Source organism: Heterocephalus glaber, unplaced genomic scaffold (genome assembly GCF_053883595.1).
Source record: "Heterocephalus glaber isolate CG9 unplaced genomic scaffold, H.glaber_assembly_v1.0 deba00000621, whole genome shotgun sequence".
NCBI classification, from domain to species: Eukaryota; Metazoa; Chordata; class Mammalia; order Rodentia; family Bathyergidae; genus Heterocephalus; species Heterocephalus glaber.
The window spans coordinates 4487678-4631856 of NW_028258153.1; the positions used below are offsets into that span (position 1 = coordinate 4487678).

General features: G+C 37.7%; 1 long non-coding RNA gene across 2 annotated transcripts; it reads right to left on the reverse strand.

Annotated features, from left to right (window-relative positions):
* Positions 1-2583: 2583 nt before the first annotated feature.
* LOC147829328 (uncharacterized) lies at positions 2584-70411 on the reverse strand. 2 transcript variants are annotated; one of them, XR_015449138.1, is made up of 5 exons: positions 70009-70411; positions 47524-47795; positions 44472-44738; positions 37960-38066; positions 2584-3016 (listed from the first exon to the last, which is right to left on the reverse strand). It is a non-coding gene; the product is annotated as an uncharacterized LOC147829328 (long non-coding RNA). The 2 variants fall into 2 exon arrangements; XR_015449137.1 differs by lacking the exon at positions 2584-3016 and adding an exon at positions 30699-31791.
* Positions 70412-144179: the final 73768 nt, after the last annotated feature.

A 144179-nucleotide genomic window follows, 5' to 3' on the forward strand; every position in this document is an offset into this window, starting at 1 on the left:
TCCCTGAACTGCATTATAAAGATCTTGGAGCTGAGAACTGTTATTAATCAGCCAGGTACGGCTGTATAAACTCATAATCCCAGCACTCTGGGAGTCTGAGTTAGGAGGATTGCAAGTTCCAGGCCTGCATGGACAAGTTAGCAAGATCCAGTTTCAAAAAACACAACAACAACAAATTAAACAAGGCTGGAAATATAGTTCATTGTCAAAGCCTGGGTTTCCATGACAGGTACCTTGAGAAAAGAAAGGGAGAAAGAGAGAAGAAAAAAGAAAAAGGAAAAGCCTTTCAGTCCAAGCTAAAAGAAAAAAATGTTGAGACTGCAGAAGCAAAGTTATTGTTTTGTCCCTATTTTAATTTCTTTCTTTCTTTCTTTCTTTTTTTTTTTTTTTTGATACCGGGGATCATCAAACTCTGGTCCTTACACTTGCGAGGCAGGCAGCAGAACCATTGAGCTAAAGCCCCAACCCCCTATTTTAATTTCTTTTATTCTTTATCCATGTACAATGGAGAAGTTGCAGAAAATGCACCAAGAAACCTTTATTTCTTCCTCTTATCCTCTATTTAAAATTCAAGAGGCTTAGTAGAATGGCAAGCATTTTCTAAGTTTCAGTGTATAGTTCCTTAAAGCCACTTTCAAATCTGTGTTAAATAAGAAAAATGAGATTTGGTTTTACCTTCAAAGAACAAGTGATACAAAACAAACATATTGCCCACATATAAAAACAAGGAAGGAAAGGGGAAAATTAAGCAAAGCAAAAAATGAACACTTCTTGAATGAGAAAAAACGTTAGAAGCAAATTGAATATAAACACCTATATAAATATTCTCCTATAAGATATCTCTAATTCTAGATGAATGTAACTGATAAATATAAATTGCATATCTTGTAGCATTTTTACTTTTATTCCTAAAATAATTGTTGAGCTATTTTATAAATGTATAGACCATCTTTATTTTTGGAGCAGTATCAAGTCATCTAGAAACCATTAAATGTTGAGTGAAAAATTATTAAATCACACTTGACATTGTTGATAACTTCATTTACTTTTACAGTTTAAGAACAGAAGAGTTTTCTTGTCTTTACAATTTGTATTCTGTTTATGTTTTAAACCACAAGAAAATGGTGTTTATATCTTACCTAAATCATTAAAAATTCCCCTCATGTGTTTGCAATGCCATTTGCTGTTTCTGAAAAGATATCACCTTTATATTCAAATTTAAAATACTCTACATCCTATTTCTTTTAGCAGTGCATCACTTCTATTGGAAAGAAAAGAGAAAATACTGTATTTGGTGTGCCACTTAGTGCATTTCAATTTCCTTCACCATATGTTAGAGTTTTGCTCCAAACACCATCTCTGCTGTCTCCTAGAGCTGCAAAGGAGGTAAAAGAAAGCCTACATTTGGGTGTTGTCCTCAAATCCAAAGGCTTGTTCTTGACCAGGTTTAAAATATAGGTTTATTTGTTGTGTTCTAAATTACCTTACAAGATCGTTATAATCATTTTTTCCTTCTCACTTTCTTCCTTTAAATGGTGGTGTCTTTGGAGAGAAAGAATCGTATAGACAAAAACAACTTTGTCATAGGAAGCTGTGACATTTATTCCTCATTTTCAGCTCAATTTTCAAGGGAGCTCAGTCCACATCTCACTTTGGCAGGAACCAAGAGTTTTTCCTGACATGTCAGCCTATGCAGTGAGATGTAGCTAAATTAGTATATTAAAACATCTTCACTTTTAGAAAATCAGTATTATCTTCTTGCAACATCTTCAGGTGAAAACACAAATAAATAGCATGAAATTGGCTATTTACCACTTCAGCTTTATAATATGCTTCTTGGTATAAAAGTGAAAGTATTTGATTACCATAAGTAGCTTTCTGATATGACTTTTCTCTACACTAAGAAAAAGAGAACCCAAACTTCCATCAATGATTCCTTGACTACTTACAACACAGAGATGAGCCTTAAAATGAGTTAGAACTTGGGACGGTATTTCTCAACCAGTTTTTTCCATTCACAAATACTTTTTCACAGATAAATTTATATTGATGCAATTTTTTGAGGGAGACATATTACTTTGAAAATTACATGTAATTCGAGCTGCCAGGTTTAGTAAATAAAAACATGCAGTAACAAGTTAAGTTTTAATTTCAGATCAACAATGAGTAATTTTTTAGTAATTGTCCCAAATGTTGCATGAATATGCTTAGATTAATTTTCACTAGAATTAAAATTGAGTTCAAGTTCTGAGAATAGTAGATCAGATGCAGGATATAGAAATAAAAGTTGATAGAAGCTTCTTGTTTAGAAGGAACTATATAGAGAACTTTGCTACCTATAATAATAAAAAGGAAATATCAACTGAGTCAACAAATACAGTTGGGAGAGGGTCACTCCCTTGTGTTGAGGTGATGTTGAATCTGTTCCTCTCTCTGGTGAAACATTTGAGTGGTTCCCTCTATTCAGTGTTTGATTTTAAGCAATTTAATTATTTTTAAAACCTAAGTTATAGAGACATACAAGGGACATTTCTTTAAGTCTCTGCCCTGAATCATGTCCTTCAAGAGCTACAAGGACCCACTTTTTCACCAATGAGAGTTCCAGTGTCACCGAGAGGACATCCACAAGGCACAGGCTATAGTTCCACAACTGCGGAATGTGCCTCCAGGGCCAGCTGGTTAAGATGTTATATTAGAAGACAGAGAAACAAACCAGGTAGCGTTTAACACGGGTGACTTAGAAATGGGGGGCTACGCCTGTAACATGCACCTTGAGAGACATAAAGGTGTGTGGATCACTTCCAAATACTCTGGTCACTAAAGCAGTACATGATGCTTGGTTTCTCTTAATGCACTCATTTGTTTCAAGATGGTAATTGATTAACAAAATCATAATGTACAAAAGATTGATTTTAATAGAGTCACTCTTTCCTAAAGAAGAGGAAGTTATTGTACCTGAGGTGGGACTTCTTCAACCAAGTTCCTTGAATTCTTCTTGGTTACAGCTTGATTGAAGCTAGAAATAAGAACATGAAAGCTAAGTGAAGGTGCTCCAAAAAAAAATCCCACATAAAGGAAATAAGGAAAGTAAGGCTTGTGTAAGAACACAGTATTTTGTACAAGTACTTTTACAAATATTTTTCTTTTAATTCCCCAAGTCTTCCTCATGCTAAAATATATTCTTTCTTTGTCACCCTGTCATATGTTTATTCATCCATCTATCCATCCATTCATTAATTTGACAATATATAAAAGATCATTTAATTTTCACATAGCATTTCAATGCACACATATACACACATTCGCAAAAGTGTGTCTCTTGACTTTTATCCTTCTACATCCCGATAATTCACGTTTGTTGAAGTAATGTGAAAAGGCATCACAGTGACTAAAAGATGTCAGGAGTACTAGAATAGCTGTACTATGAATAGTTACTCTTTCTTAGTGGTACAAGTTAGACAAGAGTTGAAGAATATTAGTCAATAATTTCTATTTCTCCCAGTTTCACACTGCAGAATATGATTGCTTCTCTGCATGTGAGTGTGGGCATGGTTTTCTGTTGTAGGTGTTAACTTTGCTTAGTCTTAAGGGCATTTCAAGTAGATGGGACATAGTTTTATCAGTTATTAATCTATTTTCCCACATGGGACCATCCATTATATTGATTATAATGAGAATAATGAATTTGGCTAGAAGTAATATATACTGGCAACAGATGACATCATAGGGATAAATAGAGTCAATTACATACTTTTTTCCCCTTCCTTCTTTCCTTCCTTCATTCCTCCCTTCCTTCCTTCCTTCCCTCTTACCTTCCATTTGCTTTTCTTTTCTTTTTATTTAATTTTCCTTACTTCCCCTAGTACAGCAATGCGAGATCAGGAAATAGCTTTTATCTTAGCTCCTATATTAGTTTGGTTGGCTGCTATGACAAAATACCACCCACTAGATGGTTAAATAACAATAATTTATTGTTTGAGGGATGTAGAGTGTCAAACTCCAAGATCAAGATGGCAGCCAGTACTGTTGGTTTCTTCCAAAGGCTGTGAGGAAGAATCTGCTGCAAATTTCTTTTCTGGTGCCTAGTGATTTAATGGCCATTGCTTCTATTCCTTGATTCACAGATCTCTGCCTTTATCTTCACAATAGTACAATGGCCCCTTGACTTATGTACTCGATTGGTTCCTGAGGGAGGATTAGCTTTACATCAATACAGGCAAGTTCTGGATGTTTACCTGGGTACACACTATAGGTAACAAGAGGCAGATGAATCTTCCATCAACTTATTTAATCCAAGTTGTTCGTATGTCAGGCTGGTCATAACTTGAGGGTCCAGTGTATTCTCCTGGATTCATAGCTGTTTCCAAATCTCCCCACTTGGTAAGGAAACCATTTTGGAGTAAGAGTAACCCTAACAGCCTCATCTTCGGTGAGTGTCTTCAGTTGGGCTCTCTCGGCTACCTTGATGTCCAAAATCAATACAAAATATTTACTTTCATGGTTAGTTTTGACTCTGGCGAAGAGCCAGAAATCACATTATAAAGGATCCAGTGAGTGAGGTAGATGAAGACACCATAAAGTTTTACAAGCTTGCCTTTCTGTTCAGTGGCACTCAGTTGCAGCATTTACCAAATTTTGCTCATGTCTTTTTATCATTAATTAACTTTATTAGTATAATTTAGATATACATAAAGATAACATTCATTGTATAGAATTTGTACCTGTATGTGATATATCTTGATTCATATTTTTCCCATTCCCCTCTCCTCCCTTCTACTCCTCTTCCCATTATTATTTGCAAGAGCTTTGTTTGCATTTTATCTTTCTTTTCTTATTTTATTTCTTTCCCTTCCTTCCTTTCCCTCTCCCCACTCCCATGTGCCCCTTTCCATTTGAACATTTTCTTCCTATTTCACAATATCTATTATAGATTTTGGTCCTTATTTACACTTTCGGTCTTTTATACCAGAGAAACCATGTGATATTTGAATACGCATGTCTGATTTATTTCACTTAAGAGTATGGTCTCAAGTTGCCTCCATTTACCTAGAAATGTGTCAAGCTTATCCTTCTTTGTGTTTGAGTAGTGCTCCATTGCATTAAAAACCTACATCTTCCTTAACCATTCATCAGTTGATGAGCATTTGGGTTGTTTTCAAGAACATGGGTGAGCATTTATCACTGTGGTATCATGTTTTAATTCTTTTGGGAAGATACAGAGAAGAGGGATAGCTGGGTCAAATGGAACTTCTAGTCCTAGTTTTTTGAAGAATCTCCACACTGATTTCTACAGTGGTTGTATCAGTCTACACTCTCAACAGCAGGGAGAAGGGTTCCTTTTTCCCCACAGCCCCACCAGGATTTGTCATTGATTGATTTCTTGATGACAGTAACCATTTTTTCTGGAGTGAGAAAGTATCTCAACATTGTTTTAATTTGGATATTTTGAGTGACCAGTGAAGTTGAACTTTTTTTCATATATTTGTTTGCCATTTCTCCTTCCTCATCTGAGAAGTGTGCATTCATCTCAGACGTCCATTTTGGGTTGGGTCTTTAAATTTGGAGGGATTGGCTTTTTTCAGTTCTTTGTATATTCTAAATATCAGTCTTTTGTCTGAGGAACAGTTGACAAAAATATTTTCCCATTCTCTTCATTGTCTCTTTACTCCGCGTGTGATCTCTTTTGCTGTACAAAAGCTCTTAATAAGATGAGATCCCAATTGTTGATTCTTTGTAATGCTTGTCATGTGATCCTGGATTTGTTCACAAAGTCTTTGCCTACATCTATGTCTTCAAGATTACCACCTATTCTCTCTTTCAGCATATGTAGTGTCAATCAAATCTTGTAAAGACATTTATAAAACAGAACTCCTAAAACTGCTTCAAAAGGTGGCAAGAACAATGGGATAAATGTGTTTGACGTGGGCGGGGAAGAATCTTGAGGGTGATTGGCAACATGTCTTTTACTGTAATAAATTATTAAATTTAAACATACACTCTATAGTTTCATCACACCTCATGATTTCATTACCACCCTAAAGGACATATCTCCAAAGAAAATTACATTTTTAGGTATTGGGGGTTAAGATCTAAACACACTAATTTAGAGGAGATATAATTTTATGTATAGCTTCTGTCACATCTGGCTGATTTGTAGGAGGGATGTCCTGTACCAAGAATAGTAGGCTTCCCTGGCATTCCTGGCATCAGCAGGAGAACTATAGTGCTTTCTTGGTGACCCATAAGACAGATAAATTGTTTTGATGTATGTGACACTGTGCACTATTCCAGCCCTAGTGAAAGGAAGGGAGCAGTGAAAGAATTAACATAGTAAGGTAATCAAATTAGCACAATTTACTTTCATCTCTATCTAGAAGTAAGCATTATTCTTCCTGTATAATAAAATCAAACTTGTATCACTGGCATCATATAACAGATAACACCATATAACAGATATGAAATGATGGTTATAAAGAAGAAAGGAAGACTGTCTCAGTGTTGGGATACAAGATGGGTTTTGGAAATAGTCATGGCTATCCATTCTGCCGCTGCCATTAACTAATTCTATGACCCTGGGAATATTATTTTACCTCTCCGAGGACAGAAGACTCATCCATGAGAAGAGCTACACAAGGCCACTAATTCAGTGCCACAACCTATTTCAAACTATTCACATGCATTCTGTCTGCTCATGTGATAACCAATGATCAAAAATGATTAAACTGCCAATTTGACACCTTAGTTCTAGCACTGCATGATTGGCTAATTCTCTAATTGTGTATATCAGACTGCATCCCATTCACCTGTTTTCTTGTCCATCTCTATGTCCTCTTTACTAGAAAACACATACAGGCAAGTCAGAACAGGAACCCATAAACTAGAGGTGCTACATTAATTAGACTGGAGGATATTTATAATGCAATGTTGCCCTTTCCCTTAAAATAAGTGATATAGAGCACAGAGCTCTTAACAGAAACATTGCTTACAGAGTGAGTTGAAGTTTGACCCTTTGTTGCACTGGCCATAGAATACAAGGGGCAGAAACCGAAGGAAAAGTCAGCAGGATAAATGGTGCACAGAGGAGGAAACAAGCCCTGAATACATGAGATTCTGCTTGATAGACAGGAAATCTAACAAAGGACGATGTCTCTGCCTGAAGGAAAGGTCTGAGAGGGTGCTAAAGAGACTCCAAGCAGCCAGGGCTCACACAGGGAAGCAAGTAGTGTCTGCCATGGAATATACTGGTGAAGATTTCCATGCATGTTTTCTTGAGATTGAGTGGACACAAGCCAGGTCACTTCTTAGAAAGTTTTTTTAAAAAAGAACTTTAAAATATGTTCAATCTGTCAACATTTTTCCTTGTCTGAAATCAGAAGGACAAGGGCTTTGACCACAAAGGTGAGGGAGCTGGAAGATCATGCACAAGGAGAATTGCAGATTGGCTGTGTCCCAGCTCTTCAATCATTCAAGATCTGGTCAACTTTTCCTTCACTGAAACCGTTGGGTAACGCCAGTAATTTATGACAGACAGGACGCTTGCGTGTCTGATGGTTGATTCAGCCAGTTCATCTCCTCACTCTTCACTGAGTTCCCCCATGTTTTTGTGTAGGTTGGGAAAGATGCTCTGTATGTTTAGGGCAGAGTCTTCTGTTGAAGGTCAGGATTTTAATTTCACAGTGTTCAGCCTGGCTGCTCTGCTGTGAAAACTTTGACTAAATGCAGTGTATGTTGTTACTGTTGAAAATATATTGCTCATGGATATATAATGCAGAAAATTCCCGTGTAAATTTCTCTATAGCTTGATGTGTTGAAACCTTAGCCCAGTTTATCAAAAACACAGCTGCTTTCCTTGTGGTTTCAGAAGGCTCATAACAATTTTTTTCTTTATGAACTTGTGAGAACACCCTGAGGAAAACAGCTGCGTGATTGCAAAGAGGAAGAAATCTCACATGAGCGTGAAGTATTGTAATTTAAATAAGAGCGCTATTTTCAGGCCTTTTCATTTTAAGATCATTTCATTATTTTATTTTTCCCTAAATAAGTTATCTAGGAAAAGAAGAGAGAATTACTTTTGGGACTGCAGGAACTATAGCAGGCAAATTAAAGGTTTTAATTGAGAATATCAAATGTTGTACTACATGATTAATGGAGATGTGATAGCAGTATTTACATATGTGGAATATTTACCATATTGGCTTTGTTCTGTTTAAATGTGAAGCCAAAAGTAAATGAGAAATAGCAGATTTTGTTAATTCTCTTTATTTCCCCCAAATGTGGGGTCCATTCCAGTGATTCATGCCACTCATAGTGTTAGTTTTTGCCTTATAATCCTGCTTGTAAACCTTTCATGTTGACTTTTGTATTTTATATAAATAAATATAAACATACTACTGTTCAACACACAAACAGTATGATAAAAACCTTTCATATTTGGAAGATTTTAATATTTTATCTCATATTGAGTTTTCTACTGAATAGGACTTAATCAGACCAGCTACAAATATTTAGTTGATCTTGTCCATTTCTGATGAGATTCCTCAGGAAAAAATATACTTTTTTATGTGACATGTTATTTTAGTGGTAAATTTAAGTGCAAGCACTGTATTTCTACCTGACACCCTGGTAAGTCAATTCACTGAAGTTTTGCATCAATAAATAATTGGAGTAAAAAGAACAGAAACCCAATTTAAACCAGTTCAATTGTTTAAATGTACATTTTTCATGTACATATATCAATTTAAAAAGTTTTGAATTCAGCATTAAAAATTGTTATTAAATACTTCTCTAATTTCTCTCCCTTCCCTCTTTCCCTCTCTGTGCCCCTGCTGTAGCCCCTTTTGTCTTTATTTCTCCTTCCATTTTTGTCTTGTTCTCATCTCTTTTCAGAACAATTATCCCAAGTGATTATGATAAAAGCCACAAGTAACTTCTGCATGTATTTCTTATAGTGAAGGAAGAGGTCCTATGTCTTTCAGAGCCACTGTATACCAAATCTCAAATACCCATCAAGTTGCTAATTGGCTTTTCTTGGGCTAATGCCAATTCTTCAATGATTACCAAGCCTAGGGACCTGAACTACTCTGCTTGGCCAGGTCACTTGGCATTTGGTGGGAAGAAGGAGTGGGAAAGAAGAGCCAAGCCCTTTTAAGTCATATAAAATGGTGGAAAGAAGGATCAAAAAAAAAAAAAAAAAAAAGGAAAAGAAAAGAAGGGTGGAGAGAAAAAGGTTGTTTGCCATTTTTGATAATCATGATGATAACATTATAAGGAATTAGAGAAAGAAATCAAAGGCAAAGAAAAAGAGGAAGTGGAAGGTGAAAGAGCAAAAAGGAGGAAATACTAAGGAGGGAGAGAAAATGTTGTTGATATACTACCCATGTGTCTAGTCAGCGTTCATAAGCACATCTCAAATACCAACCCTGCATCAATCGAAAAGATACATGTTAAAAGTCTCAGCACACTTTGGGTTATTCGATAGCCCATGGCCTTGCCTGCCTCACGGGACCCTGCTCACACTCCATGAGACCAAGCAGTCTGGGAATAAGTGCTTTGGAATCATAGGGACTGGGTGTTTTTACAGTGAGTTGGTCACATTCACACAAATAGAACTCTAGTAAAACAAATTTAAAGCGCTAGCGTTTCACTGCAAACACCGTTTAAAATGCATTTTATCACTATTTTCCTTTTCTCCTCTTCTAGGCAAACATGCGCATGCACAAGCACACACACACACATAAACACCCACACTAAACACACACATATATAATATATACATATAAAAATGGAACAAATTCTATGCTATATCTGTAATGTGACTCTTTATTTGAACATTGTAGAGTTTTATTGATATTGGTGTATATAGCATTTATTAGACCAACTAAAAACTGCAGTAGCTTAATAAGACAAGTTAGCCCCTCTTTCAAGTAACAGTTCTGAGGATGGCATTCAGACTTTGAGGCTGGCTCAACTCTGCCTGGTTATGCAGACCAGGTCCCTCTACCTGGCAGCCATGTGGACCCTGGAAATATGACCACTTCTGCCTGGTCTAAACTGGGTTCTGGGCTTATTAATTCAGCCCAGGACAGGGAAGGTAAGGAATTCTAGACCAAGACATTTGGAGATTTTATTTAAAAAGTGATATTAAAGTAATATATTATTCACATTTCTTTGGCAGAAACATATAGAAGTGGATCTATCTAGCCAGGTGTAGTTGCAAATGCCAATAATCCCAGCACTCGAGAAGCTGAGGCAGGAGGATTTCCTTAAGTTTGAGGCCAATCTATTTTCCATAGTGAGTTCAAGAGCAGCCTGAACTCTTTAGCAGACCTTGTTTCAAAAAATAAAACAAAACAACAGCAAACCACAATTAAAAAAAAAAAACAAGAAAGAAACAAACTTTCTTTTATTGGCAGCTAAGAAATAAATTCTCTACCTAGACAGTATGTGCCCTGGAAGAAGGAAAGAATGGGTTTGGGGAACCAGTTTGTTAACTTTAACTTCTGTATTACAATACATGAATATAACCATTACTTATCTATTACTAATACATCTGAATTTATGTTATCATGTTGCTACCTGCCCTCTCTTTAACCCACTTTCCCCCATTCTTCATTGCTTTCCCTCAGAAAAAATTGAGGAATTGTTTTTGGTTTTATTGTTCTCATTTTCTAATTCTATTGCCCTCTGCCCACGTTCCGTTTTTTGGAATTTTATGTTCTGTACCTAAACTCTGGGATTATCAAAGCTATTTTAACACAGTAGGACTTAACTAAAGTCTGAAGATGACCATTTTATTTACTATCTTCCTGAAATTAGAAAACATTTCATTGCTTTTACTTACTATTGTATTACAGTGATTTATTTCTAAAATATTTTTATCCAAGTAAACAACATGTTATCATGTTTAGTGCTTTTAACAGCCAAAATTGTTTAATGGTGCACAGCTACTTACCAGTATCTCTGCCCACCATCCTGTCTTACATTTTTGGACTTTCTATTTAGATCATTTTTTCCTACTTGAGGATTTTTCTCCATAATATACCTTGGAAATGGGGTTTGGGCTGGAAACTCTGTCAGACCATATTTACTCGACCTGTCCCTCTTTCACCTCGCTTTGGGAAAGATGGTTTCGTTGGATACAGAATTCTAGGCTGCTGAGAAGTATGTAACTCCGAGGTCTCTTCCGGCTACCACCGATGTCCTACAGAGCTTGGCTTTTCACCTAACTGCTTTAACTTTGTGCTTTCATTTTTCTCTCCACCTGTTTTTAAGAACTCAGTGCCTATAGATTATTTAGTTTCAGATGTTTGGATGAGGACTTTCAGTTTTACTTTTTGGTATATACTATGGGCTTCCTGTATTTTAAATTGGTGCCTTGACATATCTGGAAAACTGATAACCCATTATATATTAAACTATTTCCTCTGTTCCAATCTATTGAAACAATCTATTGGAACCAATCTATTGGTTGATATGAAACTTTGTCACTCTATCCTATTTCTAATCATCTTCATACGTTTTCATTTTTTTGTCTGTCTGGAGTGCTTTGTGAAAAAGCTGATTTGGTTCTATTTTTCAGCTCATTAATTCTATGTGTAAGTTGTTTAATCCATCCAGCAGGTTTTTTAATTTCTAAAAGTTCTACTTGATTCTTATCTAAACTTAATTATTTATTTTAGGGTACAATATTTCCTACTTATGCTTTCAAAGTCTGTTTTATTTAGGCATTTAGATGTATATTTAGGCAGAGAGAGAGAGAGAGAGAGAGAGAAAGAGAAAACCTGTTATTCTAATATGTGAGCACTTTACGAGACTACAAAATTGAGACACTTCCAATATTGAAGTCTTCTTGCAGTCTCTGTTACTTTTGTTTATTTTCCCTGATGGAGATCGTGTGTATGTGCCTATATGTGCATATATGTGTGTGTGCATGTGTGTGTGTGTGTGTGCGCGTGTGTGTGTATTTGCTTTCCTGGCTGAATGTAAGAAGTGCTTCTTCATGTAAATTTGTCAGCAGGACTATCTTAAGGTGCAGAGTGAAACTGAGTTCCTCCAGAGGGAATGTGGGTTTGCTTCTGTCACTTGCTTTATTGGAAAAACAAAAGAAAAATAAGTGGAGAGACTTTTAAGATTATTTTACATTGAATTAACTCATTTTTTATATCAGACAAGGTGACATAAATTTTTATCAAAAAATTGCACGCTGTTTGGCATAACTGTTTGGTGATATTGTTTTCCTCAAGTTAGAGCCTCAGTTGAGGAGGATGAGTATCTACACTGTCTGAATAAGGACAGGGTTTATTCTTCATTCGAAGTCAAGCCTGATTAGAGATAGCCTATTAAATTCCTTCCACTTAGTGGACTTACATTTTACTTTTTTGTATTCTTGTACTACATGCAACAGTAAAAGTTGAAACACCAAAGTCCCCAGGGATCTGGAGAGATCTTCAAGGGGAAATCCAGCTTTGGTGTTTGTTTATATCGCAAGACTCCTTTTGTTTGTTTGTTTGTTTGTTTTGTTTTGGTACCACGGATCAAACTCGGGACCTTGAGCTTGTGAGGCAGGCAGCAGAACCACTGAGCTAAATCCCTGGCCTTCCACTTTCTTTTTGTATATAAAATTAGTTCTTCCATGATTTTTCATAGATTTTTTTTCTTTTTCATATTTAAAACAGAATTTTATTACTTGAGTGTATCTCAAGTTCTTTTCGGTCTGTACCTTGACATAGTACTATAGAGAGAGATGAGTTAACCTCATTAATTGCTTTCCATGAGTCTCCTGAAGTTACAATTTTACTTGAGAAAATTGGCCCCTGCAAATCAAGAGGGATCACAGCACATTCCTGGGGAAACACGATAATAAAACAAAGCTACCCTATGCTTCCTTGCTATTCAGTTCTTGCCCTTCTTATTTTGCTATATTTTCACATAGCTGAAGGTAAATCTGTAAAACACAAACTTCATTTCCTGATTGAAAGAATAAAAAAGAAAAGTAGCCTTAGATTTCAAAAATAATTCAGAATAGCTGTTTTATACCTGTGGCAAGTAAAAGCAGATAAACTAAATATTCCAAACTTGGGAGATATTCAGAAGGTATACAGTACTAATCCAGATATTTTGCCAATCATTTCCTAATCTCTTACATTTTCCAAATCATAATGTCTTTGGATTATATTATATGAAAAATGTCATTGCATTTACCTAATTTTAATGTTTCCTAAATTAAATATTAGAGCATATTTTTAATGTATAACTGAGTATTCATAATCCATAATAACCCAATGTGTCAGATACATGGTCATTATGTTATACATGTTTTTAATTAACTTTATTGGTATATTTTAGGTCTATATTATTATCACATTCATCATTTGGAATTTGTACCTGTACATGATATATCTTGATTCTTGTTTTTTCCCATTACCCTTCTTTCCCTTCCAACTCTCCATCCCTTCCTATTTACAAAAGCTTTGCTCCCACTTTTTCCTTCTTTTCTCATTTTTTTCTTTCCCTTCTTTCCTTTCCCCCACCCTCCCTCCCTAGTTCCCCTTCCCCTTTGAACATTTTCAGCCTATTTGACAATATCTATTATATGTTTTGGTCCTCATTTACACTTTCAGTTTCCAACACCAGAGAAACATTTTAGTATTTATGCATGTGTGTCCTATTTATTTCACTTCAGAGAATGATCTTGAGGTCCATCCATTTAGCTATTAGAAGATACAGAAACAACTCCAGATATATTCAGCCACCTCATCTTTGACAAAGGAGCCAAATACCTTCACTGGAGAAAAGATAGCCTCTTTAATAAATGGTGCTGGAAAAACTAAGTTTCAACTTGCTAAAGATTAAAACTAGACCCATATATTTCACCACATACTAAACTAAAATCTAAATGGATCAAACATCTAAATATTAAAACAGAAACACTAAACCTGCCGGAAGATAGGTTAGGTAGAACTCTTGAAGACATTGGCATAGGAAAAGACTTTGTGAACAAAACCTCACACAAGAACTAGTACAAGGAATCAACAACTGGTATCTCATCTTATTAAAAGTTTCTGCACAGCAAGAGAAACCACCAACAGAGTGAAGAGACACACACAATGTGGGAAAAATCTTTTATCAGCTATTCCTTAGACAGAGGACTACTATCTAGAATGTATAAAGAACTTTAAAAAAATCAGATCTCCTAAATTTAAAGACAAAATCCAAATATGAGCACCTGAAATGAATAGACATTTCTCAGATGAAGAAGTAAAAGCATTATATTATACATTTATGTATAATACACATGATGCCCTTGCATCTGGAGATTTTCTACAATTTTCATATCTATGCCTAGAGAAGCCTCAATGCCTTTCCCACGTGTCAGTGCTTAGAAAAAGAAAACTCAGTCCATCTTCTTTCTTTGATCTCACTCCTTTCACACATGACCTTGGTGAAGAAGGGCCATACATTTGACAACCAAGTCATTGAAGATTCCCCTCTGCTCAGACCTACTAATGATTTGGAAAAGTAAAGTACATGTTTCAACAGATAAGCTAAACAGAGCCTGGACAAGGACAGTGATTTCAAGGCTGATTTGGAGCTTAAACCTCCATGTGTTGTTCCTAATTATTATCCATTTATTACCTCATGAAGTCTAAACAGTTCAATACTTCAATTTGTAATTATGGTAATGAAGGAGGACAAGAGAGAGGAGAAAAGCAGGAGTTTGGGTCAAACTTCCAATGAAATTGAGAATTAATGCCTGCAAATATTCTGTCACATGGAATTTGTGAGCAAGTTCTGGTACACCTTAGATATCAACATGTAGAGAATTACTGCTTCCTTTTCTACCATGATCAATCCCTGGTAAGAGGAGGCATTTGTGCAGAAAATGTAACCTTTATCTCCTAAATTTCTAGCACTTTATTTTAATCTTTGTCTGATAAGTATAACTTTTTCTTAGTATTATCTTATGTCATCTCTTAAACAAAATAGACATACAGTAGAATAATGAGGTCTAAAATATGGGCAGTGTCTGAAAAACCTATTAGTGAGGCATACATTTGTGGATACTGAGGAGTGGCTAGTTATTCTAAGATGGAATAAGATTTTGAGGGCTTGTTCACCGTGAAAACTCTTTCTAGACCCAATGGTATATGGAAGTCAAAGTACACAGGTCCTGTGAACACAAAATCTACTTTAGATACCACTGATCTTTTCTTTTATCTCTTTCACTTTTGAATTTGTAGTCACAAATATGGTTGCGCAGTGTAAGAATTACCTATCCCATCTTCCTTTGCAGAAAGTGTGTCATGTGATCATGTTCTGACCAATGATATTTAAATAGAGAATAGGTATGAGACTTTTACAATATGTCTGAAAAGCAAGGTATGCATCATCACCTTGGCCTTTCCTCCATATAATAGCTGGGATCCACACAACTACTGACCAATAATATAATACTGTGGAGTATTAAACAGGAGCCTAGATTTCTGTACTATAACAGAACTTCCATATTAGTCTAAGTTTTAAGGATAGTTATACATTCATTTTTATGCAACCTAAGTTCTTGTTCTTAAAGTATCCAATTTTGTATTCTACCTAATACAAACTATCAGAGACTAAGCCACAGATAATTTCCTGTGATTATATGCAATGGATGGAGGACTATGTCTGTGGCCTCCCTTTACTTCTGTGTCTTTAATGTGATGTTCCCAATCTGGAGCTTTGCCGAAAGTAGTCCTTTCATCCCCCAAACAATTCCAGAAGGAGTGAATTTTCTTATCATGAATCTTTGATATTAGATTATAAAAAGCCACTTAAAAATAAACAGTGACCTTTGTGTTGTAATTCCTTTGGTTTGAAGCTATTAAAAATTCATTTATGATTAGTGCATATCCATGAACTGTGGGAGAGCCACTAATGAATAGAAAGTTGAATTCACGAACTGTGAAGATTATATTTGGGTGGACAGCCACGGCTGTGATATTGGAGTTTTACTTTGTAATTACATCTAACTTCTTTAAAATTAATTTCAACCTCTGCATCCTTCCTTCCTTTCTCTTTTCCAAATCTTTTCTCCCAATTTGCATTTCTTGTTTAGTAGCTGGCATAGTGACGTTTTCAATCCCATAGTCCTTGGGTCACATCTGGGAGAGAGGTTGAGAAAAGAAGAGAAAGAGGAAGCACCAAATGCTTCTTCATCAATGTGGTGACTTTCTCTTCTCCTCCTGCCAAGGCCAAGTGAGAGGAAGCAGTACAGCCCTGTCAGGAAGTGGAGCAACCCCTGGACCTAATCCAGGAAACCCCACAACCCATGGAAAGCCCATGACTAGGATGCCACCTGACCACACTCAATTGAGGTGTGGTGGGCCATGTCTTTGGTAAGTTTAGTGGTGTGAAATTTACTAAGATTTGTTGGATAAACAGTTCTCCTAGAGCTCTGTAAACCAGCTTTTTCCTTTAGCATACTCAAACTCATATCCCAGCTAAAACAGGCCATCAGAGGCTAATGTACAGATAACTTTTCCTGGAACAAAAACTTGTGATAACATGCACTGGAAGTAAGGCTACTCCTGGGGCTAAGAACTGAAGTATAGAATTCCCATTACTCTGGGCGGGCCATCAGCCTCCTTCTTGACCCAAATATGACCTCAAATTTAACAAGTCCTTGACAAGTGATCCTAAACTAGGAGTGTAGTGATAAGGAACACTCAGAATTGTGGAGCAACTCCCATATACCAGGCAGTTTACACACATGATTTCCACTAATCGTCAAAATGGAAATTATTCCTTTTCCTTGTTAGCAGTGGAGGGTCTATGGCTGAGAAAAAGAAGTAACTTTTAAATAAATTTCCCAACATCAAACATCTAACGAGTGACAGTCTATATTTGACAGTCTAGCATGAGTGAGGATAGTTTTAAGCAGTACAATGCCTAGTATAGAACATTATTTATTTTTATTTTTCTGGGGGTTATAGAGGATCTATATGTGCTGAATACTCTTCTAAGCACTTTTACTTGATAACTTAATTTACTTATGCTAGTAAGCCTAACTATGATTTTGCCCATTTACGGATGAGGAAACTGAGGCAGAGAGAAGTTGAGCTATTTTTCAAATGCTGAAAATAAAGAGTATCTGGGTTTTTAGGACAAGTTAAGACATAGAAACAAAGGATCTCAGGGACAAGGCTTGCAACACCATAGATATGGAACCCAGTGCAATGATGAGCAGCTATTAGCCATCTTCCCCCAGAAGAGAAGAGGTCCATACACCAGGATGAAAGCCATTCCCCAAACAAAGTGGACAAGATAGTTTCAGGCAAGTCACTTTTAACAGTCTGTGGTTGTTGTTAAGGAAATACAATGATATTTCTTGGGCACTTACTGCTTGCTAGGCACCCTGGTTGGTGTTTTTTAACTTTCGCAATAGAAATTAGCATCATCCTCATGTTAAAGAGGTTTAGAGTGGCCAGAGAACGTCAGCCAAAGAGATTCGACTCTTTAGTAGTGCTAGGTTAGAGGCCACCAAGTCCTGCTCCTCATACCAGGGTAGTTCACGATCTTCTAAAGATCAGAGATGACTTTCTAGGCAAGGGTTGGTGACCCGAGCAATGCTGCCATCACTTATGATGACCTTATTTGCTTTAGATGTTTTTGTTAGATGACTAATGTCCTTCTAGGGAATCCAGGCAATTTTCATAAGCCCTAGCCACCCCAATACTCTGCTTGCTTATCCAGCTTAGACTTTTGAGCAAACGGTTTACTTCATGGCCAGGAATCAAAAAAGAGAAACTGAGGTCCTGCAATCCCCTTTGATGACATGCCCCCAGTGACTTGAAACTTCCCAGGAGGTCCCCTCACTAAACAGGAACCAAACCCTTAACACTAAGGCCTTTGAGGGACACATCAGATGCCAACTGTAAAAGATCCCATAGATTCTATCTTTGCTAAGTTGTGTGATGTGAGGGGGAGGGAGACATTCCTGTCAGGTCCCTGTAAACACAGCTTCATCTACCACATGATGTGATAAAGATTAAAGTCTAGAGCTTTCTTTACAAAGACTTCAAACAGAAGTAGTTTGGCAGAATGGATAGAACATAGATCGAAACTTAACAGGCTGTTCTAAAAATTAAGAAGGAAAAAGAAAGGGCCGAGACTAGCCAAGCCAATTTTGAAGAACAATAAAGTGAGCAAATAAGTACACTATTATCTGTCAGAAATTACAAGATTTTAAACAATGAGATAAACTAAAACACCATGGCAGAGAACTGAGATTGTGCCCAGGTACACACATTTGTTGCATGAGAAGAGAGTTTTATGAGCAACAGAATTGCATTCTATAAAAAGAGGACAGCGGATGTTCCAAACTCAAATAGTCAGATTGGTTATCTGCCTGAAAAAAAAGTATATACTTATATATGATATTATGCATAAAATAAAACTCAAATTGACCAAAGTCTTTAATGTAACAATCAAAGCTTTCAAACGTTCAGAAGAAAATTTGAGATTATCTTGAGAACATGATACTGAGAAATGAAAAAAGTCTTAGGCACTAAAATTGCAAACTCTGAAAAGGGAAATTATAAATATATGATGAAATTAAAAACATCTAAGAGTCAAACAAAAAGATAAAGAAATGACAAAGTGGAAAGTCATTTGCAGCCCACATGAAAAACAAAGGATTAATCAGAACATATAAATAATTTGCACAAATCAGTGAAAAACAACTCGATGGCACAGTTGAAATTTAGGCAATGAATAGGATAGGCAGGTAATAAAAGAAATATGGAAGAATCGTAAATATAAGAAAATATATTCAACTTCACTAAAAAAAATTAAAAAATTCATACTCATTAGAATGGCAAAAACTAGACCTGGGAAATTCTGAGTGCTTCAAAAATGCATGAAAGTAAAAAATTTCAAGCATCAAAGTAAAAAAATTCAGTACCCTGAATACAAAGTACTCTGCAATTTCCTTCTGTAATACATCAACTTTTCCTTCTTAGATATATAGGTATCATAGAGAAATGCTTATAATGTAGTCAAGGAAATATATATTATATATATATATATGTGTGTGTGCTTAAGGAAATATATATATGTATATATGTTCAGTTATGCTTTGCAGTGTTTTGTCTAATAGACAAAAGCTAAGAACAACATAAATGTCTATCTATAGAAGAATGGATAAATTATATTCACAAATAGGATAACTCAAAACAGTAGAAATAAATGAACCAAAGTTTTCTACATCTATTACCAGGAATTAATCCTGAAAAATATTGAATGAAAATCTAAACTGGGGCACACAGAATTCCTTTACTTTAAATTAAAGACATTCAAAATAATGCAATATTCTACCTTTTGTATACATGCATGAAAATACTGATACCTGGGCATTACCTTCAGGACAGTAATCAACCTTGTAGAGGAAGAAGGGAAGAGAATCAAATCTAAGAAGGATCATTAATCCTTATTTTATAAAAAACAAATATGTAAAATTGTAACATTTCTTAGATCTCATATATCAGAGCCAATTAGATGTATATATAATGTAGTTATATAATATGTACCACATATATGATGTATTCTCTAGACAGGCTTTGGGGTCAGCAGTCTTGGTTGTGCCATTGGCTCTATGTCTTCCTAGCCATATCTCCCAGCCAAATTATATCACCATGATGACCCATGTTTCCTCTTTTCCAATAAAATATATTTCAAAGGGTTGTTCTAAGCATTAAATTAAAATATATATGGCATAAAATATATATAGCATAAAATATAAATGGCATATTAGAACAATATTTGGCACAGAATAGACATCAATAAAAATCATTTTTATTTCTTCGATAACTATCTACTTGTGTATTGCCAAGCTTGTAAAAATAAATTATCTGGAGTCAAATTATAATGTTTCATCAATAACTTTAATATCATATGCCATAGAATTGAATGGCACTCTTTTGACAGTTTATAGGTATGATTTCTAAGTAGCCTGAAGCAGTTCTCTTCTGGAAATTCCCTTTACAAAGTATTCTAAAGCAGTGATAGCCAAAAGAACTTTTATGATGATGGAAATGTTTTTTGCTAAATAGAAGAGCTACTAGATTCATGCAGGCTATTGAGCACTTGAAATGTGGCAAATGAGACTGAGAAAGTAAAATATCATCTTACTTCTTTTTATCTTGTTTAAATTTAAATATCTTCATGTGGCTGGTAGTTACCATATTGGACAATGCAGGTTTAAAATAATACAATGTATTTTCTGACGAATCCTACTAGGCCCCTACTAAGGCAGAACCTTGTGTTGAATGCTATGGGAGAAACACAAGGTACTTTGTGCTCTCAAAGGTATAACCCTTCAAAGAAAACTAGATGTACTTGAAACCTTGAAATGACAAGAGCAGCAGTGGCTGTGCTAATGTGAGCACAACCCAAGGGTATATGGCAAATTTTTGTTAGATGACCCTGGACAACTATAATGAAGGAGGGCTCCCAGCATGTGGCAGGCTGTAATCAGGACTTAAGAGATGAACACGCTTTGTATGAATAGGCAGCAGAGGGAGGACACCTGTGACACCCAGCTCAGCTTGAGCAGTGTGAAGGCTGAAGTTGACTAGAATGCAGTACATGTGCCTGGTAAGAAAGATGTGCACAAGTTGAGCTTAAAATAGCTTTCTTTGCTCTATGCACATCTCCAGCCTTGCTTGTCAATGTTGCTGACCTCTAACTTTTCTTCTAGCAGCTATAAGTTACATTTACTTCACCTGTATATCGCACCTGTATGCCATTCTTTCTATCAGATTGTCTCTTCTGGTACCTTCCGCTTACCTTAAGGCTCAGATTAAGACCTCTTCTGACCTCTCACTTCCTTCTGGGGCATATAAATGTCTCTGCTGCATTTCCAAAAGACTCTATGTGCATATTCAAAATTCTTCACAATACACACTTTTATAATTATGTCTATTCTCCCCAGTCAAGAACTCCTTGAAAGCAAGAACTATATTATACCCATATTTTCATCCCCACTTCTTATTGTACATACATTAAATGAATGATTTTGTCATGTAAGTAATGAAGAAACCCCAAAGAATTTTGCACATAGATGTGACTTGATCTTTGCAGCATTTTAAAAAGTATAATCTGTTACAAATATTCAGAGTGGATATGTCTGCTTCAAACTAACCATTGTCTCTTAGTTTGAGAAATGAAAAATACCAAGAATATTTTGAAAACTTTTGACATGGTTTTCTATTTATAAATTTTTGTATGACCTTCTTTAGCATGACCTTGGCTATGGCTCACATACCTGCTTCCATAAGGTCTTGTTCAAATGCCACTTGTAAAGCAAAGCCCATAATCTCATCTCTATTGCTTATTACTATTCTTCCTTGTTATATTTTCCTCTATACCACATAGCACTACCTCTCATGTTTATCTATTATTCATTTGTTTTATCTCCTATTACCCTCCCTGTAGAAGGACAGCTCTTTGGAAGCAGGAATTTAGTGTTTCACATCCCTGGCACCTCGAATATTATCTGATTGGTATCTGGTGTATAGCTTGTGTGTGTTGGTGTAGGGGGAGGTGTTTAAATTGTTACAACCAAAACAGAAAGAAATAGCTGCTTTTCTGTTTCTAGCGTTGAAAATAAGATTTCATAATAAAACAGTAAGGTCTGAAGCCAGGCTTTGTTGAGAAATATTTATCTAAAGATTAAAGCAATTTTTCATATCAACAAGTAAATCTGGAGGATTCAGATCTTAAAGTTTGTTCATAATATATCTAATATGTATCTTCCATTCACAACAAGCAGGCCAGAAGCTTGTTTGCTAGAATAGGAGAATTCTGTATGAAGCAAAGCCGACTCTATGCAGCATTTGAAGGTTTGGAGAAGCAAAGCAATGGCTGAGCCATAAGAATCCTAATCTCCTCTGTCCAGACATTGACTCAAAGATCAAAAAGTATTTTAGATAAATTGATGAAACATTTGAGAACAGAGAACTCTAAAGCAGATTCTAATACAGATCACCATTGAAAATCTGGTAAGAGAAGGTGGTGACATCAAAGATAATTAATAAGCCCAACTTTCTGAAGTATTCATGGTTCTAGAGTAGTATGGGCAATACCTAGCATCTCCTGCCAGCCCAATAGGCATGACTGCAAAGCAGTTGAATTGAGATATACTAGGTTTCTCTGATAATGAGAGGAAAGGAGGGCATATGTCAAGACAATGCCCAGGGTATAAAGAGAATGTACCTGAGACTCAACAAGGAAGGCAAAGATTCTAGATGGGGCCAAGTTGCAAAGAATGTATATTGAACCCAACAGAGCAAGAGCAAACACATCACAGGTTATACTGGCTATGGTTGCATGCAGGGACCAAACAGAGGAGAACTTTGCTCGAAGAGCAGAGGCTCTGGAAGACTCTTCCTGGACCTTAGAATCCAACATGTGGGTGCATCAAAATCATATAAGCCATTTTTGAGTTTTGTTGGAGAACAAATCATGAAAATTGGAAGACAGCATTTTTACAGATAGACTGAGAAACCTAAAGGGACAGTTTCAATTGTTGTACAAACTCAGCTTATCAAATTGAATGTACCCTCAACTTACCAAGAAGTTGATCACAAGAAAAATCCAGATATTTATAAATGAGATGGAGAAATTGGATCTTCTTTGCACATGTCAGTAGACCATAAATACTGATTCAACAAAACAACCTGTGCATGCATCCAGAGCCCCAAGAAGATGAAACAAAAGCTAGTGGGCAAAATTCAGAAAAATTTCTCAGCATCAAGCTCTTTTTGGCTTCACCGACCCCCCTGGATAGACCAGTTGTGAAACAACTGTTCTGCTTCATGCTAATAAGGTATGAAAAGATCTTGAGGCAATTTCCTTGGGGATTTTAGATGAGCATACTGTAATTCACATTTATATTCCATTATCTAGTTCACTGGCAGCTTCTCCATATATGATTTTATTTCGTCTTTACAGAACAGTCTGTGGTTGTAACCAAGTACATTTGACAGGTAAAGCTGAGCTCCCAAGCTCTCACATTTCAGGCTTGTGTGTCTGGATTCCAGACTGCACATTCCCCAGATTTTGTTGCATGGTATAAGTAGTTGACAGTGCTTGTTTTAGAAATTAGAGACTATTGCCCAATTCCCCACAAAGAGTTTTTCTCCAGTCACTGATCTGGAACCCCCTGGTTCCTGCTGAGTGCAGTCAGATGGGCAGGTATCAGCATGTTTCTTCCCTCGCAGGTGTAGTCAAATGAATGGCTGTGTTCACTGCCTCTTAATGAGCAGCCCCATGCTGCCACAGTTACACATTCTGGTTTGAATTTTTAATTCCATCTCATAAAATAGTGCCATAAATCATCCTGTGTTCCATTTAGAGCTGAATTTTCCAAAACCATCACTGAAGTAATTAAGGGGAAACTACACAGGTCTCTCAATCAGTTCCCCATAATATGTAGAAGCCATGAAATTTCTGTAGCTCACTTGCCTTTTCCTCTATCTCTTCCATCCATTCATTCTGGCTGTGACAAACTATCATCTCCAAGCCTTCATTCACAAAATATTTATGAGCCATTTGTGAACCTTTAGCCACTGAGAAATATAATGCTGCCTGACAAAAATGAGTTATATGAAAGTGTACAAAGTCTTACTTTAATATAATCCATCTGGCACCAGGTCCACAGATTAATAACCCAAATCTGACTTCAATATGAGATCCAGACCAAATGCAATATTCCAAAATCTTGTGGCTGTACCCAGAGAGTTTGCAACCTAACCTAATTCGCCCATTGCCTACGTTTTTAAAATCAAATAAATACATAAATATCAAGTAAATCCAAAAGAGATTTCCTCAGCTCCAGGGAGCACTTTTACAGCATATACAAAGCAAACCAATTTGAATGTTTCCCAAACATGCAGGTGCTAAATACTCATGCTTGGCAGGAGTAATTATTTGCTGTATTCCCTGGATCTTCTATTTTGCTGAATTTAATTTGTTTTCAATACTTAGAGGGAGTAAAAATATAAAAGTACACCAAAACAGTAGAAAAACTGTGACAGTAAATGAGAGATTTACCACAGAGCATGTTATGAATATTGTTTAGGCAGCATAAAATTGAAAAATAAGAAGATGATATCTGCCTCGATTATTTCCTTCCCTCTCTGCAGCTGATAGAAAAATGAGAACCTGAAACAAGGCAGGATGGAATGCTACTGCCTGGAACTGCACATGAGCCCAAATCCTGACACCTTGCACACAGGAAGCAGTTGGTGACTTCTTCAAAGTCCTGGGACTATGAAGAAATAGGTCAGGCAGTCCTGGGACCTCAGAAGTCGCGAGAGCCAGGTGAGGCAAGGCATCAGCATGGAAATGCATGTGTTTTATTGAGGCAATAGTTTGCAAACCTGGCTACACACTGGAAATACCTGCAGAATTTGAAAGCTGTTGATGTCAGAAAACAAACCAAGACCAACTGAACCAGAATCTTTAGGTGGGCCCCTGGATCTGCCTATTGTGAAAATGACTGGATGAACCCGGTGTTTGGTCTGGATTGAGAACCAGGGAGTTGCAGATTTTCAATCATGATTAAAGATTAACTACTGATAGGCTCTAGATTTAGATGAGAAGTTGCAAAGTTGAAACCTTAAGGCTTTATTTAAAATAGAACCATGTTTAGTTTGGCATGCTTTGTGCTTACAATGTGACTGCTATTTTAAAAACAAAACCAAAACTGGGTTATTTCATATTAAAATATAGCTTTTAGATTACCTTTTAAAAAGCAGTTCTGGGCATTCTGTGAGGGGACTTTGGCTGGACTTAATGATGTCTGCCCTTTCGACAAAGCAGATCTCTCCGGGGTGTCACAGTCCTCCTTACTGCCTTTTGTATGTGCTATCCAACTCTACCTAATATCATCACATGGCTTTAATAGTTGGCTTTACTAAAAACTAGCACAGACTATGGAATTGCTAGCAATCGCAGTTCTAAGACCTACTTTTACTAATAAATAAGTGAAATACAAGAAGAAAAGAAAATGCAAACTGCTTCTTGGCCCTATTATTTCTTAGGCTCTGTCATACTTTCTCAAATCCCCATTTACCTAAGCCAAACCTCCAAGTGAAATTTGTTTTTGCAGATTGGCCTATTAATATTTAATGATGTTTCTCTTTGAATTTTAAAGTAGTAATTAAATTGAACTATTCAGAAAGAGTATATTAATTCCAATTTTTAAAATATGGAAAAGAATAAATCTTGCTCAAAACAAAAGCAACGTAAAAAATGAACATTAATTCCTAGGGTAAGCCAAGGTATCTTTTATTAAATATTTATTTCACGAATTAGAAATAAATTGAGACAACAGCTACCAGGAAAACATAAAATATATACTATTAAGTAATGTTTCTGTTCTGTAACTTTCTTAGCACCTTGACTGGCACTTCTCAATTTCTGGTTTATTCTACATGTGTTTTTGCTCCTCAAAGATATGACTTCATGTAAGACAGAGTCCCTGCTTTGTTTCTTCCCAAGTCTACAATAGCATCTTATGGAGCACTTTGCACTTTGCATCTAGTTAGTACCCAGTGAATATTGGCAAATACAAAATGAAATCTCCAAAGTGGTGCGCAGAGCTAAATAAACAAATATTTAAGGTTAATAAAAACCAATCAAATAAAACTGATTCATATAAGCATACCAGAAGGTACTGACCATGGTCTCTGCATTAGATTCACTGGGACCCTAACCAAAACAAGTTCAAAAAAATAAAAATACAAAGTCAAAACACCAAGAATCTCAGTACTGCGGTCAGCACAATCCTGCCAAGGCATGCAGATAGACAGACACAGAGATTCTTTTTGTCCACTACCATCTACCCAAGGCCTCCATGGTGAAAGGAAAATTAAATCCATTGTCTCCTCTACTCTGAGCACTACAACCAGGAAGAAGGGTTTGTTCAGTTATTAAAACCACTTTGCAGAAGAGATGTTGGTCTAGAAGTTTTTCCCAAAATTTATACAACTGGGTAGTGGGATAGCTCAGTGCTCACATCCCTTGGGTTCCATGCTGAAATACATGGTTTATTTAGAAGATCTGTGGTCCTAAAAGGCTACATTCCTTATGGGCCCCTGTTTCTTAGCTACTTTCTGGTATCTGACACACAGTACTCCATACCTATTGTGCAAGGAATGTTTATTTTGGTTCGAAGTTTATAGAGGTTTCAGCTGGCTCCAGGGAAGGGCAGCTTGGCAGAGGAGAACTACTCATGACATGGCAGACAGGAAGCAATGAGAGATCAAAGGAGGAGAAAGGGAAATAGGCTTTTCTGGGCCTCACTGCCAGTGACTCACCTCAACCAACCAGCTTTACCTCCAAATGTCACATTTACCTATAAACTCGTCAGTGGACTAATCTACTTATGAGTATCATGTGACCACAATCCAATCACCTCCCCCAAACCCCACCTAGGTATGTATGAGGCTTCAGAGGGATACCTCGATATAAACCAAAATATCCTGTGACACTGAAGCTGCTAGCCCTGTTCCACTTTCAGAATAGAAAGATAAAGCTAGAACTAAAATATGAGGATCCTGACAGCCTGTCAGGCCAGAAACTGTGTACTGATCATTCAAGCCACCACTTAATGAAAATTCTTTCTCCTATTTTTCCTTAGAGTGAACAAAACACTATCACAGAAGACACTGTCTTTATCTTCCTTTTTCTTCACTTTCTTAACATGACTTGCTTATGTTTCTTGTTGCAAGAGATTTGGAGTTCCAGCTCCCTGTGAATTATTATTCATTTGCACAGTAGTAATAAAAATCTGGACTAACTCCCCTGCTGCAGGTATTGTGCCAGGCCCTAGGATGTGGTCAGAAAGATACAAAGCTGCTCTCTTAGCCAACACAGAGTTATTATTCAGAGGTGATGAATCATGGAGGGAAGAAAAGGGTTTGCTCTAAAAAATACTTTTAACTGTGACCTGAGCCAGGTTGGAGCCCATTTCCCAGAAGAGACATCTTAGCTGAGGCCCAGGAATGAGAAATAGTCAAGTGCAAAGGCAGATAAAACCCAGTATGATGGATAATTTACATAGCAGCCTGACTGGGTCATGGGGGACCTGGATATTTGGTCACATAGTCTGTGAGGTTGATTTTGAATGATATTAATATTTGTATCAATAGACTGAGAGAAGTAGATTGCCCTTCTTGATGCATGTGTTAGTCAATCAAAGGCCTGAGTAGAACAAAAAGGTTGATCCAGCCACAAATAATAGTGAAAGTACACTCCTGTCCTACTGTTTAAACTGGAACATTGGTCTTTTCCTGCCTTTGGACTCAAAGTAAAACTACAGAGTTGTCTGTCCAGCTTTTATACAGCAGATCTTGGGACTGCTCAACCTTCATAATAATTGCATGAGCTAATACCATGTAATCTCTCTCTCTCTCTCTCTCTCTCTCTCTCTCTCTCTCTCTCTCTGTCTCTCTCTCTCTCTCTAATTGCATGAGCTAATACCATGTTCTCTCTCTCTCTCATGTGTGTGTCACTGAGTGTGTGTGTGTGTGTGTGTGTGTGTGTGTGTGTGGTGTGTTACTCATCAGCTCCTGATGCTCCTTTTGGTTCTCTTTTTCTGGAAAACCCTGACTAATATATGATATAAAGGGGCAAGTGTCAGGAAGAACACAGAGCATTGGATGAATTTTAGGTATATTCCAGATAGTCCAGGCCTGATAGTCTAGAATGTAAATGCAGAAAGGCAAGTCATGAACCTGGAAATCTAAGCAGGACAGATCAAGCAGAATGAGATGCAACTCACCTCTTTCATGTATTTTTGCTTCCTAAGGAAAGAAGAGAATTTTGTTGTATTTTTGTTTTTATTCTTGAGACAAGAAAATAATAGGCTAAATTTCAGAGGCAGACCACAATGAGGAAATGTCTGGATTTTTAATAATTACATTAATTATTCATCTGAGTCAGGAAAAGAAGCATTCATATTACCTTCATTCATTAATTCAACAAACACTTATCAAGAGTTATGAGGGACATCAGTGCACAAAGTCTACCTTCAAACCTCCTGGTGGGGAGAAAAACGCAGACAATGGCCAAGTAAGCAGAACCATGTGCTCTATGTGCCAGATAGCAGTAATTTCTATGGAGAAAAATATAGCAGCCTAAGAAGTACTGAATAGGGGATGCTTAATATTTCATAGGGGTGTAAAGAAGTCATTGGAGAGGAGATAAAGGAGGTGAAAGAGAGCCTTTCAGGGAGGCGAACCAGTAAGCTCAACTGCCTTGAAGTGGGAGCATAGTGGATGTGTTCCAGGAGTTGTAAGGAGGGCACCCTGGCCAGGAGAGTGAGAGGAGAGGAAAACAGGAGACTAGAGCTGGAGATGACTGAGACCTCATCATGAGAGTTATGGGTTTTCACTCTGGATTTTGGTTTTGATTCTGAAAGAGACAGGAAACTCCTACAGGATATCAAGCAAAGGAATGACACAATCTGAAACATCTTGATGTTAATAGGGTAGTTCTGCCTAATCCAGATAGAAAATCAACTGTACAGGAGCAAGGTTTTAAACAGAGAAGTCCCTGGAGGAATGTATTGAGATAATCCACATGAAATGGGATGGTGACTGGACACAGACGGTATTGGTGGAAGCAATGAGAAGAAAATTCTAGAACAATGGATGGATAGATAGATAGATTGATTGATAGAATATACCTACTACAATATTGATCATTTTAACCACCCAGAAGTACACAATTAAGTAACATTAAATATATTCACAATCCCGTGTAGCCATCACCACTACCCATACCCAAAACTTTTTCATCACTGCCAACAATAACTCCCTATTTCTGCTTTAGTCTCTGGCAAGCACAATCTACTTTCTGTGCATGCATTTGACAATCCAAGGTACCTCATATAAGTGGAATCACTTTCTCTTTTGTGTCTGGTTTAATTCACTAAGCAAAATGTTTTCAAGATCCATCCATGTTGCAGTATGCATCAAGAGTTAATTCTTTTAGCGCTGGGGATGGAGCTCAGTGGCACCGCACCTGCCTGGCAAGTACAAAGTCCTGAGTTCAATCCTGGGTACCGGGAAAAAAAAATTAATTCCTTTATATGGCCGAATGGTATTCTATTGTGTCTGTGTGCTACATTTAATTATCCATTTATATGTTGTTAAGCACTTAAAGTTTTTCCATATTTTGGCTATTGTGAATAACAATGCTGTGAACATTGGTGTACAAATATCTGTTTAGTCTTTGATTTCAATTCAATTGACACATACCTAGGAGTGGCATTGCTCAGTTACACAGTAGATCTACATTTAACCTTTGAGAACTTTCCACTTTCCACAGTGTATGTATCATTTTACACTCCCATCAGCTATGCATGAACATGTCAATTTCTCCATACTCTCCATATATGTATGTGTGTGTGTGTTTATGTGTGTGTTTGTGTGTGTGTGTGTGTGTGGCTAATGGATGTGGATTATCAGAGACAGAACCTTGGAGTAACAAAAACTTATGTTATGCCAAGGTTTTTTGCCTCCTGGGTTATTAGAAGAAAGGAGTAGCATTTACTGAAATGGAAGACTATAAAAGAAGCAAGTTTGCGGATAGCATAAAAACTTAATTTTGTATGTGTAAAGAGTTATAGTGCCAATTAATCAACTAAGGGGAAATAACTGGTAGACAACCAAAAGAGTTTAGAATTCAGTGAAGAAGTCTAGAATAGAGACAACATTTAGAGACAGTCATCTGTCTGCTAGAGATGACCAGGGGAATGAATATACATAACAAAGAAAAGTATTCTATATCACTCAGTGCTCCAAAGGACAGAGTTGGCATGTTGGAATTTAGAGTAAATGGAAGAAAGCTAACTGATTAAGGATTTCTAGGATGTAGGAAGATATAAGACAAGGGATGCTAGGCTAAGGGAATCTGTTCCCCATCTCGCCCTAGCTACTGTGATTTGCACACATTGCTGGTGTTTTTTAGTTTCCACATGCATCATTCTCACCTTCCCTTCAGGTTCATGCAGTGCTCCTTGTGAGTGTCTGTACAAACAGCTCCTCTTTATGAAGACACAAGTCATATTGGAGAGGAACCTACTCTACTCAAGCATGACTTCATTTTAACTAGTTACATCTACAACAAGCTAATAAAGTTACATTTTGAGGTATTAGCAGTTAGAATTTTGGAAGGGTACAAGTCAACCCATGATAGAGTCCATGCAGGTCATTCTGCCAGGACTGATCATGAGATGGTCTCACAGAAGGGGCAAGTGGGTGAGAACATGAAGGTATGTATGGAGCCTGTCTCTTAGCACAAAGCTAAGGGGTATTCTGATATTCCTGGGATATGAAGGGAAATTCCAAGGAGACAGAAAAGAAGGAATCTGTGAAGTAGAAGGAGAATCACAACAGAGAGGTGCAGTGGGTAAGATAGGACTCCCAGAAGGAAGGCTGCCCAATGCTGCTGATGAGTGAAGTAAGATTACTTTAACATAATCACTTCTTTGAGGTGCTCCTATGCCATAGACTTCTTGGAGACACCTGCAAAATGTCAGGTGCCAAGACCTTCACTCTGAGACCCGCTCATCTGATAGAAACACTATTGCCTTGAAGTAATACTACCCCAGTATCTGAAGACATTCACTTTGCAGTACTCTGGGTCTCTTCAGCTAGCCAACTGGCACCTCTCCGTGAGTTAAGATAATCCACTGTGCACAGTGAGCGCATACAAAAGCGTGAGTTGATTAACCAGTAATCTTTCCACTGCATTGTGGCTCACATCCACAATACCTACCACATGAACAATAAAAGGTTTGATATTAAGAATTGTTGACTAATATATAATCCCAAAGGGTTAATTCAGCATTAACCTACTCAAGTTTTTAAATGAATAAAACCAAGTCATTTGGAACAAAGAGGCATGTTCATGGAGAACTCTTGCTGACCCCAAAGGAAAGAATGCACAACCATTCTGCTTTCTTAGAGTCAGGGAAAAGGGAGGAGGACTCTGCGGGGAGAACAGCTCTCCCCAGTGTTGCTGATTAAAGCTGAGAGGCTAACACTGTTTGAGGTTAGAAGGAAAGAAGTGCATGCTTGAGTAGCGCTCAACACGAGGCAGGTGGAGAAGTTTCTACTAGACATTGTTTTCTGTCTTTATGAGACCACAGAGAGAGCAGGGCCAGCCTGGGTGGGTAAATGGACTGCATTTTGCCAGTGTGTTATGGGGCATTGATGCACAAGGCCCAGGCAGATTAGGGTCACTGTTCTGGGCAACAAGCCAAAACTGGAGGGCGTTCAACTGATGCAAAGGGCTACAAACAAAGTCAATAGGCAGCCTGGGGGCAAATACAGACGTCATGGTGTCAGGTCAGAGAGAGTGTAGAGACAAGAAGGCCACAGGGCACACACGCTATGTGGTCTAGCCCATGGGAGGTCAACACCGGGGTGGATGGGCAGACAGCAACAGCAGGAAGCCAACTCCACAGACCCAGGTGTGGAGGTCAGGCGCAAGCCCTCAGGGAATTTCAGACTGCAAAAGGGATAGGGACGTGAGAGGAACAAGTCTGTAGTAAATGGAAACACATGCTTTGTCAAGGAGGCGACCACTGCAGCGGTTCCCTGACCTTGCTGTGTAGTCTTTCTATGCTGGGAGAAGCATCCAGTTGCAGATGGCCACATCTGAGGCCTGCAGGTGGGAACAGGCAAGTGGCAGCCAGCTGAGGGGGGAGGCAGTTTCTCCCAGCTGCACTGTTTGCATCTGAGGAAAGCAGAGAGAAGCAATGATTCAATGCCCTGAATCCAGCCCTTCTTTCTGTTTGTACTATTATTATAACAATTTATCAAGTGCTTACTGCACAGGACAATATGCTTATGCATTACATCCACTGTCTTCTTTAATACTCTGCAACAAAGTACAGTTACTCTTATTTTACAAATAAAGATACTTGAATCCCAGTGTATGAGAAAGATGTCCAAAGTTATACAATGAATAAAAGACAGAGCCAGGATTTGAGCCCAGTTTTGTTACTCCAGGCCAGAGGTGGGTTCATGGGCTTCTGAGTTGGGCAGTGACATGGGGCATGCCTGATTTAATGCTCTGCTGTCACCACATTGAAAATTTTTGATAATATTTTGACAAAGACCCCATTGCATTTTGCTCTGGGCCTAACAATTGATGGAGTGGGGGTTGCTCAAAAAATGTTCTCTTTAACTATAACCTCTCACTACCCTCCCATTTCCACATAGTCTCATCCACTTATGCAGCTGTGGAGTGCAGGGCGCTGATTTTCCATAGCAATAGTAGAATCATTTAATCTAGTGTTGATTTTTTTTTTCCCTTGGGGGAAAATGGGAGAAGATACTAGGGGGAGAATTTGGCTGGCACCAGATTTGTACACTTACTTTGAAAAGTTGAAGGCACTGCATACATGTGAAGAATATGAGTGAATTTGTAACCAAAGCTTCTCACACCTCAGGATATGTTAATCTGACCTTACTACAAAGGTGGGGAAATTAAATGCATCCAGCCAATCACCTAGCTGTGTTATCTGCAGGACTACGAACGAGTCTTAAACTTTAAACAAGAAAGTGAGTGAATTCTATCAAAATTACTATGGTTTTCTCTCTAGTTTTTTGTTTGTGTGTTTGTTTCCATGTCTTCCTTCATTTTTTGCCATGACATAAACAAAACTCCTGCCTCACTGGCAGGGTTCCTAAAGTTTCTACAAAAGATAAATTTTTGCCGAGAAGTGACAGCAAGCAATACACTGTCCACATAACACATTACATAGGCTGAGAGAATCTTTCCCAACAAACACGTTCTATTCTAGCAAATGTTTTTCCTTAATTGACACAACATTGACAACACTGGCACAACATGACACTCTGTTTCCTTTGACATAGTAATTCCCTAAACATATTTAAAAGCCTCGATTTTAACACTTCCTTTCTCAATTCTGCTGTTGTTTTAATTTTGAACTTTACCTTTCTCTCTAACTCTGAACTTCACCTCTTCAGTCTAGCTGAGAGGCTTGTATGCATATTCACATTTCTTTTGCCTTTTTTCTTACTTTTTTCTCCTTTTCTCTTACTTTCTTCTCTCTTTTTCTCTTTCTTTCTCTTTTTCTCTTTTCTCTTACTTTATTTTTTCTTTCTTTACTTTCTTTTCTTTCTTTTTCTTTAATTTCTTTTCTCTTAGTTGACACAGTAATCCCCTTAAAATATTTAAAATCTTTAATTTCCTTTTCTCTGAACTGACATAGTAATTCCCTTAAAATATTTATAATCCTTAATTGACAGGTTCCCCAAGCTGAGCCCCTGCCTAAGCAGACCCTCTACCTGCATCCACAGGAGGACAGCGATAACAGGAAGCCAGCAGCCACACTGCTGTGCCCACCCCCAACCCCCACCCCCGTTTATCAGCCAGCCCCAGGCCCATGGCCCATAGGATTCTAAAATTTTCCACCTTCTCGACAAGTGCCCCCTCTCTCTAGTTTTTACCCCATGTTGGACCACCTCTACAGGCCTCCAGTGTAAACCCTCAAGGTCAGAACCATTCTTCACCTGGCCGGCTCTGGCCCCAAGGAGGGACATTAATTTACTGACCTAGGACCCCCTGTCATGCAGACATCCTTTGCTTTTTTCCCTCACAACTGTTTATCAAAAGGCCTTAGACAATCCTCTCTCTGAGCCTGTCTGAAGAATCACACATATGAAATTAAGCATGAGTCTAGGAGCAGGGTCATTTGACAGTTGCAAGGTAACTTTTTGTCTTCTTTATCAAGTCCATTTAAGAGCACTAACATCGGCAGTTCTTGCTTGAAACAAAACATTTCTTGCCTTGGAAATCAGTCACTGGCTGTAGGCACAGGAGCAGTGGAGAATACAGCTCATCAGAAATGCCAGGGCTTCTTAGCACTGGCATCTCTGCTCTTACTTTGTTGTCATGCATTAATCAAACACCTTTCTCTGCCTAAACTCACCAAGAGAGCATGCTTCTCCTTATTCTCTCACCCCCTGTTTCCCAAGATATCAAAGGAGGCATTATAATCATTTGATTGCTTTTGACCAACAGTATTTAATTGCTTCTCAGTTACCCGTTAAAGCACACTGGGATAATCCTTTCACATGACCAGGACATCAGGCTAGCGAAGACTAGAGGAGAGGTGTGAATTTAAGGCATGAAGGTACTGATTTAAAATTTTTAAAAAACTGACTTGTAGGTGGAATGTATGATTCTTATGGTAGGAAAGATTCCATATGAAGTATTTGCATTCCACACCTGTCTACATATACATAATGAAGCAGAAAATAGAGGCAATTTTTGAATGAATTTGTGACCTAAATTTGTTTTCCTGAACTATCCAGCTATGGCAGGAAAATGTGCATCTCTGCTAATAAGAAAATATTTGCTCCTCTCTTATTCAGCAAATCTTGATTTTATTTTTCTTATTTTTATTTAATCATTTAATAGAATTTAGTTTTTAGAGAAGTTCTAGACTCATAGAAAGCTTGAGAAGCTATTTCATTATATATTCTCCCCCAACCCCACATATGCTGCCTCTATTAATATCTCACATTAGTCTAGTACATTAGTTACAATCAGTGAACTAATATGGATGTTATTATTTACTAAAGATTATGATTTATTCAGCTTTTCCTGAGCTTTTGCCAAATGTTCTTTATTCCAAGATCTTATCCAAGGAAATCATTATACTGAGTCATCATCTTAGGTCATGATTTTAGATATCTCCCTGCTGTGATAGCTCCTTGGAATTCTCCTTGTTTTCAGCGGCATTCACAGTTTGGCAGTATATTGGACAGGCATATTGCAGGATGCCCCTCTATTGAAATTCCTCTGAGTTTTTCTCATGATTACACTAGCTGTAAGTTTGGGGAAGGAGATGGCAGAATCAAAGTGCCATTTTCATCACATCATACCGAAAGTACGTGCCACCAATGTGACTTAGCACTGTTAATGCTGACCACACTCACCTGATGAGGTGGTATTTGTCAGGTTTCTCCACTGTGAACTTATTTTTTTGTCCTCCCTTTATGTACTCTACTGTAGAAGTAAGTCTCTATACACTGTCCCCAGTTAAAGAATGGGGATTTGTAAAATTCTGTTCCTTGGTTTGAAGTCTCAGCATAAAATCTTGTGCTCTTGAGATTTTTCTTCTCTCCTCTCACTTATTAATTTAACCAATAACTTATTAATGTCACTATAGACTCATGGATACTTATTTTATTTTGGGTTATAAAGCAACCACTTAATTCATTTTTGGTCAAATTATTTCATCTTCAGGGCATTGGGAGCTCTTTTATTTGTTTCTTGTGCCCCTTTGACATAATCACATTGTGTGTTGTGTGTGTGCATGTGTGTGTGTGTGCATGTTAACATTTACTTATTTTCAAATAGAACACACGTGTAAATACTCAATAGTTTCCCTGGTGTGAAAAACTAAGTGTAAATAAGGGTTAAAATATATAATTGATATTGTGAAATAGGAAGAAAAGGTGTAAAGTAGTAGGGGAAATGGGAGGGGTAGGGGAAAGGAAAGAAGGGAAAAGAAAAAATATGAGAAAAGGAAAAAAATGGAAACAAAGTCTTTGTAAATAGGGAGGGGTGGAGGGGGTGAAGGGAGGTCAGGAGAAAGGGGAAAAAATAAGAACCAAGATACATCATGTAAAGGTACAAGATCCCAATGATGAATGTAACTGTACTGTATACCTAAAATGTACCAATAAAGTTAATGGGAAATAAAACGATTTACTTATTTTCTGGCATGAAAAGATGCTCCAGGCTAACCTTGTGTGTTTCCTCCTCTATGCTATAATCAACAAATGTTCAAAAGTCCCCTGGTTTTTTTGGTAGAAGACAATTCTAGAAATCAACATCTGGGTACTAAGTGTGTTCACTGATACTAGGCTGTTTTTTCTTTAGACCCTCTAGACTGACAGGGCAAAAACTATGTGCTTGTTTATTAGTCTATGTGTATACACATCTATAAATGCTTCTACATATTTCCATTTGTAACTACTTAGTCATTTTTAACTTCTATATCATGTACATGAAGACAGTTATTTGCATAGGTCTTTCCACGCTGACAGTAACCTAATAATACCCTTAAAATCATGTTTGAGTCCACTCCTTGTGCCATACCCTGGCATAACAATACCTGGCCTGGAGAAGCCTTCCATCCAGTGGGGAATATAGACATACATGCACATAATTTCAGGAAGATGCAGCAATTTGATAATCTTGAAGAAAATTTACAAATTGCTGGAAAAGTGCATAGACGGGTCACGTAGAACAACCTGAGAGTTTATGTCTAAAGGTATCAAATATTTTCAGAAGATGAAAAAGGATTTATTAGAAGATTGGAAATTGTCTTTGTGACACAAGGGACAGTGTCTGAAAAGGAAAGAAAGAGGGACAGAAGAAACTGCAGCCAATTTTACCTTTTTATAGAATGAATTTTGAGGTAGGGAGTGTGATGAGGCTGGAGAGATGGATAGAAGTCAGGCCAAGGGGAAGAGTATTTATATGTACATGAAGTTAAGGGCAAACACTTGATTCAAAATCAATCTGCATAAACCCAACCCAATGAGACCATTCTCAGTACTGAAGAATCGGGATCCAAAGAAGATCTATAGGGTTAACAATCATGAATCATCTCCAGTCCACTAATTGCCAGTAACTTCTTAGTATTGATGCCCATGCCACGGAGACGACAAGGACAATGCTGATGGATGATAATTACTTATTTAGCATTGCCTACATGGCAAGTGTTATCTCATTTAACCCTCAGAGACAGGCATTGTGATTAATGCCATGTAGCAGAAGCAGAATTGAGATTCAGAGGTTAAATAACGCACCTGAAGTCACACAGCTGGGAGGTGGCTGGTACCACTTTAGACCATGTCAGCCTGACTCTTCATCACTGCCCACTTAACCATCCCTTTGAATCAGGAAGCTTTGACCTTCCCAGCACCCATGTTACTGATGATAAATCATCTTCTATAGAAAGCAGGGCTTAGCAAGTTACACATTTTAGTTTTCATTTCTAAGAAAAAAAAATCTGTGGATAGAGGCCTAAGGAAAAAAAATGTAGCTATTTCTAGATTAAAGAACAATGTCTTTTGCAACTCAATAATGAACACAGGAGTCTCTTTTCCCTGAAATAGGTTCACCCTGACCAAATGTCTCTGTAAAATGTTTGAGCTGAACCATTTCCTTTCTTCATAATGAGGAGAAATGGGCAGATAAATCAGTTGGGAGTCTGTAACCCAGTCCTCGGAGGTGATGTGTCAACCTGGCCTCTCACTCTTTATTCACTGAGATTTATGATGGGCCAGCAGAGCTGATTATTCATCATGCATCCCTTCCGTGAGTTCTGGGTAAGAACAAGTAACGCTTCCAGTCTTACTACTTTTTCTGAACAGTATTAGAACAAGCCAAGAAAACATCCAGCAAAGCAATGAAACACATCCAATAAACCTCATCAATGCTTCACAGTATGAAGGAATTGTTAAGGTTCGGATCTAAAACATCTCCCAAAAGTTTCATGTGTTTGGAAGATGATTAGGTCATGGGGCACTATACTCATCAGTGGATTATCCCACTGGGGAGATTGCAGCTGACTTGCTGTTAGGAGGTAGGGCCTGGTGAGAAGCAGGTCACTGGGGATGCAGTCCTGTACCTGGCTCCTCCCTTCTCTTTCTGCTTTCAGGCTGCCATGGGATGAACAACTTTCTTTTGCCATCCCTTCCACCCTTCCATTTCTGCCTTGCAGCCAGCCAACTTAGGACTGAACACACTGGAAACTATGAACCAAATGTAAGTTGTGGATGTCAGGTATTGTATCCCAGTGATGGGAAAGAGAATAAGACAGAGATCAAATTTTTAAAAAGGTTTTATTCTTACCTGAAAGCTTGTGGCAAGGTCTGGAAACTGGAACACTAACACCACTCTTCTCTTCAGCAAATTGGGTTATTTGGCAAATTCACAAGGATTGGGTTTGAATTCAATCTCTTTGAACAACCATAAGTAGAAAGAAGAATATAAAACACTTTCAGAATGCAGACTATAAACCTAGGTGCAAGGAATGTATATTCACTAATAAAGCCAGTTTTGGCTGGTTGAACATGGGCCTCCTTTGTGATTAATAAAAGCAGAAATGCAATCCCGTTGCCTGCACAGCATAGAGCTGCCTATTTAGAAAGAAAGCTTATGGGTTTCAAACTCACCTCACATTTATATATATATATTTTAAACCCTGCCATGTTCCCCTTTAGAAAAGAATTTAAAATGGATATGACTCCTATAATTCCTGTCTAGGCCACCAGGACAAAGCATTCCTGCTCCCCTTGTCAAGTTCATTCCTACCTCCCAGGGTGGTTATGAGTAATGTATGTGAAGGGCTTTGTAAGCTAATCATATACAAATGTAAAGGAATTTAAGTGACTACTTATCTTACACTCCTGTGTTCTTAGCCATAATGAGTTACTTACTATATGGGAGACTTTAAGGGATGTGGGAAAGGGATGCTTCTCTAGTAGTCAGTGGGATACCTGGAGAAAGCAGACAAACTAAATGCTTTACTGTTTGAACATAAACCAAACTAGGGAAACCAGTCAAGTTCTCCAAGACTTCTTTGGCTCAAATAGACAAGAGGTTATTGGGTTTTTGTTTTCAATTTTCATATAGCCATAATTAATGGGATGGACCATAAAGCAAGTTCAGGGTCAGGAATCTGGGTAAATAAGTTGACTGTCAGAAATGTAGACATAAGTTATAGCACAAATTCTAACCTGACTGGCCCTGATTTAATAAGGCCCCATAGTCACATCCTCCCATGCACTTGGCTTGCAATTGCCTGCTCTAGAGACAAGGCAATTAGTGATAAAGAGAGGGTGGGAGAATTACTGCATTCCAAACACATCTGGGGAAGGGGAAAGGTCTTCCACCCCAGGATGTAGCTAGACAGAGGGTTGCCCACCAGAGTGAAAAATGGAAAATGGTCTTGATTTACAGACCTGGTGGAAAGTAATTTAGAAAGTTAAGGCAAGTCATCCTGTAAAGCTTTGCATTGCCTCATCTCTGAAAGTAAGAGGAAATTTCAGGAGAAAGGCTTCTGGTAGTTTCCACAGAACTAAATTATAAGGGGTTTCATAATTCTGTATCTGTTGATTGTGCAACTGAGTGGCTTTTCAGTTTTCTAAAATAAATAATGCACCTGACTCTGTGCTCTGATGTGTTCATCTGCTTTAAAGCCAGCATCAAGAACCAAGTATTCAGAAGGGCCCAGGAATACTTTCATTACTAGTATTTGGACTTCTCAGAGAAAAACTCAGGCCAAACATCTGTTCTTAAGTATATGACTTAAATATTTTGGTTTAGGGTGTTATTGTCTGAATTTTTCCTTCATGTCAACATATTCTGAAATATTAACGCTCTATGGGAGAATTCAGTTACATCACAAAAGTGCCACAGAGCCTTCCTTGGTTCTCCTGCAGCTCCATATTTGCTTACAATGTTCTCGGGGCCACGTGGGTCTAATGAGAGTTGGTGATGTATATCCACTTCCCTGATGCTATTGACTAAATATGTGTGTGCCTCAAAATTTACATTTTGAAAACCAAATTCAAAGTGATGGTCATAGAAGGTGGCCTTTTGGAAGCTAATTAGATCATGAGAATGGTGACTTCAGGAGTGGGCTTCTGACCATAAGAAAGAGACACCCAGGTTGCTCCCTCATCCCCTTCTGGCAAATGAAGCCACTGCAGGAAGATAGCCATCTGTGAGCTAGGAAGTGGAATCTCACAGAAACTGAATGCCAGTTCTTTGCTCTTGGATTTCCCAGGGTCAAGTACACAAGAAACAAATTTCTTTTGTTTATGAACCACCCAGTCTTTTTTATAGCAGCCTGAATGCACAAGGGAAGACAAGAAGAATGACTCACTGCTCTTTCCTATTACACTGTATCTCAAGTCATAAACTACATTTAGTTTTTCAGTCTTGCTCTTTTATGTACTCTTGTAAGGAAGATGCTGCATTGGAATTGGTTCAGGACCTCCAAGTGTCCTCCCCACATGTGGATGAGGCCATAGGCACTTGAGAATAAGCCCTCCTTCCTGCACAGGGGCTCCTTCCAAATGTCTACCCTCTGAGTCACTGAATCTGGTTGCCATCCTGGCCCTTTCCCTTAGGTCAGGTAATATTTCTTCATTGCCTCTTTGCAGCCCATCTTAAGCACTACCACTAGTTTGCGTTTACTCCATATGCTCTGGTGATAGGCCAGTCTTTACCAGAGAACACACCTAGCTCTAGCTTCCTGACTTCAGAATGAGTCAGAGTCATTATAGTAATTTGGTCACAAGTGACAAACATGCACTTCTGACAAGATAGAACAGAAAGGGAAATACACTGCACGGACAAATAGAACTCCATGGAGAAGCACAAATGTATATCTGGACCAGGATCAACTGTGGCCTTAGTGTTCAGAGGCCACCTCTTTTCATGGTTTTTTACTGCTGTGGAAATCAATACCATTTTCTCTTGGCTCTTTCTTGATTATATAGAGAATATGGTAGCATACAGCACCTGAATTTCGATTCTGATGGTTTCTGCTCCTAAATAGGGTGCATTTCAACTCTGTAGACCCCAAGTTCAGAAATTCTTGTGAAATTATTTTGATGTAACCAGACTTCACATCAACTCAGAAGTCTGGTTTTATGAGAGGAAAGAATAGCTACTCTAAAAAGAACCATTAAAAAATAATCATAGTGTGGTTGTTTTTAGGTTTACATTTTTTATTTTGGTTTTTCCCCCCACAGTGAAATCAATATACTAAGGTTTGTGACTTATTCTTAGAAAAAATTTCAGAGACCCTGATACAATCAGCCAAGCTTAGGGCAGAATTTCATTTGAAAATCCCCTCTGTCATTTGGAATAAAGGACTCTACCTTCTCATACTTGGTTTATAGAATAATCACTTTCAAACTTTCCCTTTTTCTCTCTTGAGTCAGAATCTATGAACCCCAGGCTGTTCCTCAAATTATAGACTCAAAGCAAACCTCTCACCAAACCTCTAGTGTAGCTGAGACTACAGGTGTGTACCACCATGACTGGCATAAATTCAGTCTGTAGATAATGGTTTTGATGCCTGTCATAAGTTGGAAATGATTACTATAAATGAATTTTAATCTAAATTTTTAAAATGATATATAGAAAAAAAATTTAATTAAGGACAATTATATATGAAAAAAGCTGTAATGAATTACATTTGTTCTAAATCTTTGGGTAGAAAAGAACAACAACACAATCCAAAAAAGCTTAAGTGCATCAAAGGGAGGATTATTTGTAAATATGATGGAGTGCTTCACAGAACCCAAAGCTATAATAATGTGTAGGGGGGGAACTAATATTGTTGTAAACATGTGGATAAGGAAATAGAGAAATGCCTACAGACATTCTAATGGGTGTCTGATATGCCCAATATATGAGTTCAATTTAGCCAGTACTTATTGAGCACCCTTTTTATGTACAGGGCATTACACCACTCAACTTTCCATGTTTGTCAGTTTGCATTGTCTATCATAACATTTAAATGAATTAACTCCCTTAAAATAGACAGTGTATCACTGAAAAATGCTGATACACATAAAGTTTGATTTGCAGTACATTCTACTATGATAAAACAAACTGTTGAATTATAAAATTGTTGAAAGGAGCACATTTTTTCCTACACTTTTTAGTAACCATCAATTACAATCAGTAAGAGAAGAGGTCTATAGTTCACAAAATAACTATTATTAAATGATAGAGTTGTCTCCACATAATATTAAGAAAATGGATCTGTCACCTTGAGTCAGCTTAAGCTACACTGAAGAGAAAAATCCCATCTTGGGTAAATTTACTTGTGAGTCTTTCAGACAGTAAAAGAGTCAGATAAGTTCATGGATCACACATCTAATGAGGCCAGTCTGGACTCTATTTCATGAGTATAGCCCTAATTTCACCTAACTCTAGATCTTTCCTTAAAGTACTGGCTCAACCTAAAGTGTCTTTGTTTAAAATCTCATGCTTACACTTTCTATCCTTCCTTCAAATTCAACTGAAATTCTATCATCTCTTAGAAATCTGTTCCCCCTCAAATTTTCAGGCATTAAAACTTTGTTTTCTTACACTTGCTTAACAAGATGCTTGTACATATTTATGTTTTACTTTTTCATATCAGCCTTGCTTCATAGCTTGTGTATGTGTGTGTGTGTATGTGCACTTACACACATGTGTGTCTGTGTGATCCCCACTAGATGATGAGCTCATGGAAGATAAATGCTATAAAATTTTCCCATTTATTCCTTCAATAATTAAATAAGTATTTTTGAGTGTCCATATTCACTGTGCTTAGCATTATGGAGATATGAAAGTAAATCAGCTATATTTTATACACTAAGAATTTATAGTGTTGGAAATAAGAGCTAGGCAGGAAAATAAACATAGTAGGTAAATATAAGTGACATAGAGAGATAAAGATAAAATGTTATGAAAGTTCTCAGATCAGAGACATTATTCCATCAACAATGAAGGGACCTGGAATTGAGTAGAGGAAAGATAGATAGAAAGGGGATGTCACCCCACAAGATAGACTTGGAAATTATCCCTGAAGATGGTAAGATTTTGATGTGTGAGTATTGGGTTGTTCTGATAAGGGAAACAGCATGAGTTAAGACATAAATAGGAAGAGCAAGAAGGTCTCTTTGGGTGGATCATATGATGCATAAAGGAACAGAAGTCATTAGAATGGCAGCTTGGAAACCAGTGTTATTCTAAGGAATCTGGTGGGTATTTGTCAATAATTGGGACAATGGAGGGAGAGTCGGATATGGTGGGTATAGGGTGGTCTGTCAGGATGCATCAAGAATGAAAGCAAAGGGTAATGTAGCCCCAGCCTGAGATAGTGGCAGTAGAAACAGAAGGCTTGTGTAGAGAATAGATAAGACTTGGTTCTTGGTTGCATAAAGAAGGCAAGGGATCGGAAAGAAAAGGTCCTCTAGAACTACAGGGATAACAGACCCCTTGGTTAAGGCAAGGAACACATGAGGATCATACAGATTGGATAGGGCAAAAATATAACTCCCAAAATGAACATTAAGTATATGTTTTACTCTTTACATCTAGCAGAGTTACATATAAAATAAGTTAATAAATATTTTATAAATTGTTATGAATCTACAATAAGCATTTAAAGGTATGTAGTGACAAAGGGATAGATCTCTTGCAAATGGAAAAGGTTCTAGGAAACCAAAAGCCAGAAGAAAGGGGCTGGGGAGTTAGCTCAGTGGTTCTGACCCCTGCCTCACAAGCGCAAGGTCCCGAGTTCAATCACCAGTACCAAAAAAAAAAAAAAAAAAAAAAGCAAGAAGAAAAAGGGAGAGAAAGGGAAGTAAGAAGATTTAAGATATACCATGTATAGGTACCAAATATTCACAATGAATGTAAACATTTGCCTGAGTTACTTTCTTTCTGCTAGAATGAAATACTGGACACCCAAAAGTTAAAGAGGAAAGGTTTATTGTAACTCATAGTTTGCAAAGGTTTCAGTCCATAGTCAACTTGTCCCAAGGCAGGGCAGATGGCAGAGGGGCATGGCAGAAGAGAAACAGCCCATGAAGTGGCAGCCAGGAAGCAGCAAGACTTCCTTTTTCTTTCCCTTTTTCTTCCATCCAGGCTACAAGCCTATTGGTTGGTGCCACCCACACCCAGGATGGGTCTTTCTTCTTCAGTAAATCCATCATTCACTCCCAGAACTATGCTAAGCCAATCAGTGGATTAATCCAGTATCACACCCATAATCCAATTGCTCCCAAAAGCCCCATCCATGACTGCATGGGGCTTTGGGAGTACATCTAATATAAACCATGACAATACTATATGTCAGGAACATGAACTAAGAACAATAATAACCAGAAAGTGAAAATGAGGAGAGAAGATTTAGAGAAAGAAGAAGGGAAGTGGATGGGGAGAAGACAATTAAAGAAGAAACAAACTGTGTTATGTACATATACCCACTCCTCATGATGAATCTAAACTCAATGTACTTCAAACATGTGCTAATAAAATAAAAATTAAAAAGGTATACGGTGGCAGCAGTAAAAATAGGATATTCTGGAAGTATCATTAAAACTAGAGGTAATTTTCCAGGGAGACAACTGTGTCATTGCCCCATGTTCCTTTTCTTGCCCATTGGAAAATGATGATTATTCACTTGGGTAAAGCATTTATGTATTTTTTAAATATATTTCATTATATTGTCCCAATTCTATTTTACCAAAGCAGTATCCTGGGTTTTTGTTATCTAAGGGCTTTCAAATAGCAGATAACAGTAAATCCTGCCCCAGAAATGTTCCATATCCCTTGCAAATATTACTTACTTCTTGTAACTCCAGAGACATGTAGCAGCTCCATTTGTGGGATGAGGGAGCTCTGTCATGGAAAGTTAAGTAATTAACTTAAGGTCACAAAGCCAGCAATGGACAGAGGCTGAGGTAAGACTCAGACTGAAAAAGGACCACTGCTGGCGTTGCTGAGGAAGCCATGATATGGAGATTTCAGGACACTGAGGATGGGACATAAGAGCCAGTTCGTATGTGCATTTTTCCTCTACTTTAACCAAGAGAGAATTTTGCTGCAATTTCCTCCTGAGGAAAAAAAGAAAAATGACAATTGAATGATTGGTACAAGGTCAAATGGAAATGAATAGTGATGTCTCTAAATTCATGATTCCTAACACTTAGCTTAGAATTTTAACCAGTAGTTCGTGTTGCCCTGTTACCGAAGAGTTAAGAGTGAACAGACTATAATCATTACGTGTTCTTTATATTAGAAATGTCTTTCAAAAATTTACATGTATATTTTAATTACTTATAAGAAATGAAAGCATTACATGTAAAAATCTTTGGGGCAGAGATGAATACTTGATAAATATAATTAGTGATTTTCCTTGGTTCTTAAAAAATAAACTTCTATGATAAATTTCTCAAAAAGGTAATTTCACTTATTCACATTCAGATTTCTAGGTATAGTATATTATCATGAATCCCCCAATCATCCTTTAGAAATACTACAATATAGGGTTTTATTGTGTCTGTCTTTTGAGGTTCCAAATTGTTAACATCTGTCTCTTAGTATTTTTTTCACAATACCCTAAATACTCTAATCTCTGGTTATCCTGCTAATAACTGTAATTTTCTAGTCAGCTGCTATCTCTCAAGGTAGTTTAAAGGTCATTTTTTGCAATACATAAAGAAGCTTGGGAAGAAAGTGGACGCGATTTATGTTTTAGCAAGTTGCACTCATGCTTAGATTTGCTTTTATATTCAAGAGAAAAGAGCCTGCCTGGGTCTTTTGCTTCAGTCTCTTATTTGGTCCCTTGCATGATTTATTTTGTTCTTTTATTAAATTTTACTTCTGTTACCTAATGTTAGTCTTAATAGGAAAAGTGGGCAGCATTTTCAGAATCTTAAAGATTAATTAATTATAAGACACATTTAAACTGTACTTTTTAAAGAAATAATTTTCTATAAACTACACGTTATTCCTATAACATAAAAGCATGCTGCGCTTCCCTTTAGTCAGAAATGATCTTGAAAATTATCTTAACCAATATTTGAAGAATTGCATTGTTTCCATTTTCCACAAACCCAACCATAGTTGCTGTATAACTTATGACACAAGCACATTTGCATATATGCATGTATTTTCACTTATTGAAGGTGCCAATCAAAATAAAAAAGAAGCATAAGTATAAACTATAGTGAACATATGGTAAGTCATTTGTTTATTTTGTGTTTTTAGTATCCATTGCTTTCTTGTAAAAAAAAAAAAAAAAAAAAAAAAGAAAAGAGAAGGGCCAGGGATTTACCTCAGTGGTTCCGCCGCCTGCCTCGCAAGTGCAAAGGTCCCGAGTTCGATCCCCAGTACCAAAAAAAAAAAAAAAACAAGAAGAGAGAGAGAGAGAGAAAGCTTGGTTGGATTTTCTTAAAGTAAAATTTATTCTTTATTTGGTTTTGTATTTTTGGTACTGGGGATCGAACTGGGGACCTTGCACTTGCGAGGCAGGTGGTAGAACCACTGAGCTAAATCCCCGGCCCATAAAACTTATTCTTACTGCACACTTTGTCTGAAGTTCCATAATATGACTGATCAGACAGCTATAGTAATTGGTTCAGGTGCAAACACGATCCCTGACTGGACAATAAGATACAGAATGAGAAATACCTTAGAACCTTCTGGGAATGGAATACCTATATTATTTCCAAAGGTAATACTCAGCAGTCAGGATATCAAAATGGATCTGGCCAAGCAAAAAATGACTACCTGGAGAAAATTTCTGTTGGAAAAGGTAAAGTGGAGAAAAACCAGATCCAAGGAACAAAAAGGGAAAGTACCTTGCTGCCATTATTTAAGGCCCTGGATCCAACCATAGCTGTGTTTACATGAAATGGGATTGTTTTAATTGGAAATTATTGGTGCGCAATTAATGAGTAAGCACAAGAAAAGTTTACAGGTATTGGCAAGGAACTACTTTATTATAGAAGATGATTAATATAGCAGGGTAGAAGATAAGAGTATTGACTAAACTTTTGCTTCAAGAGTTCATAAAATGAAGTTGTAAGAGCAAAACTGAAGTTATTATTGTATAATGAAGAGAAGGGAGTATAACTAAGAAATAATACAAAAGATAAATTCAAGAATTGGCAAGATAATAGATTCATGGGCGTGCAAGCTTGGTTGAAAAGGGTTTTGGTTTGGGGGTATTTTTTCATCCTTTCTGATAACTTCAAAACCATGTGTGTGGAGAATTGGAAAATGCAGAGGATGTTGTCAGAGAGAGTTGGGAAAGAACTGTAGCACAGAGAGGAAATTATAAAAGAACTTACTTTGGCATCACATTTTTCCCACATCATAATATGGTAGACATCACAACCAAATGACAAAATTTAATACCACTAATAGGGGAACAACTGATATTAAATGTCCTCTGATATGATATGCTGAGAAAAAGAAAATATCGTATACTTCCAAAAATTCTTAACATGAATCCAATTGTGATAAAACAATCAAATACAAATTGAAGGACCTTCTAAAAACACAACTTGCCTTGGCCTTTCGAAACTATTAATTTCATAAAAGAGCTGGCAGGATTATTTTAATACAGAGTACAGCAATCTAAAGGGATATAAGAACTAAATGAAATTACAATTCCTGATTAGATCTTGAATCAGGGAAAAAATAACAGTTCTAAAAAGACATTACTAGGACAATTTGAATATGGACTTTGCATAAATAATTACTAGACCAACATTAAATTTTTTTAATGTGACTATAGTGTCATGGTTATGTGGATTATTTAGGAGATAAATGCAGGATTATTTTAGCAGCGAAATGACAAAGAAACCAGAAATTTTCCTTGAAATGACTCACCCAAAAATGCAACTGTGTACATGCATCATGTTTGCGACACTGCTGATGCTCTCCCCATGTTCTCAGATCCCTTTTGCCATTTTCTGTGTGCCTATCCATCAGCTTCTCTGTGCTCCTTCTAACATCTTGCCCATGCAGGTAAGAAATCCACACAGAATTAGGGTGAGGCTGATCTCAGGCGGAAATCACAATGTCTCTTGGCTTCTTCAAAGTCCTCTTAATTTTGTTTCCTTTTTCCCAGGTGGATCTGTTTTAGATGAGTCTGGCCTGATCTATACACACATGCATACAGACATTGAAGGAAGGAGTAGATGATGTTAAATGTTACCCACAATGAATCTAGGTGAGATTATTTTACTAGTGTTCCAGTTTTTCTGTAGGTTTGATATTGAGGAGGAAGGATTTAACATACCTGGTTTCTCACCCATTTCTTTCTCAATTCCTGAGGGCTACCCCCGAAAGGCCTATGATCTGCACTTATCTCCTTCAAAACATGCTGATGATTGGACCTCCTGGTAAATATACTGCAGAAGTCTTCCAGGGAGAGTTTGTGTCTATGAATTTTTTTTTTTTTTTTTTTGAGGCAGGATCTCACTATGTAACCCAGGCTAGCTTTGAGTCCTCCTGACTCAGCCTCCCAAGTGCTGAGATTACAGGCTTGTGCTTCCTTGCCAGGCACTCTATGAAATTATTTTAATCTTGGCAAAATGTTCCTAGTTTAGAGTTGTTAAAAGTAAAGACATCCAGGGTGTTAGCTCAGTGGTGCTGCGGCCTGCCTTGCAAGTGCAAGGTCCTGAGTTCGATCCTCCATACCAAAAAAAAAAGTAAATACAAAAATCAAGAACTTATGTATTTATGAGACATGACTTTCTAGAAAATGTCACCCAAGTTAGATGACCATATAGGGCATAACATAAGAGATATTTCACAACCAAAATGTTCTCTGCTGTATCAGGCAACCTATGCCCCTCAGTTACCAACCTCATCCAATGACATCAGTGTGTGTGTGCATGCATGCATGTGTGTTTGTGTGTGCATGTGTGCCTTTTGAATGCTTCTATCTTTGACATTGTTAATAATGATTGATATTGCCAAAAGACCTCTGATCTGTACAAGTCTGATGTGACAAACTGATCATTTGTGTTAGCTCAGCTATTGTTCAAACTAGAAAGTTCTTTAGACAGCACAAGGTGTTGTTTCTTAAATTCTCACACACAAGACCAGAGCTGCAGGTTCCTCTTCTAAGTTTATATTACAAAATATACAAATGCCAGTCAGGACCTATAATGCACACATTATGTTGACCCTTCAGCAGACTGTACTGCTACTGTGAGTGTCAGAGAGATGGAAGTGACAAGGGACACATTCTCACATTGCATTTCCAGCTTCTGGGGTCAGAAGCCAGTGGTGGCAGCAGGAGAATCAGCAAAGCCTTCATATTAGGCCACCAAGCTTCCTCCTCGGTTTCCCAGTTCAGGGCCCTGAAAGCCAGTCCTCAGCCCTCCCAGGCATTTCCTATGCCCCTAATTTCCTGTATTAAATCCTTATAAAAATACCTAAAGCAGTTTGTCACCTGAACCAAACCCTGAATGACGTAGTTAATTACTGTGACAATTATTTTAATCTGGTTTGAAGAAATTTTCTCAGCTTCTCGATTTATGTGCAACAATGTTCTTTCTAACTTTAAGATTTTAAAGTTTCAAGTAAAAAGTAATAATAGGCAAATAACTAGGCAAAGCAATTTAGAGGAAGGGGGCAATCTGCCATATTTTTAGGCTGCAGGTTTCATTTAACATATATCTTATTAGATAACTGTTTGTGTCATTATTAGGGGCTTTTCTTCATGAAAGTTTAAATATCTGATTTCTTTATAAAAAGCATAACAAATGCATTGGAATTTTTCCTGGACAGAAAAAAAAGTAGTTAGAAGATTATTTGAATCTATTTTTTATCAGCAGATATTACTGCAAGCTAATCCAAAATCTAAAATTGTTAACGCCATATGTTCCATTGATTTCCATCTTGCCAATTAAATAAAGGTTACCTCCTGGGTGCCTCAAAGATTCCCTCTCTCTCTAGGCACCATCAGAGGGTTTCAGCTCAGCCAGGGCACTCCTGCTGGTCGTCCCTAAATTCCCTCTGCAGGGAATGAATGACAGAATGCCTTCTGGAAAGATTTCACTTGGGGAATGGCAGAACTTCTGCTAACTGGAACTCTAGCTTGTTCATTAGAAAGGCTTGCCCTGTTTTCACAAGGGAGCAAGGGTTAATTCAACAAATGCTTATTAACCACCTACGATGTGCCAGGCAGTGGGGTAGGCGCTGGGGATATTAAGAAGAATAAGATGATAACTGGGGATATTAAGAAGAATAAGATGTAAAGTTATGTCCCTGTCCTCTAAGAGGCCTGAGCTTGAGTAGAGAGACACACACCTAGTTTGGATACAGCATGATTTGTTCTCTGAATTGAGGGCTACTGGGTAGCAGGGGCAGGGACAGCCTAGTTCAACTATGGGAAGGAAACCAATTGAGTTGCCAAGCAGAGAATAAAGTTGGTGTTTGAATTCATTTTGAAAAGTAAATAGGGCTTTGTCCAGGTCAGGACAAAAAAAAAAAAAAAGGAAAGAAAAAGAACAAGCCAATGCAGAAATACTACAGGGATCAAATTTTGTCCAAGAAACAGAGTCTGTTGACTGGGCACAGAGTTGGCAGGAGAGTGGGATGGTTCATCGTATGTATCAAGGTGACTGGACCACAGGTGCTGCCCAGGTATTTGGTCAAGCATTATTCTGCTGGTTTCTGCAAGTGTGTTTTGGATGATACTAACCCTTAATTTGGTACAGTGAGTTGATTGCCCTGGGATTTCCCTGCCTCCACAGCTGTGTGATCTAATACCTTACAATAAATATCTTTTCATTATATACCCATATCTGTATCCATATATATGTATATATACATATATATATCCTATTGTTTATATATATATATATATATATGTTTTATTTACATATCTATTGGTTCTGTTATCCTGGAGAACTCTGACTGATAAAAATTGGAAGAGATGAAGCTCTAACAGTAAGGATGATCAGAAGACAATGAATCTGAATGTCATTCCCCAAAAAGTAAACACACTACTATTCCTTTTCAAGATTTTAATTATTGATTTTGACAAACCATACTTTTCCATTCATTTCTTGGGTGCCCAAGACCCTCATCTGAGTGCTTCACAGGTATCAATTCATTTTTTTCCACTGTAGAGGAAGAAACCATCATCATCATCTTCAATTTGCAGAGACAGAAACAAGGCATAGAGAAGTGACCTGCCTGAAGTTCATAGTTAGTAAGTGACAGAGCCCAAGTGGATCCGGCTGGCACATTCCAGGGTCTGCTTCTCTAGTGGCATCCTAATATTGGATTTAATTCTGTAAGTTTTTGAGATCAAGAATTTCCATCAACTTTGTCACTTTAGAAAGATGATTCAGTTAGTAGAGCAAAGATAAAATTAGAGAAAGGGACTACAGAACCCTGCAAGAATCTAATAAAAGACGTGCTGAAAAAGATTCAGCCTATGTTAGCAGGGCTAACAGTGGAAAGTGGCGGATGCTGCAATAATTGTTTTTGAGAAGGTGGCACTATGATTTAGGGACTAATCTGAAGTTGGGAGCAAGGAGAAAGGTGAAACCCAGCATGGTTAGAAATGGGTGAATGAGCTAGGACACATGTCGAGGACAGGAGAACAAAACAGCTGGGAGGTATCTAGGAACTGAAGCAGAAGCAGCCTCGAGACAAGTTTAAATCTCAATTCAGAAGTGAGGTCAGGATGAGGAGAATAAATGCATTTGGGAGTTGGGTTTGTTTCTACAGCTGCCATAACAAATTACCACCAACTGGATGGTTTAACATGATAGAAAGGTATTCTCCTACGTTCTGGAGACTGGGAGCTGAAATCAAGATGTGGAGAGAGTTGCACAGTCTGTTCTGTACCTCTTCCAGCTTTGGTGCTTTGCCGCTCCTTGGCACCAGTTGGCCGGCAGCCTCCACACTGAAATCTTAGCCTCCCTCTTTATGTCACCTCCTCCAGTGAATGCAGAATCCCCTCTAAGTCTTCTTTTAAAGACGCTTGTGATGGCACTCACAGCCAACATGGACAATCTCCCCATCTCATATCATTACTTTAATCACATCTGCTACCTATTTCACATTACCTATTATACATTTAGTCCTTACTTACACTTTCAGTTTCTCACACCAGAGAAACTATTCAGTATTTACACATGTGTGTCCTATTTATTTCACTTAAGAGTATTACCTCAATGTGCATCCACTTAGCTATAAATGTCTCTAATTTCTCAATTTTTATGGCTGAGTAGTACTCCATTTTATAAAAAAAAACACATTTTCTTTATCCAGTCTCCAGCTGATGGGCATTTGGGCTGTTTCCAAGTTTTAGCTATTACAAACTGTGCTGCTATGAACATGGGAACACATATATTACTGTGGTATGATTCTTTTAATTCTTTGGGGAAGATCCCCAGCAGTGGAATAGCAGGCTCAAATGGAACTTCCATTCGTAGTTCTTTGAGGTATCTCCATACTGATTTCCGTAGTGGTTGCACCAGTCTACACTCCCACCAGCAGTGGAGCAGTGTTCCTCTTTCCCCACAGCCCCGCCAGCATTTGTTATTGATTAATTTCATGTTAGCAGCCATTCTTTCTGGAGACTATGTAAAGGTGCAAATTTCCAATGATGAATGTCATTATATTGTATACCTAAAATGTACCAATGATTAGAATGAATAATCAATAATGTAAAATAGGAAGAAAAGGTCCAAAGGGGTAGGGGTAGTGGGAGGGGCAGGGGAAAGGAAAGAAGGGAAAGGAAAAATGCTGAGAAATGGAAAAAATGGAAATAAAGTCTTTGTAAATAGGGAAGGGTGGAGGGCATGAAAGGAGGGCTAGGAATGGGGAAAACATAAGAACCAAGATGCATTATGTAAAGGTACAATTCCCAATGAGAAATGTAATTGTGTTGTATACCTACAATGTACCAATAAAAGAATTTAATACAAAAAAAAATCACATCTGCTAAGATCTGTTTCTCCAAATATGATAACAGCCACAAAATTCCAGGGCTTAGGACTGGATAAATTTGATTGATTGCCCATTGTTCAGCCTCATGCCAGTCATCAGAATAATAGATGAATACTTGTGAATAAGGAAAAAGAATTGATATGAGAGACAACAGGAAGTCACATTGGTGTATGAAAAGGAATTCATGAGTTCAAATCCACTTAGCCACTTCATGTGTGAGCCTGAGTAGTCTGCACTTTGAATCTCATCGTTTTTGCTGTTGAATGATGGAGTGTGATTATATGATTTTTTCCTCTTAGTAGAAAAATGTTGAGTGTGCATTTCTTCTAAGTAGGTGTAGAGTCATGAGGATGCTATAGCAATTTTAAAATAATATTGTATTATCTAAATAGAAATATTTAAAAAGAAGATAAATCCAAGACAATAATGTCCATAATCCCATCATTTAACCAAGTCTATGTTTTTGTGTGGCAATTTCTAGTCCTTGAAAATTTCACATTTGACTTTTATATATTGGTCACAATTTTATAGATAGAATTTTATGATCTTCTTGCTTATTCATTTATTTTGAAGTACAGTCCTGAGGATTGAACCCAGTACCATAGTGCTGAGTTACATTCCTAGCCCTTGTTTATTTTGAAACAAGGTCTTGCTAAGTTGCCCAGACTGGACTTATACTTCATCTTCCTGCCACAGCCTCTCAGAAAGGCAATCCAAAGAAAAATTCTTCCATTTTGCTGCAGCTTTTATTTCTAATCTTCTTGCCCTCCCATATTACGCTGTATCGGAGGGTTATAGGGGATGCATTTCACAAGAGTGGAGTCCCTAAAACACTGAACACTGACTGACAGCCTTCATGAAGACAAAAGGATCAGCTTCATGGACCACCCCGCAACAGCAGCAACAATCAACAGCTTCTGGCCAGGTGATTTTTGGTTCTAAACTGTGATCCTAATTCCTACCAAGGTGTAAAGATTAGTAAACAGATAGTTCAGATATCTTCTCATCAAGCTTTTACTTTTAAGTAAAGCTGAAAATTCTTCAGAGAGTTAAAATATGCTCCATGTTCTACTCTTGTAACTTTCCACCGAGGTGATGGTTCAACTACTGCTGCACTGAGGATGAAATCCCATGCAAACCCATCCACTTTAAGCTACATTGACATCATTTTCTGTGGCATAAAATAACCACTGTGATTAAGCTTTCGTGTCAGCCCATCTCTACTCTACATAGAAGTGCTGAACATAATGCACGGCTGCTCCACTTTCCTGCAATAAATAGCAATCTGAATATAGCTGGGAAACTTCTGAGACATTCTTGGAAACTTATTTATTGTATATGGTCCTTGTATTTTTTTCAAGTGTGCTCTCCCCTTAAATAACCTCATAGTCCATGGCACACGCTTCACCCACCCCTTCTTCTACCCTTTCTTCCCACCTCTGTCCCTCCATACACATGCACACATGCTTACACATGCACACACACACACACACAAACTGATTGAATTATCAAAGTGTACTATGATCAATTATTGTTCAGTAAATATTAAAATTTGAAATAGTACCAAAGAGCATGAAATTACTACTACTAAGAGAATCCTATATGATGTTATTTATTTATATTTTATTTCTTTATCTTTTTAACAGTGCAACCATAGGCCCAGTCCTCAAAACTAAACCAAACAATTATCCTTTATCATCCTCCCTTCTCAATATGCAATAATCTTGCTTATACTTGTTTCTTTCCTGTGGAAGAGACATCTTAGATGCCAGATGCTGACTGAAATCTAGAACACGGAATGCCAGTGTGGCAGAGGAAGGCTCCTTTGTGGAGTGAGAGGGGATGACGTTAACGTGTTCTGGCCCACTCAGGTGTACAGAGTGGGGCAAGGGCACTGTATATGCCACAACATGCCATGCCACTTGACCCAGACTTGTACTTTGGCTTATGTCTGCCATCAGAGGAAGCTCCCTGAATGTGTGCAGCTGTGAGGAAATTATTTAACCTCTCTCTATTCCATCATTTGTTGATGAAAATGAGGCTAATAGTGTCTTTTAAAAAGAGATATTGAGAGGATAAAATCAAGCACTGCATGTAAAATACAGCAGTTTCTGATGCATACTAAGTGCTCAATGAACTTCCACTACATTGTCTAATTCCTTATTTTATAGAAAGGTTCAGTCATCTGTCCCAGTCCTACAGTTTTACCAGGGACTCCCTGGGGACCATTTGCCCTGAGTTCCCTTTGGCCAGGAAAAGCATACACTGGACATTTTTCCCTGGTCTGGCTCACAGCTACACTATCTCACTGTGTTGTAGCAGTGTGAACATTTCATGATCACACCGTGGACCTATGTTATAACACAAAAGCCCTTGGGAGACCAGAAGCACAATTACACCCCCAAGCTGGGGAAGCCAACATGCCAATTCATGAAACTCTGATTGGCAGTGAGGACGCAGTTGAGGAAACTGAGGTACCAGTCTCCCAAAGAGCACAGTAAAACCAACCATATTTGAGGCTACAGATTTGGCTGATTGAAAATTGATTGCCAGCATGCTGTTCACAACTTCCCAGAGGACACTCCGACCTTTCTGTTTGCATTTTCTATTTATCTGTGATCAAATGTCTTTGGAACTTGTGATGCCAGCATAACAGATCTTGGTGGCAGATTCTCTTTCCACTGCAGCAGGGATCAAATGATAGGAAATAAAGCTGTGAAAAATATCTTAGTTAAAATGACTTCGATGGTAACTTTTTAAAAACATAGTCTTTGTCTTCATTGTTCTCAGTGCTGGAAAAGCCTCTACATCTTCAGGTGCAAAGATTTATTTTTTTCAAATCAGGAAACTGAGAATTTAAAACGTGTTTCTCCCAGGGGAGACTGAGTTGACCTATTCTGATTAATTCTTTGAGGACTTGATTATATGACTTTCTGTCTACATTAATTCAATTAGCTACATTATTGATGAAGTTAATGATGCAATCTGTACAAAGGGCCAATCTTTACCAAACTATAATCAGGGTTTAAATTATATAAGGCTCTACTCTAGTTTTGATATGTCATCTAAATTATTCTCTACAGCAATGCTCTTATAAAGGTATTATAATACAACTATATTGTGTACTATGGGATGAGAAATCATATGCAGATGTATATTAAGGTGAAAAATTCATATGTAAAGCATAGGTTATTTACCAGTGGCTGCAAAGCTGGCAAGTGGCAGAGTTGAGGCTTGAATCCACTATTTCTGATTTCCTATCCATTGCTCTTTCTTAAGGAAGTCTCCCTAGAGAAAAGAATTGGGAGTTCCCCAAGGGAACACCCATAGGGAGTTATTTTACTTTCTGTAAAACTAGACCAAGTGGAAATGGAATGTTGGCATGTTGTGGTAAAGCCAGAAACCCCAGAGATAAAGAAGGATGATTTGAAAAGATTTAGTAGTTAAATATAAGTTCTAACTACTTTCCAATATTGTTGAGACTTAGGGTTGCTTATACAAAACTTTTGTAAAATAAAATTTTGAATTTAATTTCATTTTCTGGGTTCAACCATCCCAAACTAGTTCATGCATACAAAGAAATGCTTAAATTCTAACTCAACTATAAAAGTACATCCCACCAAAATTTTAGTAATTCTAAGAATTGTATTTTAAACTATAGTGAAATATTATCATTTTTCCAGAAGCCAAAAATACAAATCATAAGAAGAAAAATTTCCTGAGAATAGCATAAGCTCATAGTCATTTTCTCATTTGAAACTTATCTTTTAACAATAATGGCATAAAAGTAGATGAAAAGCAGGTGCTTGTTGAATACTAAGTTCCAGTCCAGAATTAAATTTACTGTACCAAAAAGCTTAACAGCACCCCTTTGATATGAACTTATCTTTATAGATCCAACTTTATAAAATTGTATTGTGATTAATTGCTGCAATCTATAGAATGTTCTTGCCTATATCATGGCATATATTTTATACTTAGATATTTGCTCTTTTATATTTTAATTAATTTGATGAGTAGAATTAGATATAAGCAAAAAAAAATGGTAAGGGCTGAGAATATTGAATGGACCCAAACTCTATTCTGTGACTGCCAACTATGAACAACCTCATTTAACCAGGATGTAAATAGCCACATGGGAATAGGCAGGACACTGAGTATGGCTGAGAGCCTCCCAAAAACAATCCCTTTGTTATTACGACTTCAAAGTCATAACCACAGGACAACTCCTGATGATCTGCTCTTCTCTCCAGACTGTGTGTTTATTAGCCCCAAGTACTTTGGGTTTTTTTGTGGTACCAGGGATCGAAGAACTGAGGACCTTGTGCTTGCAAGGCAGGCATGGTGCCACTGAGCTAAATCCCCGGCCCAGCCCAAAATATTTTTGAAGTATCACCTTGGTTCCCAGGAGGCAAGAACATGGATGAAAAAAGAACTCCTAATGATGAAAAAAATAGGAGCAATCTCCTTTTATCACTCAGTTTTCTTAGTTGTGAGAGCAGAACATAGAGCATGGTTCATCATGCAGCTCTGCATGTGTGTGTGTGTGTGTGTGTGTGTGTGTGTGTGTGTGTGTATGCATGGGGGGGTCTATGTTTTTGTCAAAACATTTGCTGCTTATTTTGGTTTTAAAGATGAACCTCAACACAAAAACAACCTCTTTCTTCACAAGTCCATTGATCTGTACTATGTAGTATGGTGTATGTATATGTGTGTTAAGGAGGTGGTGTTACTCTCAAATCACACTGCACCCCCCTTGAGTAGATGTGTACCGTACCCTTAACCTTGGGATGGAAATTCAAAATCCTTAACTTCTTCCTTAACTGTTCCAGGAACTCATTCCTTTTTATTACATGAGGCTCTTTTCTTAGGGTGATATTTTTGGCCACTACCCACCACAATACCGGGTTTCCTAACTCATATATTTCTAATCTGGAGACGTGTATCTCAAATAGAAAGAAAGAAATTTTCCCTCTTTAAAATTAAAAAAGGATAATCTCCCAAAAACTGTAAAAATAAATAACAATTGCCCAAGTTTCTATCATGTGCTAGATAGCATGTAAGGATGTTTATATAGGCTATTGCCTTGTAAGGCAGGTGGGGGCTACCTTATTCAATGAAAAAAAATGATATCTTAGATAGCTGGCTTGTCCAGAGTCACAAGAAAAGGGAAAAGAATTGAACTGGCATCTCTCCAGCTCAAAGCTTATGCTGTTGATATAAATCATAGATGAGCTGCCTACAAATGCTCAGAGGCAGTGGTCACAACCTCTTTTGCACCAGGGACTGGTTTCATGGAAGACAATTTTTCCATGGAGCACAGGAGGTGGGGGTAGTGGTTTCAGGATGATTCAGATTCATTACAATTATTGTGTACTTGATTTCTATTATTACATTGTAATGTGTAAAGAAATAATTATACAACTCATCATAATGCAGGAACCAGCAGGAACCCCTAAGCTTGTTTTCCAGGAACTAAATGGTCCTTGTGGAGGTGATGAGAAACAGTGAAGCACACCATATATTGCTTATATCCAGTCTACTCCATAGTCTAGTTTTGATTACTGTTACTGCAGAAACCATGCTTCACAAATACAGGATGGTGGAAATGGAAGTAGACTTTTCTCAGGATAGTCTAAAAACATACAGATATTTGAAGTTGTTTCAAACATACTTTGAAGGGTACCATTATATGTGATTACAAGCAGTTGATCTTCTAGCATGGAAAAAGTCAATTCTCCTAAATTTTTCACAAATGAATCACAGGTCCATTCCTTCCTAATTCAGGGCACTTTTGCAGTTGAAAAGTAATACTCGAACACTTTCAAAAGCTAAGATAGATGATCATGTGCAAAGTGGGAAAACAAAAGGCCCTGGGTAAGTCTCTTTCAAAATTTCTGCTGATGTTTGAAACATCCCCAAAATCCCAGTGTTCATTCATCATCCCCATATTCGACTTGGGCTTTGAATGCAGCCTTTTTATATAGCTTCACACAGTTGTCATTCTCCAGTGAAGTGACAGTTAAGGGCAGTAGGTTGAATATATTACACAAGTAAGGAAGTTCTGCAACCCATTCTGTGTCACTGAAATGGGCTGCCAGTGGTGTCTTTCTAAAAGAACTCTCTAGAATGCCTCTCATAAATTAAAAGCTCTGGCCAGTGATCTACCTTTAGAAATCCATCTCACTTTTGTGTACAAGACAATCATGTGTGTGCTACATTTATCTCCTCACAGAGCTGTGCAAACAGGTATGAAGTACACACATATTTTAATGTAGTTGATATTTTTAATAGCATTTGGAAAAAGGTTAAGTTCAGGTGACATGTTCTAACTAGCCAGCATTTCTCTGTGGATGACACAGTGAATAGAATCACATTCAGAAATGCCCTCTTTGACCTAAGTAGTGAAACCAGGAAGCCACCCAGTCATGGCAACTATGCTGTCCATGATACACCAACACCAAATGATCAGTTCAGTTTCCCTGATATGTAATCAGTCAAAAACTTGACTGTTCTACAGTTGTAAAGTTGGTTGGCAACAAAAGTGTGCACATAACATATCCTCATATTCTCCAGAAAAATACCCATAAAAACAAATATTGTTCCCTTATATTCGAGATCTGTAGACTTGTCGACCTGGATTGTGCACCATGATGACACATTAACCATCTCTAACGATCGTGTATCAATATCCTCTGCTTTTTCATCAATTCATCTAGTTATAGTACCAGCCAAAAGAGAAGCAAATGGCATCTTTTGAACTTTTCTCCTAAAAGTTCACAAGTGTCCTTAGCAGCAGACTCTTGTCAACTGTTCACCAATAGTAAAGGGCTCCTTAGCTTTAGCAATGCAGAAGCCGCTAGAAAGGACGCTTTTAGCGCAGACACTTTTGATGAAGTGGTGGCCTTCAATACTTGCTTGTAGTCTTTGTTTTTATGTTTTAGAAAAAACAGAAAGCAACTCCAAGGCTTGTCCTTTAATGCAGGGTGCTTGGTCTCCATGTAGTGAAGCCATTTTGAAGGTTTCAGGCTTTCATTGACAGCTGATCGCCACTTATGCAAAGCAGGCTTGGAGAACGTGAACTATCTGCTGCAATGAACCCATAATTTAAATAGGATTCATGATATTTATATATCAGTACAAGGAAATTTTTTTATTGCTCTAGTTCTTGAGGATCAGAGAAACAATAACAAGAAATGCATGTTGCTTAATTTATATTTCTTTCATTATTAGGCTGATCATTTTTCATATACATGTAGGTACTTCTATACACATTTTAATATCATGAAAATTGTCCAAGACAAATTGTAAGTAGGTGAATTCTCATAAATCAGCTCAAAACTATATTTTCATCACTTTGATGGAAAGAGAATCTCTTATTAAATTACTCAGCCTATATGCATTGAGTGCTTACCAGGACTGATATTCATGCCAGCACATAGACCCTTTATAAATTTCTGATTGGTTGTTCCCTACAGTGGACTGGTAGTTAAATATTTTAAATACCACCTTGGCATATATTATGTCCTAAGTTCCATTCTGACACTGGAGATATAACAGTGTGCACAACCTCTAGTCCTAGCATTATGATACTTTATTCTGACCTACAGATACACGTATAATAATATACATGCATAATATATGTAGTATAGTACATGAAGTATCTATGGTGAGCATACCAAAGCTAAAATAAGGCTTAAGCTACTGATATCTCAATTAGAGACACAAAACTTAGATATGTGCATCAATTATTAGACACTATTACACTCACTTTTAGGGTATATTAACTTTGCTATGAGTATGTAGAGAAGTTGATCGATCTAGGCAGAATCCTGTGCCAGATCTGCCACACTTTCCATTTCTCCCATTCTCTACCTGCAAGCTGACATGCTGCATTTTTATTTTTTGGAAGCAAGTCTTTCCCAGTGAGTTTTTGGGCAGCATATTATGCCACCCCCAGACCTGCTGGCAGCAGAGGAAGGCATAGCATCTCCAATCTGCTCTTTTCTTTCAGGCATTCTAATTGGAAGTCCTGCCTAGAACACATGGCCAGATCCAGGAGCCAAGAGAAGAACAAAGGACAACTACTCACATGTGTTCTCTCCTAACCTTGTCTGGGCTCCCTGGCTCAGCAGGAAGAGTCGACAGTGCAAAATACTAAATAGAGTAGGGTCAACAGACAGCGAGTGTCATGTCTCCAGCAAGTTCTGGACACAAGAGAGAAAAAGTTGGCTGGAGAGATTTTAGAAAGAAACTAAACTAAGATAAAATGGGATGAGGAAAGTTAGCAGAAAATCCAATCCCTGGACCTCCTTGTCTGATGCCCTCCTGGGGTTTAAAAATACTGAGAGATACAAAGGCTTTTTCTCCTTGAAAACAAGAACACCAAAAAATAAATCTATTAGGAAGACACAAGCCAGACATCATGAAAAAAACATTCAGGTTGAAGGGGTTAGATTTAATTTTAAACCAAAGTATAACATAAATTTATGTAGAAACAGTTTTGCCTGTAGGGGCCTCCATTTCCTATGTGTAAAATGGACTTCATCCAGTGGGCTGTACTAAGGGCTTTTACTTTGTCTGATGTGTAAAGACCCATTTTACAAACAGTGTAAAACTTAAAAGAAAAAAAAATGACATGTGAAAGATTGTGAGAATGTACTATTTTTCTAAAATTGTGGGTTTTCATCAGATTTGCAAAGGAAGGAGATTTGCTGAGGAAAGTCACTGGATTTGATGAGCACTAGATTCCTTCCAGTACAAAAGATGATTCTATACTGTTGTGTAGGGGTCTATTGAGAAATAAGAATTATAGCCATGGAAATTGTGTATTGCTAAGGACAGTATCAAACCAATAAACATTTTTTTCACTATTCAACCCACACCACTTCCATCAAGGGGTAAAAGCTAAGTTTGCATAGCTGAAAATCTGAGGTACTGTCATTTGCCCTCTCTGAAACTCAGGTTAGACTTCTCATTAACTCTAATCCTTGCAATTTTTGGTGGTCACTAAAAAAGTATAATGCTGGAAACTTTAGAATGTCATATACTAAATTATCTATGGCTAGAACAACAGAAGATGGAAAGACATAATGTAAAATTTGATTTAGGGATCAACTTTTCTCCAAATTATTTAAGGATAGTAGCAGTCAAACATGGACAATTTGACATCCTCCTTTCTTACTTGCATGACTTTCATGTTTTGTTCCTGCCTGATAGTCTCTTTAATGTGCTGTTGAATTCAATTTACTAGTATTTTGTTAGAGATTTTTACGTCTGTGCTGATTATGGATACTGACTATAGTTTTCTCTTTTTGTTGTATACCTACCTATTTTTGGTATCAGGATAATGCTGGTCTGAAAGAATGATTTTGGCTAGATTACGTTTTCTTCAATTTTTTGGATAGTTTTGAAAGAAGTGATCTTAGTTCTTCTGTAAATGTTTGGTAAAATTCAACAGTAAAATCATCAGGTTCCAAGATTATTTTTAATTCTATTGGTACATTTTATTGGTACATTTTAGGTATACAATTCGTTTACATTTATCATTGGGTGTTTGTACCTGTACGTGATATATCTTGGTTATTTTTTCCTTTACCTGTGTGCCCTTCACTCCCTCCACCCTTCCCTATGTACATAAATTTCATTTCCATTTTTTTTTCTTTTCTCATAGTTTTTCCTTTCCCTCTTTTCCTTTCCCCTTCCCCTCCTTTCACTCCTTTGTCTTTGGACCTTTTCTCCTATTTCAAATTATCAATTATTCATTTTAATGATTTTAACTCTTGTTTACACTATCAGTTTCTCACACTAGAGAAACTATTCAGTATTTACACATGTGTGTCCTATTCATTTCACGTAAGAGTAAGGCCTCGATATGCATCCATTTAGCTATAAATGACTCTAGCTTTTCATTCTTTATGGCTGAGTAGTACTCCATTTTATTAAAAAAACCCACATTTTCTTTATCCAGTTTCCAGTTGATGGGCACTTGGGCTGTTTCCAAGCTTTAGCTATTACAAATTGTGCCAATATAAATAAACATGGGTGCACATATATCACTGTGGTATGATTCTTTTAATTCTTTTGGGAAGATACCCAGAAGGGGAATAGCTGGGTCAAATGGGACCTCTAGTCCTAGTTCTTTGAGGTATCTCCATACTTACTTCCACAGTGGTTGTACCAGTCTGCACTCCCACCAACAATGGAAAAGGATTCCTTTCTCCCCACAACCCTGCCAGCATTTGTTATTGGTTGATTTCTTGATAGCAGCCATTCTTTCTGGGTGAGGTGGAATCTCAGCGTTGTTTTCATCTGCGTCTCTCGAATGATGAGTGATGTTGAACATTTTTTCATATATTTGTTTGATGCTTTTACTTCCTTGTCTGAGAAATGTCTGTTCATTTCAGATGCCCATTTTTGAATTGGGTCTTTGAATTTGGGGGGTCTGATTTTTTTCAGTTCTTTATATATTCTAGATAGTAGTCCTTTGTCTGAGGTACAGCTGCTAAAATTTTTTTCTCATATTGTAGGTTGTCTGTTAGCTCTGTTGGTGGTTTCTTTTGCAGTGCAGAAGCTTTTTAATAAGATGAGATCCCAGTTGTTGATTCTTTCTACTAGTTCGCGTGCTGCTGAGGTTTTGTTCATGAAGCTACTGTGATAAAATCAGCATGGTACTGGCAAAGGAACAGACCTGAGGATCAGTGGAATAGATTAGAAGATCCAGAAACAACTCCAGACATGCTCAGCCACCTCATCTTTGACAAAGGAGATAACCACCATCATTGGAGGAAAGATAGCCTATTTAATAAATGGTGTTGGAAAAACTGGATTTCAACCTGCCAAAGATCAAAACTAGACCCATACCTATCACCATGCACTAAACTAAGATCAAAGTGGATTAAAGATATAACTACTAAGACAGAAACACTAAACTTGCTGGAAGATAAGTTAGGTAGAACACTTAAAGACATTAGCATGGGAAAAGACTTCATGAACCAAGATTATTTTTGATGGGAAATTTTTATTACCAATTCAACCTCATTATTCATTTTTGATCTGCTCAAATTTTCCATTTCTTTATTACTTAATTTTGGTAATTTGTATGTGTCCAGAAATGTATCCATTTCTTGAGTTTTCCAATAAGTTGGTATATAGTTGTTCCTAATAGCCTATTATGGCCTTCTGTATTTCTATGATACCAATGGTAATGTCCCCATTTTTATATCAGAGAGGCTGATCAACAGGCAGAATGTTACAGTTAGGTAGGAATAATAAGTTCTGGGATTCTATGACATAACAAGGTGAATATTGTAGGGAGCAATTGTACATAATTTGGGGGAAAATCATTTCACAATTAAATTATGATTAGGCCTAGTCTTTCTCCCTACAGGCCAGCCATGATGTGTCAAAACATAACTCCATTTTGCCTCAAGGCACAACTGAGACCTCAATGGTTCCATGATGATGTGATGCTCAAGGGCAAGATTACATCAGTTGAAGGTATCCTGGGTCTTTTTTGAGCAGAAAGGTCTCACTTGGGGATAGACAAATTCCTTATCAGTTTAACTCATCTCACCTACTGTTGTAAGAACATCTTTGTTCCTCTTACCATCCCAATCAACATAAGATCCTCATTAGCATAAGATCCTCATAGTTTTAGGATTACAGCCACCCTCCTTGACATCTGATACTTCCTGAATTATAAGATCCTCATTGTCCTAGAATTACTACTCCCCTTCAGTCATCTGTTACTCCTTATGAACCCAATAAATAGTGGCAAGCTCAGGGTGCCTTCATCTTTGCTGCTCAGAGCAGCACTGATCAGGGCAGAACCCAGCTTCCTCTCTAAGTCTCATTTCCTGTCTGTCTTAACTCTTTAATTTTCCTTGTGCTGTCATGGCTCACAGGAGACCAGGACCCACTTCAGGGGTTCTGGTAGCATCCCCTTTCCCTGTTCCCTACAGAATTTAGTTAACAATAATGCACTGTACAACTCAAAATAGTTAAACAGAGGATTTTCAGGTGATATAAAAGAAATGATAAAAGTTCATGGTGATAGATATACTAACAATCCTGAGTTGATCATTACCAAATTTGCATAAACCAAAATACCTTATAAATATGTGTAAATATTATGTCAATCAAAAATAAAATCAATTTAAAAAGAATAAAAATCAACCACATATCTCTCCAGATAATCCACGTATAAAAGTTTGATATATAAGAGTAGAAATAGAAGTATACTTATAAATGTTTTATAAAGAAGCAAGCCTTTTCCAACATGATCAGTTCTCAGATATTTTTTCCACATTGTCTTCACCAGGACTCAGAAATTCATGGTTCTCACCTTTCTACCACACAAAGCATGGAACATACACACAAGTCACACATAAGTTTTTAAAAATAAAACAGGAAAAGAAACCATAGCACATACTTGAGCTTTCTGGAACCGTATTTTTAAATGCATAATCTTGAAAACTTCATGATAGTGTAATGAAGTTTTTTTATGTTACATAAGACCTTCATAATCAAACACATTCATGTATTTTCTGTGAAATTTGTGGATGTCCCCTCTGTAAATGTCCACTGTTGGTCAAGTTTAACCAAACAAGTCTTATTTATTACTTACATCACAAATTTTTCAAATGATTAGAGCTTCTTAGACTTCAGAACTGTAGCTAATGTACTATATGTGGATCCCCAGTCACCTTACTTTGTTCAATTTTATTAGGGATTAGGTTTATAACCAAGTTATGACATAATTATCATCACCTACAAAGAGTTATCGATTACCACTTACAGAAGATGAGGTATGTGCTTACAATGACAAAGCTTTTCTTGTTAGTTCTTTATGATCTATGGACAGCACAGAAATTAGAAATGCTAGGCAATATAATGTCCTATCCATGAATGATAGAAAATTGGAGTATTTTTCTTTTAATTTGAAATTTTAATTAGGGAGGTTTGTCACCTGTCCAGTTCCACTCTTCTATCCTTTCTTTCCCTGTTTAACATTCTTTCTTTCTCTTCCTCCTCCATTTCCCTGCCCTGTCATCATTTTCTCAGGATAGGTTTCCTTTCCTGTACTAACTAGGTCAACTTGCTATATATTAAAAGTTTTCATGGTACCATGTACATGTTCTCCACTGAAGAAATACAAATATTTGTGTGATTTCCTGAAAATAATACTTTACTTTCCCCCACTAGAGTACAAATTGCCTGAAGTAGAGATTATGTACCCCTCCCACCATTATTTCTCCAGGAACTAGCAAAGCTCAAAGTACAGAATAGGTACTTTGTAATACATATTGGATGGATGGAAGGAGAATGGATAGATGGATGGATGGATGGGTGGATGGATTAATCAGTCAATGAGAGTACATTAGTATAGGAAGGTCATTAGAGTCAGAGTTGAGTTAAAGTGAAAAAGAAGGCTTTTTCTCATTTCACATAAAGTGAAAGTAGGACAGTAAATATACATACGGTGAGAGACCCCAAAACATTCATTTCTGCTACATACTTCACCAAGAGGTCAAACCTCCAGTTGTGCTTACATAGAATAAAGAAAAATTTGAAAATCTCATCCTTCAGTTTGAACAAGATCACTTTAGGAACTCTGAAAAAGAATAAAGTTCAAAATTTTTTACAAAATCTCTAAAATAAAAATAGTATTAATGCAAGAAAATCACTTTTTAATCTTGGACACATTTTAAAAGTGAACACTGGAGAAAAATTGAAGGATTGTTTTTCAAGTCATGAAGGGTATTTCAAATGCATTCATTCAACAGCTCTAAAACATGGTCATGATTTTCAAAAATAAAGGAGGAAGGATGGAAGCAAGGGAGAAAAGGAGAGAGTGAGAGGGAGAGAGGAAGAGAACAGAAAATTATCTCTGCAAAGAGATTTTCTATTCTTTCTCCCCTAGCCAACATTTTAAAAATAATTAAATGCATGCAAATAAGAAAGAGAAACAAAAGAACTTCTAATAGGAGTCATCCTGAGGGTATGAACAAAAAAGAACAGAGAAGAGGAGGGGATGGAATGCATTAAACTCTCCAAGTATTTAAACTCTGTCAGCAATAGCAAAAATGAAAATGAAAACCTTGCCTTTTTGAAGTTCATCCATTACTAATTGAAAGGTAAGAAGGCTGATTCTATATGCCTTAGGAAATAAAGACTTAACAGATGTCTTTATTGAAGACTCTGCTGTTCTTAGGGAAAGAAGATGGATAACTCTCCCTAAGCCTCTTTGTCATGTCATATCCAAATTCTGTCACCTAAACCTGATATACAATTAGACAATTGGCTAGGGTGTTGTCTTGACAGATTATTTGCCATGCTGGAAATGAAGAGATATTTGCTACACCACTCACCTCTCTTGTTGGAAATATTCCTAATGAGCAACATTACCAGCAGGAACTATTCTTATTTTGGGGAACATCTCTCTAAATGAGAAGGAAGAGAGAAGTATAAAGCTAAACTATACAGATCAAAGGAATAAAAACAGTATGACAAAATGGAAGAATGGAAATTAGGAAAAGTAGGAAATTAGATGGTTTTAGCTTTCATCTGAAAATCATTTCAAATTAAGCAGATCACTACAAAGTCCATTATAAAATGACATTTCTATGAATAATATTTGAATGTTTTTATTCATGTACATACTTTCAGGCATTTTACTTTGTACCCATGGTTTAAACCTTTTATTCAAAACAACCATCTTTAAAAGATGGTGCTTATTTGATATGATGAAGGACTTCATCAACAGATGTTAATGAGATTATAGCCTGGGAGAAATGAGTGCTTCCCCTACCTCCAACTTCAGCAGAGATGAGAGTGTCATATGATAATTTCTACTTTATTCTGTGTCAAAACATGTGCATGGTATGGAAGCAGCTGTTAGTCTCAAATGAGCATTTGAGCATTTTTATCACTATAGTAAAGAGCTGCCAACAAACTAATTTATACATAGGCATGCACCAGTGCATCAATATCTGTACATATTCATATATACAGTATGTATAAGGAAGGGCATTTAGATTGGTAGTATGCAAATATGAATGTATTGCTCTGTGTCTTTTTCTGTCTGTGGGTATAATCTTACTTCATTCTTTAGAACAACAAATGCAATTTAAAAACTTGACTACCTGTATAATTCACCTGGAATACTTGTAAAACATTGATTTCTAAGGTGCAGGATTCTGCATTGTCACACTCTCCCAAGCAATTCTAAAGCCTGGTGACACACTGGCCTGGTGACCAAACCAATTTTAAGCTAAATTACAATCAGAAATGTTTTCCTCTGGGGAAAAAAAATGAACAAACTCTAGTTCAGGATCTGTTTTTGTTCAACCTGAGAGCTAAGAGTAGATTTTACATTTTTAAATGATTGTAAAGGACCAGAAGAACACTATTTCATAACATACAAAAATTAAATGAAACTCAAATGTCCGTAAATAAATTTTTATTGAAACACAGCTACATTTGCTTACTTACCTGTTTCCTCTGGCTGTTTTTACCCTACACCACCAGAGTTGAGCAGTTGTATCAGAGACCTTATGACCCATAAAGCCTAGAATCTTTATTCTCTGGCTCCTTACAGAACATCTGCCAGCCACTGTCCTGGAACTCAACAGCATTGTCTCAGGGGCCTTTTTCTGCATTCAGGACATACGATTTTACTTCCTTCATCCTCCCTTGTTCTCATTGAAGGAACTGACAGTGTACATCTCTTCATTTTTAAATTTTGTATTGTACATCTTGGAACTTATCATGAAATTCAAGTTATTTTCCCTATTTAACACTTTAAAGTTCAACAGAGATGGAAGAAAACAGAGATCCTCCACTAATATCCTTGAAATAATAACAGGAAGGAATGGATCACTGTGTGATCTAAAGACCTACCCAACTCTTCCTCCCCAGAGTTAGAGACTGCAGACTCTCAAGAAGCCTTTAAAGAAAATTAAAAAAGATTCTTTGAAATACTGACTTGAAAATTATTTAAAACCCAAATCAGTGATTTGTTGATTTTCTGTATATCACTTACTCTGACAAAGTTTAAGAATAAAGCTGCAGAGATATATATTCTCTTATGGCTTCAACTAAGGAGCTATGCTTAAAATCGTCTTCCAAGTCCTATCCAGAATCAACACCATATACAGAACGAAGTAAATTTGAATACTCTGGATCCTGCATTCACAGCAATGACCACAGTGGTAATTATAGTGATTATTTCCTTAATGGCTACTTTCTTCCAACCATTCTCAATTTGAATTCTTCATCTGAACTGCAGAACTCAGAAATGTGTTAAGAATTATTTTCTAATTATCCCAAGAGATCTGACTTTATGCAGCTGTAGAAGCTGGTTGTCTGTCTATGTGAGGCTTGTTGCAGTGGTGGTGAATCTATGGCAATCCTGCCACAGCCAACTATTTGTTGTCACGGAAAGCTCTAAAAGGTGTACCATCATTGATACAGGGTGAGTGGTCAGCTAAGAAAAGGAGGCAGGAAATGGAACAAGGTAGAGCAAGCTTAAATGTAAACAGGGCTGACCTGGAACTGATATTTCCAAACTTTCACCATTTCCAACCTTCCATCCTTGAGGATCGGGATATACTGAGGGCAGAGCTGGCTTCAAGTGCATGTGACCTCCTCAGCAGGTCCTTTGCCTACATGAATCCTATGCTTCATTTAAAGTTCTGCTATTTTCATCATGAAATCCTTAATAATTTTTGGACTACAGATCCTACATTTACATTTAACAGTGACTTCACAATCATGTAGCCAGTTGTTCCTACTGGAGAAGCAGGTGCTCCTCACCATACACCTGACTCAGAAACTAGAAAAGTAGAAGCAAAAGGTCCGGCAAGAACTGCAGACACCAAAGCCCCAGCTGTTGACCCCCATCAAGGGAAGGAGGAAGCTGGTAAACAACAGCATGTATGAGCTGCAGTGGGGCCTCATGCCTGGCACTGACCTGCCCAGAGAAAAAATACATGGCTACTCCTTTACTTCTACCTTCCAACCTCTGAAAACTGTCTTCAAAGACCCACACTAATTCAGAGCTAGGCAGAGTAAGGAATTCTGGAAATTGTACTTTATACTTAACTGACACACTAAGAAATTATCATACAAGCAAGCTATTACACAGACAGACCCTTTACTTGAACCCAGTGAGAGGCAGTAAAGCAGAGTTACAAAGGCCAAGAAACTTCAGTCCAAATCCCAGCTCAGTCATTTTTGACAGAAACCTCACACAAGTCATTCAACCACACTAAGGTTTGGTTTCTTTACCTGTATATATTACAATACCTACTTAAAGAATCATTACGAGAATTAGACGCAATACATTTAGCATACCTGTACTATTAGAAAGGTTTTGAAAATATATCTCACCAAGCTGTGGTGCACTCCTGTAATCCCAGTTTTTTCTTTCTTTTTTGGGGCGGGGGGGTACCAGGAATCAAACTCTGGACCTTGTGCTTGTGCGGCAGCAGGCGCCGGAACTACTGAGCTAAATCCCCGGCCCAGTCCTGGCATTTTCAAGGCTGAGGCAAGAGTATCATTGCAGGTTTGTATTCAAGGCTCACTTGAGTAAAAATCCAACAAATAAACAACTGAAGAGAATGAGTGATGATACTTGAATAAGAGCACTGGAGTCTTTTTTCAAAATCTTATTGTTCTAACCACTAGCACAGTCTCTCCAAGTCTCTCCTGAAATACCTTGTGACAGAGGACTGAAATAACTGGTGACAGAGGAAAATAAATGTGTTCCTGCAAGGGCTTCTTGCCACAAGAGGAAAACTCTGGTAAGTCTTATTTTATCTTGAAAAATCTGTGTGACTTTCATGTTCTGTTGTAGGATTGTATATCTTCTAACGTAAAATGATACTTTCAGCTATTTACCAAAGATATCACATAAGTTTTCCCCTTAAATATTCAAGCACAATTGTTAGTTCAGACAAGATTCACCCTACCACTTGGCATCTGGAGAATGATGATGATGAGGAGGAGGAGGAGGAGGATGGAGAATTTAATAATGTATAATAATGGCCAACTATCCTGAACACTTAATGTATATCAGATACTATGCATAGAATTTTTTTTTTTGTACAGGAATCAAATTTGGGACCTTGTGCATGCAAGGCAGGCAGCAGCACCACTGAGCTTAATCTCCAGCCCTATGCATAGAATTTTAAATAATTATCTCACGTCATGATCACAAGGTCTTCATTTTGTTAAATGGCATAAGGAAGCAGGCTCAGAGCCATTAGGTAGCTCTTCCAAGATCACAAAGCTAAAGCCTAAAGGGTCTACATTTGTAGTCACTACTCAATATCATCACCCTGAAAGGATTCCATGCTCAGCTTAAGAAACCCAGTAGAGATACAGTTAAAATTGAATCTATAACATTTACATAACTGAAATAATTATTTGTACAACATGCAGAGAACATGAGACTTCCAAGCTAAGCAAATTGATAGGTAATTCTCCAAAGCATGATGAAAATTCAGGTAGGCAAGTCAGAAGCAAAGTGAGAGGCACAGTGGTGGAGATGAAGGAGAGGAGAAAGGAAGAGATGAAAGAAGGTCATTTTGGACTTAGAATGGGTGTTAATGTTTGTGTAGCTTTCCTTAGAATAAACCTGGCTGACAAGTAATTGTAGCACCATGCAAATATTTTGAACATGTACTGATGAAACCAAAAACATGGAGGCTTTGTAGTAGAGTTCTGTAGCCACAACTGCGATGCCTAGCAGAGTCAAGGACAAAGTTAAGATGAGAATACAAAGGTACTACTCTGAGCCTGAGCACAATACCTATAGCATTCTGGCAAAGCAAACAGGCCTTCTCCAGGAAGCCTTCTCTAATATCTAGGGCCAGAATCAATGAAAACTGACTTCAGATTCTCACAGCACTTGTCACATGGCTTCCTTTGACATAATTTATGTAACTTGCCACCCTCCCCGTACTCAGATCCTGTCACCCTGGAAGGTTACGATAAGATTTGAAAAGTAAACAAAATTGCTGAAATCTCCTAACAGCCAGCACAGTGCTTTGATCATAGAAAGTGTGTTCAGTAAATGCACTAATCACCAGATGATTACACTTCTCACCAGGAACAATGGAGGGAGGCAAAAATTACCCCAAACCAAAACTATGCTTAAAAGTATTGCAAATCTCAGTGAAAGCATGATGAATAGCCATTGCCTTATGAGAAAATATGTTTCTAGTATAAGACATAGCTTGTCAAACATTTCAGTTTCATATTTTAAAAAGGGATTAGGCATTTAAAACATGATTTTTGTTTTCCTTCACCATTCTGATCATCCCCAGGGAGAAGAATCTGTCTGATGTCATCTCTCCAACTCTATTCAGGGTGCTTTATCAGTATGACTCAGAGAATGCCCTGTACGATATGGATTTAGTTGGTCTAAAAAGAGAACATCCACAAGATTATGACTAGTCTGGCTGATATAGAAAGATTTTTTTCTCTTCTTTTTTAAATTAACAATGGGTAGGCCTATGTGAAATATTTTAGTGTACTGTTTCCTTGCTGAATACAGGTCACAATGACATTGGGGAGCACCACCTGATCATGTTGTTTGTACTGACATTATCCCTTCCATATTTTTTTCATAAGATTACCAACCATTTGTATTGATTTTGTATTATTCGGTGACAATACTGTAGGTACAAACTGAGTACTACACTGGAAATTTACAATGAAAAAATAATATAGACACTAACACATTCCTTTGTACTATTTTTTTGTTCTTAAATTCTTGCCACATGGTCAATTGCAGCCTTGAAAGTGGTTTTATATGTTTTTTTCAATTTGTATTTTGAAGAGCCTCACAACCTTTTCTTCATTATAGACTGTTCATTCTATCTGGAATGTGCTTAATCTATCTCTAAATATTCACATTTTGCTGTTCTTCATTTCTCAGCTTAGAAACCAATACCTGCAGAAGTCTGCCAAATGGCCCCTAACCATTACTGACCCATATGGAGCAGTTAGCATCATCATCATCATCATCATCATCATCATCATCATCATCAGTAGTAGTAGTAGTAGTATTTGGGGGGTACCAGGGATCAAGCTCATACCTTGCACTTGCAAGGCAGGCACAGTTCCACTGAGCTAAATCCCCAGCCCTAGTTAGCATTATTATGACTAGTACTATTACCAGTGTGTCCTGATTCAGGCTTCCTTGTCCTGAAGCAGAATTCTAAAGCACAAGCCCATATTCTCAGGGACTTGTCACTCCTTCAATGTATGGTTCCCTTGCGCTGTCCCCTGCCTCCTACATTTTGAGCCCACTCCAGCTCTGGCAGTGGGAACTGGGAAATCAAAGGATGAGATGCTCCCATGTCCCTGTCCAGGCTTATAACAATGTCCCATTGCCACCCCCAATGATCACATGAATTCACTGCCCTCGTTAGAGATTTTAGTGATGAGCAATGTGCCTTTCATTTCATTCTCTCCTTTTCAGAATCTTTGATAAATCACCAGTTAGAGGCTAAGTTGAAGTCTAATTTTTGCAAACTAATCATATGTACTTTGAGAAAAAGTGTATAACTGAGCCTTAGGTGTTAGATTACTGAACCTGCATAGAATCATTTTTAAGTTCCATCAAGATGATGCAAGTTACCTAACTAAAACCCATTCATAATTAAACTAGTTATCAAATATATTTTTCTTAACTAAGATTCCATTGTCATTAAGTTACTATCTGACTTAATGTTCATATTAAAACTACTAAATGAAAATGTAAGGAGATATTTCTCTTTATTTCATTTAAAAATGGTTATACCATTAAATATTCATAATGAAAAGAACAATTATAAAAAGTGATTTTATGAAAATGTTTAAGAAGCCATATTGCTTTCTAAAACAAACTTTGTTGGAATAAATTTCTGTAAAAAGAAGAAAGCATGGACTATTCATGTTTTAAAGAGAAGAGGAGAACAAGTTTTCACATGATATACCATTCAAATTTTGAGGGGCTGGGGAAGAAAAGAAAATAGGAGCAATGAGAAAAAAATGTAAGCACAAAAGAAGACTAGGTGTAAAGTTCCAGCGTATGGAATGCCAGTCTTTTTTTATTATTATTCTACAATTGAACCTATGGCCTTGAACATGTCAAACACACACTGAGCTGAGCCCACACAGCCCATGGTGCCTTTTTATCTTCCCTTTTTCTCCATCTTCTGCATAGCCCTCAACACGATGTGGCAATAAAACTCACTTTTATAACCGCTCAAAAATATTTCTAATAAAAAATCTTTCTAATCAATGTAATTGTAGGTAGCTTTTAAAAGTTTGCTTTTCCACTTAAAAACCTTTGAAATATATTAGTATAATTTCTTAAACTGGTTTATAAATACAGTATATGGAATGTATGTGAACTCTGATTTCAGTGACCTCACTTCTTCTATTAGATTTTAACCTTCTTGACAGGATAATACATGTATCTTTCCATGTTAAAGAAATTTTATCACAGGCAATTGATATCTAACTCATTTAATTATTCTTTGGTTTGTTTTGAGAAGTCTTATGCCATAACCTCAAACTGGTATCAAGCAATGCAAATGTCTCTAAGTACTTAATCATGGATAAACTGAATGGTATCACTAATATCCCTGATATACAGGTAATTTGCAAAAATATAATCTGAAAATTATTGTCCAGTACTCTTAAGACCAGACTTTTTCTTACTATTATTTTCCCCTTTCTGTTAACGTTGGCAATAAAAATCTTTTTAGAGATTCTAAATACAAGAAGATGAGTTTTCAGACTGAACACTGCCATTCATACTCAACACTTCCTGTACTAATTCAGCACATAGATGGACTCAGTAAATATTATTAATTAAAAATAAAAATTTATTGCATACTATATTATGTATTTGTTGACCAAGAGAAAAGTAACTATGCAGGACCATATATTATTTCTGGAACATTTTGCTGCTTTCATTTTCATCTTTAGCAAAGAAGAATAGGCAAATTAGCAAACTGGTACTCTTACTTACAGTATAATTCAGAATTGTGATGGTCAATGACAGATACATAAAGCATGGTAGAGACTGTGTATATTGGAAATCAATTCCCTTTGAGAAAACTATTCCATAATGTATAAATCCAGATATGCTGCCAACTGATTCAAAGTTTCCTCAAACCTAACACTCAAATGAGAAAAGCCCTGATTGAATAGTCAAGAGGAGACTGTGAACCTGTCCCCCTGACACCAAGTTGTAAAGACATTCCACTTTCCACGTTTTCAAATAGTCACCTTCAATGACACAAGGAAAGAAAGGATGATAATATAATGTCTGGTTGTGACAATAGAAATTCCTTCCTGCAAATGTTAGAGGTAGAAAATTCTTCCTGTAAAACAGGCATAGTTACATAACATTCCTGAAACAGACAAACCATGAATTCCAATGAAAGCTTCATTCCTTCAGAATGCCATAAGTACTAGAAGTTAATTTATGGACTCGCCTAAAGTGCAGATGCTCAATCCAAGTCCTCTGACAGCCATGCTATTTTAAAAGCAAGTTGGAGCCCAGTGCTCTTGAAAATGGAGAGGCAGCTGAGAACCACCATCCTTAATAGACTGATGAAGATTCCATTTGAGCTGAGACACTAGCCGACTGGTTATTGTTTCTAATAAGTAAGTCTGTGAGCTTCCCACTTTCCATGAGTTGTGGGCATTTTTTTACACAAATGTAGAGACTGGATGAGAGATTTTCTAACTTAGCCCCATCTTTTACATATTTTTAGACACAGCAGGGAAAAACAACTTTTAGAAACTGCCGGATGGACTCTAATTTCTCTGTTCTGTTTTCTGGCTTTAGCAAGGATGTAAGTCGAATAGGGCAGGGGTCTCTTTGTGAAGTTTGTCTGCCCATTAACATTTGTATAACAAAGATAACCCAATCTGCATTTTATCTCTTTAGGTTATTGACATATATATTTCTAGGAGCTGTCTAGCTGTCTGAGACTGGCTTTTATTTTTTTTCCTGGCATTTGGAGTCTAAAACGGACAATAACAGCAGAGCCAGCCTCACTGAAGCCCATCAAACTGCCTCATTCAAAGTGATGACGGAGTTGGATTGGATCCAAAGACTCAGCTACCAGTATTAACCCATCAAATGTTGCAGCCTCTTGGATGCTTTAATCATTAGGGTGGGATTAATAGGCATGCTCTGCTGTAGACTCACTGCCCAGAAAAATCACCCCAGAAGAATGCAGGCGTTCAAATGGACTGAGCTTTAATCACACCAGGCAAAAAAAAAAAAAATGACAGTTTGCATATTAACCCAGGAGGCTAAACTTGGAAGGGAGATTAAAATAGCCTGGGTGTTTATCAACAGATTGTATAATATTAGCCAAGCAGATTTCCTAAACTTCTAGTGAGGATTCCTGTGGTTGATGTCTACCATGTTCTTTCTTTAAAAATAAAGAGGAAGGCAGGTAAGTAGTTGGGTAACAGGTAACTGTCATACAAATTTCAGGGAGAACAAACACACAGATAAAGACAGTATCATCAGGTTTTCCAGCAGAATTTAAAATACTTACTGCTCCAAGTCTGCACATGTCCGAATAAATCATGATGCACTTGAGCTACGCCGGGTTCCTTTTTTTTTCACTGTGTCCTAGCTGTAATAAGCATGCTTGATTGTCAGGCCCTGCTGTTCTTAGGGCCAAATCAAAAATATGATATTAACTTCTCTCAAAAATGCAGTCACCAAAGCAATAGAAGAATGCAAATAAATCAATTCTGCATGCTTAAGCCCATCTCCCTCTCATGCAAGCCTGGTGATAGAGAGAGATTCTTTTCCCCAACTCGGCCTTATCATTTGGAGGTATGAAAAATAGATTGTGTCACAGTAATGAAGCACAGGAAAAGGGAGCTTGTTATAAGCTGATTACAGTTTAGATTGAAGGACTGGTTCTCATTAGCTGTTTTAGATTGGACATCATCCTTGAGCTGTAGTAATTACTGAAAGTAATTTTTGAAAGGGAGGGTGGGCAGCTGGGGCAAAGAGAGACTCAAACAGTTGCACGGGGATCATGGGGAGGCGGGGTACAAAGGCAGACCTACAGACTGCTAGGTTATTACCCCAAATGCTATGGCATAGGGAGGCAGCTGTGTCTGGCCACTTCATTGTTAGACAGACTAGCAACAAGGAGAGAGTGCTTTGCATGGAGAAATAAATACAGCGTAAGAGGCCTATTTAAAGTTCAAGTGGCAGGGTGACTCCCCGGAGTTATGCCATGGACACGCAGTTTTCATCCCATAATAAATGCAGTGAAGCCAGATTCCATTGCTAGTTACAGAATGGACTTAAAAAGCAGGCACTAAATGACAGTGAAGGCAAAAGGACCTATTTTCTTACTTCATTGAGCCGATTTGAGAGCTTGACCAATTCCCTGATCACAATAGGATAAAATATGCAACCTTCCCATTCCGAGAGGTATTCTGAGCAAATGTGTCAAGAGCAGGTTTTGACCCTACTTTTTTTTTTTCTGCCCAGGATAGAAGTCTAGGGAAGAATGTGTGTTGATTGTTTGGCTTTGGACTAGGGGAAAACAGGGAATTTTAGAGGTTTTGTTTCTAGCTTTAGACCTACCACTAACCAGACACCTGAAGACCCTAAAAAAGCCATTTAACCTCTCCATGTGTACAGGAAACAAAAGAAACAAATTAGATGTTTTCTGATGCCCCTTAAAAGTATGGACTTCTCTAGTTCCAATTATTGTCTTTTCCATCTAATTTGTTATAAAACACAAAAAGGAAAAATTTGTCTTCTAAATTAATAAATTTTGCATAAGACTAAAATAAAGATCTCATAGTCTTAAGCAGAAGAAACCTGGCTGGCAGCACAATGAACATATATGGAATATTTACTGAGACCCTAACATGTGCCAGAGTTCCTAATGTGTGTTATTTGATTTGATCCCTCAATAACTATGAAGGACAGATGAGGAGTCTGAGGCCCAAAACTGCTAATGTCACATGCCCATGGTGGCACAGCTTCCAAAGGGAGGGAAACAGCTCAGCCTGTGAAGCTGCCACCCACCTGAGTAACACAGGAGATGGAAACTGAGACATGAAGATGACAGGATGAGGGATTACTGCCATTTGTAGCACAATTTGAGCAGGACCCCAGAGGTTTCCTTTGCTCTAAGTATCTCTTAAATTGTCTGATGGTTGCCTAGGTTCCTTCCATTATAGTTTTTCCTTTGAGTTAACAAGAGCTCCATCTCCATAAAGCTCAGATTAAAAGATAAATATGTTACCTGGGAGGAATAAATTCATTAAGTTACTAGAAAAAATTAACAGTCTCAATCAAATTAGCAGGCTGAATTTATCAGATTAGCCAGCTGTCATTGAGTGGAAAATAGGGGAGAACACCAAATGCAAGTTTCCCATTTAGAGAGAAGATCCAGAAAGGTCTGGAATTGCTTTCCACTGTTTTGAGGGGCAAGATGAAGTGTGTGTCCAGGGTGGGTGCCTGGGGCTTGGACAGTCCCAGGGCCACCAGGAACCTCAGACCGATGTGCAGTGTGGCTTGGACAAGTGGCTAATGGAAGGAGAAAGGAAAATGGACAAGGAGAAGGAATTTCTGGAGGGAAAAGTGTGCAGAGAGGGAATCAAGACATTTAATCACTGAACTGTTTTGCTGATGACTGTAAGAAGCTCTAAAGATCCAGGACTTTTGCATACATCATTATAATTGTAGAGTTGTAAAACTAATTTAGACTAGTGATTTTCAAAGTGATGTAACTGGAAACCACCTCCATATACAAACGTTTGAAATAGAGGAGAAGTACTTTTATCTGTGTCCGATACAGGGCTTCTATGTGATCTGTTGTTTGGAGAAAGGACTCAAATGCTAAGAAAGGAAGAAAAAAATAGGCAAGTGTGAGGAAGAGACAGAAGAAAAAAATGGAAGAGAGGAGGAGCAAAGAGAAATTTGGAAACTAATGATATAATCCAGAGATTGGCAGACCTTTTGAGTAAAAATCAGATGGTAAATGTTTTAGGATTTACAACCACTGGTCTCTATAGCAACCACCAACTTTATGTAAACAAAACAGATGTGGCGGTGTTGTAATAAAACTTTATTTATAAAACCAGGCAGTGATTGAGCTCTATCTGCAGCCATCTTGAGTAGTAACCATTATCATGACCCCTGAGTAACCCTAGTTAGATTTCTCCACAATTTCCCAGCATACTATAAATAAACAAAACCAAGGAGTGGTACATGGAGCTTTACAGTCTGGACCCTGGTACTATCAGCACCAGGAATGTGCCTCATGTCTTTGTGATTATTTAAGATAAACCAGTTACATTCTGGCTTGGATAAAATCAGATTTTTCCTGAACATTTTATAAGCCTTTCCTTCTGAACCAAATTGCAAGAATCCACTAATCTTGCTCTCTCTCAGGACAATGTTTCTGTCACTAAGCCCCCAATAAATTGTACTCTGTGTAATGTAGGATATCTCTGCCATTTTCTTCAGTCTTGTGGCACCTTGGGGATGGTTCTCATTTTCTGAGACCAGGCTGCTTCAGATCATACACAAAACATACACTGCACTCTTCTCCCAGGTCTCTTACGTCCATGCTTTTTCTCCTGGTATGTATGTGCATGTTTGCTTTATAAACTAATTCTCCCCTAGACACATGCAGGAGCCTGTTGCCTGGTCTCCTAAGCCCTTGTTATTTCTTCACTCTGCAAGCAGAATGATCATTTTGAGATGCTTCAGAGGCTTCCTTCTCCCTTCAAGCATAAATTCGGCCCAGTCTCCCACCCCACAGCTTCTGTTCCTTCCTGTTTCCGGCCTCTCTTTTCAAGATTGCCCTTTGTTGCTGCCCTCTGGTGTGTTCCTGTTGTCTGTGAGGAACACAAATGCAGGTGTTATTCCTTGCAGCTGAAGCTCTCCATGCTTGTAGACCTATCACCTTCACTGACCTTTGTCAATTCTACTCCCTGTGCTGACCTTCAAAGCTGCATGCTCTGGGTTCTCAAGCTAAGCAATTCCTGCCTGCAGTATATCTCATAGCAACCATAACACTGCCAAGATTAGAAATTACAGAAAGATTAGCATGAGTATTTGTTTTTGAGCCTCCTAGGAAACTGAAATTTCCAGAAAAGCAAAGACCATGTTTGCCCTCCCTAATCCTGCGTTTGACAGAGGGTCTGATTGATATATAGGACAAAAACCAAAATCATTTGTTGAATAAATAAAACCTTCTATCAACTATACCTCTTAAATCCTCAATGCCACTGCTGAAATTCTCTTCCTCAGAATCCTGAGCTAATTACAAAATACATTTTAACTAAATCAGATATATAAGCTTAAAGATCACATAGTTTTCCTTATATGAGAAACCCAAAGTATAAATGAAAACTCAAAATAAAAGATAATAGGAAATAGGGAGAGAAATCTTTTGCAAACAGAAAGGGACCAAGAGATGGGGGAAGGGAAGGAAAGAGGATGGAAGAAGAATTAAGATGTGTTATATACCTGAACCAACTCCAGACAATAAATGGAACCATCACTTATTGCAAATATGTACTAACATAAACAAAACTTTACAAAAGAAGAAAACAACAAAAAAAAAGTGTCCTGCTTTCTTAATGACAGAGTGGTTAACATGTTGAAATAAACATATAGACTATAAACTTCAGGTAAAATTATGTCGCAGTGTCGCAGTATTCTATTATTTTTCATTCTAAAACATTACTGAAAAGAAATAAAATTTAGCTCCTTGACATATTCCCAAGCTACTGAAAAAAAAATACATATTGCACAAGAGAGTCAACCTTCATTTCTTTCCCTTCCGTAGTCACTGGATGTTTCCTGGGAGAATTCAAACTGCTATGCACAAAAGTGCTTTTTCATGGTGTACAGTCTCTCAGAAATCCACAAACCAAATGTCAAGATTGAGCAGAGAAACCCAAAGGAGAACTGCATTCCACCAAAAGCACAAGGGCCCCAGGCCCCAGCAGCCCCCCTGCACCCCTGGTTCCTGGAGTAAGGTGGGCCTGGATTGCTTTCTTAAATACTTGCACTCACTGGAACTTTCTGCAGACATCCCTAAGTGGAATGAATGCTCAACACAGACCAATATTGCAGCTTGGACTTCCAAGTTTACATATCATGTCTCGATATGCTTAATTTTAGTAACTGCCTTTTCTAAACACCTACACCTGAAATTAAAATACTCACGAGAAGGCATGCTCAAGTCATTCCCCGATGAGCAGATGGGCCCAATCAGATCCAGCCATGTCCTGTGTGAAGCAACAGATTGTGCATCTTTTCACAAATTCTCAAATTAGAAATTTCATAGCATCATGAATTGTAAGATGAAGTCTGTTTTCCTGAGAAGAGCTTTTGTGCTAACCCGTTGCCAGCCTCTAAGCCTCTGTCTCTCCAACAGGGCCATTTTGCAAATAAAAAGTGCTTTTAAATCTATTTAATTAGCTTATTGCTCACAATCATTCTGGCAATTCAGATGATGGTTATTTATATTTTATGATTAAGTTAATTTGTTCAAAACATGCACTGAATCTTAGTGTCTGATTTCAGACTAGTTCAATTCTGCTAAAGACAATGAAAGGGAAAGGGACTCTCATCAGCAATTTGCCCTACTTCCTCTTAGGACTACACCCACCTTCTGCAGTATTCTCAGGAGGCCAAGCACCTGGATGCCCCTTGGCATTTGCAAGAGATGGATACTTCAGACCTCTGCCTTGACCTCCTGCTAATCCTGTACATTAGCGAGCAGGAGATGGAAGTTGGGGATGCCTGTCCAGATGTCTCTGCCCTGGCAAGGATGGGCACCCTAACCAGCCAATAACAGGGAACTTGGTAAAAGGGTGGAAACCCTGGATTCAGGGAGTAGCCTCTCTCCCTCATGACTCAACTCCCCTCTGTAAACTTCTTGAGTGACAACTAAAGAATGTGGAGTACTCGCCAATACATCAAATGTGGCATATTTATTTGCTGAGATGTTACTCAGAAGTTAAAAGCAGTAAATTGTACTTATATAAATCAACATGAATAAATTTCAGCAATAAATTTTTGGGTAAAAACACAACTTATAAACAGCATGTATAGTATGATACCATTTGTGTAGAAAAAGACCACACACATCAGAAAATCAAATGCATGAGTAAACCAGGAAAAATCATTTTTGTGCCTATTACTTGTCAATCTTTCAAGAATATTTAGGACTATTCTCAGGGGAAAATAGCCATATCCACTTTTAATGTTTTAGGAAATTATTCTTTTCCCAAGAGCGCTGGGAAAATTTAACTGATTAAATTTCAGCTTTTGTTTTTGACCTATATATCTAAATATATGCAAAAATATAAATATTTTTATATATGTCAGGTTTATTATATGTACTATATGTTATATTTGTTACATACTATATAATTATTTATAATCTAAAAAGAACATACAATAAATTCATTAGAGTGACTGGATCTGGGGGAAGGATTGGGGCTGATTGTCAAAGAGAATATACATGTGAAACAATTAACAAATTTTCAAAAATTAAGAGAGAATAAATGGAACAGAATAATAATAGTAGCTAACAGTATTCCAAGTGTTTGGCATGTTATTAATTCATTGACTCATCACACAGCCCCCTGAGTTAGGCACTCTCATTTCCAGACATTTTATGCAAGAGGTGATCAATGCCCAGCAGTGAAATATCTGCCCAAGAGTAGTTAGATATGGTAATAAGTGAAGGACCTGGGATTGAGATCCAGGCAGACTGGGCCAGCCTGTATCTAACCATGACTACCTGAATGGCGCATGCAGCTCTGATCTGATTCACAAAGGTCCTGCCTTGCCTTCTTTCCACCTGTTATTATAGGACCAGGAAGTTCAAGTTCTAAGTTCAAGTTTTCTCTTGGATCTTGTCACTACCTTTTTTGATTGCCACCAGCTGCTCTCATTTTACTCAGAGTGAAAGCTGGAGACACTGACAGGACAAAGATCCTGTACAATTACACCCACACACCTGAATCCTCTCTGGGCACACTGTCTACTGCCAACTCCTGCTCCCTCCACTTCAGGCTGTAGCTTCCTGGATATTCTTGTTCCTGGAATGTATCCTTACACATTTCCACCTAAAAGGCTTTATGTTTTGGGGTTTCTTGCAACTTTGACTTTCAGTTGTCCTTATTACTTCTTCCAGTTTTTTGTTTTTTCATTCAAACATCATATTCTTATTTTATATTCTTCTCCACTCTATTAAAAACTGTGCCCCTCATGTCAATGTTACTGATCCCTCTTACCTGCTTTTTTTTAACCAAAACACTACCATATGTTATATATTTTACATATTCTTTTTGTTCATTGTGCTTCTCCCCCAGTGAAAATGTCGGCTCTATGGCTACAGTAACTTTTGACTATTTTATTCATTGCCAGAAGCCTGTACCTAGAGCAGAGCCTCACAAATACTTGTTGAATGAATGAAATAAGAATCCAAGCATTGACTTGAAATATGAAGGTAAATTCTAGAAAAGAACACAGCTAGAAGAGTTAAAGGTGGGCACTACTGAGGAGCAAGATGAGGGTGGAGCGGAGTAGCCATATCTATTTTAAGTGATTTAAAACCAGCTAACTCTTCAACAACAGTTTTTAGTTTGATCTTTAATTAATTTTGTGATCAAAGGCGATTAAATCCCTCACAGCCCCCAACTTCTGGACTCTGTGTCAGTGATCCCAGGATGTCATCTGTTATGGCTTATGTCTAGATGTCCCCCCAAAGCCTCATGCAGTCATAGGTGGGGCTTTTTCCAGAGGTGGTTGGATCTAGAATATGTGATGCTGGGATTGATTCATAGTGCAATGCTAGGATCAGTGGCACTAGGATTAAGGATGTGAGTGCTACCTCCCCTAAGTAGCCTGGATAAGATATAAGGGATAGAAAGACCTGGGGCCATCCCTTGCTTGTTTTGTTACTATCTGCCCTCCATGAACTGTTTCTCCTCTACAATGCATCTCCTGTGTCACTCTGACTTGGAGCCAGCTGACTGTGAAGTAAAACCACTATAAACTGTGAGCTAAATAAACGTTTCTTCCTTTAAATTTGGATGTTGGGTATTTTCTCTCAGCAACAAAAAAAGTAACTAACAGAATTTGGTGCCAGGAGTGGGGCTATTGCTGTGACTATACCTGACCATGCGGTTCAGGAGGCTTTGGGACTGGCTTATGGGAAGAGTTTGGAAAGGTTCAGAGATGCTGGCTGAAAAAGCAGAACTGGAAAGCCTTAGGCTATACTTGATGGGAGATTCTGGTCAGAGCTTAGAAGACCAGAATCCTGACAGAAATGCTGCTGATAAAGATCAAGCTCAGAAGGTTTCAATTGAGAAGGAGAACTGCATTGGCTATCAGACCTCAAACAATGTTTATGGCTTGGGAGAAAGTTTGTTTGCATTTCGCATGTTCGGAGAGACTTTGCCTAAGACTGAAACTAAGGGCAGTAGACTAATTAATCTGGCAGAAGAAATTTTAATGTTGGGGAAGTGGCACAGCTACTGTTGAAGGCTTTTAGGTAATTTATGTTGAGCATCAAGAGCAAAGAGCTCAGCAGAATGATTTAAAATGTTGTGAGCTTGACCAGAAACGAAGCTCTAGTAAATTTGCAGCCTGGTAAGATGGAACAGAGGAGAAATTGGTCACAGAAAAAACTAGCAAGGAAAAGCCAAGTATTTCAGAAGAAGACAACAGAAAAAAAATGACCTGAGGACATCACAAGAACCAGCAAGACTCCAGGCTTTGCAGCCTCAGAGATGCAAAGGTGAAAGACTTTGCTTTAAGAAGAGAGCCCAAGGGCACCATATCCAGAATGGCAGTGGCCTAGGGAAGTTATTCCTCTGGCTTTAGTTCATGGACACTCAACTCCTACAGTCAAGAGAGAAGGGAGTCTGGCTACTGCTCCAGCTGGCAGCAGACATTGGCATCATCCACATGGCACTGGTTTTAGGTTCCTGCAGAGGGCAAGAGTTGTGGAGTCAGGAAGACTTCACCCAGATTTCAGAAGAAGGCCTGGGAGGCAAGACAGTGTGCCCCTGTGAGGGCAGTGTGTGAAGCTGTGAGTGTAAAGCCACAGGTGCAGTAGAGACCCCAGAAGTTTGGAGAATCCAGGAATGGGGACTATCTGAGGAAAACTGCAAGAAGGGAGCAGAGCTGGCCCAAGAGAGAAGCTATGGGAGTTACAACTGCCAGCAGTGCCCTAGGAGTGGAGCCACCCAAGCCCTTTGGAGTTCACAACTTGCCACAGATTGCCAGGAATGCTTGAAGTGGAAAGTGGGGTTTAATCTCTGCTTTGTTGCATTTTGGTCTTTCATTGTTTCTGTTCCTTGATGGTCCCGTTTGAAACTTTCAGAATGGAAATGTCTATCTTGCGCCATTGAATGTTGCAAGTTTTTAACTTTTTTTTCATTTGTACAGGAGCTTGTGGCTAAGAGTTTGCCTTAAATCTCAGAGGAGACTTCGGACTTGAAATTTCCAGCAATGTTAAAACGGTTAGGATTTTGGAAACTCTTAGTGATGGACTAAATGCCTTTTGCATAAATGAATATGCATGAATCTTTGGGGGACCATCGGTGGAATGAGATGGCCTATGTCTAGATGTTCCCCCAAAGCCTCATGCAGTAATAATGACAATTTTTAAAGGTGGCTGGATCTAGAGTATGTGATACTGGGATTGATGCATGATGCAAAGCTAGGATCAAGGGCACTAGGATTAAGGCTGTGAGTACTACTCACCCTAAGTAGACTCAATATGATATAAGGGATGGAAAGAGCTGTGGTCATCCTTTGCTTACTTGGCTACCTTCTGCCCACCATGAACTGTTTCTCCTCTGCAATGCCTGTCTGCCACTGCACCCTGCTTTGGATCCAGCCGATTATGGATTGAAACCTCTACAAACTGTGAGTCAAATAAACCTTTACTTCCTGAACTTGTGGGAGTTGGGTATTTTGTCTTAGCAATGTGAAAAATAAGTAAGACATTATCTTTCTCCCCTGAATCCACCAAGACATATATTCCTCCATCCTCAGGCCTGTGGAGGTGACATAATGTGCCTTTTCTCACTTGCCCACCCAGCTATGAGATATCTGAACAAAAGTACTAGGGCAGCTGAAAAGCGACCTAGGAAAAGGCTGTGATATTAGCACTGAGAAGAGATGAGGAACTAAAGGAAAAAAGCATCAAGATAGCATGGGACTACTTTTTTTCAGAATGTGCTCAGCCTATCAGAAGCCCTTACCAAGCTGAGAAAGAATTCATTGTGTTATTCAGGAATAGCTCATCCAGGGAACATCTTTGGTTGAGAATTTCTGATCTAGAGAATAAAGAAATGAGCAGAGATGTAATGATTTCTGATGGTATGAGAAAATTAATTTGAATGTTGAGATGAGCTCTTCCCTTTGCATTGTTGGTGATAAGGCAAGCTGGTCAGAAGCAAAGATGCAAGTCTCTAGTCAATGGAACAGAATGGTCTCAGTGCCAGCTTACTCTGTGGCTTTTTTTTTTTTTTTTGCTTTTGTAATGTTATAAACACTGATTTAACTAATAACAGGTCTCCAAAATAGATTTCACAAGAGAACAACCATTTAATTTTTTCCCCACCCTTTTGTTAACTTTGAATCTTCCCCTCAGGTTATTTGGTTAGCTGTAAAATTACAGAAAGCCAGTGGTGAGACGTCTCTTTGCAGAAAACTGACAGACCTAGGGTTAGGGAATAATGAAAATCAAACTTGGCAAAAAAAAATGGCTTTTCAGTATATTGAAAAGAGGATTGAATCCACCATGGACGAAGAAATCCCCTCATCAAATCCAATCTTGATTTTTACCTATGAACTGATTAGTCCCACCTGTCACTCAGCCTTTTTATCTCCCTGGTTCAGTGTAGGAGCAATTTTGCTGTGGTTTGTCAATTTGCTGTCAGTCCACCGAGACCAGAATACTGTTGAATGCATTAAGAATAAAAAAGAGAGGCACTTAAACACATTTTATATTGCTATTAGCAGATATTTAAAATACCTTTTAAAAGTCTCAGTTTCTTGAAGAAATTATAGAGTGTAACAACAATGCAAGATAACTATGAGGTCCCAGGGCTGACACTTAATGCAAATATTTTATTTCTATAGATCTCAAACAAGATAAACCTTGATTTAAAAATATAGGTAACTTTAAGGGTTCCAAGCCAAAATATGAATGTGTCTTTGCAGTCTTCAAGTATCCCTCAAGTGAAACAAATTTGGAAAGATTCTGCATGAGCAAATAAATCACTATAGAAAAAAAATAATGGTTTTACGTTTTTCATTAGCATTGTACCTTTGAACATATTCTTTCACGTCTCACATTTTATCATAATATTTTCCTCTTGTTTGTTCTGCTGATAATGATTATCTTGATTTATGAACACAGCTAGAGAAGTTGGACAACCCAAATACCTTTCCATATTAAAGACACTAAGTATGGGGCCGGGGATTTAGCTCAGTGGTTCTGCCGCCTGCCTCACAAGTGCAAGGACCCGAGTTTGATCCCCGGTACCAAAAAAAAAAACGACACTGAGTATGTAAAACTGAAGAAAATAGATTTTCCAACCAAAGCAGTGATTATAGTCTTGATTTCAGAAAACAGTAAGGGATATAATGACCTCCTATTTATCCTCTGTTGAGTTAGAATCAACATTTTCTTTCCTTTTTTTTTCCTCCAACAGAGCATTAATAAATGATCACCTTATTTAAAATAAGTTATCATAAAATGAGAAATATTTATAGAAAAATCCATTAGGAGAGAAAGTTATACCAATAACATTAAAGTTTGTTTGTCATTACATTGCTTAAGGCTATCTCAAGTTTGATCTCTTCCTTAAGTTTTCAAAATTCAGTTTGCATTTCACACATGAATCTCTACATAACACACTCATTAATTTTATTTGTCAACGCAATGGAGATATTATTGCTTGGCATTAACTAATTTAACTAAACATCCAGGCTTGAATTTGGAAAAGCATATCCTACTTTCATGAGTTCCCCCACCTTGGTAACGTCATTCAGAGGAAGAGATACACCTTATGTTTTAACTTCAAGATTAATAAAATGATTCAATATTAATCAATGCCACTTAAGTGGTTACTATATCACAAGCACACTGTATATACTGTACGTGCTAAACCTTGCGTGGCACCATTTTATAGATAAGAAACAGTATAAAAATTAGAAATGCTTTGGCAACCTAATATGGCTGATGCAAATATTTTTCATTTTTGTCACATAAAAAGCAATGGAAAATATAATGCAGACTGTAGCTTGTGCAGAGGCTCAATGATATCATCGGAGAATCTACCGTTCTTCTGCCTCAGCAGTCTCAGCATGCTGTAATAGTTCTTCCTGGTTGACTATGAGATGGTGGTTGCAATATCTAGCATCACATTTTCTGTTTTCATCAGTCTGGAATGGCTAGGAAAATGGAAATTTCCCTAGGAGCTTTAAATAGAAGAAAATCTTAGTATAAGGAACTGAGTACTTTGAGGATTGCTGGGAGGGAAGTCTGGACAAGGTCCATGTGGGTCACTGCTGGTTCTGAGTTTGCTGTCAGTTTGGGGGCTTAGGAATCTGTAGGAAGCAGAGAAAATAACTGAGCATGATTTTATTACCCAGCATCAAAAACAGGTGATTGTAAATGAAAGAACCAGCTACCACTGAAAGAACCTCTCCTATGGATTGGTCTGCTGTTGCCAATAATTTGGCTGTGCTTCTCATCTGCCTTCCAAATCTCACATGGATGCTAACTCTAAACTGAAATGGTGATGGCAGAAATTCTGTGAAAGACAGTTCCCAGGTTTCCAACCCTTGCAACAAAGGAAAAGGCAAAAATTACACTATGTTGATGATAGATAAAAATATAATATTCCATGGATTGAAAAGTACAAAGAAGATCCACCCATAACCTTGACTCTTTTTCAGAAAGTTTCTATTTACTTCTAGTACTGAGTCATCTTGTAAACTTCAGCCGGAAGGCAAGCTGGAAAATGTGCATTTAGCTGTTCCACTGTGATGGAGGCAAGAAAGGACCTCAGGAATACTTTTTAAAGACAGATGAGAGATTGAGATAATATATATGATGTTTTACATTAACAAAGTACTTTCACAAATATAGATAAACAAAAAGCAAAAATCAGGAGATGCCATAGAAAAATGAGCAAATACATAAATATCAAATTATAGGAGATAAAAGTTCAAAAAAGGCACAAAAGCATGAAATCTTCAATTCCACAAGTAATCCAAAAATAAGAATTTAAATTTAGATATATAATGTTAGAGTGGGAGTGTAGATTTGTAAAGGAAATTTGGAACAATCTGACAATACTTAGGTATGAGTTTGCCTTTTGATCCAAAATTCTGTTGCCAACTATAGATTCCAATGAAATTATCAAGTAAATCTACAAATGAACAGGTGTGAAGGTGGTTATTACTGCTCAGTCATAGTAATGGAAATTGGAGGCAATGTAGAATCAAATGTGGATGAATACCATAATGGACTAAAAAGCAGTTAGAAGTAAGTTGCATGTAGCCATCAAATGAAATAAAAAGTGAAAAATAAATGAGAAACAAAATGATATTTATAATCCAAAGCCATTTGCACAAAATGTAACTTCGTGCAACCAAACACACAATACACATTTGATGATAGCATATTAGAATGAGTACCTATGATGAAGAAAATAAGAAAGAGGATGGAGACAAAGAATTTTTTTAAAAACAGGAGAAAGATCCTGCTTGGACAATGATGATAATATGCCACGAATGGAAAGTGATATGATTGATTTAACCCATGGAAAATTACGTTAATAAAAAAAGGCCAAAACTTCTACTCATTTAGTAAAATAAATGCTTTTGTCTTAGTAGTTGCAAACACTCATTCGTGCCTTTGTAGAAATATGTCCCCTGAGAAGTTCCAATGTATAGATTCTGATTTATCTGTACATTTATCTGATGAACCTGTGTTGCTTAACATGATCTTTTGAAAGATGACCCATCACATACCACGGTCAATAACCATGAGACGGTCTTTGTGATCTGCCCACAAAGTAACTCTGAGAAACTGGGAGACAGATGAAAACAATGAAAGACCAGGGAGCAAGGATCCAGAGACTCTAAACACTGCAAGAACAGCATTCTTTTTTTTTCTTGGAAATAATGAAGTGGTTCTTCTTATCAGTCTATGAGTGAAATATTCAAAACTCCAAGGAACATTTTTAATTTTCTAAGAGTGTGTTAAGAAACAATCAGAAATTATCTACATAGGTTTCTCAGTCCTCTGCTTATGAAGTTTCTTTCTTTTGGTGTCAAGCACCTCCACAGTAAAACTCCCCTTTTCCTCAATTAAGAGGGACAGACCAGACATCGCTCAAATTCTGGGGCTCTCTGCTTCCCTGGCAGCTTACAGAAGTGGACACCCTCTTTTATCATATCTGAGAACAGCTACTCTTTTTTCAATTTAGACACCAGAAGGCGGATGTCCTCTTTTCGCAAGCTGAAGCATTCAATCCAGCCAGCTTGCATGAATGATCAGTACATAGAACAAAGCAGAAACATCCCGTGAGTACACTCTCCTTCTTGGTGCCTTGAACAGTATCTCTGGAGGATCAGCAGCCAAGCAACTTATCAATGTGCTGATAGCAATTTATCAGGCTCATCTTTTTTCACAGGTGAAGGGCTGATGTCTACATGACAAAAAAGATGGCAGGAGCAGGGTTTTCCAAGGATTTCCTAGTGAGCTCTTTAAATTTAGGATGAGCTACTTAGTATCCTTGAGTGTCCCCTTTCTTTAAAAAATAATTAAAGGATTTCCAAGCACAGAGAGATACTAGAAAGTTCAAATAGGGCATTTAAAATAAGGTAAGCACAGACTGTGGCTTGCATCCCCACTGGGCTAATATGGAATGTACACTTCTTTGGGTAAAAAAGGGCAAAAATCCATTCAAATGAAATGATTATAATCTATGTATTATGAGCCTCTTTTCAAACAGTGAAACCAGCATCCAGGATGATTATCTTTATATTTCACTGAAGTTCCATTATGCATTAATATTATATAACCAAATGCAGCTACATATTCTACTGTTTTTCTGTACCCAAAAGGAATCTAAAGCTCTATGTGTATCCCGTTACTTATTAAATATTTCTGTAAACATCACTGGGAAGTTGCATGTATACTTCCGGACACAAAAGAGTATGTTGTGTATTATGACTTAATAGCATTTTGAGGGTGATTTTGACTATTTTTGATGTTGGCCCTATGTCCTACATTCCAAACTCCTATTAAAGATGAGACTTCGTCCTGGTATTTAGCTCAGTGGTTCTCCCACCTGCCTTGCAAGCACAAGGTCTTGAGTTTGATCCCCGGTACCAAAAAAAAAAAAAAAAATCAATACTGAAATAGATAAAGAATCTTTATGGGCTGGGGATTTAGCCCAGTGGTTCCATCGCCTGCCTCGAAAGCTCAAGACCCGAGTTCGATCCCCGGTACCAAAAAAAAAAAAAAAAAAAAAGATGAGACTTCACTGACTGTGAGTAGTGATGAGAATGAGCTCTGAGTCCAATAGCCTGAGTTAGGACTCAAACACATGGCACACTGTATGCCAGTAGGCAAGTTATTAAACCTCTCTGAGCCTCGGTTCCGTAATCTATAAGCGTGATTAACATACAATCTGGCAACAAAACTTGCAAATACTCAATTATATCAGCTTATGCTGCTGTCACTGCCACTCCTACTCCATTGTTGCTGTCACCTTATTATTACTTACTAATATCTAGAAATATACTTAAATTACTCTAAATAAACTCTCCTGGAAGCTGTAGTCATATAGCTCAGTAAGTATGTTGCTTTTCTGTCCCAGTTTGTCATTGATAACAACTTTATCCAAGTTTATTAACAATGAAAAACATTAAGTTCAAAAGAATTGTTCTTTAAGTACTCCAGCCTAGGCATTAAACTGAAAGATAGCGCTGTCATTTAAAAAGTAAATAACAAAGAGCAAAACCTTCCTTGTGTCCTTATTTTCACTTTGATGTGCCACAAATTAAAAAACACACACACACACACACACAACAAGCTGACTATGAAGACACCATATTGTCTTCACAGCATTCTGGAACATTTGAACCACTTCTTGCTGCTCAGGCTGTTGAAGCCTTTGAAGTTAGAAAATACTACCGCCTGATCTTCCGGCCCTGATAATTAAGACATAGTGTGGCAAATCAAAAGAGACATGTCACCTAGTATCTACATTCCCTTCCTGAGGGGAAGGCATGGAAGAAGAAGAGAAAAGTAAGCCCAAAGTTTCGATCATAAATCAATTGGCTCTGCCTTTCAGTAGCCAAAGACCAGCAACTTTTATATTACAACTCAATCCTGTCATATCTCCAAATCAATTTTTCCCTCTCTTTATGGTTTATGATCTTTGAATTTCTTTTTTTAAGACTAATTTTTCTTCTAAGAAAGGTAGAGGAATGCCATCTCTTTTTTTAAAAATGTCATTTGTCTTCCTGTGGGGAGAAAGTGGATGCATTTTTTGTCATTCTTCTTTGTCATAAGCAATTGCCGTCATGTCATAAATTTAAAACAAGTTGTGCTTCTGAGGCTCTGTTCAAATCTGAGCAGGGGATATGTGGGATATAAAGGTTTATTAGTATAAATGGATAAATAATGAATGTTGAGTCTCGGGAACCTTGTGTTCCAGCTATTTGGCTCCAGTTACATGTCATAAAATAGTTTTAAAAATTCAACTACGCAATATCGTCACAAAGATAAATTGATCTAAACTAATTGGAAAGGCATAGAAAACATATTGCCGTATTTGTTTCTTTACCATAAATAATTTGAGTCTATGATTCAAGTGTGATTTATTTGTAAGTATATCATAATTATCAAACTGGGTGACAGATTTTTTTTTTGGAAATTCACTGATAAATACACTCAGAATTAAAACCTGTTAACTCCAGAGATCTTGCCTGAACATCATCTTACGTAATATTTCTCAGCTGTTCTCCTTCTGGTCTCTGACCTTTCTTTTACTGCAACATTATTTAAATGGAAAGATTCACCACAAATTACATAGTGCTGCAAAAAATCTTAGAATGATTTAAAGTCAATGGAAAATCTAACTTGACAAATGAAATTAAATCTTACCCCCGTTTTCAAAAGAAAAATTTCAAGATAACACTTTTCAATTTCAGATTGTTCAGATTATGGTAACCTCAATCAATTGTCAAAAATCACAGGGATAAGCAGATTTAAATAACAGCAAGCATGGAACTACATCAAATTAAAAAGTTTCAGCACAATAAGCAAAATAATCAACAGAGTGAAGAGACAACTTACAGAATGGGAGAAAGTCTTTGCCAGCTACTCTTCCACCAGAGAATTAATGTCTAGAATACACAAAGAACTTCAAAAACTGAACAACAAAAAATCAAATAGCCCAATAAATGAGTGGGCAAAAGAATTGAACAGATATTTCTCAAAGAATGATGTACAGATGGCCAGTAAATATATGAAAAACTGTTCAACAGCTTTAGCCATTAGAGAAATGCAAATCAAAACTACACTGAGATTCCACCTTACTCCAGTCAGGATGGCTATCATCAAGAACACAAATAGCTATACATACTGGTCAGGTGGGAAGGTATTGATGCTTGTAGTGTAAATTAGTACAGACACTACAGAAATCAGTATGGAGTGTCCTCAAAAAACTAAAAATTGAACTACATCTGATGGAGCTATCCCTTTCCTTGGTAACTACCCAAATAAATTAAAATCGGCATCACATGGGGACCTGCACATCTATGTTTACTGTGGTACAATATATAATAGCCAATATAGGAAACCAGACTAGGAGCCCCTCAACAGATAAATGGATAAAAAATGTGGTATATATACACAATAGAGTATTATTCAACCATAAAAAGAATGAAATTTTGTTACTTGCAGAAAAATAGATGGATCTGGAGATCATAAGGTTAAGCAAAAGAGGCAAAACTCAGACAGACAAAACTGTCACAAATTATTCCTAATATGTACAATCTTAAAAAGATGACAAGGCAGAAGAGAGGCTTGCTAGACAGCAGGAAGAGAAGAAGGGGAAAGAAGAGGGTAGTAAGAGTAATAGGGGGCATGAATATGATCAAAATATAATATGCACATTGAACACACCCCCAAAAAGTAACACTAGGGAGGAGGATGGGGTGAGGGGAGAGTGAAAGAAAGTATGTTATGTGCTTTTACAAATGAAACTCATTAATTTGTATAAGCAATATGCACTAATAAAAAGTGTCTAGAAAAACAAAAAGTTCATGTAAGTTGTGAAAGAAGATACAGATTCTCGATCTCCTCAAAGGACTTAGAACAAAGTTCACTCTTGTCATTAGTAGATGACCATCCAAAAACTACATTAAGAATAAATTTCAAAACTAAAGAAATAACTAAATATTAGGTATTTATTTTCTGTGATGACAAAGGATCCAACTGTCTTCAGGAATCTTGTACAAAGCTAGAATTAGCAAAACAGAACTCTTAGGAAATAAAAATTTAAATCATTTACACTGCTGAGATGCTACTTTAGAGAAGTCTTAATGGCTAAGTGCAGGTGGGATGGGACAGAGAAAAGGGGAGTAATGTAGGAAAGACTAAGCTCCTGAGAGAAAAGTATAGGCAGACTAAAGTTGTGATTGGACATGTGGTCTTCCTGGTTTGTGTGTCATGTAATACTTGACTGTATTTAATCATGAAAAGGAGATGATTGAAAAATTCCCAATTTTGCATGTATTCCAGGCCCTTATTTTCTGTACTTGATATTTTTGTAAAGGAGGGAATGTTAGATATATCTCTTGGGACACCTTAGCCCAGAAGAGTCAGGCAGTTGTTGTAGATAGAGGCCTCCTTCAAAATAGAGGTTACCAGGGTGATTTGAAGATTGTGTCAGATGTAGCAGCTATATATATTTTCATTGCTATAACTGTGTTTCCACTAACATGCCTATGCCCTCTTACAACTTACAATTATAATTATATATACATTTAGTATTCAGAACATATGTAATCTCATTAGACCTTCCCAGAAGATGTCAAAAATAATAATTGGATTTTTGTTTGTTTGTTTGTTACCGGAGATTGAACTTGGGACCTTGAGCTTGCGAGGCAGGCATAGACAGCATTGAGCTAAATCCCCGGCCTGAAAATAGTATTATTATTACCAATCCCATTTACACATGACCTGAGGACAGGAGAGGTTAATGATGGCCCCAAAATGGCTTGGCCAGAAGTGGCAGAAGCTGAAACAGATTCTAGCCCCTTGTGTATTCAATTGCATATTTCCAGACAGATGACACCACCTTTGAAAATGCATTGCCCAGGAGAGGAGCTGTGGAAAGAGAAATTTGGTTTGATGAAAAGAAGATAGGGAAATTTGAAAGGAAATAGTAAAACTCATTTGATATTTATTTACATACCACTTAGTGTATTCCAGGTTATCAGTACATTATAAATATTGACTCACCAATACGTACTCACAACAATTCTATAAGGTCGATACTACTTATAGTCCTATTTTGAAAGTTCAAAAATGAAACCCAAAGATCTTAAATATCTTTCACAAGAACTTGTCCACCTGCTGGCCTCCACACTGTTAATTGGAAAGTTGTCAAAGGTAGGTTTGTTGTTGGAAGGGGTAAATGAGGTGGTATAAGTTAAGTGCTTGGCATAGTACATGGAAAATGGTGTGTAGAAGAAATTAAGAACAATATCCACAGCGTGAGGAAGGCAGCTGGCAGATTTATCTTGCCCAAGACATGGACAAACATAGGATGGAGAATGAGAAAAGTATAGTGACAGATGAGATGCTAAAAAGAATCTCCCAAACAGAAAGTGCTCAGGATGGTTTTTGCCTGTTAGGTTTACTTATCATTTTCACACTGTTGGGACAAAATACCTGACACTTACAACTTAAAGGAGGAGTTATTTGGCTCACAGTTTCAGGAGGTTCAGTCCATTCAGCTGGGCTTGAAGCAGAAATATCATGGCAAAAGAGTCAGACAGAGCAAAGCTTCTTAGTTCATGGTGACCAGGAAGCAGAGCAGGGAAACAGCACCAGAACAAAAAGAATCGGAGACCAATTATAGACTTCAAAGTCACAACTCCATGACCTTTCCAAAAATGTGTTTTATTCATCCCCTAGGCAACTTCTAAGCCAATCAGATTGAAATTTCAACACAATTGTTATGCATGGTCTTTTCTACACTGACTTTGGTCATCTGTGGATTTTAATCCAAATCTAAAACTAGCTTTCCTAGTGCCTTGAAATACATTTGCCCCTCAATATTCTAACCAAATTAGTTCCAAGATACTCACAGACACCCAAGTCCAAGGATGTTCAAGTCCTTTATGTAAACTGGCATAATATTTGCATAGAACCTATATTCCCATCTTCCTGTACATGTTGAAGCATCTCTAGAGTACATATAATACCTAATATTATATAAGTACTATATGAAAAGTTTTATATTTTTTGTTAAGGCCATAATAAAAAGAAAGATAAGTCTCTAAATAGTTAACACAGAAATAATTTTTTTCAAATATATTTGATCTGAATTGATTGAATTCACAAATGCAGAACTCATAGATATAGAGAACTGATGGTGATTCCACAGCTCAAACATTACCAGATTGTAAGTCTCTGAAAATACAAAAAATGAAGTGACTGCAGCCTCATCCTTCAAGCATAGACTTCCCAGGAAGTTGTTAAAAGGATATAAACCACAGACTAAGAGCAAAAGTAAGTTTCTCCAAGGGCCAGAGGAAGCACATAGGAAGAATGTTGCTTTTCTGTTGAAGCAAAGTCCTCCAAGGAAATGACATGTAGCAGGATTTAGAAGGGGGAAAATGGGTAGAAATGAGTCTGTAGACATAGGTGATCCAAGTAAATCATATAAGCATGCGAAATGTGATGGGTTTGGGGTAATGATGATGATGTGTTATCACTTGAAAACAAGTCTGAAAAAAGCCAACAACAAATGAAAGTAAAGACACTAACCATGTGTCCTGTCCTGGAGGCTGTGAGTCCCATGTGAAGCCTCACAAGAGAGGATGAGAAATGGATGAAGAGGATTGTATTTTAAATTGTAATTCTTCTGGGCCAGAGATTTAGCTCAGTGGTTCCATTGCCTGCCTCAAAAGTGCAAGGTCCCAGTTCAATCCCCTGAACAAATATATCTATATCTATATCTATATCTATATCTATATCTATATCTATATCTATAGATAGATAGATATAGATATAGATATGTGTATATATAGGTATGTATATATATATATTTCTTCTGGAAGCACAGTTGAAAACATTTAGGGGGGAACCAATTAGATGCAGGCTTTTGTATCCAGGTGAGAAATGTTTACATTTTAACCAAAAACTGTATAAGTTAGTAGGGGATGGAGAAAAGACAAAATGGGTACTGTTATCAGTTACACAGGAAGACAGATAAAAAAAAATATTGGATCTGAGAATGACTCTCAAATTCCTGGCATGATGACTGTTAGTGGGATCACTGATATGGTTTGAGGATGAAGGAGAGATAATAAGGCTTGGAAAAAGTAAATTTAAAGTGCCTGTGAAGCATTTGAATATAGATATCTAGTAGACTGTGGAAAATATGAGCATGTAATTAGTGTTCAGAATGTTTCCTTTGGTATATTTATCTCCCCTGAAACCCCAGATTTTTGTGTGTATCCATTCAGCTAGAATCCACAGGATCTGGAGGGTTGTTTTCTGTATATATTCCTGTTCATCCCATATCTCTGGGTCAGTCTTGCAGCCTCCTCTGAATGTCACAGAATTTATCACCAGTCAAAGAGTCATCTTTCCATTTCCCCCTTAGGCATCTATTCATTCACCCTATGTTTACCCTCTGCATTCCCAATCCCATTTCGAGTCTACTGCCCTTTCCTCTTTTAGTACGTGAACTCTCCCCCCACCTACAAGTTAACCCCATTTAATCTTTCTCTTAAATTCCAAACTCAGCTATCCACAGAAGTCTCATTGGAAAAGTCAACTAAATTTGTGCACATTACATTTTCCCCACTATGCTGACCTTACTTTGGTTATCTGTGTCTCAACTGTGGTGCCACCATTCCCCTAGCTGCTCAGGCCCAAATCCTAGGCCTCCCCATTGATTCCTTTTTGCTCCCTATCCTGAAAACAATACAGCAGTATACACTGTCAACTCTACATTTAAGATATGCCCCGAGACCCACAATTTATCATTTCTGCACCTAGACCACCTCCTCTTTCCCCTTCCCCGTCTACCTAATGATCTCTCACCAGGTTCCCGTCCTTTCATTCTATCCCCTACGATAGCCTCAGCTGGTATCTTCAATGCACAAAGCAGAGACATCTCTCACCCATTTGTTCACCTCCAATAAACTCCTATCAAAAGCCAAATTAAATACATTTTCCCACAGCTCCCAAAGTCCACTGTCATCTGGTCTCTGTCTAGTTTTCCAACCACTTTGCCGTCTTCCACACACACTGACCTTGTTATTGTCCATTTCGATTGCCTCTAGCCACAGTCACCTACTGAGTTCTTCAAATCTCAAGAGTGAATTTAAGGAACCAAATTTCTTATTGTATGTAGTCATACCTAATTTAATTTTAATTTAGAAATAAGTACTATTTAATTATCAGAGAACTCTTAAGTATATTTAGACAACATAGATATACCAAACTACCACTTATAAATTTCATGAAATCAAACTATAGATCAAATACTTCCAATGAAAATTTAGCTTCCAAGTTGATACATGCTTTACATATAAAATGCCTATTTTTAAAAAATAATACAGAAAAGAATGCAAAATAATACATGTCATTGTTACTTTGATTGCATGCTTAAATGATAAGATACATAATTAAAATCAACTTTACTTGTTTTTGTTTCTACTTTCCAATCTTGTTTTCTTTTTACTTTTTAAATATAGTGACCAAAATAATTTAAATCATATATGTGACACTTGTTATATTTCTTTTGGATAACATACCTTTAAGACCTCAGATTCAGTCCTACTCAAGGATCTATAAGGTTTTTTTCCTATTACCAGAATGCTCTTCAAAACCTCTATCTCTGGCTCATCATTATGCATTTGTTATTCTTATGCAGATCTCTGCTCAGATAAGAACTACTCAGAGAGTCTTTTGCTGACCAAACTGTGGAAAATACCCTCCACCCTTTGTCCCTTACCTGCTTTCTCTATGTAGGACTCATTGCTACTTATTTGCTTATTCTCTCACTCCTCTACCAGAGAGTATTCCTCCTGAACATAGGGGCTTTGTTCTTGTTCAGAGCTGTATTTCTAGGACCTAGAGAAAGGAATAAATAATGGATACTGAGTATTTATTGAATGAATTGAGTGAGTGAATGGATGAATGAATGAACGAATGAATGAAATAAACCACTGTGCAATGGCATGGACAATTACTATGTATGTATTCTATGCATGTATGTATTCAATTACTATGCATTTGTACCTAAATGAAGCTTTTAAATATCCCTACCACTACGTTGGAAATGACTGACCAGAAAAACATTTCCCTAGCAGAAATACGGGACATTAAGAAGCTTCTAGAAGCCTGGCACTTGCTCAGGGCCAGCGTGAGAAGAACTTGAGAAATGGTGGGAGAGACCCAAGCCACTCAACATTTATTTTTTTTTACAGATGTATCCAAGAGCCACAATCCTATGTCTAACATCAATGAATCATTCATATTGAAATGTTATCATTTTTCATTAATTCTTCTCCAAGGAAAAGTGTATGAAAGTATTTATAAGGGAAAATGATATATTAGAGATACAGACTTGAAGCCTCTCTACCATGCCTCTTGCTTGAAATGCCTTCAAAGTGCACTGGAACTACTTTGCAGAGCGGCCATGATTCCATCACACATTATCTCTTTAATTTTCAAGAGTCAGTAGCAGATAATTCTAAGGAAAGAGATTAGAGTAACAAAGCACGAATATTCCAGCCTATCTCTAACATAAAATACACAAGGCTTATCATCAGTACTCTGCTGGAGGCACTGTGAATTTTTGACTGTGATTTCCAACAGAACTCTCACTATAGGTACTAAGATAACCCTCAATTTCAAATGTGAAGTTGTGTATATATTTAGCACAAAAGCCAGGGAAGTTTAATTTTTCTCTAAAATAGCAGCAATTTGCACTTCCTAAACAATAAAGGCTAAGCTAACAATAGCATCACCACAAATGTCAAAGAACATGCTTTCACTTACATTTTAGGAATTTCAAAATTGAAGGTAAAGTAAATGCATCAACACAGAAAAGTGGCATTCAAATGAGATTTTATCTCGCCTCCCAAAGTTCTATAACACTGTGTAATTGTAAGGTTTTCATCATGGAGAACAGCTGGAGATTCTTAGCAGATCCAGGCAATAAATCTTCAGAGGTGAGATAAAAACATGGGGCGTGTAGAAAGTATCCTTCCAGTTGGCCAAAGTGAGAATGTATGTAACAGCTGCCAACCCATTTCTGACTCACTGTTACCTTCCCTACTGTGGACATGCAGGTAAAGAGTTTATGAGGAGTAAGGGTGGAAAATCACATCACCCATCATTCCTTGTCCCCACTCTGCCAGCCTCCATGTTACATGCTTGTTTATACTCCGCATCTGCTTCCAGATCTGTTATGAGTTTGTGTGGGGGTTAAAACTGTACATGAATAAGAGAGGGATCTATCTTATGCTTTGAGGGACAGCTTTTCTACACATTTCTGAACATGAAAGCACCACACTTGTGACCTTTTTCTGGAATCCTTCTGGTCACATTCAGTGGCCTTACCATGTTGAAGACAGAAGCTATAGGTTTAATGAATCATGGTTGCGGGAGGTTAGGCCATATCATTTATCCTAATTTCTAGGCATATGGAGTTCAAAGAATTGCAAAAGATGTGTTTCTGGGAATTGGCTTACAGAGGCTTGTTTCTGTATTTAGTGAGGACAGTGCTGATTCTGGGTTCAAATCATTTGGGCAGAGTCTGCCAGTCTTCAGAGCATCTCTGGATTATTATGTAGCTTCTTCAAAAAAGGACATTTTAAGAGAGTCTCCTCTCAATCGGTACAAACACTCTGGAACATAAAGTAAGTTCAATCTCCAACCACTGAGATATGCATGAATTTTCAGAATTCTGGCATGCCTCAAATTACAATCCATTCTTTCACATCAAAAGGCTATTTATTTGGAAATGAAAAACAAAAAAGACAAAAATATCCAAAAGTGTTTTATGATCCATCAAGGTTTATTTTCATTTTCTTTATTCTCCTCTAGCTAGAAATTGCTTTAACACCCACTTTTCATGATTATTATGCTCTTGTCGCATGAAATCCTAAGCTGAGATCTGTACCTTATACATGAACTGATGTGATGGTGGTTAAATCTGACAACAATTTTTTCCCCTAAGAAACATCCATAACTGTTTCCTATGCCACTGCTTCATTTCAATTCTGATATCAAATAGATTTAACTTTACACCTTTGGCTGTCAAACAAGTGTGCTAGTCTTCCTCTAAATTTAAAATCCAGTCAGGAATGAAGGAGATAACACCTCTTTTATTACAGTGTGGGAAAACAATAAAAATCATTTTGGCTATTGAAATATCCCATGAAGCACTTGGGTATATTTCACTCTGTGCCTGGAAAATTGCAGACAAGATATATTCAAAGAAGCAGATGTCAACTAAATATAGTTAAAAGTCTGATCCTCATATAGTCACCAGAAAGTTTGCAGATACTAAATTGAAGCAGTGAACCACAAATAAATAAGCACAGAGAAAACTAATTGTCTAGAAAAGAATGCTCCACTTGCTTTGTCATTAGCTAGTTGAAACTCTCTGCCAGTGCAACTTAACTGAAATTGAAATTCTGCAATAGAAATCAGACAGATACTGAGACGAAGGCTGAGGCTCAGGCCTGTCTGTCCTTTGTCCTTTTCTCATGTATGTCAAGAGAAGGCACAAGGCAAACTTGCACATGCTGGAGACAGATGGATAGATAGATGGATGGATGGATGGATAGATAGATAGATAGATAGATAGATAGATAGATAGATAGATAGATAGATGGATCGATCCATACATACATACATACATACATACATACATACATACATACATACATACATTAGATAGATAGATAGACAGATAATTATAGATACTGGTTCATTAAGTCCGGGACAAAGTCTGAGATTCTGAATTTCTTACCAGGTCCCAGATGATACACATGCAAGCTTCTGGTTCAGGAGCCACCTATCTTATCCTGGGGTTCCTTTGGGCTATGGATGAAATGTGTCCCCCAGATTTCTTCTGCTGAAAGTTAATCCCCCCTTTAAGGAACAGTGTTGAGAAGTGGGACTTTTAAAAGGTGATTAGGTCACAAGGGCTTTGTCCTTGGGAGTGGGTCTATGCCATCCCTGCAAGAGTGGGTTACTAATAAAAGGATGAGGTCCCCACCCCAACTCTTCTGCTCTCTGCCCTGAGATAAAGCAGTAGCAAGGCCCTCCCAAGATGCTAATCCCTCAGTTTTGGACTTCCCATCTTTTAGAACTGTGAGATAGAAATCCCTGTTTTTCACAAGTTATCTAATCTTATTCTCTTATAGCAGCACACAATGGACTAAGAGGGTTGGCTAATTTCTTGTTTTGAAATCAGAAAACTTGAACACAATCCTCTTTCCTCCGGTAATCTACTGTAGGGCCTTGTAACCAGATCTCTCTAGCTCTTGGGTCCCTGTTTTAGGACAATGAAAATGGAAGCTGACAAAATAGCAAACAACAATCATTGAGGAATGGCCAAATGCGTGTTTATTAGAAAGAATTTAAGCTCTCTGCTAGTGGGAGAGGGCTGTTCAGGGCAGACACCATGGATGTTTGGGTTCATTGACTTTTTACAGTTTTGGGTACAGGTGCATATAACACAAAGAGGGGAAGTTCCTTGTTGCAGATAGGTCTTTGATGTTCAGAGTGCAAGCTGCTTTATTTGCATTTTACTTTCTCCAGGTCTCTCCCATTTGATGAAGATCTTATTCTTTATCTGTTGCATTTCATTAGGCACTGATTGTCCATTTTGTTATGTTAACTTACTTAGATACCAACTTGTAGCTTAATTTAGGTTACCTGTTCAGGACCTGTGCCCTATCTGCCTAACTTGCCCTATCTTCAGACTTCAATTTTAGATACATTGTCTAACCTGTTTGTGCCTCAGTTTCTCATCTGCAAAGGAGAGGAACTAAGGAAATCATATTTCTATAAAAACTTGAAGAGAGGTAAAGATGTTATATGATCAGGTTTGCCTGGGGAAACATGTTCCTGGACATGAATGACATCCAATAAATGAAAAAATAAGCATCTCAAAGGAGGAACCAAAAGTAAACAAGTCTCATCAGTAGACAGAACCACACCCAAGAAAACAAGAGAAAAGTAAATAAACCAACATGCCTCAAAAAGAATCAGTTGAGGAAAACTCATACTTTCCCAAGAGAAATATGAAAGTCCAATATTCTTTAATACCAGGACAATGATGAACATAGCAATTCAGAAAGTGCAGATCTATGAAGAGAAGTGGGGAAGATGACAGAACATATATAGAAAAAGGAAACATCAGATGAAATACAACAATTATTTAAACTAGATAACAATAGAAACAAATTAAATAACCTCTTTACCCCAAAATGGGGATGAATCTTCAATATAACTTTTTCCTTGACCTTTTGACAATACAGAAAATACCTAGCAGAAATCTAGGTGGCAGAAAGAATACAGATTTTTTAAAAATCAATCTATTTTCTTTACAAGGAACCAACTAATAAAACTGCATCAGTGAAGCTGGGAAATCCTGCCTATCTTGTTTAACACTCACACCAGTAGACTTCTCCAACTTTCCCCAAATTGAATCTACTGATGATGAACTTCTGGGAATATCTTTGTAACTATTTTAGACCTGTGAACTATCACACTCTGTGTCACACAGAGCCATGTCAGCAGACACCTGCATGAAGCAAACACCTTTTCAAAAGTCCGTAAGTTTCCATTTCCTTTTTAGAAGTGACCATTTAACCACTAAATGGCAATATCCTCCTTAAGCTCTCTCTGACTGACTTTCTCCCGGATAACAGCACTATTTGCATAAGACTTATATTATCTATGAATTAGCTCCTTCTGCACTAGAGGCTGCATCTGAAATGTAACTGGTAATTTCAACATATCTACAGATTTGGAAACACAGGGTCATGTTTAAAAATATTTTCACCCAAGGACAGCCAGGGAGAACATTTATAATCCAATCAGCTGTACAACGTTGTGTGTGTGTGTGTGTGTGTGTGTGTGTGTGTGTGTGTGTGTGTGCAGTATTAGTCACAGATGAAGACAGCAGTCCATGAAGAGTGCTCTGGCCTCAGAATTTACCAAGATTCGCTCAAGATTCCACTGCAGCCCTCACAAGCTTTTATCTCTCTGACAACCAAACCCAAGAGGTTTGCCAAAATAGAATTCTAGTTAGGGGGAAAGAAGCTAAAGAATTATGCATTAATAACACCTTTACCCACAGGCAGAACATATTTTCATCTGCACATATCACGTACTGGAGATCTTACGTTATTAAAGGTGAAAGAGGCTAATAGTCTTCGGGATGCCTCTCTCGGGACACCTATTTGCATAATGAAGTGAATACACAGTGACCCAGCTCAGCAGTTCTTTTGGATCACCTACTTGCAGTCACACATGATATTTTTAATTCACTAACTAAATTACTTTATGGAAGAGTTTTTGGGTAGCTAATCCCAAATCTATGTCTACAAATAATTCATGACCATATATACCAATGAGGAACAGCTTAATTGGTAAAGATGCATGGTTTAATTAATCTGTCTTTTGTAAAATCCCAAAATAATGCAAAGATAAATATTACCATTGATAAAGATTTAGACATTGCTAAGTTTATCTGCATAATTTCAACTCAGAGTTGAGACCTCTACCTTGTTCTGGGCATCTATTTCAGGAAGCAGCCTGGACACTGCTCATAAAAGGAAGTGAAGGGAACTCAAAACTTTTGACCACGATTGCATATTCATACTTAATCATTACAGAGGAATTTTGTTAAAGATATTTTTAAATTATGGACCCCCAAACTGTGGGAAAAACTTAGCATAAAAGTTGAGTAAATTGATAATTTCATTTTAAAAGAGAGAGATAGGTTTATTTATTCCAAGGAACCATTAAGATTTTCCAGTTTTAATCACTTGGATGGATTTCCCTGGTGTTTTCATTGTGGTGTGTGGTTAGTTTTACTTTACAAAACAATTTGTGGTTTGATCTATAACTAAGCTATCATAACTAATTTAATAATTACTATTGATTTAGTATTTATGTGTCAGGCATTGTACTCTGATAAGTGCTTCCCAGGGGTTGGATTGCTTATTTGTAACATTTCTGTGTTGTACGTGTTAATAATATATCTATTTCACAGATGAGCACAGAGTGGCTAAATAATTGGTCCATGATCACACAGCTAATAAGTGACTATAATCTTGTGAACTAAGCTTTGATTTTCCTTTGTTTTGCTTTTTCTATGAATGTCTGTTATATAGAAATCTGTGTATTTACTTCCATCTAAATCCATATACCACTATAAGTAGCAAACATATATTGGGACATATTATGGTTTAGAGCTAAACCACAATGTTTCCCCCAAATGTTTCATGTATGTAGAAGGTAATTGGACTCGGGGGAGACTATAGCTGACTTGCTGTTAGGAAGTGGGACCTGGTTGGGGGCATGACCTGGAAGTGTTTATTCTTGCCTCTGACCCTTCCCTTCCCAATCTGCTTCTGATTGCCATGGGATGAACAGTTTTCCTCCACCAGGCCTTTCCACCATGCCATTTCTGCCTTAGAGTCAGTCATGGACTGAAGCAATGAGCCAAAACTAAAGGACTCATGAATTTCAGGTGTTTTGTCCCAGCAATAAGAAAGTGGTTTAAATAGGAGCTTACTTAGTGTAATGCAATGAGTTAGGAGATGAATGTAACAAGACCAATAAATAGAAGCCTACTCCACAAAGAGCCCTTCTTCTCCCTAGATTCTCTTAGAATCTCACATTGCATTCACTGTGTTGCTATCTCAGCAAGTCAATGAACTTGTAAGAAGAGTTATTTTAACTTTTTATGTACTAAGTCTAATTTAAGCTCCTTTTGCCTTCAGGAATACCTATTAATTAAATACTCCGCATCTTCCAATTCAAAGGTGAAGACTAGGGAAAGCAGTTATGCTAGGCCATGCTAAGTTTAATCAGACAAAGATAAAATCATTTTGATACTAGTAAGAACTGCAAAATGTATGATGAATGTTAGGGAAGACATCTCAAGTAAAGAGAAGGAAGAAAGTCCACAAAAAAGGATCAGGAAACGGTTACGACAAATGAGTCTTACCTAGTGGTGGAGCTGCCTAGAATCCAAGATGAAACAATTTGATAGGCAGAGATGAAACAGATTAAGAAACTTTTTTTTATAGTTTAATTCTCCTTCCCCCTGAGTGTACCTTGGAACATGATTGTGTCCAAGGTGCCAAACTGAATATCTCTAGTGACACATGCTAATTTTAAGTACTCCTTGGTATCATCTGATGAGGATGTTTTACCTCCCTATTTCCCCCAAACCCATATTCCAAATGAACATGAGAAAAAAATAGCAGGCAAACACAAATTAAAAGATGGACTGAATGCCTCCTCCCTAATTCATACATTGAAATCCTACAGTTGAGGCCATTACAGGGTATTTATGAAGCCCTCAGAGGTAGAGCCCTCATGAACGGGTTTAGTATTCACATCCATATTAGAGGGGACACAAGACAGATAATTTCTCTATCATCCATGTGAGTATACAATAAAAATATAGCCATCTTCAAACCAGAAACCGAGCCTTTACTAGATATCAGTTCTGCCCGCACCTTGATCTTGAACTTTCCAGCCCCCAGAACTGAAAACCATTATTAAATCACCCACTCAATAGTATTCTGTTAAAGCAACCCAAAACTGAGTAAGAAAGCAGATTCCCAAGATTCTTAATAATGTTCTCCAAAACTTTCAAGATCATGAAAATTAAGGAATGACTTGAAAAATGCTACATATCAAAGAAGAATATAAAGATGTGATGACTAAATACAAAGTAGTATCATGGCTTAAATCTTGAAATGGAAAAGGGATATGAATTGAAAACTAGTGAAATATTAATAAAACCTACATCTCCGTCAATAGTATTGCACCAAAGTTTATTTCTTAGTTTCAATAAATGTACCATGGTGATATGAGATTCCTATTATGGAAAATGAAATGAGAAGCACTGAAGAACTCTGTTATCTTTAAAATTTTTTGGAAATTTATACTTATTCTAAAATTAAAAGTTAATTTAAAAATAACAGATATGTTAGAGTTTTGTTTTATTAATAAGGTTTTAGAACATAAGTTTTCTTCAATGGTTGTTTTAAAGAAGATATATAATTTTCTGTGCTATAAGGAAAACAAAAAAATGCAAACCTTACAGATTTGAGGTTTAAAAGTTTTATTTAATAGTACTAGTGATTATTGTTTACCTAGAGGCTCTTTACTAAACAGAAATAATAAGTTAACTGATCAACAAGGTTGGAAACCAGGGGAAAAGGTCAGGTAGAGTCTCATATGTACAATGGTGCACATATCAGACATTCCTGCTGTTTCTTGACCGAGTATGGTAAATGCTGCAGATAGCTATGAAGCCCAGAGGAGTCCTGAATTTGAGAAATTGAAAATTTATGGTCAAAGGGACAAAGAAGACAGGACTAAGGCATGAATTACCAATTTGGGACAATAATGAAAAGCAATAAAATTATGAAAACCAGTGTCCTCAATGTTGGTCACTGGTGAGCTCCTCAGACCCCAAAGGTGGCCAGGGAAGAATAAAATGGAAGGAGACCCTTTAAAGACTTGTTTCAAGGCAGTTTCTTCCATACATGGCTGTGAGGAGGCTGGATCACAACAACACTCTGCTTTATTACCTTTTCTCCTCACTTCTATTTTCCTGCACAAATATTGAAGAGAATGAGGCTGTGGATGCTGGGGAGTGAAGATTCAAAATCTGTCCTTACCTGGTGTTAGAAACTTTTCTTAATGTTTTTGGATCTTGGTTTCTACAAATGAGAAATGAATGAACATAACTGATTATTTCTAATGTATCTTCCAGGTTGTAAATGTTATGTGATATAATCATCTTATGGACAACTTGAGCATACAAGTAGCAAATCTACCATTCTCGATTGTTATATACAATGGTAAGTAAGAAAAAATGGAGTCAATATTAACTAACTGTGTCTGGGGTAAAATTGGCCTGTCAATCTGAGGGCCACTTTCTTAGCATCTGGGTATATAAATATCAAGATCATGTTGCTGCTTCCAAGAAGTTCTGGTATGCTGGTTACTCCAGGTCTTTAAAAGCAGGTCATAAACTTATCTACTTAAGTCTGGAATCCAGATCACAGAAATATAAGTCACTGGTATGAGGATCAGATGAATTTCCCAATGAAAATGAAGATGCAAATTATCTAGAGGTATTAATGATCATTTCGTAGTAATCAACTAAACACTGGAAGGAGAACATTCAGGGAAAACTCTGCAGCCCTAGCTGCTTTCTCATAGGGGAAGAAACCAAGTGTGGACAAGAGAGAGAAAAGGAGAAGGAGAGAAGAGCAAGACTGAGGGGAAGGTAGTTTTTAAAAGGAAATAATAGTCTGTGGATTAACCAGAATCCATATCTGAAACCCAGACAAAATGAAATTGGTCAATGAAAAACTGATCATATTAGATTTAGAAAGCAGTCAATCTTTCTAAGTTTAAAAGGTGGGGGGAACATCTGGAGAGAAGCAGGAGAAAAACAAGATGACCAACTCAATCCAGTTTTCTCAATCCAGCACTTTGTCAGTGTGCACCCTGAAAGTCCTGCACCTTGGGAAATCCTCTAGCCCCAGGCTAATGGGCATGAGTGGTTACCTTAGGAAAAGATTATACTGAAATATTACAGTCTCATTTTAAGATGATCCCAACATTGAAATGTTAAATTTCTCTTTCTATATTTAGCTAAAACCCAGTTAGTTTTTGGTTTATATTTATGTATAGAAACACATACTTTCAAATGTACTCTTGAATAGTGTACATTGTGTTCACACACATCATATACCGTTCCTAAAAACATGAAATTATCTTTACCTTATCATCACACAGGCTAGGAAGTATATTGGATTTATGATTCCAATCTAATTATGATGGTTAATTGTGATGTCAACTTGAATGGATTAAAAAACTTTAGCAGATTAGCAAGGCTCAGTTCTGAATGTGTCTGTGGATGACTGACCTGTGAATCTCAAACTGAAGAAGGAAGGCTACACCAGATGTGGGGAACACCAACTAACAGGTTTGTAGCCTGAATGGAATAAAAAGAGAAAGAAGAAGGAAGTTTTCCCTTTTGCTTCTTGGAAGGCTCCGGTCTTAGCCATTGTCTTTGGATGTTTGTCTCCAGTTCCTTCAGGCTTCCAGAGCAGACCCTTCAACCTTCCAAAGCAGACCCTTCGGCTTTCCAACACTGACTTGCCCAGAACTCTGCCATGAGCTCCTGGCCTTTGATCTTTGACTGGATCCTCTGATCTCTAGCATGCAGACAGCCTTTTTCCATTCTTCCACCCTGACTCCACAGGTGGCCATTGTACGCCTACTTAGTAAATCCTTTATATATCAGATAGATAGATAGATAGATAGATAGATAGATAGATAGATAGATAGAGACAGATAGACAGACTAATTTTATTATAGGGTTTAGTTGTTAAGCTAAAACCACAAAATGCTTTGTAAACTTAACAGAAGCACACATGTTATTATTGCCTGTTCACTTTAAAACCACTGATCTAAATTACAATAACACCTTGGTTCACAGACACTTCTATTCACGCACAATTTGGTTCATAAACAGAAATGTGTGGCAAAACTTTGCTTCCATTCACGAACTCCGCATTGGGTGAAGAACAGGACTGCAGCCATCTTTCCCTTATAAATACCAATGGAGCCATCTTCTCTAGAATCCTGGAATGAATTAAGTTCATGAACCAAGATACCACTGTATTTTTTTCAGTAGTATAAATTCTTTGAAATGTATGAATCAACCATGATAAGGGTGACATGAAGGTAAAATTTGGTTTAAAATACGGAGATAGTAAAGTTTTAAGAACAATAGAGTCATTAACATTATATCCATAATATTAAGACTGAAGAAGGCTTAAATCCGTAAGTGAACATAAACAACACTATTAACAAAAAATACAAAACACAAGTCCTCAAGTGTATTGAAGATCATCTTTCCATCTTCTCTATCTACCATAATGATTTTCTAATTGGAAAATGTAGGTAACATGCACAATTTCAGGGAAATGTAGTTAAAGGTGGTAAAAAATAGGAAACAAAATGTGCTCAAAACCAATAGAAGTCATCAGACTCAAAAAGTGATACGGCAGGTTAATTTAAAATATATGGGTTTTTTAACTGTATAAATAAAGTGTTCTAGTAGATGTGTTTAAAAAGAGAGAAATAAATTTAGAAACTAAATACAGTTTGATGTTGATCCTGGCTATCTTCTGTAATGAAGCTAAAACCAAACCAACATGATCATCCTAATTCTAGAGGAGGGGGAAAGAGAGGGAAAGAGGAAGGAAGGAAAGAAGGAAGGAAGGAAGGAAAGAAGGAAAGAAGGAGGGAAGAAGGAGGTAAGGAGGGCAAAAAAGAGGTTCAGGCAAAGAGTTCAAGAAAATATCACACAAAATATATTTGGATTTGATTTTAGCAAGTTTAAAGAATATTATAAATGGGATATTTTTCACAGTTATCCTGATTTATTATTTTTAGTTTGTTTTACCAAGGAACCCTCTGTATCCTTAGGAATAATCAATTGCACATGCACTCATACACACACAGATACAAACATACACTCACAAACACACACACATAAATACACACTGCATAATACTGCTAGTGGTGTGGATGGGCTAATTAATGCATCAGTAACAGATTAGTAAGGTACAGCAAGAGCTTGCAATAGATATCATCCAATTCTTCTTAATTACTGTAAGTCAAGAGATATCTTTATCAAGTTTGTGTAAGATACATATGTGGTGATTTAATCCATCCTCAAAAAGTACTTGACAAGCTAGAATCAAAGGTTACACTGATTCCTATGGAATCCTGCACTGGAACCTGCATCCATGAAGTGCAGATGATACCTGCACAACCATAAGGTTATTTGTCAAATGATTGGGGATTTTGGTTGATAATCTCTTTATCAGTGAATGGTGTGGCATAGCTGCCAAGAAAAGTTAATGCCCACTTAGGTCATACCAAGAGAGTGTTCTGGCAGAACTAGTATTATTCAGTTCTTATCTTAGTCCATTGGGTTGCTATATCAAACTATCATAGAGATAGTATCTTATAAACAACAAAAATTTATTTCTCACAGTCCTGGAGGCTATGAAGTCTAAGATCAAGGTTCCAGCAGATTCAGTGTCTGGTGAGGGGCTGCTTCCTGGTTCACAGGTGGTCATCCTTGCTGGGTCCTCCATGGCTGAAGGAGTAAGGGAGATTTCAAGGCTATTTTTAAATATAAAAACACTAATCCCATTCATGAGTCCTCTGTCTTCATGACCTAGTCACCTCCAAATTCCTAAACACTTCCTAATACTATCTCATTGAGGATTAGATTTTGACATATGAATTTCGGGAAGATTCAGAAACTTCTGTATTTTAAAAGAAAGTCTGGTTAATTAATCATTATGCAGAACAGATGAGGCTGTAAAAAAAGGATAGAAGATAGGTTCCAGGTATAATTATTGGAAAAAAGAAAATGTAACTGGAGTATAGTAGAGGTGTGATAATTATTTTCAAATATTTGATCCAATTTCAAAGAAGTGAGACTGATCTTACACCACAAAACCCCAGAAGGCAAAGGAAAGATTTGAATTATGCAAAACTCAAAACAGTGTAAGAAAAAACTTACCAATAGTTATAATTTTTTAAACAAAATAATGAAATGTCAGTATTGTCAAGGGTTTGAAGACATGGATATTTTTATATAATTGAAATAGGAATGGAAATTGGATCATTCTTTTGGCAACATAGTGCAAAAGACTAAAAAGTCTGTATCCTTCATAAAGAAATTCTACTTATAATTACCTAAATAATTAGAAATGCTGCAATATGCTTATAAGAAAATTAATTGCAGCATTGTTGGAATAATAAATATTTTGGAAGAACCTCAGTAACTATCATAATATATCATATATAATGTAATATTAATCTGTTACTTAAAAACATACAGCATAACAAGATATTGGAAAAGCAGAACTATTTATAATATATTTTAGTTGAAAAAGAAATGCCAACCTTTTAAAAGTAGAGAAAGAAAAAAAAGTAACTGAAATATACCAAAATATTAGCATGCTGCCTGTAAAATAAAGAGTATTTTCTTCCTCTGTATGTTTTACTGTTTTTTTAATCTGTCTAAAATGAAAATATATACATTTTGTAATCAGAAACAAAGTCAATGAAAGCACAGAACATGTGTTCTCCCTTCTCTGGTACCTGGCTGCACTTTTTTTGTTGAATAAATTAATTAACTGTTATAAATATTTTATAGAGTGAACCCTCTAACAGAGTTAATAGCTTCTCATTACTGGAAGTATTTAAGCTGAGGTTGAGTGACTCTCAGCGTATTTGGAGGGCATTCTTATTTTGATTTAGTTTAGCAGTTCCCAAACAGAGGCACCTGGGAAACCTGAGTTGCTCCCACATTTCACAAAATACAAATTTCCTCCTTCCGAGTTTTATTGGATCAAAATCTCTAGAAATTGATTGGAAGTTTTTCAAAACTGGCAAGAAATTTTGCAATTTGCCTGAAAGGGTGTGGGGGGAGGGCTTCCAAGATTATTTTCAGGCAGCTGAAAAACCAACCTGTGGTCCTGAGAAGGTGGCTAAGGGTTGAGGCCCTGCACAGGTTACTCGGGGCCTTCTCCCTGGCTGCTACCGTAGCCTAAAATACTCTCCTCCCAAACCCAAGGAACCCACTCCCTGCCTGGCCTTCTGCATCTTTGTTCACATACCACCTTCTCACCAAGGCTCCCTTTGACTCACAAATGGCAACCCCTCCCAAGACTTCCATCTATGTTTCCCTCTCTGGTTTTTTAAAATTTCTTTAGGGAATAGCAATTATTACTTTCTATAAAATAAGAGCTTATTTGTTATTAATAAAATTATTTATAGTCTGTTATTTTTTTATTCACTTAAGCATCCCAGAATAGTGCCTGGAACATAGTAGATGATCAGTCAGTGTTTGTAAATGAAGAAAGACAGATATATAGAGAGAGATGACAGATAGACACATAGATAGATAGATAGATAGATAGATAGATAGATAGATAGATAGATACATAGATACATAGATAGACAGACAGACAGATAGATAGACAGACAGACAAATAGATAGATAATACAAAGAGAGCATAAACAAAATTCTATGGCTCTAGTTGGGTCTAGCTGCTATTTCATGCCAAGGGATATATCTGTTAGGCTATCCTAGGAGCTGGCAACCTTTATCTGGAAAGGGCCAAGTGGAAATATTTTCAGCTTGATGTGTTAGTCATAAGGTCTATGTCACAACCGCTCAACTCTCATTGTAGCGCAAAAGCAGCCACAAGCAATGTGTAAAATATGCATACAGCTATGTCCCCATAAAATTTGAACATAAATTTCGTCCGTTGGCCATAATTTACTGACCTCTGTTTTATCCATATTTCCAGAAGCCTCATTAAGACTGAATTCTCAGAGGGGAATTAAAGTTGATTTGGGCCATGTTAGCAGCCTATTTGCCTTTGCCAAGTTACAAAGCTCTTAATTGTAAAAGAAGGAGCCTTGGTGAAAGATAAACCTTTCTTCTAACAATGGAAAGGGATCTCTAGTTTAGTCTTTATGAAGACACCAAAGCATTTGCTGATAATGGCAAAATCCACACCCAAAAGAACACAAATGAAGTTTACATAATTAAAGAATGTATAGCAGATGTTTATAGAAATCCCTAGTTCCTCTTTACTGTTTTAATGGAAATCATCCCTGGCTTGCCTTTTCTGGTCCTGCCTGCACTCCAAACTTGATGTTTTTCTCCTCATTTCTTGGATTCTACCTCTGGAAAGTCTATTGTACTGATGTCACAATATCTTAAACCAACCTTTGACAAAACATACTACCTTGGTGGATTTCTGCAGAGCCTTTTGAATTCCCTTCAATATGACCTGCTCATTACAGTTATGTGAGGCTGCACTACTTTGCATTGCATCATCTTAGGGGTTCTGTTATATGTCGTAGCACACTGGGTGTCCAGCATTTCCTAAACTGAGAGGGAAGCTAGGGAGATGACCACACAACAGGAACAGAATTTAAATCCTTGTGCCATTAAGAAGAGCTGTTCCTTCCTTTGTCTGATCTTAAAAGACTGTGCCATTTAGCAGAAATATTGTGCTGACCGGTAATTCCAGTATAACTCTAGTAGCTCAGGACATAGTCATTTAATTCTACTGCACCCAAAATCAATATGATAGCAGGTATTCGGGAGAAAATTAAAATATTTGGTCAATCTTTTGGATATTCTCTTTATGTAACCACAGTAAGCACCTGTTTTAAAATATTGTTACAAGGCTGGAGATTTTACTCAATGGCGCTGCACCTGCCTGGCAAGCACAAGGTCCTGAGTTCAATTCCTGGTACAACCCAAAATTTATTACAGTATTTTATATTGTGTACTCTAAGTTTGAGTATTACTTAAGATGTCCATTAAAGGTGGCTATTACATGTCTAATAACCAAGGAAGCAATTCTCAGGGCATTAACCTGTTGGACCAAATACCTGAAGGTAACACCTGGCCATAGGCAAGATCATGGTTTGGCAGCTGCAGATTATGCTGTGGCCTATGGGGGGAAAAAGTTGAATTGTTTTGGCCTCTAGGTCAGCCTTGATTTCAAATACTGTGGTCTGTTTTAAAAACAATCTTGATTTGTCACAGCAATTACTGTTCTTATCAAACACAATGGAATCAAAGTGGAGAAGAACAGCACTCAGGAAAGCATATTCAAAATGTCAACCTTGGCCTCCCAGAATATCCTCCAATCCTGCTTAAGAAGTTTGATCGAAAAAGGCATTTTTTTTAGGGTTTTTTTTTTTTTTTTGGAATCTGTAGGAATTTATTACTTTTATTCTATTCTAAAAGTCAGTGTGTGGTGTTTGCTTTCACAAGTCTACAGCTTCTTTACAGGAAGCCTATTTTCTGAGCTTTTTTGCATGTTCCAGAGCATACTGTCTGGGGCCCTGGCTGCAGAAAACTTTGCTCCCTCCTATTCCCCCACCATGGGCCCTGGTCTCAGCCTTCACCCAGTCTCTGGCTGTGCAGTCTTTGCTCATTTCTTCCCAAGAGAAAAATAGATGCTCTTCCTCCACTGACCTACCTGCCACTGAGCCACATCACTGAGGTCCAGGCAACATAGCCCCTCTCCCTTGCTTCTTGTCCACATAGGACAAGACCAGTGACACAACCTAGCTTCACACCTTCTCTGCTACTCCATCATCTTCACTAGAAAAGTCATTGGTGCAGACCCGGGTCCCAATGTGTATATCAGGCAGATGTGATTCCCTTAACTATCAATTCTTTATGAGCCCCCCGTCCCAAACTCTGAGCAGTAGCCTAAAGAGGAAGAGGAATCTCTAAATACCAAAATTCTTATAACTCCACTGAGCAAATGAAAGTCTTCCTTGCTTGAATCTCTACCTCTTATTTTGTTTTCCAGTATTTATCCATGAGAAAATACAGTACAGATCAAAGTAGGCCAGATACAATTGCTAACTATCAATACAATCTAATCAAATCCATCTGCTGGCTTGCCTGTGTTCCTTTCTTTGCTCTTATAAGAATCAATTCAAAAGTCTATATAAGAATAAACATTAATTTGTCTAAGGGATATATCCAAATGCTTACTTGTTCTCCAAGATTATTGCATTGAAAACATGTATTAGTTTTGAAATATATTGTACCTATTTCTGTGGTGACAAATTGAGAGATTTCAGCCAATTTATTCTCCATCCCTTTTTTTTTTTTTTTTTGGAATAAGATGGGCATATTAAAGCAAACAGCTTTTTGTCTCCTCTATATAGCATTTTATATCCATTTATAGATGAATTAAAAATACCCCAAATATTACTTGTAATTAATTGCAGGCAAAAAGAAACTCTTGTAGTTCAGGCTTTTTTCACCCACACACACAAACGCACACACTCACACAAATCGCAAGCACTCATGATAGAAGAGATGTTAGTGCTACTGCCAATACCAAAAACTACAGTCACCCCAGGATTTGAGTGCTGACTGATTCCTGATTTAGGCAAATTAAGCAAAATAATGAGTAAAACAAATACTTCAAGGATCAAATTTAAATGAACAAATGTAAAAGAATTCAGGTGTAAGTTTGACTTTCAAAGTTATTTCTTCAGTTGTGGTATAGTCTTGGCAGCTGCACACATCAATTAATGGTCTGGAGTTCCAACAATAACAAATGGATTGCTCAGAAAGGATTTGAGGAAAATTTGGCCAATCTGATCCAAAGCTACCAAACTGGCAAATTTACTAGTAGTAGATGGAGCAGATTATACTTCACAAAACAGTGATGACAAAAAAATCTGGTGTATGGGAAATTATTGTCTTTGGGGGTTTGAGAAAGAAAAATAATTGTGTTGGCTATTACTTGTCTGACTGGATATAATAATCAACATATGCATTGTGTTTAACAGTTTAAAATATGTTCTCACAAGCATAATTTCATAAAAATTTCACCACTACCCAGAAGTCAATGGAATACACTTGATAAAGAAATGGAAGCTCTGGTCTGTTAAATGATCTCCCTGATATCACACAGAAATGGTACCAATGAATGACATAAATCAGCTAACACTACAAAATAAACAAATAAAACAGACATCCCTTAGACACTGCCAGATTGTAGGCCAGAAAACCTCACCCACGGCAGCAGTTTCCTGTTGGGGGGAAATCACCTACGCATAGCCCTATGGGATGTGCCAGACCCGAGGTGACGGAGGACACTCTCAGCACAAGACACTCCAAGATAACAACTGCCAACACTTACCTCCTCATAGCCAACCGGTCTTGAATTTGTCTGCAGCCAGTTCTGAAACACATATAATACTTCCGTCCTCTGGTTTCCAGGGCCTTGGACATGTGCTTTCAACAAAACAACCTTAAGCACAAATTATCAATATTGTTGAATTCTGTATCTCACCTTCTCTTCTGAGCATACAAGCAAAACTAATTTTGAAAAATACCTGGACAAAATTTTACACTTACAAAAATGTAATTTTCAATTTGAATAGAATGATCCAATACATTAGCAGGGCTCAAAATGCTAAGTTGTTCCAACATCTAATAACTAGTTTCCTACACAGCACTTCAAAGGAAGACAGAATCACAGATGTTCAATTTGGGAGGGAATTTAGACCTCCTAATCCAAACTTCTCATTTTCCCAAGGAGGAAGGCCCAGTGACAAGAAGTAATTTCATAGGTCACACAAAAAATTAATGTCTGAGCTAACTTAAAAACAAAAGTTTTCAAATCTCCATATAAAGATTCTCTACTATGATTTCATCCTAAGCAGGTGACAAGTCACCTAAACAACGATTTTAAAGATTCATCAGTTGGAAGTTACATGTATGTCTTCTCTTTCATGTGAACAGGGACCAACAAAATTCTTCTCACTTCTTACCTTTAAAGTTTCTCCAGGGAAAATAAACTTGTCAAAGTGAAACTTCAGAGGGAGCTATTTACATATTTCATCCACTCTATCCCCAGCACTACCGGAATTATATTATCTTGAGGCCAAGATGATTTAAAAATGAACTCAACCCTGGAATATTCAAGCTGTAGAGGCATAAGGACAGGACTGTAGGATATTGGAGGCCCAATAAAAATGGTGACTATTAAGGACATTGATCTGAGAAGAGAGTAGTAGAGGTGTGGGTTGAGGTATTCTCATTTTAAAAGTGTGCCGACTTCACAAGAAGCCATTTATTCCTGAGACAATCTCACTTCTCCCAGTAGTCTGAACAGCTTTAGAAAGCACAGAATTTATACATTTCTTTTGCAAACCATCAACACAAGACACAGAGTAGACGCTCAATGAATTCTTTCTGCACAAAAACATCAAACAATATATTCATTTAAGTCCTTAGGAAGTAACCTTCTTCAGACAGGTAATAGGAAATAGAAATTGCCCAAACTTACTGAGAAAATAAACAAAAATCTTCATAGGATACCAGCCAGAATCAATCTGCAGGGGTATTGAATCTAAACTCCTTGCATTCCATACAAGGCAATGAAAGTCCAGTGAGGTCTGCCTATCTGCTCCCTTTTCACTCACCAGAGACAGAGCCAGGATTAAGTCTCAGTTCACAGGAGTCACCGACATCCCAACAGTCTCATGGAGCTCCAATCCTGTGGCACTGTGCCGAAGAGAACATTTGGAACCATGGTAAGTTGTGCAGTCACACAGCCGGGAGCACCAAGTCAGTATATGATGCCCCATGCTACTCTCCCTCTGCCCATGTTTAAAAATCTAAATCCCCATGCTTTATCTTCACCTTGCTTTATATAATTAGTCTGCCACATACCCCTCCTTTTCCCTCCTTTTCAAACCTTCCATTGTCTCTAGAACTTGTAGAACTTTGGTCAGTTGCAAACTCCTCTCCATCCTCAACCCCTTTGCAGAATGTTCTCCTCACTTCTTGTCTTAACTAAAGCCTAACTGTCCTTTGATTGTTGCTTTGAAGGCTGCTCACAGACAGGAAGATTTAAAGATTTACACTCATTTGTCAAGGCATCCTCCGTGATTTTTGTCACCACTTATAGTCCAGCACTGCCCCCTACCTCCTGCCAGGACTACTGAATCCCGAGGTTCACATCATGCAGATGCACCACCCTTGTCCTCCAGTCATTGCTGTTATTTATAACTCTCCTCATTCATGGAAGGCTTTCAATACTAACTCCAGCTTCCTGTCTCCTTCAACTACTGTTGTTATTCTTCTCGCTCATCCTGAGCATGGAAGAATCATCCAACACTCTGGCCTCTCAGGTCCCAGGTCTCCTAAGTAGAATGGGTAATCAGACATTAAAAAAATACAAACATTAGCACAGGAAAACATAAACTCTACTATCTCACTAGTAATAAGGTGGTAAATGCTATGGTAGAAGTAGTATGAAGTAATAAAGAAATATAGCTGGGGGGGTTCATTATTTTTTTTCTGATGGAGTTAAGAAAGCATGCATGGGAGTGGATAACATCTGTGATAACCCTTGCAAGATGACTATCAGTCACAAAGTGGACAATGGCAGAGGACGGAGGGAATCTTGCAAGCAGAGGCATAAAGTTATGTCAAGGTAGGAAAGGGAAACAGCTTGGTATGGCTAAGAAACAGAATGTGCTAGAGAAAGTGAAATAAGATAGTGAAGGTCAGGAATGAGAAGGTGAAGAAGTGTGCCAAGCCAAGAAATATTAAGGATTTGAAGAATAAAGGTAGATTACAATTAACAGTTCACAAATTATAGAGACAAAATACTCTTGAATTTTGAGGGTTATGGACTGAACATTTGTGTGCTTCCAAAATTCATCCTGATATCTAATCCTCCAAGGTAGTATTAGGAGGTGCAGCTTTTGGAAGCTAATTAGGAAATGAAAGTGGAGCCCTTCTGATGAGATTAATGCCCTATCTTAAAAAACAGGAAGAGACACATGATCTTTCTTGCTTCACTGTGTTGAGGACACAATGATAAGAACTTCTCCGTGAACCGGGGAGAACACTTACTCACCAGAATCTGACTGTCCCAGCACCCTGATCTCAGACTTCCACCCTCCGGACATTGAGAAATCTCTGTTGTTTAAGCTCCCCAAACTGACCAAGAGAAAGGAAGAGGTTAATTCCAGTTCAGTTTCTAATTCATGCCATAAGCTGAAATCCAAAAGACAATTGAAAAAAAAATAGTTCTTCCTGGTAATAATAACATTCTAACTTGGGCAATTTCCAGTGCTAAAACTAGAGGACAGCTCCCTGAGGTTCAGATTGATGTCGACAAACACTGGGCCTTTTCTGGAGGAACTTCCCAGTGTCATTTGGCTACAGGTTGCCATGGGCCTTTTCGAGTTACCAGAAGTTCCTTGGATGTTTAGAAGTCCCAGACCTAGAACAAACCGGAATTACATAAGTGTAACAAAAAAACTAAATTTTTCAAGAAGACCTGAATCTGAATCAACTGGTTCGTTTTCCACTTGGTGAGAGGGCCGCCCCTTCTCCTAAGACTCAAGAGATACTCAGTGACAATGTCAAACTCAAATAATCTACGAACTGAGTGGTTTGGGAAGAATGAGTTTTTCTGCCCTGAAATCATTGACCTGTGATAAAGGGGGGTTTGTATGATTCACTGAAATCAAAGTCAAAAACTGAACTTGACATAATTTTGTTCTTATCTTTTATAGCCGACCCCTAGGTACAAAACACAATTCTCTATGTGTATGCTTTTATAAATGAGAATATAAACCTATATGATTGATAATTCTGACTGAATTGAAATTCAATTCCAACATTTAACATGATTTTTTATTTCAATGAAGTGATCAATTTGACTAATAAGCAAAATAAACATTTTGATTGGACAATATCCCCCATTGCCTTTACTTTATTATTATTACTTTGTTTTATTTTATTATTACTTTATTTTACCTGTTTAATCTAATTATCTCATGTAAATATTCTCCAGTGACAGGAGAAAAGAATACACCATAATTTTATTGAAACTCATTTTTATGATAGGATTGAAATTTCCTGTGTTTTTTTTTTCTTAAAAATATAGGCATCCTAGGCTCGAGGCTTCTGATGTTAACAATTATTTCCCTGCGAGGCAATGTATTATGATGTTCCCCAGGTTTCTCTCACCTTTAAGATGATCTCATGGCTCATTGGTAACTAACTTGCAATTACATGATACAAATACACCTAGTAAAGACTTACAAATTCATATTTTGCTTTGTAAGGCCAAATAATGACTGAATTTTATATAGAAACTACAAACTGCCTACTGAAATGATATTTCCATTTTCAGTTAATTACATTACTGAGATCAATATTAGTTTAGAATATGCTATTACGTGTATTTCTTCCAAAGTCAACAGTACATATTATTTAGAATACATCAATCACAAAAGGGTATATATTTGTGGATTTACTTAAGTTAAACTTTGCTTCAATAAAACCTATAGAGGAATGTGCATATTTTCTCATTTTTGAACCTCTCAAAAATAATCTCTTCTGAACGAGTTGCAATTATGTATATCTTGAATTACATCTAATTGCATCTTGGCAATAGATTATAGGGAAAGACACAGCACAAGTGAATTAAAGTTTCCATGGGGACTTCCATGTTTGCTCGTAAACCTCAGGTCTGTTACTCTGGAACTTTGGGCAGCTCTGATTTGGAGGCCTTTTGGACCTTTTACTGTACTTGTCTTTGGGCAAATTAAGCAGGTTCTCATGCATACTGATTGGTGGGAAACTCTGAAGCATGCTCTCCCATCAGGCCATGGGGCTGTTCTCTGGCTGTCTCAGTGGGACTCGCTCAGTTGTCCTTGTCTGCCTGAAGTGCCAACTCACGTCTCCTTCGTTTCCAATCCATCTCAGTATAAATGGATATTTGCAGGGCTTTGAAACCATCCCAGTCACCTCAGGCAGAATAATAATTACTCACACAGCAGCAGCTAGGCGATTTCATGGACATAGTGGGTTGGTAGAAAAGTAAATCAATTTTAAAAGAATGTGTAGCATTATATAAAGCTCAAGTCCCCAAGACCTTATCTATGGTTCAGTTTGTTTTTTGAAAGTGAGGCACCCAGGGATAGGGATGCTCTATTTTCAGCAGTCTGGGAGTTTAACATGAAGGTGCTGACAAGCAGCTGAAAGGTCATCAGTGGACAGTGCTGTGTGTCTAACTGTATGAAAGTTTGCATTACACAAGTGTATCTGGTGTAAATAACGTTATTGTTTCAGAGGATTCAGAACAGAAGGCCAGCTCTGCTTTCCAAGATTACTGTAATGAAGATGCTAATAGTTATCTAAATCTCTCTTCTTACTTTTTTTTCCTTTTTGACTGTAAATATAGTACTCACCATTAGAATAAGGCACTAAAATGAGAACACTTAACACAACCAGAAGAGAAGAGATGCAATTCTCTGAAGCAATATTACAGTAGTAGTCAGCAGCAATGAGAGTTGAGACTTATAAATAAAATATAATGTGTATGATATATTTTGTTTCTGAATACATTCCTGGAGGTGAGGTGAACCAACTAGGCCTTGGCAGATAGAGGAAGATTAAAAAGTCCAAGGAGAGTTTCATCAATGATTATCACTGCAAGTGTATGAAAAACTCCTCTTATGTAAAAAGAAGCTGAAACAGGAAAAATAGAAACAGAAGAAAGAATGAATGGTGGAATTAAATCTCTTAACTGGTGTCTCTTTATATTATCTCTCTGCTCCAATTCCTCCTCTTTACTATTCCCAAAGTGAGTTTCTCAAAACACAAAACTACAAGTATCCCTGATGTGCCTTAAATTTTTCAGTGATTCTCTGCTACCTACAGAATTCTTTAATCAGAGATTCAAAACCCTCCGTGTTGGGCTTCAATCTACTGTGCCAGCCTTATATCCCACTGTATTCCCAGTGGGACCAGTCTTTTCCAAATTTCTCCTTATTCATCCTGTTAGTTCCTGCTCAAATTCTTCCTCCTCCAGATGGTGAGATTCAAGAAAGTAGAAAATGAATGTGTCTTTATTTCAGGCAATCTCTATCATCTTTACTGGATGCAGAATGCTTTGCTTAAAGATACCATTACCTCACTGAATATTTGCATTTACTCTGTGCAGTGATCCAATTTACATGGGAAAACTTCAGTAAAAAGTTTAAGTAACTTGCCCAAGGCAAGAAAATGATGGCGCTGAGGGAGAATATCTTATCCTGAGCCTATGTTCTGAATCTCTTCAACAAATTGCGTTATAATTATTTTTTTAACTAGCATAATTTTTAGCCATAAAAAATCATATATTGGTCAATAAAATGTTATTAAACCAAAACTTCCTTATATAATATAATAAAAAGAAAAAAGTGGTAACTACAGACTGAGAGGACAGAGTGCACCAGTGGTGGAGTTAGAAGGTTGGTCAATGGGTACAAACTTACAATGAGGAAGAATCAGTACTGGTATTCTACAGAATAGTAAGCAGCGTGACCATACTTAACTGTAATGCTATTGTGCATTTCAAATATTTAGAAGAGTGTGTTTTAAATATTCTCACCTGGAAGAAGTGACAAACTTCTAAGTTGATAGATATGCTGATTTCCCTGATTTGATCACTATACAATGTATGCTGTATCAAAGTATCACATTGTTCTCCACAAAAAATTACAACTAGGTGACAATTGAAAAATTTAAAAATAATAAAATTGCTTAAAGAGAGATGAAATTTACTACCAAGAAACAGAATGAAATACTGATTTCAAAAAAGAAGAACAGAGAAAAATTTTCTTTTCATTAAATTGAAGGTATTGTATGGTAAATATTCTACTAGAGGCTAGGAACAACAAGAGAAGAAAGGGTAATTTCCTACAACTAAACTAAAGACTAACTAACATAGATAGTGCAACTGGGGCTGATAGACCATTCTGCTCTACTTATCTGAACCTGGCCAACGTCCCAGGCCCAACCCTCAAACTTTGTCCTAAGGCCTACTACCAGGAGATAGAGATACGATCTGATACGATACATGAATACCAGATTCTCTGGCATAACCTATTGTAACCTTTCTTCACTTGGAACTCATTGAAGGTTCATATATATATGGACTGCATCTCATATATCCAATTATAACAGAGTGGATTATGGGAAAGGACATGCGCAATAGATACAGCTGACATGACTCAGCACCCTGTCAAGCACGTTGTCAATCATGCTCTGAAAAAACCAATGAGAGGCACCCTAGACTTGGCACAAAATTATAAACTCATAAAAACCCAATGCGCTCAAGTGCTTGAGCCATTTTCTTCTCTGCCAGCGTAACGTCACTCAATATGAGCATACCATTGACTAATTCAACTTCATCCAACTATGCTGCTTTGTCCTTCCTGTCATTCATCACATTCAGTTCTGAGTTCATTCTGCACAAGAACCTGAAACTCTTCTGGGACCTCGTCACCTACTGTAACATCTTGGCAAGCCCCTTTTTGGAGAGATTTTATATTTCTCTTCTCTTTCCCATTTTTGTGTCCTTGGTCACTCACTTCACTCACTGATCAGATCATTCAATGTGATTAGGGGGTAAGAAAACTTCCACACATCTCTCCAGTCTGTGTTTGTGTGACCTCTCTTTTGCTACAAACCCCTGCAGCTTACCTTTTCAGTAGTTACAGTCTCCTAAGCCCCTAGAAAAATAAGTGTGTGGCAGAGCTGGAGGCTAGTGGAGTCTAGTGTGTCCCACCATGGGATAAGGAAGAAGGGAAGCATGTGGCCTCCGTGTTTTCTCATCCAGAAGGAGAGGCCACAGGCCTGTGAGAAGGGCACCCCTTCAGCCCTTCTCAGCTCTCTATTGAAATCTTCCTGGGTCCTAGGGCCACTTGTCACCCCCACACACACACCCCATAGATATCTCTTCCTGGGGTCTTTCAGGTTTCCTTCTATAGTGTTAGCTCTCTTCCTCCCTCCATCTTACTTGGTTCTGGTATTATGATAAGTTTGGCCTTAAATTTATCATCCTTTCTAAAATGATACATGACCTGTAGCTGCTAACTGATTTCTCACTGGGAAGTTTTCATCTTCCAGGAAACTTACATCCTTTCATGATGTGGGTTAATGAGAATGCAGGCTTGTTGAGGACAGGGAAAAGGGCTAAGGAGAGGTGAAGGGACCACACAAGAGCTCAGGTTTTTAAAGCTGAGTTTTGCCGGGGCTATTGGCAACAGAGCTCAAAATCCTACCTCTCCTATACTAATAGCAGCTCAGATGGTCTCAGTTTTTTGGTCTCTTTCCTTAGGAATGAGTCCTATCCCCAATATTAGACTGCCACCTACCAGTTTTTCTCACTGATTAGACTTTCTTCAGCAATTTGCAAGCCAGCAAGCTCCACCTGCCCTACTTGCAATGATCAGGAGGAAACTTAGTATATGTGCTGCCAAAGTGAGCACAGGTCGGGGGAAACTTATGGGGACCCAGCAGTCTGGCTCCCCCACATAGTGGGTCATGACTAAAGGCCATTGGTCAAATTATTCTCCTTTGTCAGCCAGGGTCTTCAGGAGGCATCTATGCAGGAAAATTTATTAGGAGTTTATTGAGGGAAGCACTTACTACCCCTAGTTTCACAGGCATGCTGTGAGGTTAGGTGATTTTATAATTGTCTAGAGGCATCCAGCCAGTAGGGGACCCCAGCTCCGGACCTGTTGGGAAGATATGTTGTGGCCAAAGGGGGAGATGCAAAAGTCCAAAGGAAGTGACACCAGTGCTACCTCTTGTCAGTCCCCAGCCATAGACCTCAGATTTATCTACATAGGAAGTCATGATCCAGATTTTTTCTTTCAAATATTGACTGAACTTGCATTCTTATGAAGTCTTGAGGGAGCATAGTGGATCTAAATAATGATAATGAGTTGTTAAGCTGAAGACTTACTGTGTAAATAAAATCAAAGAAGTCAAGTCCAGTGTGACAAAAAATCCATCAAAACAGTGATGACAAAGACTGCAAGTGACAGTGCAATGAAAACAACATGGACCAGCTGAATTTGAGAAGGAAGCCAAATACTGGCTAGGGAGGTCAGGGTTGGTTCTTGAAGAAAGAATGGAGTTGAGCTGAAAAGAGTGAAAAGAGTTTGAATAAGCATAGTGAAGTGAGAGAGAATTTTACATGAAATGTTCATTCATATGAGCCTGGATCTCGTGGAGATATTTCTATCACACTATTTCCCAAAGGGTATTCCAGAAATCATGAATCCAACCAGGTGATCTATGGAAAGGGGGTTAGCAGTTAAATAAGTCTTAGAGAGGCCAAACCATACAGGTATTTTCTACAAATTCATAGGCCTTGTTAGCATACTGAAGATTCAGGGAAGCCCTACAGGAGTAGGAGTAATAGCATCAGCCTACATTTATTGAGCTCTTATTGTGTGCTAGCCACTGTGCTGATGTCTTACATGGACAGCCTATATGCCACAGCTCTTACATGATGTGTGCATTTGATAGCCCTATTTGACAGCGAAAGAGGTTGACGTTTAGACAGCAAATGAATTACCCAATGTCATGCAGCTAGAAAGTGGTAACATTTAGATTCTAAACCAAGTACTCTCACCCCAGAGTATATGCTCACCCTTTGAACCATAAGATAACTACCTTCTGTCCATTGTTTTCTATAATCTTCTTTGATCTAATAAATCTTCTACATAAATTAACTTTATCCATGAGGACTGCAGAGAAGGGGTACCCTATCTAGCTGCTCGTGTTTGGCTGTAACTTGGGTCCTAAATGAAGAGGCTGTCATCCTGATTTACTGCGTATCCCACAGAATTTGGAAATACCATTATTTGAGAAGGCCCAGATATTTCATTGACAGAGCAATTCATCAGAATCAAACTTACATCTCGCCCCCACTCCTCAACCCTTCTCACAAACCCCCCTTCCACTGACAAAAAACAAAATGCAAAAGACCTCTTGGTTGTTATATTTATTATGATTCTATCTAATCTTCCTGCCAGAAAGCTTCTTGAATCACCTAAGAAAAATCTATAGTATCATCTTATCCATTTATATGTACATATGTTATATTTCACATTTAAGCCAAGTTTATAAAATTTATCTGTAGTGCAAAATACCCATTCTGGCTAAGCAAGAGGCTATGTTTTCAAAATACCATCCATGAAAATGCTGACTTCTGGGCAAACAAACAGCAAGTTGAAGATATTGGTGAATTACAGAGCAAATGCCTTGTAAATTCCAAGGTAGATAAAAAACATATGTTTAAAAATAATATCAGCACCATCCTATAGAGGATACAATTGGCTTTTTCCTCGCACATTTGAAACTAATAGATACCGAAAAGGTTTTTCTAGGAGAGGATGGAAGGGCAAAGGCAAGGACTGAATTTCTTTAACAGCTGTGCCTGTGACCTTGCCTAGTCATAATGCCCTAGGTAAAAACTCAGCGACAGCCACTAGAATCTGAGGGTGTTCAGAGAAGGCAGATAGGACGAAGCTCACCCTGTAGTCTACAGAGAAATGAGAATTGAGACAGAAGTGAGCTTTCTTCAGCCCTTCATGCCTGCTTAGAGCCCCTCGCCCCTTTGCCCCTGTACTGTATGCTACTGTGTCAATGACCTTAATTAAGGCTTCTGCTATTCCATGCATCTCGATCTGTTGGGGTAATTTAAAAAACAAACACCCCAATCAGCTACATAATTGATTCCCAATTGATGGAAAGTTGCTGACTTTCTGCATTTCCTCAACAACACGCGCACACAGACACACACAGACACACACACACACACACACACACACACACACAAAATCAAGTAGTAAATTCCTTAGGCGCTGCCAAAGGATTGATGAAGTTGGTAAGCCCTCTCACTCTCTCCTCCCCGACTCCCCGATGACAGCTAGTTTTCTTAGACAAGTTAGTACCCGCTGAGATGGGTTGGATTTTTATCTGATCCACCAGAGCCCATATCTTTAAAAACACACAAAACAACCCCACACTTTGATTATTTGTAAACCACCACCATGTAGTTAAGTAGGTGCTTCACGATAAAATAAATGTGGGCATCACAGCTCTGTTCAGAAAGCATGAAATGCAGCTTGCTAAGTTGCACTCTATTTTTCCCAGGCAAGACACACAGTAATTTTTTCCTTTTGATTACATGATGTCAGTGCATACTCCGTCGCCTCCTGGATAAACTGACATTTGACAGGCCTGTTTCAATGTACTTCAATCCTTTCTGGCACAGTTATTGTTTCCCAGGATCTAAGCACAGTCACAGGAATGGGAGTGCGCTTGGGTTGATTGCCAGGCTGGGAAGCTTGGAAGGAGCCAGGGCTGCTCCCTGTAGCTTTTAACCCAACAGCTTCCACTCTGATGCCTTTAGAAACACCCTCCTACCTGGGAGGGAGTAACTATAGTGGGACTTCTAATGGCTTCAACATCAAATATGTATTCAGTCACCATGGATCTAAAGCATAACTGATACCTGCCGTCTGAGGGCAGATCACATTTCTAAATTTGAAATTTATAGAGATTAATCTGTGAGAAAAAGACTACACTTCTGGTCAAGGGTGAGCAGGCTCTTAAGAGATACAAGCATCCAAAAAGCTATTGGACCTAGTTAACCTTTTACTACTTCCTATGAGGTGCATATGTGTATATGTGTGTGTATATAAAGGCATGAGGAGATAGTACAGAAGAAAAGGCAAAGTGTCTACAGAAAAAGACAGTTTATTTATTTTTTAAAAGTCCTAGAATGGATCAGACTTCAGTATCTCTTCCCCACCAACACTGTTTCTTCCCACTGAACACCTAGGTCTGGTGTGGCTCAGCACTGACAATTGTTTCCCCAGGAATTCTGACTCTTTGGGAATCCATGAAATGGAGTTTTTACAAACAATACCAGAATGAAGCTATGTTCTAGAATACAGCACTATGGAAAGTTATTGCACTGTTTCATAGTTATTTACCTCTCCATGGAATGCAAAATTCTTTCTTGTTAACACCTTTTCAACTTAAGACTTCCCTAAGCCCAAAGCAGAGTTAAGAGTTTCCATTTCAGTGACCAGTGGTCAAACCAGAGGGGAGGGCAGAGTCCTCTAAATCACAACTGTGCCTGGGTCCGTATCTCAAGAGGGGATGTCAATTTGACTGAGTAAACAGCTTGCCAGGGACAGCACACAGAGAACTTAAGCCACCTGCAGAAACTCTGCAGGCTGTAGGCCCTAAGAAAGCTTCAGCAAGGGGGAGATGAGTCAAAGCTAAGTCTCCAGGGCCAGACAGAGGCAAGACGGATTTCACAGTCTAGCCTAACCCTGAAAAGCAGATCCAGTCACTTAAACTCTTGGTAACTCAGTTTCCATGTCTGTAAATGAGATTGGAAACACTTACAGGGCCACTATGAGAATTGCATGATGTGATTTAGGATTGTCTATAATATGAGTTCAAAATATGTAATCACACCCAACTACTGGGGATTTTGCACCTAGGAGCAATTGTCTTTATAAAAGAGAGGATGCCTGGCCACTGTAGGCTCAGCTGGAACAGCACCTTACTGTACCTGTTAACAGCTTTCTCTTGGCAGCTGACTATCACCTCCTGCCTCTACCCTCCATGTTTCAAGGGGAAGCCACGTCATCATCCTCTGAAAGGCAGCCCTGTGTGCACAAATGACAGTTTTTTCATGGCTTGTTGGGCTATCCTGTGGCCATCACCTTTCCTTCCCCCTCTTCACATTAGCCTCCTGGAGGCAGATTTACCTTTCATAAAGCTTAATCTTCGGGGCCCCATTCCAGCACCTTGTACCCAATTTAGAATTCATAATATTTGTGTTCTTTTTCTTAAAGACAGCCTCCCAAATTGAATGAGGATCTGCCAAACTATAAGGATCTGCCACTGGGCTCACCATATTGAAAATCTTTATTAATTTCCAGCTTAAAAAAAAAGAAAAATCTGAGATGACAAGGATAAGGTCAGAATTTCTTCGCTCAGCATGAAAGGACAGCTTCTACTTAGGCCACTTACCATAGGCAGGCACCATCTACACCCAGTGTTACATGGCTCTGCTCTGCTCAGCCCCTAAGACCATAAGAACTAATTAGGCAAAAGCAAAGTGAAGATTCAGTAACCCCACATCTTACCAAGAACCATAACTAAGAAGCTCATATTTTTGTCAGTATAAGTGGTAGATAATTTTCATTTAAGTATAAATATCAGATTTTGTCCCAGACTAAAGCAAACCCTGATAATTATACAATTGCAAATTATTATGTTAACAAAAAAGGTCTAAATTATCTCCTTCCAGCATTTAATGAATTCAGCCACTTAATGAATTCCCGAAATGCACTGCTTTTCCTCATTCCACGTTTCCTTACAACAGCAGATTTGTATGGTGGTTTGAAAGAAGAGAGATTCCCATGTCATCCTTCCAGAATACTATTTATTTACCAGAAAGAAAAATAGAAGAAAAAGAGGCTGAATTGTTTCTGATCAGTGGGAATTAGTTGCAAATGCTTAATAAAAATAAAAGCTGGATTTGACTTTTAGTATATTTAGGATTTCAATGATGCAATCATCCAAATTTAGAATTTACAAGGTTGCTTTGTTCAGCTCCTTCAGCTCAGTTCCCACGTAATGTTTGCTCTCAGGGCAAAAACATGAAGCATCTGGATGGAATCTATTCTGGCTTCAAGAAGACAAAATGGCTATCCTATAGAAAAACTGTCCATCTTTAAATTAAATGCAAATCCAAGCAGCCTGTACCCTAACCAAAGCCTGTTTCTCTATATCCTTATAAACTATATGATTTAAATCATCTGTATGATGATTCTTTTTTCCTCTATTCTTCATGATCTTTTGGAGTAAATGTGGTGCTTGTTAACATGAGGAATTGATAGTTTGTTGTCATATTCCACGGTCTTGACATTTGGGAACATTTGTAATCAATAAAAACAGACACAGGAAACAAATTTGATAACTGTTTTTATGGAATAAAGATAGAATATTACAACAAGATTCAAAAGAACTTCCTCTTCCCTAAATCTACTAAAGCTGTAGCTTGAGATTTGTGATTAACTATCTAGCATGCCATCCAACTTCTGCGATTTTAGGAGTTTCTTCTTGTCCATGTGTGCTCACGTGACACACACAGTGCTATACTCTTAAGGCACCAGAGACAAATCTATCACTAATGTCCATCAATTCCATTCACACTTGGAAATGACAGGCACCAAGTCGTGTGTATAACCATGGCAGTCAGAGCCTGAGCTATGTGCCACTATCTTTTGCTTTACAGTAGTTGACTTGTATTTCTTGGTTAGTAGAACTACTCCAATCTTCCTCTGCCATTTATTTACACACAATGATGCATCCTAGCTACAGGGTACACTGCCGTGGATATATCTTATGTATAAGCTGTTTTTTCATGCCTCTCTCCTCACCAGCATCTCTCTACCTCCCAGAGGCATCATCTGCAATGGGACTTTCACCCACACTCACTTTTGCAGGTGGAACTGGTTTCTTCCAGGTTTGTATTAAGGAGAAAAGTTTCCACTCGCCATGAATCACAGAGTCAGTTGGAATGTGGTAATCTCTTCAGATAAGGTTTGGTTTTATTTTTATTTTTTGAGCAGAGATCCATAATAGTAATAGTGCCTCAGCTGAAGAAGCAATTCCAATAAGGAAGTAAGAAATAGTGAAGGAAGGAAGGTGCTCAGCAGGGCCCGAGGTTCCAGGAAACCCTTGGCTCATCTCAATCACACTTCCCAGGAGATTCCTTCTGTCTAAAGTTTTCACAGAACCAAGCTATTAGAGCTATGAACATATGATATTAGTGCTTAATTAGAACCAATTTTTTTTCAGTATTTTAGAGTATCCAATGTGCTACCATGCTAAAAAATTTGACAAGCAGCCTGAAAAAACTACTTGGAAAGAGGAATAAGATAAGGTTTGCAGTGTATGTGGGGCTCTGAACATCTGATCCAAGAAAACTTACCCTGGAATAGTGATGGTGAACGTTCTAGAGCACTCAATGATACAAACAGCCTGCTGCAGCATGCAGGCGATAGGTTTGCCACCACAGCCATAGAATGTCCAGTTCTACCAGACTGGTAAATTGAGATTAGGAATTTTTGTACTTCACTTGTAAAGTTTATCAATATAGCACCTAAATAAATTATTCTGCTTAGCAGGACTAATAAAATTCATGAAGAATAAGAAAACCTAATATTCTCTCTCTCTCTCTCTCTCTCTCTCTCTCTCTCTCTCTCTCTCTCTTTCTCTCTCTCTCTCCCTATCCTCCAATCCAATTATCCTGTATTTGTTCCACAAGTCATCTCACTGGAGAGCCAGTTTTCTCAAAACTAAGAAGGTCAAGGGGCCAGGGATTTAGTGTAGTGACACCGTGCCTGCCTCATAAGCACAAGGTCCTGAGTTCATTCTCCAGTACCAAAAAAACCAACCAAACAAACAACAACAACAAAAACTAAGAAGGTCAAGGCTTTGCTACAAGGACTGTGATTCCATATACATGGGATCAGCATATTCTGCCTAGTTCTGATATATATATATATATATATATATATATATATATATATATATGATGGACATAAGATCCCAATCATCACACGGTATAAGCTAGCCCCCAAAAGGCAGAAATACCTTTATACTGTCCATTTAAATAAATAATCCTAGAGAGGATTCTGTGAGTTTATCTATGAGTTCACTGTTGGCCTTGACATCCAGAAAGCCACAGTGCTATCCACCCTAGAATTCTATGCTCATACAGAAGAGCATCTGTATGGAAGTCACCTAAATCATAGTTTGCTATATTTGCCTCCAGCCCGTTTAGTTAGGTGATATATAGAAACCAGACAAAGGAGGAAGTCCTTTGACAATATAATTCTATAGAGTCTTTGAGTCCGGTTGTTAGGACTAAATTTAAAAACAAGTAGGATTTTAACAATCTCTCTTTTTTTTTAAAGTGTGTGCCTATTTTCTCAGTTGTGGAATTTGAAGCAGGGAGGTGGAGTGGAGTACGACAGAACTACGCAAACTACTTGTGAGTAGAAAGCTTTGCTTTCACTTTTTGTGAGTGAAACGTACTCTGGAACACATTTCTCAGTATATTCCACCTACTCCCCATCCTTGCCAGTTTCTTTAGGAAATGGACCCTTCCAGTGGTTCCCAGTGTGACGGAAATGAACTGGGAACATACATTATTTCCTAGCATTAGATAACAGATGAAGAAAACTGTAGAAAACACTGTGAAGAAACTGGAGCATCTCCAAAAAGAAAATAAAATACAGTAAATTACCATTTAGCCAGCTTGCAAACAATTACAAAAACAGAAACCAAAGCATTTTTGCACATTTTGCACTCTTTTATAAGAAAGAGATAAATGATAAGAAAACAAGTTGTCATCAGGGATGTATTCAATGTCCAAAAAGAACCCAAGGCTCCATGGCAATTGGCTCCCATCTTCTGAAAGAGCATTTGAGACTCTGGAATGAGTCTGTGTCCTCAGGTTCTTCTAGACCCCAGATCTAATATATGCAAAACAAATTTAGTGCCTATTTGTTTGTCTTTGAAATCTGGAAGCTCATATACATAAGCATAGATACTATCACCTTCTAAAATGTTATGTTCTCTATCTTGGATTATACCACTAACTAAATATATAAATATTGTGTTTTCTCCTTTCTTATCTATTTAGGACTCTGGCTCTATCAGGGAGCAAGGAAAGGGATCAGTGTCCTCCTTTGGTGCTTAGGCTGCTAAGTCAATGAATAGTTACGAACTCCGGTGATGCTAAGTAAAAAAAAATTTATTGAAAGCCTATTGGAATGTCAAAGAAATGATGAGACCCTGGACATTGGATATGGAAAGTGAGCAGCAAGTAGGGTAGAACAAGTAGCATTGCTTGGAGACAGTCACCACCAGGCACGTGCCCCAGTTAGCATCTCCTCCATGGAGATCTGATCTCCACTGCCACCTGGTACACACTTCAGCCTCAGAGCCGCAGGAAGCAGTGGGCTTTGTCACAGCAAGATGTTCACCCACCTACCGCAGCAAGTAGAAGGCAGATGAGGGAGCCCATCCCTAATATGCAGAGCAGCACTGGGAGGCAAATGCCAAAATCCCTCTCAATTCTGGAACAAATGCCCAGTGAAGTAATTACCCATAGGGAAATATGAGTGTTTTAGAGAAAGGTACAGATGCTAATGAAACTCTGAGTATCTTGGGGTAGCAAAATCTACCATCAGAGCTCGTTTCCCATAGTTCAATCCTGGATTCATAAATTACTCCTGGGGCCAAAGGAAGACATGTGAGTGACCCAAGCAGCCTTATTTTTTTTGTGCTCTTCCAATTCAATATTTTAATAGATAACTTATTTTTTAGGGAGAGAGTTGAATTTCCATTCTTAAAAATTATATTCTATGTATGCATGTATGTATGTATTATTTATTTATTTATTTATTTATTTATTTTGGAGACAGGGTCTTACTATGTAGTGCAGGCTGGTCTGGAACTCATGGCAGTTCTCCTGCCTCAGCCTCCCGAGTACTAGGATTGTAGATGTGGGCCATCATGCCCAGTAAACTTTTATTCTTCATTTAAGATCAAACAAAGGAATTTTCCTGAATATGATATAATATTTTAACTTTATTTGGAATTGTATTTTATCTCATAGTTTTTCTTCCACCCATAACTGGTCAATATCAGTCACTCATACCCACCTAGGACAGAGGTAACATGGATACTTCCAAAGGCTTCTTCCAAATGTGTGTAAGTTTTTTTACATACTTTTAAAAATGTTTCTTATGTATGTTTTTATGTGTACTTTTTTATGTGTGTAGCTTTTTATGATTAGTTGTCATAACCTGAGGTCTCTAGGAAACAGACTCCAAGATTTGCATACAGAAGGTTTATGGGGAACACTATCAAGAATAACACTGAGTAGCAAGGGAAGCAGACCAGGTAGAAGGAAGAGTTAGTCTATAATCTGCATGCAGGAGACTTCAGCTAATCCTATGAGGACCTCTGTAGCTAAAGGAGGCCTTTGGAATTATCCTATCTAATGCAAAGTCCAGGAGTTTGTACCTCCACACTTCCGGTGGATGGACGTGAGCTGCTAGCATGGGAGAGCATAAACTGGGATAAAGCTACTTCCCTCAAGGGTAAGCTACTCCTGCAGAGGGACTGCACTAGGGGACATCAGCAGCCATTCTTCCCAGTTGGAGAATGAGGAGTCCTCAGTCCTGAAGAGGATCCTGGATGGCATGGCACAGCATCCACTACACTCTTTTCTTTTGCACTTGCCTCTTACAGCAAGTTCATTGCTTCTGAAAACTGCTGCTACCAAACTTGGGTTCACCTCTTTTCTGAAAGGTTAATGGGACAAATTATAGCCTCTACCTCTGCAGCTGGTTTTGAACTATAACTGGTACTCTTCCCTCCCTCCTCATTCTAGTTGTCCCTCATTATTGATTAGTTCCTCTTTTGCTCTTGGTAACTTACCAACTGGGGTCATCGAGACTCCTAAGAGGATTAGCAGCCCTGGTTAACACTCTGTTTTCACATCAGGGCCTTTGTCCCAGTACCATCAAAATGGACAAGAGTGGGCCAAGACTTGCCATGGTGAATCATCTGGAGGCAAAAAATTTTTTCCAGGCCCATTGTGTAACAGAAGTCTTACCTTTTGTGGATGCTCAGGGTCAATAATCTTCTAGGATGGTGATTCAGCCCCTTGCCTGCTAGTATTTTGACACATGGATCTCAAAGTGATCAGCTGGCAGCCAATGTGTAAAGTTTAATTGGTTATTCATGGTGTCCTCTGGTAGAATTTTAAAACTTACAGAGCCTAGATTTGTGTGAGCAACAAATTCCCTAAGTAATCACTAGATGCAATGGTAGCAAGACCACCCCTATTTCTACCCATCAGTTACTACACCAAGTATTTCTCATCTATTGGTTATAGCACCTTGTAATAGTCACTGATTTCAACTGTATTTTGCAGCCCAGAAGAAAGCTCCTTTTCCCTGCAGTATATCACCTTTAACCATGTCTTAGCCTTCAGAGAATCACTCTATCACTATACTAGATAACCAGTTTTGATGGTTTATAGTAGGATCCCTAGATTCCATGACCATGTGGCCACCTCCACATATTCTTTACTGGTTTAATGCAATTTTATGAATCAAAGTGCTGAATGGAAATCTATGGGCTAAAAAAGGCAAACCTATGCCAAAAATATCAATCTATTCCCATCAAAATACATATTGGTCATTACCAAGGTTGTCCAATCTAAAATTCCTACCAAGTGGCTATTAGTGATTAATCACTTTTAAAATTTTACTGAATGCATGAAGCCCCCCTTTGCTCTCTGTAATAGTCATACTACACCATAGTCTTTGTAATTACCACTTCCCCTAAACATCACAAATGCAATTCCTCCTGTTTATGAACAACCAAGTTCTAAATCTCATTTTTTGGTATGTCCTTTTATTGGTACATTATAGGTGTACAATATAATGACATTCATCCTTGGAAATATGCACCTTTACGTACTCTCTTGGTTCTTATTTTCCCCTTCTCCTGCCCTCACCCTTTAACCCTTCCATCCCTCCCTATTTAGAAAGACTTTGTTTCCTTTTTTTCATTTTTTCTTATTAATTAAATTCCCTTCTTTCCTTTCCCCTACCCCTCCCGCTTCCCCTTTCCCTTTGCCCCTTTTCCTCCTATTTCATATTATGTATTATAACTTTTAGTCCTTATTTACACTCTCAGTTTTTCACACTAGAGAAACTATTCAGGATTTACACATGTGTGTCCTATTTATTTCACTTAAGAGTATTGTCTCAATGTGCATCCATTTAGCAGGAAATTTCTCTAATTTCTCATTTTTTATGTCTGAGTAGTACTCCATTTTATAAAAAAACAACAACACATTTTCTTTATCCAGTTTCCAGTTGATGGGCAATTGGGCTGCTTTCAAATGTTAGCTATTAAAACTGTGGTTCTATGAACATGGGTACACATATATCACTGTGGTATGATTATTTTAATTCTTTGGGGAAGATACCCAGCAGGGGAATAGTGGGGTCAAATGGGACTTCCAGTCCTAGTTCTTTCAGGTATCTCTATACTGATTTCCACAGTGGTTGCACCAGTCTGCACTCCCACCAGCAGTGGAGCAGTGTTCCTCTCTCCCCACAGCCCTGACAGCGTTTGTGATTGGTTGATTTCATGATAGCAGCCATTCTTTGTGGAGTGAGGTGGAATCTCAGCATTGTTTTCATTTGCATCTCTTGAATGACCAGTGATGTTGAACATTTTTTCCTATGTTTATTTGCTATTTCTACTTCTCTGTCTGAGGAATGTCTGTTCATTTCAGATGCCCATTTTTGGATTGGGTCTTTAAATTTGGGAGGTCTGATTTTTTAAGTTCTTTATAGATCCGAGATAGTAGACCTTTGTCTGAAGGACTGCTGGTGAAAAATTTTTCCCACATTGTGGGTTGTCTCTTCACACCGCTGGTAGTTTCTCTTGCTGTGCAGAAGCTATTTACTAAGAAGAGATCCCATTTGTTGATTGTTTGTGCTAGTTCATAGGGAACTGAGGTTTTGTTCATAAAGTCTTTTCCTATAGCAATGTCTTCAAGAGTTCTACCTAACCTCTGTTCCAGCCGGTTCAGCATTTCTGTTTTAATATTTAGATCTTTAGTTCATTTAGATTTTAGCTTAGAGCATGGTGAGAGATATAAGTCTAGTTTTAATCTTTGGCAAGTTGAAACTCAATTTTTCCAGCACCATTTATTAAAGAGGCTATCTTTCCTCCAGTGAGGGTGTTTGGCTCCTTTGTCGAAGATGAGGTGGCTGAGTGTGTGTGGAGTTGTTTCTGCATCTTCTAATCTGTTCCACTGGTCCTCAGGTCTGTTTTTTTGCCAATACCATGCTGTTTTATCACAGTAGCTTTGTAGTATAGTTTCAAGTTGGGGGTTGTAATACCCCCTGCCATGTCTCTGATACCTAGAATTGCTATTCTGGATCTCTTCTTGTTCCAAATGAATTTTTGTATTGTTTTCTCAAGGTCCATGAAGTATGCTGCTGGGATTTCAATTGGAATTGCATTGAATCTATATAACAATTTTGGAAGTATGGTCATTTTCACTATGTTGATCCTTCCTACCCAGGAGCAAGGGAGGGCTTTCCAATTTCTGTTATCTTCTTCAATCTCTCTTTTCACAGTGCTATAGTTTTCAGAGAAGAGGCCTTTGATTTCTTTTGTTAGGTTGATTCCTAGGTATTTCAGTTTTTTGGATGCTACTGTGAAAGGAATTGTTTGCCCCATTTTTCTCTCAGTGAGTCTGTTGTTCATGTAGAGGAAAGCTATTGATTTGTGTGTTGACCTTGTATCCAGCTACTTTGCTAAATTTGGTTAGTAAGTCTAGAAGACTTTTGGTGGAGTTCCTGGGCTTTTTGATATAGAGTATCATGTTATCTGCAAATAATGACAATTTGACTTCTTCATTTCCTATCTTTATTCCTTTTATTTCTTTCTCTTGTCTAATTGCTATGGCTAATGCTTCCAGAACTATATTGAACAAGAGTGGTGATAGTGGACATCCTTGCCTTGTTCCTGATTTTAGTGTGAAGGATTTCAGTTTTTGACCGTTTAGTATGATATTGGCTGTTGGTTTTTCATAGATGGCTTTTATTAGATTGAGGTAGAGACCATCTATTCTGATTTTTTTGTTGGATTTTTATCATAAATGTGTGTTGTATTTTGTCAAATGCTTTTTCTGCATCTATTGAGATGATCATATGGCTTTGGATTTGGCCTTGGCTCTATTGATATAGTATATTACACTGATTGATTTGCGTATGTTGAACCATCCTGGCATCCCTGGGATGAATCCCACTTGGCCAGGGTGTGTGATCTTCTTGATGATCTTCTGCATTCTATTTGTCAGTATCTTAGTAAGGATTTTTGCATCTATGTTCATTAGTGAAATTGGCCTATAGTTCTCTTTTTCGGTTGCGTCTTTCTCTGCTTTGGGGATCAAGGTGATGCTTGCTTCCAGGAATGAATTCAGGAGTATTACTTCCCTTTCAATTTCATTGAAGAGTTTAAACAGTAGTGGCAGTAGTTCCTCTCTAAATGTCTTGTAGAATTAAGTGGTGAAGCCATTAGGACTCGGGGTTTTCTTGGTTGGTAAGTTTTTAATTGTTTTCAATTTCATTGATTAATATTGGGTTGTTTTGAATTTTTAGGTCTTCTTCATTCAATTTTGGTAATTCATACATGTCTAGGAATCTGTCCATTTCTTCTGTGTTTTCCATCTTATTGGCATAAAGATTCTCGAATTAGGGATTGATGACCCTCTGGATTTCTTTTCATTCCTAATTGCATGGATTTGGGCCTTTTCTTTCCTTTTTCTGATAAGGTTGGCTAAGGGTTTGTCAATTTTGTTTATTCTTTTGAAGAACCAACTCTTGGCTTCATTGATTTTTTGTATCATTCTCTTAGTCTCCATTGCATTGATTTCTGCCCTGATCTTTATAATTTCCTTCTTTCTATGGGCTTTGGGTTTCTCCTACTCTTCTTTTTCTAGAAGCTTGAGGTTCAACATCAGCTTGTTTAATTGGCCTTGCTCTGCTTTCCTAATATGAGTATTCACTGCTATGAATTTCCCTCATTAAGACTGCTTTCATTGTGTCCCATAGATTCCGATATGTTGTATTGTCATTTTTATTTAATTGAAAGAACTGTCTGGTTTCTTCTTTTATTTCGTCTGTGAACCATTGGTTATTCAGAAGTGTGTTGTTCAGTCTCCATATGTTTATGAAGTTTTTGCAGTTTCTTTTGCTATTGATCTCCAATTTCATCTCTCTATGGTCTGATAGTATACAGGGGATAACTTCAATTCCTTTGCACTTACTTAAATATGTTCTGTGAGTGAGTATGTGGTCTATTTTGGAGCATGACCCTTGTGCAGCTGAAAAGAATGTGCATGCTGATTTTGTGGGGTGGAAGACTGTAAAACATCTGTTAAGTTCATTTGTTCAAGAGTTTGATTGAGTTCTAGTATTTCATTGCTTGTTTTTTGTCTAGTTGATCTATCTATGTTTCAGTGGGGTATTGAGGTCCCTCACTACTATTGTATTAGTGCTTATATGATTTTTCATGTCCGTTAGTATTTATTTTACATAATTGGGTGCATAGATATTTTTGATTGTCATCTCTTCCTCTTGGATTTTTCCCTTTACAAAGATATAGTCTCCTTCTTTGTTTCTCTTAATCAGTGTGGATTTGAAATCCACTTGGTCTGCAAAGAGGATAGCTACTCCTGCTTTTTTTCAGGTTCCTGTCACATGGAGTATTGTTTTCTGCCCTTTAACTTTCAGTCTATGAGTTTCTTTTTGAATTAAGTTTGTTTCTTGTATGCAGCATATTGTTGGATCTTGCTTATTGACCCATTCTGCCAGTCTATTTCTTTTGACTGGTTAATGGAGACCATTAACATTGATGGTTATAAATGATATGTATTGACTTGTCATTGTCATGACTTTTTCTTTTTGTTTGATTCTCCCCTTTTGCTTATAATTTCTTGCCAGGCCCTGTGGATTCATTCTGCTTTGCTTCCTGGGGTTGTGATCCTCATTGCCTTTTCCTAGGATTTTGTCTAAAAGTTTATGGAGTGCTGCTTTGATATTCATGAAGTTCCTAAGGAGCTCTTCATCATGAAAGTATCTTATTTCACCATCAATTTTGAAAGATAGTTTTTCAGGGTACATTAATCTGGGTTGGAGGTTGTTTTCCTTTAGGGCCTGATATGCATCACTCCAAGCTCTTCTTGCCTTGAGGATTTGCATTGAGAAGTCTGATGTGATTCTGTTGAGCTTTCCTTTGTATGTGATTTGTTTCTTTTCTCTAACTGCTTGTAGAATTTTTTTCTTCTGTTTGGTTTCTGGAATCTTAACAATTATATGCCTATGTGTAGATTTTTTTTTTTTTTTTTGATCAAGGCTACTTGGAGTCTTATATGCCTCACTTATCTGTATGTCAAGTTCTTTTCCCCTGCTTGGGAAGTTTTCTGCCGTTACTTCTGTGAACAGTTTTTTTTTTAATGTCATCTACACTCTCTCCTGTTTCTTCATTGACTCTAATCAGTCTTATGTTATTTTTCTTTACATCGTCTAGCAGCTGCAGGATTGATTTCTCATGGTCACTTACAATTTTAAAGAAATTTTGCTTTTCCTGGTCACTATTTGCAATCTTATCTTCTATATCTGAAATTCTGTCTTCACATTGGCTCATTCTGCTGCATAGACTTTCAATGGAGTTTTTAATTTCCTGGAAATCTGTTTGCATCTGTTTTGTGGATTCCATTTGTTTTCTATGTTGGGATTCCATCATGTTCCTCAGCTCCTCTATTTTTTTAATCTCTGTCCTCTCTAGATTTATGAATCATGTCTTGCATTATGGTCACAATCTCTGCTGTTATGTGAGAAATTATTTCTGATTTCTTTTTTTCCAGATCCTCTTTTATTGCTAGTTCAGGAAGTCCAGGTCATTGAATATCAGTGTTCTATCTCGTTTTCCTTTGTGGTTGCTGTAGGTGATCTGGAAGTCTGGTTCTGAGGCTTGTTTATGTGTCTTCTCATTTTGACTGAGCAGGGAGGGGGGGTGCTGCTGGCGCCTCCACGGCTTACCTCCTCTGTGCTGGGAGCTGTGGCATGACTACTCAGAAGCCTCCTCCATGCTGGGAGCTGTGGCATGCCTACCCAGCTGCCTCCTCTGGGCTGGAAGGTGTGGCATGCTGACCCGGAAGCCTCCTCTGTACTGGGAGCTGTAGCACACTGACCCAGAAGCCCTCTCCACACTGGAAGCTGTAGCATGCTTACCCAGAAGCCTCCTCTGGGCTGGGAGCTGTGGCACGCTGACCTGGAAGCATCACCTGGGCTGGAAGCTTTGCCACACCTACCCAGAAGCCTCCTCTGGGCTGGGAGCTGTGGCACACCTCCTAAATCTCATTTTTATATCTTCCTAGGACAACTTCTGCTGTCATCTCCCATAGGTCAAGTTCAGCAGGAAAAAGGAGTATGAAATTCAGAGATTTGCATGAAGGAAGTTGATTGAATAGTGCTCTTGGGAATAACACCTGTGAGAAATGAAGAAGGACAACTAGGTAGAGGAAGAAGCTAATCTGTAATAAGTTGCAGCAAAGGCCTCTAAAACTAAAGAATTGTCCTAATTGAGACTAAGGAACAAGAGCTTTGCACCACTTCACTGACTTGACTTTGGTTACAGGCTGCTCCCAAAGAGAAGTATAACCTTGGGAGAGGCTGCTTCCTGCAGTCAAGGGAAGTCAATCAAATGGAATCAATCAACAGCCAAGGTCCTAAATGTGGTGAGAGGCCTGATGGTGGGTTGGTAGAGCACCACTGTGTCTGCTGGTCAACCTCATGGGACGAGTTACTTTTTTATTCTATTTTCAGAGAAATGCATTCACTGAACTGCTCTTTCCCATAATAAAGCCATGTGCTCCATAGGAAAATGCTTCATGGAGGTGGCATTAAAATTAAAAGAGCTTATACATTCTACTTGGCACAAGAAAGGATGTAAGTTCTACTCCTACCAAGAAATTGCAGAGCTAACTCCAGCCCATAAAGATGGTCAAGGGTGTCTTGCTACTGAATGAAGAACTAAATGCAAAAAAGAAAGGAAAAGGGAAAAAGGTATTCTTCTCTTCCCTAGCATTACTTATTCTTTTCCATTTTGGCAGACCTCAAGAAGGCAGTAAGTAGAAGTGATCTATATCAATTTTTTTCCACATCAAGGAATTTAGAGATATTACAATCCTTTGGAACATCCAACACTTTCTTTTTTTTTTTTTCCTCTTTTATTCTCAATGGAGAACACAGCTCCCTAGTACTCCTTAAAATCAGCATGCTTCCCCTAATCCTGTTCTCCAAAATTGTTTCAGTGTAAAGCCACTCACTTCTTCCAAGGTTTGGCAATATCCTGTTTTTATTACCACATCTTCAATGAACATAAGAAAATATATAAAAATCATCATCCAGTAAAGGTCTTGGAAACCCAAAGTCTTTTATTTGTTGACCCAATACTATTATGTTCAACTCCTTCAGTTTTCCTATAGTAAGCAGAAATGTTGTCCGCGTCAAAAATCTTACTTACTCTGAAGAATTAGAATCTGTTTTATTAGGAGAAAAATTCTGAAAAATTGCTAGACCCAAAAAGCGGGTCAGATTTTGTAATTTGTGTAGCAACAAAAAGGAGACATGGTTTTGTTTTATGCACAGAAAGATAAGTTATTGTAATGCTATAAAAATTACAGCACTTTGGTTTTGTGCTTCTAATAGTATGCACATAATAGAAAAATGTTTCCTTCCAGTTCTTTTGGAGCCTTGAGGAAAGCACAAAATGTTTCTTATAAGTATCTTTGAAATCCTTTGATCTATAAATTCTCAGGGCAAACCACTTCTATTAGCATCAGAAGCAAAGAATTTTTTTAAAAAGGCCTTATTCAAAATATGTTTCTAACAAGATATGTTGGCTCATGTTTGTAATTCCAATACTCTGGGAGGCTGAGGCAAGAGGTCACAAGTTCAAGCCCAGCTTGGGTAATTTAACAAAACTCTTTCTCAAATAAAAGGTCTGAGGATGTGGCTTTGTGTGAAGGCCCTGGTTTCAATGCCCACTACCAAAAGAGAAGAAAAGTTTCTTCTTAAAAACCAGTGACAATATACAACTGAGATGAAATTTCATTAAGTGTAATAGAATGCAGTGAATTTTGTTTCTTCACCAATAAACAATTTAATAAACAATGGCATTGTTTGGTAAAACAAATTTATTTGGATGGAAGGTGGAAACTAATGACAAAAGTACAGAGGATTGGTAGGCAGTTTGGTAAAATGCTAGGAGGGTCACAGTTGCAAATGGGTCACTTTCCATCATCCTGCAAAGAGGTCAACGTATGCTTCTCTGGAATAAGACAAAACAGGCCACTATCAGGCAGAAAATTGTGTACTCAAAACTGGGAAGGCAGTGGGACAAATACACCCTAAAGACCCACCCACAATGTACTTCATTACTATTTACCCCCCACACATGCTGGCAGAAATGAGAAAAAAGTATTCCAAACATTAAACAAGAATGAAGACATTTTTTTTTGTATTAAATTCTTTTATTGGTACATTGTAGGTATACAACACAATTACATTTCTCATTGGGAATTGTACCTTTACATAATGCATCTTGGTTCTTATTTTTTCCCCATTGCCAGCCCTCCCTTCACCCCCTCCTCCCTTCCCTATTTACAAAGACTTTATTTCCATTTTTTCCATTTCTCATCATTTTTCCTTTCCCTTCTTTCCTTTCCCCTGCCCCTCCCACTTCCCCTAACCCTTTGGACCTTTTCTTCCTATTTTGCATTATCA